Consider the following 116,664-nt stretch of genomic DNA (forward strand, 5'->3'; position numbering starts at 1 on the left):
AGACACATTTGATTCTTGATAGAGTGTTCATTCCCTGTCTGCAGAATCATTTTGTAGAAATCTTCATCCCTCTATACAATCTGTATGAATGAGATATTGGCTTATTTAGTGGAAGACCAGTAGCCGGTAAGGATCAGAAACAATGTTGCAATGACCTGGATTCAGATCTTCACTACACTCTTGAAAGCCAGTTCGGTATCTAGAGCACCCAGGTAGTTTGTTTAATTGCACTCATAGAAGTTCTGTAGGGGGGTTGGGGACTTAGCTCAGTGGTAGAGCGCAAGGCCCTGGGTTTGGTCCCCAGCTCTGAAAAAAAGAACCAAAAAAAAAAAAAAAAAAAAAAAAAAAAAAAAAAAAAAAAAAGAAGTTCTGTAGGATGTAGGATGAGGAAGCTGGTCTTACATTATGCTCACCCAACCTCTTCATGCTCCTCCCTATGGCTGCCAACTGTCATCTTGTTTTTGGTAAGAGTGGGAAAAATGAAGAAGATCACTGGGAAGACATGGGCCATTGTGATCACCCATCTTATTGCTGCTGGCCACCTCTGGGCGATTGAGGGAGGCCAAGGCTAAGGCCAACTTGCTAAGGTGCTGATTGAGACTCTGGATCACCCGTTCCTTCCCTTAATATAAAACCAACTTTGAGCCAAGTCACTTAAGGCCTTTTGAAAACTGACTCTAAAATAGCATGTGATATCCCAAGGAAAAAAATAAACCATGATTTAGTAAACGGGATGATCCATGGGGAAAGGGCAGCTTTATATGGCGTTCTTACAGCGAGAGAAGGCATGGTGGGTAAAGCCAGGCCAGAAAAACCCCGTTGGCACATCCACACAAGTCCCAGCTTGAAATGGATATCCACGTGTCTGCAGCCCAGTGAATACTGCCACCAGGTCTGACGAATGGGCGGAGGTATCCTCACTGACCTGATCAACGGTGCTCTTGGGAAATGACGGTGTCATTTCTCCCTTAAAAAAAAATCCACTGATACTGTTTGTGTGTGTGTGTGTGTGTGTGTGTGTGTGTGTGTGTGTGTGTGTGTGCATTGAGTACATGTGCGTTTGAGTGCCCCCCACAGGCCAGAAGAGAGTGTCAGATCCACTGGAGCCAGAGTTAGAGGTGGTTGTGAATTGCCCTATGAGGATGCTAGGAAAGCAACCCGGGGCAGAGCTGGCCTTCAGTCTCACTGATGGTAGCAGTGATGGTGAGAATGGAACCGTGGAAAGGTGTTTGCTTTAGCATCTGCACGGTCATTTGACCACATGGTGATGAGCAGTTGATGCCCATTCACTCCCCAGCCTCCGTTCTCACTCCACCAGTCCTGTGGTAACTGGAGCCTGGACTTGGTATAAAAATTAACACTTTTGGACTTCATGGCATTGCACAGTCTTACTGTGTGGTAACATCATTGCATGCCATGCGCTCCTGTTTGCTGAGGGCTTTGTGCAAGTTATTTTATCTGATCTGCAGAACCACACTGACAGAAAGCCTTCAGTGCATTCTCATTTTACTTAAAATAAAACCGAAACTCCGTATGAGGGTTTGCAGGACCCTGTGTGCTATGTACCTGCCTTCACTCGTAGGAGGCTTTGTAGGACCAAACCCAGCCTGCTACGCACCTGCCTTCTTGCATGCCTTGCTTTCTGCTCTCCCCACCACAGCTATGCTGCTTACTCCATATTCTTGAAATGTGCCACTTGTAACCTTGTTCCCTCCATAGGGCTCTCCAGTGGCTTCCCTCTGTCCTGAGTGTCCTTCCCTCAGTCCTGACCTTCGGTGATTCTTCCTTGTTATCCAGGCCCTGAGTCAAACCTCACCTCACCACAGAGAATTTCTTTGAAAACTCTTGTCTAAAAACTTTGCCCATCTCTCATATCAACCTGTTTTATTTTTGTTCTAAGACCTGACACATTATTCCTTAGCTTCTGCAAGCATGGGCTCTGGGATCCCTGCAGAGACCAATTCATGGTTGGACTCACCGTGGGAAAGTCACAGATGTGGAAGGATAGTTGTGAAGCCAGCAAATTTTCTTTCTCAAAACCGTTTTCTCCATCTTTGTTTCTGTCTGTCTCTGTCTCTCTCTGTCTTTCTTTGTCTCTCTGTCTCTGCCTCTCTGTGTCTCCCTCCCACCTCCTCTGTGTGTGTGTTTGTGTGCACGAGAGTGTGCAAGCACAGTACTGTATTGCCAAGGTTAGCCTCAAACTAAAGATGCCTGTTACCTAGCCTGCCAAATGCTTGGATTGCAGGCATGGGCCCCACCACTTCCTGCCAAGGTGTGTGGGTTTATTTTATTCTATTTTTTGGTCATAGTTTTAGTTCTTCAGACAAGTTCTTAGATAGCTCAGGCTGGCCTTCAACTTCTAAGGTAGCTGAAGATGACCTTGAACTCCTAATGCATATGCTTCTAATCCTTTGAGTGCCTGAATTACAGACCTGGCTTCCATGGAGTTGAGGATGGAACTCACGCCTTGGATCATGTGAGGCAAATATTCTGCCACCTGAGCTCCGTCCCCATCCATTTAAAGTTTGGGCTTTTTTCTTATTATTCTTTTTTTTTTAATTTTTGAGATAGGGTCTCATAAAGGCTAGGCTTCCCCCACAATCTATGTATCTGAGGATAACCTCGAACGTCTGGTTCTCCAACCTCCCAAATACTGGCATTAAACACATGTACCACCACACCTGGTTTTATGCGGTACTGAGGACTGAATCGATGGCTTTGTGAATGTCAATAGGCACTCAACCGACTGAGGCACATCCCCGGCCCTAAAGAGGCTTGATTGAGGGACTGTGTATCAGGGAGAAGCAGCAGTTCTTCTCATGTGTGGAACTTGGGAACTGTCTGTGCACTCAAGGAGGGAGCAGAGCTGCAAACACATTTCCCTCATGGTCTGGTAACATCACTCACCGAACACCATGATTGTTTCAGCAGCAAAAGTGAACCTCAAGCAGGCACAGTTTAACGGTCAGATTCGTGATTTAAGCAGGCGCTGAAATGAAAGCAAAGGAGTGCTGTCCCTTTTGTGTCTTCCTGTGAGAATGAAGGGAAGGCTCTACCTGGCCCATTGAACTCTTGCCATGCCTTATTTATAGCATTAACAAGTCAGTGGTGAGAAAACTACATAGAACAACCTTACTCAGTTATTTATTTACCTTACATCATGTCCACACGAGTGTGCCTATTTTTCTTGTAAAATATACTAAGTAACCTGCAGAGGGCGCACTTTCCTTATTTTTACACTTCAAGCCTGCACTGAAGAACCCGACATTTTATTTATTTATTTATTTTTTCAAGAGATAAAAATCAATGTTTATTCATAAGGAATACAATTTACAACAAAACATGGTTAAAATGAATTAATATGAATATTTAACAATATTTTAAAAAATGAAAAGTAGTAAGAAGAACAAATAACTATGAACCAACAAAAAGAAAACTTCAATTAAAATCATAACAAAAATATTTCTAATCAACATATTCTTTTTCTTTACTGTTTTTACTTGGTTTTATTTTTATTAATATATTTCAATTGAAATAGAATTATACCACTTCCCCCTTTCTTTTTTTTTTTTAATTTATTTAATACTTAATAATAATTCTTTGGTTTCCGGGCAAACATCCCCCTCCCCCCTCCCCTTCCTTATGGGTGTTCCCCTCCCAACCCTCCCCCCATTGCCGCCCTCCCCCCAACAGTCTAGTTCACTGGGGGTTCAGTCTTAGCAGGACCCAGGGCTTCCCCTTCCACTGGTGCTCTTACTAGGATATTCATTGCTACCTATGAGGTCAGAGTCCAGGGTCAGTCCATGTATAGTCTTTAGGTAGTGGCTTAGTCCCTGGTAGCTCTGGTTGCTTGGCATTGTTGTACATATGGGGTCTCGAGCCCCTTCAAGCTCTTCCAGTTCTTTCTCTGATTCCTTCAACGGGGGTCCTATTCTCAGTTCAGTGGTTTGCTGCTGGCATTCGCCTCTGTATTTGCTGTATTCTGGCTGTGTCTCTCAGGAGCGATCTACATCCGGCTCCTGTCTGCCTGCACTTCTTTGCTTCATCCATCTTGTCTAATTGGGTGGCTGTATATGTAAGGGCCACATGTGGGGCAGGCTCTGAATGGGTGTTCCTTCAGTCTCTGTTTTAATCTTTGCCTCTCTCTTCCCTGCCAAGGCTATTCTTGTTCCCCTTTTAGAGAAGGAGTGAAGCATTCACATTTTGATCATCCGTCTTGAGTTTCATTTGTTCTAGGCATCTAGGGTAATTCAAGCATTTGGGCTAAAAGCCACTTATCAGTGAGTGCATACCATGTATGTCTTTCTGTGATTGGGTTAGCTCACTCAGGATGATATTTTCCAGTTCCAACCATTTGCCTACGAATTTCATAAAGCCGTTGTTTTTGATAGCTGAGTAATATTCCATTGTGTAGATGTACCACATTTTCTGTATCCATTCCTCTGTTGAAGGGCATCTGGGTTCTTTCCAGCTTCTGGCTATTATAAATAAGGCTGCGATGAACATAGTGGAGCACGTGTCTTTTTTTATATGTTGGGGCATCTTTTGGGTATATGCCCAAGAGAGGTATAGCTGGATCCTCAGGCAGTTCAATGTCCAATTTTCTGAGGAACCTCCAGACTGATTTCCAGAATGGTTGTACCAGTTTGCAATCCCACCAACAATGGAGGAGTGTTCCTCTTTCTCCGCATCCTCGCCAGCATCTGCTGTCACCTGAGTTTTTGATCTTAGCCATTCTCACTGGTGTGAGGTGAAATCTCACGGTTGTTTTGATTTGCATTTCCCTTATGACTAAAGATGTTGAACATTTCTTTAGGTGTTTCTCAGCCATTCGGCATTCCTCAGCTCTGAATTCTTTGTTTAGCTCTGAACCCCATTTTTAATAGGGTTATTTGGTAAAGATCTTTTCCCAATCTGTTGGTTGCCGATTTGTCCTTTGCCTTACAGAAGCTTTGCAGTTTTATGAGATCCCATTTGTTGATTCTTGATCTTAGAGCATAAGCCATTGGTGTTTTGTTCAGGAAATTTTTTCCAGTGCCCATGTGTTCCAGATGCTTCCCTAGTTTTTCTTCTATTAGTTTGAGTGTATCAGGTTTGATGTGGAGGTCCTTGATCCACTTGGACTTAAGCTTTGTACAGGGTGATAAGCATGGATCAATCTGCATTCTTCTACATGTTGACCTCCAGTTGATCCAGCACCATTTGCTGAAAATGCTATCTTTTTTCCATTGAATGGTTTCGGCACCTTTGTCAAAAATCAGGTGCCCATAGGTGTGTGGGTTCATTTCTGGGTCTTCAATTCTATTCCATTGGTCTATCTGTCTGTCTCTGTACCAATACCATGCAGTTTTTATCACTATTGCTCTGTAATACTGCTTGAGTTCAGGGATAGTGATTCCCCCTGAAGTCCTTTTATTGTTGAGGATAGTTTTAGCTATCCTGGGTTTTTTGTTATTCCAGATGAATTTGCAAATTGTTCTGTCTAACTCTTTGAAGAATTGGATTGGGATTTTGATGGGGATTGCATTGAATCTGTAGATCGCTTTTGGTAGAATGGCCATTTTTACTATATTAATCCTGCCAATCCATGAGCATGGGAGATCTTTCCATCTTCTGAGGTCTTCTTCAATTTCTTTCTTCAGTGTCTTGAAGTTCTTATTGTACAGATCTTTTACTTGCTTGGTTAAAGTCACACCGAGGTACTTTATATTATTTGGGTCTATTATGAAGGGTGTCGTTTCCCTAATTTCTTTCTTGGCTTGTTTCTCTTTTGTGTAGAGGAAGGCTACTGATTTATTTGAGTTAATTTTATACCCAGCCACTTTGCTGAAGTTGTTTATCAGCTTTAGTAGTTCTCTGGTAGAACTTTTGGGATCACTTAAATAAACTATCATATCATCTGCAAATAGTGATATTTTGACTTCTTCTTTTCCGATCTGTATCCCCTTGACCTCCTTTTGTTGTCTGATTGCTCTGGCTAGAACTTCAAGAACTATATTGAATAAGTAGGGAGAGAGTGGGCAGCCTTGTCTAGTCCCTGATTTTAGTGGGATTGCTTCAAGTTTCTCTCCATTTAGTTTAATGTTAGCCACTGGTTTGCTGTATATGGCTTTTACTATGTTTAGGTATGGGCCTTGAATTCTTATTCTTTCCAGGACTTTTATCATGAAGGGGTGTTGAATTTTGTCAAATGCTTTCTCAGCATCTAATGAAATGATCATGTGGTTTTGTTCTTTCAGTTTGTTTATATAATGGATCACGTTGATGGTTTTCCGTATATTAAACCATCCCTGCATGCCTGGGATGAAGCCTACTTGATCATGGTGGATGATTGTTTTGATGTGCTCTTGGATTCGGTTTGCCAGAATTTTATTGAGTATTTTTGCGTCGATATTCATAAGGGAAATTGGTCTGAAGTTCTCTTTCTTTGTTGAGAACCCGACATTTTATAAGACTAGCGGTTTAACTTCTTTTTCCTTTTCTTTACTAAATGTTGGAGAATGGAACTTGTAAGAAGTAAAGCATGGAAGGCAGCCTCTCTTTTAGCTTTCTCAGTAATAAAAAAAACAATTTTGATGATTTTCTCTCAAGACTAGTCTCCATCACAGAAATCGACCACTGGTCAAAACGCAGAGAGTAACCGACTATGTGGTCCCCGACCCAACCCCAATAAATGAACAACAAAGTACAGTACAGTACGGTACAACACAGTTCAGCACAGTACAACACAACACAACACAACACAACACAACACAACACAACACACTACAGCCCAATATAATGTCATCCCAAACCTAAGGCTCAAGGAACACTTCAGAAGAGGTGGGTTGTGTGAACCAGCGGACTGGGATGCCTACTATCAGGTGGGGTAGGGAAGCTACAGCACGGAATCTTAGCAATACGCTTGTGTAAATAAGACCTACACAATGACAGCATGCAGAGTGGCTGAGGGGAATCCCCGAAGACTCTATCTACCCTTAGCAGAAAGAGTTACAGGCAACTAATGGCTACTCAGTAAGCAAGAATCGGTCTTCTCTTGGGACAACCCCTTACTAGGTTATTCAGTTGGAAGTGGTCATGAATTTGGGTAGAAGTGGGAAGGGCATCGGCTCAGTTGAAAGAATGAGAGGGTGGGGTGGAGCCGACATTCATACTCCAGTGTGAAATTCTGGACAGAATGAAACTGACCTCATTCATGGGCTGATGCTTTTCTGATCACTGCCTCGCTGGGACTTACTTTTTACCTTGTTCTTTCCATTCATTTATCATTATTCTTGAGACAGGGTCTTACTGTGTAGTTCCTTACTGTAGCAAGTTCCTGGCTGGCCTGGAACTTGCTATGTAGAACAGGCTGATCTTGAACTCATAGAGATCTGCTTCCCTGAACCTCCTGAATGCTTGGACTGAAGGTATGGGCCACCAAGCCTAGCCTTCATATCTCTCTCTCTCTCTCTCTCTCTCTCTCTCTCTCTCTCTCTCTCTCTCTCTCTCTCTCTTTCTCTCTCTCTCTCTCTCTCTCTCTCTCTCTTTCTTTCTCTTCTTCCCCACTGCCTCATATGCGTGTGTGTGTTTTCATGCTAAAAAAAAATAATGCCTGTGTCTGTTCCCTCTTTCTGTATGGGTATTATTCAATGGAAATATAATGCAAACTGCATGCATAATTTAAAATATCTTCACAGTCACGTTAAACAGCAATATATATGTATATATAATTCTAATTTATTTTTTAACATTTCCACATCTACACAATATAAACTTTTTGGTGGATAAGTTACATTTACAGCATTTTCCGAATTAAAATGGCCACATTCAATTGCCCAATAGCAACATAGGAAAAGAGCCTACTCTATTGGACAATGCATCTCTCTTAACTTTCTTTTTTCATTCAGTTGCAGCATCCCTAACAAAGTTAGCAGAAAGCAGTGCACTACAAAGAAAGAAAGAAAGAAAGAAAGAAAGAAAGAAAGAAAGAAAGAAAGAAAGGAAGGAAGGAAGAAAGAAAGAAAGAAAATCTAGGTATCCAGGAACTACTCATTTTGAATTATCTACCAGTTTAGGTAGTGTAGGAAACACAAGAAATAACCTGAGTTTATTCTGCGACTGTCACAAACATCTGCAATCTTTTTTCTAGGGTAGAAGTGGCATTTCTCAGGCAGTTTTTCAGTGGCTCAAATTCCATCTTCCCCAACACCAGGTGTCCCTTCTATTCTCCTGAGTATTCATTTGCAAGTGCATACGACCTCCATCTGTTGGGAATTTCCTATGTGTTAGAGCATGTGTCTAATTAACTGTTCACACGTAAAGTTCCACTTGTTCTTTACAGTATCCTTTTGGGTATTTTTATTACCTCCTCTATTTTAAAGGTGAGGGAACAAGCAGGGGAGGCTTAGAGGTGTTGACCTACACAACCCGGTTAGAAGATGGCAGAGCTGACATTTCAAACTGGATAGGGACATTTCTAAACTCCAAGGTCCGTAGCTTTATTGTCTCCCAAGTGATGGTTATTCTAACTGACAGGAAAGGCAGTTTAGTAATCTTGTAATCAGACTTTTCTGGTTTTCAGGAACAAAAACTTAAGTTTCTGCCTGGGGAGGAGGAAGGTGGAGTGGTTTCTCCCATTAACACCAAGGACTGGAGCGCACACTGTTGATGCCAACGTTTGTGCCCGTTCCCTTGATTAGAAATGTTTCCAGATTTAAACTCTAGTTTTTAAGGACCATTAATGATCCTGTCCAAAGAGGAAGCAAGAGGTTTCAGGTTCTTCCCAGAGCAGAAAAGAACGGACACGAGGAGGTTTGTGTGAGGTCATTGGTCTCATCGTGACTTTGACTTGGCCTTGGTCTTTATTTAGCGTTTCAGTTTTATGTTCTGCAACAAGTTTGGCCATGTTGGAGGACCATCCAAAGGTCATTGAGTTGGCCGCTGGTGATTGGGCGCTCCCTCGGACACCAGGGTCTATTACTGTGCGGATGGAAATCCCCAGCTCACCTCGGGATGGTGTTCCAGCCACTTCCCGAAAGTCACAGGCTTTGCCGGCTTTTTGTGCACTACTCCGTAAGAGCTCAAGACTGTGGGGACCTGGATGAGAGTGGAACTCTTTGAGTCGTCCCAGCTCTGGGTCATCTGACACTTCAGGATCCCCGTTGCACTTTCCCATCAGAGCGTGATTTGAAGGGGGAAAGACTGTGCCTAAATAATTTAATTGTGAAGCTTTTTATTCTTTGATTTGAGAGCAAATATTCTGATATCTTGAATATCACAGTGACTCTCGCACAACTTCTTTGCAAATGTTAGCTCACTCACAGTATAACCCAAGCCACCGTCTGGATTTGCACCCGCCCTGAATTATACAATAGATTCCGTTGATCAGTCTGTTTAAATGTTCCTACAGCTCCTGTTTCTTGCCTAATAGATTTGTTAAGTCTAGAGGCCACGCCAAGTATGTTAGCACACACCTTTAATCCCAGCACTGGGGAGGCAGAGGCAGGTCATGGATATCTGGGAGTTCAAGACCAACCTAGTCTAATATGTGCAACCAGGTTGCAGGACAGCCAAGGCTATCCAGTGAGACTCGAGACCCTATCTCCATTACTCCTTTAACTCTTTTATCTAGGAAGGACAAACACCTTATCTGAGTTCTAGCTATGAAAGGTGGTCATATCATTAGTACTAATTCATGAATGTAAAATTACTTTTTTCTTTGTTTTTAAAATGATTTACTTTTATTTTACATGTATGGGTGTTTTGTCTGCATGTATGTCTGTGTACCACACATATACCTGGTGCCAAAAGAAGAGGATGTTTGGTCCCCTGGAACCAAAGTTACAGATAGCCATGGGCTATCATGTGAGTGCTGGGAAGCAAACCCCAATCTTTTGAAGAGTAGTCAGTACTCTTAACTGCTGAGCCATCTTACCAGTCCCTAAAATCACTTTTCGTATAGAACTATGGATGACCTTTATGCATTAGGACTTTGTAAATTATTAATTATTCAAATGCTATTTTACACTAAATTGTTAAATGTCTCTGAATATATAAGGGCACATATGTTATTATTTTGTGTGTTTATGTACCATGATTGAGCCTAGGAACAATTTAGGCCATAGTTATACTTCAGGTACAGTGGTTCTCAAACAGTGGCCATTTTCCCTCCTCAGAATACACTTGGTAAAGACTGGAGGGCTTTTCTATTTTAGGGTGCCACAGCTAGGAGGTTTAGCACTGATAGGCAGAAGCAGGCCCTTGTCTAAGGACAGCTCCACAGAGTTATCTGGCCCCTAATGCTAACAGTGCTAAGTCCAAGAGAGCTCATGGCAGAGAAGGTTTTCAAGCACATGCCAGAGTCATAGGCAGCAGAATGTGGGCTACAGTGAAAGACCCCAGCTTAGCAGCAGTAACGCCATTTTGCAAGGCTGTACTTAAGATGACTGGTTCAGGGAAAGGTTAGAACACTGAGTACACAGCGGCTGCCAAGCAAGATGTGTTTGGTTGAAGGCCTGGCAACAGGACGACTGCGGTTGAGCACCTGACAATGAGAAAAGCCCCGGGAGAGGTCCCACACCCTGGTGGGGGGCCGAGTCAGCCCTTATGTTCCAGAAAGGTAGCTAAGAAACTTGCCCCCGGGCTGAACCCTTGGGGGGCCGAGTCAGTCGTTGTGTTTCAGGAAGGTAGCTAGGAAACTTGCCCTCGGGCTGAACCCTTGCCACATTAGAATCCACCAATTATATCCCTGTAACCATGCATCTGCTTCTGTATGCTTGCTTCTGCTCCCCAGAATCCTATAAAAAGCCCATCCTTGGTTCCGTGGGGCGCGCCAGTCCCCCGAGTGACTGAAGCGCCCGCAGGTGCCTGTGCCTGTGTATCCCGACAATAAACCAAATCCTCTTGCTGATTGCATCCTGTGGTGTCTCGGTCTGGTCTTTAGAGTTGGAGGGTCTCCATCCCGAGGGAAAGTTCTCCCTGAGAGCTTTTCAACAGCTGATTAAACACAACTCCACAGGCCTCATGCCTACATTTTCTTTTTATACTCTTTTTTTCTTAAAGATTTATTTATTCTGTGTATTCTGTGTATGTGAGTACACTCACTTTCTTCAGACACACCAGATGAGGGCATCGGATATCATTACAGATGGTTGTGAGCCACCATGTGGTTGCTGGAATTTGAACTCAGGACCTCTGGAAGAGCAGTCAGTGCTCTTAACCACTGAGCCATCTCTCCAGTCCCCTATATTTTCTTCTTAAAAATTACCAACTTATGTGCATCTATCAGAAGCCATGAAGGAAAGTCTATGGCAAGCAAGGGAGATTTCTGGAGATGACCCACTGTTTCGAGTGGCTATGATGGGTGAACTCTAAGAATACAGTGTCCTCATACAGTTAAATTAGAATCTTAAGAGAACAACCTTGAGAAGCAGGAAGCTTCTCCTAGGAACTAAAGGGAACACAAAGTTAAGCAATCTTGAGAGACAGGACGCTTCTTGTGATTTTCCAATGACACCATCCCTGCCCCCTCGGGTTGTGGCGTCTCCCTTTAAATACCCTATCTCCCAGCCTCTCGGGGTCGAACTCCTGTGCCCCTACATGGGATATGCGTCTCGACCCCAGTGCACTGGTTCCTATCAATAAACCTCATGTTTATTACAAAAAAAAATACAGTGTCCTTAGGGATTCATCCCAGGATTGCTTCTCCCTGCTGATATGCCTTTCCTTCCTCTGTTTCATAGCCTAATCATTCCTGGGCATCCCACCTTACTGAGTAAATTTCCTGCAAATCATCATGAAGATAAACTTTCATGAATTAGTGCTTTTTAGATAAATTAACAACTTTATGGCATTCCTGATTTGCTTCAAATAATTTTAGGAAGAAAGTTTAAGGAGTTGGTTTTAGTTGTTTTGCCAGAAAGATATAATAAAGTTAGAGTCAAGAATGGAATGTGTCCCCTCCTCACAGAACAGTAAGTAAAAGCTACATTATAAGGAATACAGTTATACTAAGAAGAGAAGACTTGGGATAGATTTATGATTGTGGTGGCTGTCCCTGGTTGTCCACTTGACTACATCTGGAATGAGCTGCAATCCAGAAATGGAGGGCATACCTGTGATCCAGACCTTGATGTTGCAAGACACAGGCCTTTGATCCAGGTCTTGATGTGGAGATCTTGAGGCATAGTAGCCATAAAAATTGTAGGCCCAGGAAAAATAGCACACACCTTAACCCCAGGAGATTGAGGTAAGCAGATCTCTGAGTTCAAGGTCAATCTACAGAGCAAGTTCCAGGACAGCCAAGCTTAGGCAGTGAAGGAGCTGGAAAACAGAAAGCTTGTGATGATGTAATAGAACAAGGGGGCCACGTTCTAACTCCAAGCAGCAAGCAAGCAGCAAGCAGCAAGCAGCAAAACTCAGCAGCTTCAGCCATGTGGCTCTGACCTTAGATTCAAAATAGAACAGATTACTGGGACAAAACAACGCTGGCTAGCTGGAACCAAGAAATTAGTGGTGATTAAGAGGAGACCACATCATTGAGGTGGAATCTGGGAAGTGTTTTCTGAGAGCACAAAGGAGCTGTGTTCCAGAGATAGCCAAGGTTTTACCTCATGCTATAACTGGACTAGGTAATGTGTAAGAATCTCCCAAATGGTACTGGTTTGGAAGGTAGGAAGGGGACATGGAGAACAGCTGAGGCTTGGCACTGAGAGAGGCCAGAGAAGGCCACTGGTGAAGATGCAGCCTCAGTTGTAGTAGATGGCACAGGACTGAAAGGGTTATGCAAAGAAGTTAAGGCTAGGCATTATGAAGAGAGCCTATGAGAGGCTATTGGTGAAGCTCAATTGCAGCGGAAGACCCCAGTGTATTGGAGATACCAGGACCCTGGATGAACACCAAGAACAGCAGCACCAGGGGACTGGAGTCAACCAGAGCCTAGAGTGTTACAGAGGGCAGAACTGGAGAAGTGAGTCAAGCCCTTTAGAGGAGCCCAGAAGTTCATGCATGGATCCCAGACATTGGAACGAGAACCTGTAAAGTTGAAGATGCCTTGGATACTCCAAGATGTTGGAGATGCCAGAGCCATGGGATATCTGCTGAGGAAAGCTGCTCACAGGGAGTGAAAGCAGCCAAAGAGAATTGTGCTGCAGTCAAGAAAGATGAAAGGAGTTGGAGATCTGAAGACCACATTAGCATCAGACATGGAGATGCAGAGTTTAGAGTTTGCCCAGCTGGTTTTTGATCTTGTTTGGTCCAGTATTTCCTCACTGTGACATTTTAAAATGGTAGTGTATATCCTGTGATGTTTGAGGTATATGATCTGCTTTTTGATTTTGACTTTATAGGACATTACAGTTAAGTGATTAAATGAATCTCAGAAAAGACTTTGAACTTTGGACTTTTAATATTGTTGAGACTGCTATGGACTATGGGGTCTTTTGAAGTTGGAATAAATGTATTTTGCATTATTCTATGCTTAGGTGTGGCCTCCATAGACTCAGATATTTCAACAAGTCTATGGGGGCCAGGGAGTAGAATGTGGTGGTTTGAATATGCTTGACCCAGGGAGTAGCACTATTTGGAGGTGTAGCCTTGGTGGAGTAGGTCTGGTCTTGTTGGAGGGAATGTGTCACTGTGGGTATGGGCATTTAGACCCTCATCCTAGCTGCCTGGAAGCCAGTCTCCTGTTTGTCTTCAGAACAAGATGTTGAACTCAACTCCTCCAACACCATGCCTGCCTGGGGCACTGCCATGCTCCTGCCTTGATGATGATAATGGACTGAACCTCTGAACCTGTAAGCCAGCCCCAATTAAATGTTGTCCTTATAAGAGTTGCCTTGGTCATGGTATCTGTTCAGAGCAGTAAAACCCCAACTAAGACAATGATCAAAGGAAAACAATCATTCTAGCTCAAATCCAAAGATAAAGCCACATGTGTGCACTATGATAAGGCAAGGCCATGTGAAACTGTTGCTTAGAACTTATAATGAGCTTATGAAATGAAACACTGGGGGCTGGGGATTTAGCTCAGTGGTAGAGCGCTTACCTAGGAAGTGCAAGGCCCTGGGTTCGGTCCCCAGGTCCGAAAAAAAGAACCAAAAAAAAAAAAAAAAAAAAGAAATGAAACACTGCTTTGAACTTAATATCTACGTCCTTCTGTAACTCCCCTTTGTGTAACATTTTATCCGTGAGACAATTTTATAAAGAACTGTTGTCTAAGAAGGTGTAAAAAGGCCAGAGGGAAGAAATAAAGTGTGGCATTTGGGACTTAGTCCCATCTATCAAATGTGTATATGTAGTACCAACACGTGTAGGTATCTATGTATTTAAGTATTCATGAACACTTGTGGAATTGTTGAGACAGGTGGTCGTCGGGCTGGGCCAAAGTGTTTGTGTGTGTGTGTGTGTGTGTGTGTGTGTGTGTATTTGAATTCTCTCTTTCTTCCCTTTGGCTCACAAAGAGTTAATCAACCCCAAGCCTCTTGCCTGGCCAGCAAGGGAGCTTGAGCCAGAGAGAAACTAAGCCCCACCCCCTTTTTTTAAACCCCCTGCTTTGATCAGTGGAATGTGGTGGTTTGAATATGCTTGGCCCAGTGAGTGGCACTAATGGAGGTGTGGCCTTGAGGAAGTACATCAGCAGGCAATCAGTGGAAGTCAAACTACCAGAAGGCAACAGCTTTTGGCAAAGAGTTAAGGACAGAAGAATTGTCAAAAGTAGGCAACTTTTGACCACAGAGTAGCAAGGAGTGAAAGACAGAGAAATTGTTAAAAGCCACCATCATTCAGCCTCAGGACAGTAAGAGGATGTCCAGAAGCCAGCCGCTTCTGGCCCCTAGAACAGTAAGAGAGAGCCACAAGGCCAGAAGGTCGTCCACGGCTGGCTTTTGTCTGTCCAAAGCTGAGTCCCACCTCACTCTCTGACCATACCCATGCACTGGTGCTTTGTCTACATGTATGTCTGTGTACCGCATGTATACATTGTTCACATAGGCCAGAAGAGGATGCCAGACGACCTGGAGCTGGACTTACAGTTGTTAGAGCGGCCATGTGGGTGCTGGGTACTCATTTTGATTTTCAACTCCTGGCCCTTTCCCCTCTCTTCCCAGGAAGGCAGGGGCCTTTTTAGTGGTTCTTCAACTTGACAGTCAATCTCTTCCTGTGCTGATGTCATCTAACCTGTCCTTGTTGCTCCTCCTATGGCTTCACTACATGCACAGCGAATACAATTTATAGTTCAAAGTATCTTTTTTCCTCTTTTTTTTCGGAGCTGGGGACCGAACCCAGGGCCTTGCACTTGCTAGGCAAGCGCTCTACCACTGAGCTAAATCCCCAACCTCAGTTCAAAGTATCTTCTCTGGCCAAAAAGCGAGTTGGGAGCTATGTGCCTGTGTTATCTGGAGTACCTAAAAGGCACTTTTCTGATTCTGGAAATCCGGATTGGGGTCTGAAAGTCTGCATTTCTGCATAAGCCCTCAGGTCATGTTGACTTTGCTGGAACAAGAAACATGCTTGGAGTAGCAAGATTAAAGTTTGAAGTAACTAGCTGTTTTGTGGCAATAATTATTATTGCCACAAAGAAACAAAACAGTGATCCTGCTGGCAGCCGTTCCTAAGAGAAATACATGTGTCAATGTTGTAACAGTGACACTTAACCCTGGCTCCACAGGGAAGTTTATTACTTTTTGCACAGAAAATACTTTTGGAAGCAGATGTTTAAAGTGAGATGTGAGCTGTGGGGGCTTTGAGAAACTGGTATCTGTGACATTGATCCTGTTAACTAGAGTTGAAAACATCTTCTGTGCTTCAAAAGTATATTGGCGAAAGTGTTGTCTTGTAAGCTTCAAATGAGAAAGTAGAAGACAAAACCTCATTTGTTTGTGTATTCATTAGGTGTTGACTCTGGGCTAAGCCTTCTAGGTGGTGGGGTACATGGCAGATGCAGTTTCCTGCACTGAGTAGGCTGCTGAAGATAAACTTCTGAGAGGCAATTGTGATAAGGAGGGTTAGGCTTTTGGCTTTTGCTTTTTTCATTTGTTTTTCTATTAGCTTGTAATAGTTATACAAGGTTCTAGGCTTCGTTGTAATATTTGAATGCATGTATACAGTGAACTTTGATCATGTTAGAGATATGAGGATTAGAGATAGTAAAATACTTGGTGCTGGGGAGCTTTGGGGGAGCTCCATCTCTTTTAAAAAAATTAGATCTGTTCATTTTATTTTCTGTGTGTTTTGCCTGAATGTATGCATGTGCACCATGTGCATATTTGTGCATGGACATCAGAACAGAGCATTGGATTTCTAAGGACTAGAGCTGTGGATGGTTTGTGAGCTACCCTGTAAGTATTGAGAGTTGGATCTGAGTCTATTCTACGACATTTGGAGAATTCTGGAATTTTGGTTTCTTTAAAAGACACAGAAATACTATAAGAATGTTCTTCAGGTTTAATCCCAGGTGTAGGGTGTAGGCTGCTTCGGATTGTTGGCAGCAGGTGACTATGATTTACCTCGTGCTCTAGCAGAAGCGTGTTTTTGCCAGCTGGAGAAAATTTCTGTGATTGCATGATGCTTGTAATTCTAGGAACTTTTCAGAGGGTACATAAATGCTCTGAGAGGCATGGCCAGTGGTTGTTGGTTTTTTTTAGGAGGGTTCCTTGATATTAGTAGCAGTGGTCACAGAAGAAACAAAAAGAAAGAAATTAGATTCAGGGATCTCCCCCCCCCCACCTCTCTGTCTCTCTCTTCCTCCCTCCCTCCTTGCCTCCCTCTTACCTCTCTCTCCTTTCCCTTTTTATCTTTGTTTCTCTCCTATCTAATGCTAAGGAGTGAAACCAGGGAGATGAAGCATGGGACAAAGAAGAACCTACAGAGTAGCAAAGATCAGCTACAGTTTGCTGCAAGAGAAACAAGTGCTTTTAACTACCAGGCTATCTCTCCAGTCCTGGAGGTGGAGGAGCCTTTTTAACAAGGTGGTGTCTAAGGTGAGATCTGCAGGTCAGGCACATAGGAAATGAAGGAGCATAACCCCTGGTGGGTTTGGAGAGGAGCGGTGCTTAAAGGGACACACGTGACCACAGGTGGCAGAAACAACTCACTGGAGCTTAAGTATAAAAGGGAAGTTAGTTGGATGGTAAACTGAATGTAGGTGGATCTGGCCTTAGGTACAGAGGTAAAGTGATCTCTCTTCCTCTCCTCCACTTCCCTGGATTCTCCCCCTTTGAAGGGTGCTTTTTCACACAGTTGGGAAACCACAGGTTAAGATCTCAGAAATTTCAAGATATGCAACATTCCAGTCTCACTACCGTGAAACAGAGTAAGGACTCCTTTCTTCCAGAAGGATCATTTTAGTAAACTCCCCAAGAGTTTGTACTTGTAGCAATCCACCTGCCTTATCCGTCCTAGAAATGTTACCATCGGTCTCTGGACATTCTCTGACTGCATCTTAGACGACAGGTTTTGTTTTGAATATTGTTAGGATATCTGTGCCATACGTGAGCAGAAAGATGCTTAGAAAGGAAAGGGGGTGGGGGGAACCCTTAAACATGACTTATATGCAAAACATAAAGAGATGGGTTAAAAATAAAAAAAAATCTGTTTTCATCACAGTTGTTACTATAACTGGGATGCAGTTCAGCACCTGCACGTGAGGGCAGCATGGTCCTTGGGCCAGGAGACAGATTTACTATGAGTTTGTTTAGGTCGTAGCCTTCTCTCTGGGCTCTTTTGAAACTAATCATTTCTTCTATAAGCATTATGGTCGAATAAGGTGATATGCAGTTACAATAATTGATTTCTCATAAATTACGCAGAGGAACAGTATTCCAAGTTAATTAAAACATGCAAGGTTGTAATTTGTATTTACAATGGGTCGAAGGGGGTTAACCACTAATGCCAAACTCTTGGAACTCATAGACGTGGGAAAGGATCTTTCCTGTTGAATTTTAGCTCCGTTATCATGCACTGAGCCATTATAATTGGACAAGATCGTGGACATATATCTATCTAAGCCAACTGTAGTCTTGGTGAATTGTTGTGTATGCATAATTTAGGGAATTAATATTATTTTAATTTTCTCGTGAAGGGATGTGTGTCCCATATGTGTGTGGTGTTTGTGCATATGTGTGGATGCAGGTGCATGCATCTCTGCGTGCAAATACCATGCCCAGAAGAGCGAGGGATGCTTCCTCCTCTAGGCCTCTCTCCCTTATTCCCTTAAGACAGGGTTTTCTCACTAACCTGAGATAAACTCATCTGCCCAGCTGCAGTCATCCTACTGTCTCTACCTCTCCACCTCCCGTAGTGCTGCAGGTTACAGGCATGTCTGGCTGTGGCTGTTTTTTTTTTTTTTAATTAACTTGAGTGTTTCTTATTTACATTTCGAGTGTTATTCCCTTTCCCGGTTTCCGGGCAAACATCCCCCTAATCCCTCCCCCTCCCCTTCTCTATGGGTATTCCCCTCCCCATCCTCCCCCCATTGCCGCCCTCCCCCCAACAATCACGTTCACTGGGGGTTCAGTCTTAGCAGGACCAAGGGCTACCCCTTCCACTGGTGATCTTACTAGGATATTCATTGCTACCTATGGGGTCAGAGTCCACGGTCAGTCCATGTATAGTCCTTAGGTAGTGGCTTAGTCCCTGGAAGCTCTGGTTGCTTGGCATTGTTGTTCATAAGGGGTCTCGAGCTCCTTCAAGCTCTTCGAGTTCTTTCTCTGATTCCTTCAATGGGGGTCCCGTTCTCAGTTCAGTGGTTTGCTGCTGGCATTCGCCTCTGTATTTGCTGTATTCTGGCTTTGTCTCTCAGGAGCGATCTACATCCGGCTCCTGTCGGCCTGCACTTCTTTGCTTCATCCATCTTGTCTAATTGGGTGGCTGTATATGTAAGGGCCACATGTGGGGCAGGCTCTGAATGGGTGTTCCTTCTGTGTCTGTTTTAATCTTTGCCTCTCTATTCCCTGCCAAGGGTATTCTTGTTCCCTTTAAAAGAAGGAGTGAAGCATTCACATTTTGATCATCCGTTTTGAGTTTCATTTGTTCTAGGCATCTAGGGTAATTCAAGCATTTGGGCTAATAGCCACTTATCAATGAGTGCATACCATGTGTGTTTTTCTGTGATTGGGTTACCTCACTCAGGATGATATTTTCCAGTTCCAACCATTTGCCTACGAATTTCATAAAGTCATTGTTTTTGATAGCTGAGTAATATTCCATTGTGTAGATGTACCACATTTTCTGTATCCATTCCTTGTTGAAGGGCATCTGGGTTCTTTCCAGCTTCTGGCTATTATAAATAAGGCTGCGATGAACATAGTGGAGCACGTGTCTTTTTTATATGTTGGGGCATCTTTTTGGTATATGCCCAAGAGAGGTATAGCTGGATCCTCAGGCAGTTCAATGTCCAATTTTCTGAGGAACCTCCAGACTGACTTCCAGAATGGTTGTACCAGTCTGCAATCCCACCAACAATGGAGGAGTGTTCCTCTTTCTCCGCATCCTCGCCAGCATTTGCTGTCACCTGAGTTTTTGATCTTAGCTATTCTCACTGGTGTGAGGTGAAATCTCAGGGTTGTTTTGATTTGCATTTCCCTTATGACTAAAGATGTTGAACATTTCTTTAGGTTTTTATCAGCCATTCGGCATTCCTCAGCTGTGAATTCTTTGTTTAGCTCTGAACCCCATTTTTTAATAGGGTTATTTGTCTCCCTGCGGTCTAACTTCTTGAGTTCTTTGTATATTTTGGATATAAGGCCTCTATCTGTTGTAGGATTGGTAAAGATCTTTTCCCAATCTGTTGGTTGCCGTTTTTGTCCTAACCACAGTGTCCTTTGTCTTACAGAAGCTTTGCAGTTTTATGAGATCCCATTTGTCGATTCTTGATCTTAGAGCATAAGCCATTGGTGTTTTGTTCAGGAAATTTTTTCCAGTGCCCATGTGTTCCAGATGCTTCCCTAGTTTTTCTTCTATTAGTTTGAGTGTATGTGGTTTGATGTGGAGGTCCTTGATCCACTTGGACTTAAGTTTTGTACAGGGTGATAAGAATAGACTGATCTGCATTCTTCTACATGCTGACCTCCAGTTGAACCAGCACCATTTGCTGAAAATGCTATCTTTTTTCCATTTGATGGTTTTGGCTCCTTTGTCAAAAATCAAGTGCCCATAGGTGTGTGGGTTCATTTCTGGGTCTTCAATTCTGTTACATTGGTCTATCTGTCTGTCTCTGTACTAATACTATGCAGTTTTTTTTTATCACTATTGCTCTATAATACTGCTTGAGTTCAGGGATAGTGATTCCCCCTGAAGTCCTTTTATTGTTGAGGATAGTTTTAGCTATCCTGGGTTTTTTGTTATTCCAGATGAATTTGCAAATTGTTCTGTCTAACTCTTTGAAGAGTTGGATTGGTATTTTGATGGAGATTGCATTGAATCTGTAGATCGCTTTTGGTAGAATGGCCATTTTTACTATATTAATCCTGCCAATCCATGTGTATGGGAGATCTTTCCATCTTCTGAGGTCTTCTTCAATTTCTTTCTTCAGAGTCTTGAAGTTCTTATTGTATAGATCTTTTACTTGCTTGGTTAAAGTCACACCGAGGTACTTTATATTATTTGGATCTATAATGAAGGGTGTCGTTTCCTTAATTTCTTTTTTTTTTCCTTTTCTTTTTTTTCGGGGCTGGGGACTGAACCCAGGGCCTTGCGCTTCCTGGGCAAGCGCTCTACCACTGAGCCAAATCCCCAACCCCTGTTTCCCTAATTTCTTTCTCAGTTTGTTTCTCTTTTGTGTAGAGGAAGGCTACTGATTTATTTGAGTTAATTTTATACCCAGCCACTTTGCTGAAGTTGTTTATTAGCTTTAGTAGTTCTCTGGTGGAACTTTTGGGATCACTTAAATATACTATCATATCATCTGCAAATAGTGATATTTTGACTTCTTCTTTTCCGATCTGTATCCCCTTGACCTCCTTTTATTTTATACAGTTGCAGGGCATCTGAGCTCAGCCCCTCATGCTGGTTCCGAGCTGCTCTGAATTTGGGGAATCTCATTGAAATAATCCGAGTCTGTTTCCTCATCTGTCAAAGCAGGTGGTGTGACCTGGGCGAGGGGTCCTTGAGCACAGCAAGCTTGGAGATTCAAGCGGCCACACCACTTACAAGAATGCTTTCTTCCATTCCTGTCACCGCATCACAGATGACCTTAGGTCTGGCGGTTTTAATTTAATGAGCAAGCATTTCCTGTCACCGGGAAGCTAGGTACAGTTCAGTTAGATACCTCTAGTTCAGGAACAGTGACAACGTCAACAAAACATCATTTCCACTGAGTGGAAAGGGGAGGGGATGCATGCTTTTGGGGGTGTCATGGTTTAGGATGCGTGACAGAGTTCTTGCTGCCTAATAGTTGATTTGTTATTAGACACCAGGGTTTTTTATTGCTGTGAGAAAACACCAAGTCCAAAAGCAAGTTGAGGAGGATAGGGTTCTATATCACTTTGTTATCAAAGGGAGTCAGACCTAGAACTCTGTCACCTCTGCAGGAACTGGTGCAGAGGCCACGGAGGAGGACTGCTCATCGTCTTGCTCCCCATGGCTTGCGCAGGCTGCTTTCTTACAGCACCCAGGACTACCAGTCCAGGGTGGCCCCACCCTCTAACGGCTGGGTCCTCCCACATCAATCACTAAGGTTTCCCCAGTCTCATGGAGGCATTTTCTCAATTGTGGTTCCCTCCTCTCGGATGACTTTGTGTCAAGTTGACATAAAACTAGGTAGGGTATAAATAGGGTCACACTGAGTGCATGGTCAGATAGTCTGACCAATGTTCACTTGAAGCCACCATACTCTACTGATTTATCTGTTTGTCCAGTGTGTGTGCACGGAAGGAGACCGGAGGTTAACACTGGAGTCTCCCTCAATTGCTTCTCTGCTTTTTTTTTTTTTTTTGAGACAGATTTTTCTTACTGAACCTTTGTCTGTGATGACATCACCAAGCCACTGACCCACACGCCCTCCAGCTATCTTACCTCAGCTCTCCTTATTACTCAACAGACAATTTCTGGAATGCTTTGGCCTTTGAGTTGTGATTTGCGTCATTTGTAGCTAATGTTGTGTTGAATTTATAACTCTGAGCTTGAAAAACATACCCCTGTAAACTGTCAAAGCCAGACTCCTTTCATATTATCTTGGTAAAGGAATGAGGGAAGGGTGGTGTTTTTGCAGCAAAACCTCCAACTGACTCCACCTCACGATCCTTCCCCACTCATCACCGCTGCCTCCTTACCTCCAATCCCACATCAGGCTCCAGAGGAAAAGGCCCACACTTGTGGCTGGGCTGGGCTGGGTTCGCAGTGCCTCTGAGAGCACTCAGTCCAAAGAGCAGACCACATCGGTTGTGTCAGGTTCCGTACTTCCCGGATGGCCTCGGAATCATCCTCACTTTGACGAATGAGATGTGTAGAGTGTGGGGAGGTCTTCAGCTGGTGGCAGGGCCAGTGCCTGTCACTGTCCTGGCCTCTATTAGGCAGTGTGGGAGCCTTCGATATTGTACTTTCATTCATGCTTCAATCAGTTCTTCCCCAATATAAATACCTTGAAGATTTTTCCCCTTGCGTGTGTGTGTGTGTGTGTGTGTGTGTGTGGTGTCTCTGATTTCCTCTTGGTGACTGGCTTTGAACCAGAGGACACAGATAGCTATGACAAAATCAAGGTAAACAGAATATTTCTCTATGTTTCTCATGAACACTTGTCAGATTTCTATGACTTGGGCGTGTTTCGTGTGCAACAAAAGGACCCTCCTTCTCTAGCCTCCCAGCCTGCCCAGTTGGGAGTTTCCATCTCCACAGACTCCCGCTGTGATGTTGGTGGCGTTTTCTTCTTTATTTCTTCTTCATCCCTGTTTTCCTGCAAATGAGAGCATCCCTGGCACTGTTCCTCAAATAGCTGTCCATGGTTCCAGCATCAGCACCCCCAAACAACCCCTTAGAAAAAGAAAAAGAGATAGATTCTCAAGTTGGTCAAGCAGCATCGACTTTCAGATTTTCCTACTTTTATCTTTCAAGAGCTTGGGACCTCAGGTGTGTACTGCCATGTCCGGTTTGTGCAGGTTCAACCCCAGGGCCTCATGCTAGGCAAATACTCTGTTAGCTGAGATATACCTACAGCTAACGTGTTTTTCTTTTTTGTTTGAATGTAACTTTTATTGTTTCTTTGTGAATTTTAAATCATGTTCCCCAATTCCACTCATCTTCCCTCTCCTCATACCCACCTCCACCCTGGCCAACCCCCACCTCCCCCTCCCAACAGAGAAAAAGGTCTCATTATGGAAGCTGTAGCGTGTCCCCCACACACTGTGCCCTTTGTCCATACTTCTTTGATTGCAAATGTCCATTGCAATGACTCATGGGTCTGCTATGAGGCCTCTGGCTTCTGCTGCTCTATCAGTGCTGGACTCTCACTGGAATTCCTCTCAGTTACCCTATGTAATGGAGATTTTGTGCCTTTGGATTTGCAGGACCAGCCCCTCTTACGCCACAGCAGTTCACTGGGGTAGATGTTGAGGACCTGGGTTTGAGAGGTACCTGACCTGGTCATCTAGCAGGCTCTCCTGCTCTCAGGAAGTCAGGACCAGCTTTACCCTGCTGCTCAGGTGAGGTGCAGCACCCACTCTCCTGAGTGTGGCAGTTGATGAGGGTCAAGGCCTCATGACCCTAGGGCCAGCTCTCCGGCCTGCCATAGATGGTGAGGAGTATGGGACAGGAGGAGGTATCTCTCCCTCAACCATGCCACTGCCCAGCACACAGAGGCAGGGCCAGTTCTTCCATGCTCACACCCTTGGGGCCAGTTCGCCTGCAACTTTCACACCCAGGGCCACCTCTACCTTGATGCCCAGGTGAGGTGCAGAGTCTGTATCAGGTGAGGGGCAGAGATAGCTCTTCTGCCTCTGTGATCCCAGGGCCAGCTCTCCAAGATGCCACAGGAGACAAGGAGAGCAAGGGTGGGGAGGCCATCTGTCCCTTGCCCACACTGCTACATGGTAGAGCAGTTGCAGGGCCAGCTCTCCCATGCTCACATCTTTGGGACCGGCTCACCCATACCCCTGCCAACAGGATCAGCTCTACTGTGCTTCCTGGGTGAGGTGCAGGGCCCACTTTCCCAAGTGCTGCAATGGGTGAGAGACAGGGCCAGCTCTTCTGGTGTCATAGCCCCTCACTGGGGCCAACTCTCCAGCCGGCCACCAGTGGCGAGGGCAAAGGGGAGGGGAAGGGATCTCTTCCTCGACAATGCTCGTATGTAGCAGACAAGCAGACAAGAGGCAGGGCTGGATCTCCCACACTCATATCCTCGGGCTTGCTCACCTGAAACCTTCATGTCCAGGGTCAGCTCGGCTGTGCTGTCCAGGTGAGGTGCAGGGCCTGCTCTCCTGAGTGCTGCAGTAGGTGAGAGTCAGGTCTCCTGATCTGAAGATGCTGGAGCCAGCGATTCTGCCTGCCATATGTGCTAGAGGGAGGGGCGTCTTTTCTTGCCATGTTACCACATGGCAGACAAGTGCAGGGCCAGATCTTATGCCTCCTCCCTCACACACTCAGGGTCAGCTTTTCTGTACTACCCACGCAAGGTGCAGGGTCGGCTCTGGAGGGCTGCAGCTAGTGAGGGGCAGGGCCGGCTTTCCTGCTCTCATGCCTCCGGGGCCAGCAATCCCAGGATGCTGAGGTGAGGGGTGGGGCCAGTTCTGCACAGCCCTGGAACATCGACATGTCCCAAAGCGGCAGTCCAGACCAGAGACATCTGCCTGGCCTTTGGTAGTAACAGACCCATGATACTGCAGGGCCAATAGACCCAGACGTGGACTCTGGTGGCAACACAGTCCAGGACGCCACCATAGTCCCAGGTGCCATTACCGGCTTCTCACATCGGGTCGTTCCTCATTACCCATGAGTCTCCAGTACTACCTCTCCTCATTGTGCACACATCCTTCTGTTTCTCTTTCTCTTCCCTTTCTCCACCACTTACTTGCTCCTAGTGGTGCCCTGACTCTCCAAATGTCTGGGGTCATCTCAGGAGTAGTCTCCGGCACACAATGTCCCACTTGTGTATTATGGCACTGGGCAGGGGTTCATCTCAGGTCTCCACAGGCCTGCACAGCGCCAGACTAGCTCCCTGTCCAGGTCCCAAGGCACTGGTTTGGTGATTGTCTTGGGCTCGCTTCTCACCTGACCTGCTCGAGTGGCCCCTTGACAGGGTCATCTGTCTCAGGCTCACTACCTCCTGGGGCCCACGGCCAAGCAAGTTTCTTCTATTCTCTGGCTTGTTCCCCATCCTGTCTGGGCTTGCCCGGGGACCAGACCAAAGGTCATTTCTGGCTAGCTCCTTGTCCGGGCCCCTGGCACCTGACTGATGATTGTCTCAGGCTTGCTTTTTCAGGGAATGTTAGGCTACTAATCAATCGTTCAGATATTCACGGGTCAGAACACTGGATGTAGTCATATCCTCTCTCCTCTCTGCCACCTACTGATGCACAAGCGAAACAGCAGCCATGCCTGCAATGCCTCTAGGGGCAGGATGGTTTTTCATTTTAAAAACTTTTATTTTTTAATTTATGAGTCTCTCTCTCTCTCTCTCTCTCTCTCTCTCTCTCTCTCTCTGTGTGTGTGTGTGTGTGTGTGTGTGATTGCTTATGTGGGCACCCATGTGCCACTCCTCTCCCACCCCTGGGAGCTGGAGTTACAAGCAATGGTGAAACACCTGACTTGGGAGCACTGGAACATAAACTCTGGTTCTCTGGAAGACAGCTCTTAGCTGCTGAGCGCGCTCTCTTTCTCTCCCTATCTAAATATTTTAAGTTATTCTGTTTTCCTATCAAAATTATATTATCTCTCGTCTCTCCTTGAAACCAGAGCTGAGGTTTATATAAACTGCCAAAGTCTCCAGTGTTGTGGTTTGCCCTGGAGTTATCTGTATTTTGATGCTAATTCCACTGCCCCAAGGACAGCTACCTAAACCACTCAGAACTCTGGTGATTTCACCAGAACCTTCTCCCCATTGAATTTGTAAAATACAGGTGAGGGGCAGGTACAGGATAGAAGGAGGCCTGTCATTGGAGGAGAAGGAAGGGTGGGCGGGAGAGAAGTTTGAAGGAAGAGGAGGAGATGGGAAAGGAAAGAAGAGATAGGAGGGAGAGGGAGAGAGGCCATGGCAGGTGACGTTAAGATTCCACTCTGTGTATTTACAGGTTGTTATCAACGTTCTTAAGGAATGGATGGTACTGGGCTCTGTATGTTTAGGTGGGCAATTATATCTTATCAATTGGGTCAAAGATTATTGTGTTGTGTGTTCTTTTTTATGCGACAGTTTGAGAGTAGGTAAGTGTGTGGTGGCAGGAGACACTGGGCCTCCGTGGAGTTGGGATGTGTTTCTGCCAAGATATCCAGCAGATGTCTTGGGACACTGAGGTGCTGGACCTGGCGGGATAAAAGACAACCATACTTTTTAAATTTTTTATATTTTACAACAACACTCTGGAAAAGAGCCCCTTCCAGAATTCCAAACGTACGAATCTCTTCTGTGGTGATGAGCATGGTGGGCATTCCATTTTCAACTTGACTGAGGACAGAACAAATGGTTTTTTTTGAAGACCAGCTTTGCTATCTAGCTCTGACTCTACCCTGAACAGCCTTACCTACTCACTTTGAATCTGAGAACTTCCTTCCCTTCCTAAGCAGAGAAAGCCTGCCTGGATTAGAAAAGTCCAGGATGGAAACTTGACCCTGTCCTGAGCCAGGAGTATTTGGAATTACACACAGGAAAGGGCTGCGTAGTTGTTGACCTGTCTGAGTACAGAATGTGTGCGTAGCCTCTCCAGTTACAGCAGTCCAGGAAGCATCACGCCTCAGGTACCAGTGATACAGCCTGCAGCGAGCCCTTCAGCTAATCCCCATCCACCGACTAGAGATTCTTTATGTGTGTGCATCTTTTCCAAAGGATCCTTCCCGCAGTTTTCTCGTGCCTCGCAGACTCACTGATCTGTTCTCTGGGGTAGAGACGAGCAAGGTAGCACCTCCCCCATTCACACCACAGTGTGTCATATTTATTTAAGGGCTGTTTGTGTTTGTGATAACTCACTCTTCTGGGTGAAACTCTGGGGCCCTTTGGAAGGCACTGTACAAAGTCCTGGTGGCCATAGGCAAGAGTTTCTGATCCTGGGAAGGTTGTGTTTCTTGAGATGTCAAGAAACTGCCATTGGAAGATCCTGCTCCTTGTGGGGCTGTGTGAGTTCTGCTTATCTGGATCGCTCCCAGGAAACCCAGTTGCTGGGCTCATCTTGACCCCTACTTTCCATGGCTGCAATACTAAAAGTCGTGCTGCCTTGGGAAACTCACCTACAAGTTCTTCTCCCCTTTCCATGCTCTCCACTGAGCTCCTAACACTCATAACTGAGACTGGAATCCTGGGTACCAAGTCTGCATCTGCACTCATTGTGATGCATACACACATGCGTGTGTGTCTCAGACCAATCCGTGCCTCTGCCGCATCTATGAATACAAGCTCCCATGCGCCTCAGACCCCACCAAGAGGTAGATCTGTTGAATCCCATCCCCCATCCCCTGCCTCCATGAGGGTGCTCCCCCACCAACCCACTCACTCCTTCCCACCTTCCCACCCTGGCATTCCCCTACACTGGGGCATCAAGTGTTCACAGGACCAAGAGCCTCTCCTCCCATTAATGCCTGACGAGGCCGATGCTTCACTACATATGTGGCTGGAGCCATGGGTCGATCTATGTGTACTCTTTGGTTGGTGGTTTAGTCCTGGGAGCTCTGGGGGGTGGGGGTCTGGTTGGTTGATAATGTTGTTCTTCCTATGGGGTTGCAAGTCCCCTCAGCTACCTCAGTCCTTTCTCTAACTCCTCCATTGGGGACCCAGTTTTCAGTCCAGTGGTTGGCTGCAAGCATCCACCTCTGTATTTGTCAGGCTCTGGCAGAGCCTCTCAGGAGACAGCTACATCAGGCTCCTGTCAGCAAGCACTCCTTGACATCCACAATAGTGTCTGGGTTTGGGGACTACATATGGGATGGATCCCCAGGTGGGGCAGTCTCTGGGTGGCCTTCCCTCAATGTCTGCTCCACACTTTGTCTCTGTATCTCTTCCTGGATTTTGTTCCCCCTTCTAAGAAAGACTGAAGGATTCACACTTAGGTCTTTCTTCTTCTTGAGCTTCATATCATCTGTAAATTATATCTTGGCTGTTCTGCGTGTTAGGCTAATATCCACTCATCAATGAGTGCATACCATTTGTGGGTTTTTTTTTTTTTTGTGATTGGGTTACCTCACTCAGGACGATATTTCCCATCCCTTTGCCTAAGAATTTCATGAAGTCATTGCTATGAATAGCTTGAGTAGCAGTCCATCGTGTAAGTTCTGTATCCATTCCTCTGTTGAAGGACATCTGGGTTCTTTCAAGCTTCTGACTATTATAAATAAGGCTGCTATGAACATAGTGGAGCATGTGTTCTTGTTATATGTTAGAGGTCTTTTGGGTGTATGCCCAGGAGTGGTATAGCTGGGTCCTCAGGTTGTACTATGTCCAGTTGTCTGAGGAACGGCCAGACTGATTTCCAGAGTGGTTGTACCAGCTTGCAATCCCACCAACAATGGAGGAGTGTTCCTCTTTCTCCACACCCTTGTTGGCATCTGTTGTCATCTGAGTTTTTGATCTTAGTCATTCTGACTGGTGTGAGGTAGAATCTCAGGGTTGTTTTGATTTGCATTTCCCTGATGACTAAGGATGTTGAACATTTCTTTAGGTGCTTCTCAGCCGTTTAATATTCCTCAGTTGAGAATTCTTTGTTTAGCTCTGTTCTCCATTTTTTAATAGGGTTATTTGGCTCTCTGGAGTCTAACTTCTTGAGTTCTGTGTATATATTGAATATTAGCCTTCTATTAGATGTAGGATTGGTAAAGATCTTTTCCCAATCTGTTGGTTGCCATTTTGTCCTACTGACAATGTCCTTTCCCTTATAGAAGCTTTGCAGTTTTATGAGGTCCCATTTGTCGATTCTTGATCTTAAAGCATAAGCCATTGGTGTTCTGTTCAGGAAATTTTCCCCTGTGCCCATGTGTTCGAGATGCTTCCCCACTTTCTCTTCAATCTGAACACTTTGAATAGCCTTATCCAAGGTCTGATTTATTGAGGAAGAAAGTGGCCAGGGTGTATTGGGTGTTATGGCTAACTGCTAAGAGGAGGAAAATGTTAGCATTAAAACTCTGAGGTATATTAAATTTTGACTTATAAAGAGAATTTATGTGCAACAGGAGATGGAATCTTAGGAAATGAAACAGTATCAAAACTGCTTGTAACACAGAAGTAAGAAATGCACTCCGGCATAGTAAAGGTCAGGAAGGACATGCTCACAGTCGACTTTATATAAAATGGGGAAAGATTGAAAGCATTTCCTCTAAAAGGAGGGGTGGACAGGAGTGTGCCCTTACTCCCCTCTAAGCTTAGTGCCTATGCTCTTAGGTAAAGCAGAAGACAAGGGAGAGAATGAATCCGACAACAGTGGAGATACAACCAGGCTAGTTCTGCTGTAATATGGCGTGATCTTGTATTTATAACTTACAGAGGCTCTACCAGAAAACTTTTAGATCTGATAAAATCCTTCAACAAAATAGCAGGGCCCAAAATTAACATACAAAAAAATCAGCAGTTTTCCCAATACATGTATAAAAAACTTGTAGAGAAAAAAATGGAACAATTCTATTCCTTGTAACTTCAGAGACAAACAGAAACAAGCAAAACAAAAGATGTCTGAGTGAACCAACCAAGGAGAGGAAAATGCCTCTACAGTGAAAACAGAATAAGGAAGGGAAATGCATGACGGTGCACTTGAAGGTGGAGAGACCTCTTGTGCTTACAGAGTTGCAGAATTAGTATTGTTAAGCGCAATCTGCAGTTCAATGTAACTTCTATCAAAGGTCCATTGGTATTCTTCACCAAACAAAAAGACCAGTCCTAAACCCATAAACAAGTACTACAGACACTCTTTTCCTCAGGATAATCAGAGCCATTCTATACACAAAGAGTAGTTCCAGAGGTATCACAATACATGACTTCAAGTCATACTAGAGGAGCTAGTTCAGATGACTTGAGTTCACATCCTTAGCACCCATGTTAAAAAACTGGCAGCAAAATCAAAACAACCCTGAGATTTCACCTCACACCAGTGAGAATGGCTAAGATCAAAAACTCAGGTGACAGCAGATGCTGGCGAGGATGCGGAGAAAGAGGAACACTCCTCCATTGTTGGTGGGATTGCAAACTGGTACAACCATTCTGGAAATCAGTCTGGAGGTTCCTCAGAAAATTGGACATTGAACTGCCTGAGGATCCAGCTATACCTCTCTTGGGCATATACCAAAAAGATGCCCCAACATATAAAAAAAGACACGTGCTCCACAATGTTCATCGCAGCCTTATTTATAATAGCCAGAAGCTGGAAAGAACCCAGATGCCCTTCAACAAGGAATGGATACAGAAAATGTGGTACATCTACACAATGGAATATTACTCAGCTATCAAAAACAACGGCTTTATGAAATTCGTAGGCAAATGGTTGGAACTGGAAAATATCATCCTGAGTGAGCTAACCCAATCACAGAAAGACATACATGGTATGCACTCATTGATAAGTGGCTATTAGCCCAAATGCTTGAATTACCCTAGATCCCTAGAACAAACGAAACTCAAGACGGATGATCAAAATGTGAATGCTTCACTCCTTCTTTAAATGAGGAAAAAGAATACCCTTGGCAGGGAAGGGAGAGGCAAAGATTAAAACAGAGACTGAAGGAACACCCATTCAGAGCCTGCCCCACATGTGGCCCATACATATACAGCCACCCAATTAGACAAGATGGATGAAGCAAAGAAGTGCAGGCCGACAGGAGCCGGATGTAGATCGCTCCTGAGAGACACAGCCAGAATACAGCAAATACAGAGGCGAATGCCAGCAGCAAACCACTGAACTGAGAATAGGACCCCCGTTGAAGGAATCAGAGAAAGAACTGGAAGAGCTTGAAGGGGCTCGAGACCCCATATGTACAACAATGCCAAGCAACCAGAGCTTCCAGGGACTAAGCCACTACCTAAAGACTATACATGGACTGACCCTGGACTCTGACCCCATAGGTAGCAATGAATATCCTAGTAAGAGCACCAGTGGAAGGGGAAGCCCTGGGTCCTGCTAAGACTGAACCCCCAGTGAACTAGGCTGTTGGGGGGAGGGCGGCAATGGGGGGAGGGTTGGGAGGGGAACACCCATAAGGAAGGGGAAGAGGGAGGGTGATGTTTGCCCGGAAACCAAAGAATTATTATTAAGTATTAAATAAATTAAAAAAAAAAGACTATGAAAGTCTAAGCTAGTCTGGAAGGCTACTCTGAACAATATAGCAGTAAAAAAAAAAAAAAGGAAAAGAAATTCTCTCATGAATAAATTTTTAAGGAAAAAAAAAACTGGCAGCAGTGGTGTGTGTCTGTAACCCGGGGCTGTTGAAACAAAAGGATACCTAGGCCTCCTGGCCAGTCAGTCTAGCTGAATTGGCGAACTTCAGGTTGAATGAGAGATGTGTGTGTGTGTGTGTGTGTGTGTGTGTGTGTGTGTGTGTGTGTGTGTGTGTGTGTAGGTCTGTAGATGGTTCAGTGGTTAAAGGCAAGCCTGAATACCTGAATTCAGTCCCTGAGATGCACATGGTGGAAAAAAGAGAACTGATGTCCACATGAGTGCCAAGGCATGAGCACTTCCACACAAACATATGTGCTCACACTAAATAAATGGTAAGAAAGAATTCTTAAAGGCCATCAGTTAAGATGCTTATTGACAGTCCTAATAACAAGGGTTCAAGCTCTGGAATCCAATGGTTGAAGAAGGAGAGAACTGTCTCTTGAAAGCTGTTCTCTGATCACCATTTGTGTTACAAGGATCATGCACAAATGCACATCCATGCACTTGAGTGCACGTGCACACACATGGATAGAACATAAAATAAATGAATAGATGTAAGACCATTTAAAAATTAAGAGTGATTAAGAAACACACTCAGTATCAGCCTTTGGCCTCCATGCACATGAGCTCACACACAGATGGATCTCTCTCTCAAAGCATAACAGAACCATAGTAACAGCATCGCATATGACAGAGCCCCAAACACAGAGAGACTTAGGGGATTGAATAGAGAACCTAGAAACAAGCACAGCTCCAGCTATGGAAAGAAGGATGAAAGATGATCCCTGAGTGTCATGGATTAAAGAGTTTAAGCTATGACTGGAAACTATGCATCTTCATGGGGGTGGATTACTAAATTATCTAAAATGACTTCAAGAGACAGGCATAGGCAGAGGATGTTTTGAAAAGGATTGTAATAGCACAAGAAATAATACTTGGTATTAACAAATGTGATGACTAATACTAAAGCTTTTGTACAGCAAGAGAAGCAATGGATGGGAGATGAGTCTAAAGATTGGGAGAGTCTTGGTCAATAACATATACATATATACAATAACATATATATACTCGATAGGAGATTAATACATTGAATATATAGAGAATTAGAAAAAAGCACCCTAAGCCCATATTTTCAGTTAACAAAAGGGAGACATGAATTAAATAGACGAGTTTCAAAAAGGGAACAGGAATGGCCAAAACCATTTATAAAAAACAATGACCAAACGTTCTTAGCCATCAGGGAGATGCAAATCGAAACTGCATTGCTATTTCCTGGTAAGATGGCAGACTGGAAGCTGCATCCATATGACCCAACGAAAGGAAGTCAGGAGATGAATCTACTATTTCAAGTAGCAAGGAGGACGAACTTCAAGGAAATGTACAAAGGCAACAATAGGCTACCTGGAAAGAATGGAGAAAAAGACAATGTGCTGCATCAGGAGAAATAATCCGTTCTGAACAGGTTGTAACCATATGGCTTCCAGGTGGCCCCAATGACAAGAGAGTGGCAGTCCACACACAATTTGTATTCCTGCACAAAATGCCATGACCAAGAAGCAAGTCGGGGAGGAAAGGGTTTATTCAGCTTACACTTCCACACTGCTGTTCATCACCAAAGGAAGTCAGGACTGGAATTCAAACAGATCAGGAAGCAGGAGCTGACGCAGAGGCCATGGAGGGATGTTACTTACTGACTTGCTTCCCCTGGCTTGCCCAGTTTGCTTTCTTATAGAACACAAGACCACCAGTCCAGGGATGGTACCACCCACAGTAAGCCCTCCCACCCTTGATCCCTAATTGAGAAAATGCCTTACAGCTGGGTCTCATGGAGGTCCTTCCTCAAGGGAAGCTCCTTTCTCTGTGCTAACTCCACCTTGTGTCAAGTTGACACACAAAACCAGCCAGTACAGCCCCCAACCCCAACCTCAAGTGCAGTGACTGATTTTAGTGATTGATTTATCCAGCAGACATGTCAACAGTGAAGAGGAATCCCGTTACTGTCACTTAATTTGACTTGAAGACAGTGACCAGCCATCACCCTCAAAGAAAACTTATTGCTTAAAACTGAGCTACGGGGGTTGGAGATTTAGCTCAGCAAGCGCAAGGCCCTGGGTTTGGTCCCCGGCTGCGGAAAAAAAAAAGAAAAGAAAAAAAAAACTGAGTTACCCTGAGCCTGAGGATGGGGAATGATCATTCATCCTGGAACCAGACATCCTGGAGGACATTGTGGAGAACAGGGGGTCTGGACTCCATCAGCCCTCAAAAGTGTGGTGGCGGGAATCTTGGCTCAGCCATGAAGTGCACAAGTAACCCAGCCTTAGGGGATAGGCATCATTAACTAAGAGAGCCCTGGTGTTTGTTAAGCTTGAGTCTGGGGTCAGCTGGTATATCAGTCTCTAGACCAAACTTTTTCTGTTTGTTGTGTCAGAACCTGAGTATTGCAGCTCCCACAGTCTGGGGTGGCAGCCATCACCCTTCCTCCAGCAGAGTGATTAAGGTTTAGAAGTTCTAGCATGACAAAGATAGGTCTTCTGCTTGTGCAGAACTCAGTATTGTGCTTGCTCTTTATTATCTACGTGTTTGGAATACTTCCACCAGAGACTTAGCTATCTGTGGGAGTCTCGGGACAGAGAGAGACCCTGACCAACCCACAGACCTCAAGGCTAACTCTGGCAGCAGAGGCTTCTAGTAGTCAAAGAAAGTGAACTGCTCGTGTGAAGACAGCTCTGAAGGACACTCGACCTGTCCAGTGTAGACCCAGCAAAAGCACAGTACTCTTGAGATTCTTTAAAACCACTCAGTTCCACCCAGCACTTATATCGCTCCTAGTTTCTGGGTGTCTTTAGCGTTTCTCATTTGGCTCTGGTCTGTCGTTCTAGGTAAGCTGTGTGACAAAGGAGCGTGCTTGGTTTAGAACAGTAGCTTTCATAGGTTTCCTTGGGCCAAATCTGGGAGGCAGTTTCATCAACCCGCCTCTGGAAGTTACATCACAGGAAATACAATAAGAGATTGGTTTGCTCATTATAAGTTGGGAGGGGGGCAGGTGGGATGGCACACACCTTTAAGTCCAGCACTTGGAAAGCAGAGACTGCTGGATCTCTGTGAGTTTGAGGACAGCTTTGTCTGTATGTGAGTTCCAAGGTCAGCCAGGGCTAAATAATAGCGAGACATTGTCTTAAAAAAACAAAAACAAGGGGTTGGGGATTTAGCTCAGTGGTAGAGCGCTTGCCTAGGAAGCACAAGGCCCTGGGTTCAGTCCCCAGCTCCGAAAAAACAAAAACAAAAACAAAAAACCAAAATGATAGTGAATAATCCTGATGATTTTCCTTTCTAGATACCCTGGGTCAGGACCTAGGTTAATGGAGCTGTCCCTATTCCATCCTTCTGCTTTGTAGACTTTAGAAACATCATTGCTTACTTTAGGTAGAATGTGAGGTAGAAAGGCCTGGGCCAGACTCTCTGAGAGCTCCGAGGCCATATGCTGCTCTCCACAGGGGACTTGTCCCTTGACTCAGAGCCCTCTTTTCTTCAGTATCTGATCCTCAGCTGATGTGAGTCTTTGATTTATGTCTTCCCATTGGACAATAGGGTGGCTGGGCTGCTTGTAGGTCTATAAAAGGCAGAGTGCTTCCTTTGATGTGTCCCGCCTCGGCCCTGGCCTCTCTATTCCTAGCTAACTTGGTCTTCCCCATGTAGGGCTCTAGATCCCACTCCTAAAAGCTCTAATTTGGGGATCAGTGTCTGAAATAGCCCCAAAGGTATCCTGTTTAGCTTGTCATTCAAATAGCTAAGCCCCTGCCACGACCCGTTTAAAACCCCTCTCACCTTTCATTGAGCTAAGCAGTTCTTTTTTCAAGTCTTACTTGTTTATGAATACATGTCATTCTGTTTATCCACCACGGTCCTGCCCCTCTGACAAGCATTGACCGGAGTAGGGAGTGAAGCAAACGTTCCGTTTAGTCAACTGTAGAGGCGTTGGGCGCCGGTGGCTTCCATTAAATACTGTGGTCAAAATAGCAGTAAGCTCAGGGTGCAACCTGGATCCCGCAATGGTCAAGCATCAGGCAGTTGCTTGGCTTCTCTTTGCTCCCGCATCTCCAGCTGTAAAAGCGGGATGTTAAAGGTTCTAACCTTGAGAGGACCAGTGAGACCATTTTAAACTCTTCAGTTCACATCTGAATAAATTGGAAATTGGGATCCCCTGCTCAGGTTTTAAGGCGGCAGCGCGAGAGCACCACACAAACAGGGGACGCTTCTGAGAGTGAGCCCATGTGTCACTGCTCAGTGAGACAGCCCTAGTTACAGGATTGTTTTTAAGAGTGAATTAGTACTGAAGGCCTTCACAGCGGTGCCTGGCTCTTGCACATCCTGTATTGGCGAACTAGAAAATGAGGGCTGACTAGAATGGGAACCAGGTTTGTGAGTAGCTCAGTCTGACAGCGAAGCGAGGCTGCCTGAGGGCTCCCTGCCTAGTTTACTCATGGAAGCTCTGCTGCTCTTTAATCATGCTGATTTTTCCATAACATCACGTTTGAATGCTTCTCAGTATTCTATGCACAAAAAAAAAAAAAAAAAAAAAAGAAGAAGAAGAAGAAGAAAAAGAGAGGCCGTATGTAGCTCATGACTTTTTATTTGACTTATTTTCTTTATTTACATTACTATACCACGTTAGAATAACTACACAATGTACACTCTGTTACTTAACAGGCCACATTGCTCTTTTATAAAAAATGATTTATTTGTCTTGCGTGCCGCTGCCCCTTCCTTCTTCCTCGGCGCTGCCTGCGAGGTGACAGCCATCTATTTTGCCACATCGCAGCTGCCCTTTAACCTCTGGCGAAGCCCAAGATTGTCAAAAAAAAGGACCAAGAAGTTCATCAGGCACCAGACAGATATGTGAAAATTAGGCGAAACTGGAGGAAACCCAGAGGCATAGACAACTGGGTGCGGAGAAGATACAAGGGCCAGATCCTGATGCCCAACATTGGTTAATGGGAGTAACAAGAAAACCAAGCACCTATTGCCTACGGGCTTCTGGAAGTTTCTGGTCCACAATGTCAAGGAGCTGGAAGTGCAGCTGATGTGCAACAAATCTTACTGTGCTGAGATCGCTCACAATGTGTCCTCTAAGAACCGAAAAGCCATCGTAGAAAGAGCAGCACAGCTGGCCATCAGAGTCACCAATCCCAACGCCAGGGTACTCAGCAGGGGAAAAAATGGAGAGCTTGTGTGCGTGTGTTGTGTTCAAATAAAACCATAAAAAACTGTCCAAAATGATGTATTTATCAAATGTGTTCTTGTGTTGGCTTGAGTGTATATATGTACCCCACGAGCATGCAAATGTCCGTGGAGACCAGAATGGGTGTCAGAATCCCCGGAACTGGAGTCACACGCCATTGTTGTGAGCTACCACATGGGTGCTGAGAACCAAACCTGGGTCCTCTGAAAGAACAAGTGCTTTTAGCCACAGAGCCATCTCTCTAGCACCATGTGATTTCTGCTCATTTGAGGCATTGGGTTAAGAGTGAGGCAAATCTCATTGAGACTTGAGTATCAAAACATGGGATAAAGCTTCTAAATGTAAATATTTAGAGAGTATAAATGCCAATAAACAGCGAGTCACCTCAGGTGTTAAATGAGGAGGATGCACTAGGTTGAAGGCCGTCCAGCTCCAGCAATACTGCGACAGTTGCTTGTCTCAGCTCTTCCCACCACTCACGTACACACAAGCCGGAAGACTTGGTTTAAAAAGAACTACTGGTTCCTTTTCTCTACCATATCCTTAAAGGGGCTATTTTTAAAAAATCTCAGATCAATGGGTATTGCATCTTTCTTAGAACCACCGTTTAAACATTTCGAAGGGAATCTAATGCATCTGTGTCTACTTTTTTTCTTGCAAGGAAATGCCACTCTTGTTCGTTACAAATCGCAGAACCCAAATTTGGAAAGAAGATTCTAACGGCATGCTAATTAGGCTCTGCAGAACGCACTTTGAACAGTTTGAATACACGTGTAGCTGATTTCACCTTCCAGGGTGTGGATTGGCTATAGTTAGACCAAGGCATGTTCCAAAGCAGCATACTTTCATGTACGGGAATGATTTCCTGGCATGTAAGTTACTCCTTTTCACGGTCCTGAGATTGCAGCAGACTGGGAGGATTTGTTTAATTTAGGTTGTTTGGGTCAAGTTGAAGCCCTACAAAAATGCCTCTTTCGTTTTGACCTGGGGTCATGCTCATCTTGAGCCATCTTCCTCCCTCTCAAAAGAAAAGCACCTATAAATCGGTCCTAGCCACCGGTGAGTCTCTTCTCCTCAACATAACTAATATACATATAAACCGTAGGAGCTGAGGTTTTTAAATCCCTAAACGAGATAATCTCCTGACTTTTACTGGGATGTTTTTTGTTCCAGGAAAATGTCAGTTTCTATTTCTGGGCTCTTCTAGGAAATCCTCCACCCCATTTAGCTGCAGTAGCAATGGGAGGTGGTCCTCCACAGATGGGCTTACCATGCTATTTCTGTGTTTCATTGGAAAGGCCAGGCAGGCTCTCATTTGTGGTTAATACTGTAATTCTTAAAACGTCCTTTTAAGAAGTAGATGGAAATATCCAAAACTCCATTTTCATCCACATGGTGTCATTGCTCAAGCACACACAGAAGTGTCAGCAAAATGATGTTTGTGTCAGGCAACTTGTATGAATTGAAAGCTAAAAAAAGGCGATTGACAGGTGTCTTGTTAGGCCTCTGCTATTAGCCATTTTTGTATCTGCGCAGTACTTGACACCCCACTTCTAAACAAGGATCGCACATTTGTGTGCCTTCAGGAAGACGTCCTGATGGGTGGCTCTAAAACACTATTTTAGGATGTGATGGCTTAATTTGAAAAGTGTTTTGATGAACAAAACACGATCGCTTCCTTGTCGTTTTTTGGACGTCCTCGGGTTTCACGGTATAATCAGGGACTGAATGGATATTGCTTGGGTACGAAATATTTGATGAGTAAGAGGGCTTGGCAGTGAAACTGGAGGTTGTGTTGGTAGCTGGCTTCATCAGGGAGGGGAGGAGGGATTATCTCCATTCTGTGCTTTTTCTGATGGCTGCTGTAAAATGTATTTTTGGTTTATTACAAACCAGTTCACTCTTTTAACTGAATCAGAGCAAGGGAAAGAATTCTCTGAATAATCAGATTTTCAATTGAGGCCCAGCTTCATCTCCTAAAATTGACAAGGAATTGTAAAGAGTGTTGGAAATTATCCCTTTTAAATATCTCTCTTCCAAAAGAGAAAACAAGGCTGAGAAGTGCTAGGCAACAGTCAACATAGCTAGATGAGGAAGAGACAAAACTGGATGATGGAGTAATAGAACGATGTGATGCTATACATGATGCCATACATGGTGCCATATGTGACGCCATACATGGTGCCATACACAATGCCATATATGATGCCATACATTATATCATACATGGTGCCATTCATGATACCATATTATGATGCCATACATGACACCATATATGATGCTGGCCTTCTCTATACTTTTTATTAATGATTTTTTCACCCAGTAGAGAATTGCTAAGACATTCATTCCTTTCCATGTTCTCTGTGTGATTTTACGTTTGACATTTGAAGAGGTCAAGTATATTTAACGTACTAATCAAATTGATAAGTTCAACTTTGGCATCATTAAGAATGGACGACCTCGGGGTTGGGGATTTAGCTCAGTGGTAGAGCGCTTGCCTAGCAAGTGCAAGGCCCTGGGTTCGGTCCCCAGCTCCGGAAAAAAAAAAAAAAAGAAAGGACCACTGTGAACAGGTAAATCGTTTGCATCACTCTACCGGCAGCGTCTCATCTGGTTGATCACTACAGTTCTCTGTGTCATCCATCTTGGTGACACTACTCAAGAATGGTGCCTGTGCTTTCTGAGAGTTGGGAGATTCATCTGCAACGCATGGAGCACACAGTGTGCTAGGAAGTGCTTTAGTATGAAAAGGAACACAAGACAGAATTGATGACCTCACAGAGAAGGTGACAGAGGTGAGGGACTTGATGCTCAAGCCATAATGTTGGCATCAAAGCTGGGATGTTTAAAGACACTTAAAGGACTGTGACGCCACTGTGTGGAGAGGCGGAGCCTGAGATGAACCCAGAAAAGAACACAAATTGCACAGGGTCTCAGCTCAGGGAGTTATTCCTTAGGAAAGTGTAAATCAAACTGAGTTTTAAAAATAAGTTTATTAGGGGTTGGGGATTTGGCTCAGTGGTAGAGCGCTTGCCTAGCAAGCGCAAGGCCCTGGGTTCCGTTCCCAGCTCCGAAAAAAAGAATAGAAAAAAAATAAGTTTATTACATATTCCTTATCTTTTATTTGCATGTGAAGGTAGGTGTGTGTGTGTGTGTGTGTGTGTGTGTGTGTGTGTGTGTGCGTGTGTGTGAACCAGAGGTCAATATCTGCTGTTTTTCTTTTTTATTTCTTGGTCTGTTTTTTGGGACAAGGGACTTGCTGGACAGCCAAGTGCCAGGGACAGTCCTGTTTCCACAGCCTTAGTATGGGGATGCCATCATGCCTGACTTTTTAAATTGAGGTTTTAGGGGCTAAAACTCAAGTACTCCCAATGCCGAGGTGACCACTTTGCCTGTCAGTCATTGCTCCCCTCAGTCTACCCACCTCAGTCTTCCCACCTCAGAACATAGATCATCTTTCATAGTCTCACCCAAAGATTTGTCTCCAAGGTGGTTCTAGGTAGTCAAGCTGAAAATGATGTTCCTAATGTAAAGGTATTATATACTAACTAAATCTATGTTTTCAGTAAAATTCCCCGTTTCTCAACGGCGACTTGGAGCTAACAGCCCCAAACTCCTCTTTGATGAAAACACAGACACAAACAGATCACTCTCTTCTGAATGTAGCAGAAACCAATCTCTCGACAGAACAAAGCAGAAAACCCACACACAAATGCAAACATTTCGGGGCTGGGGATTTAGCTCAGTGGTAGAGCGCTTACCTAGGAAGCGCAAGGCCCTGGGTTCAGTCCCCAGCTCCGAAAAAAAGAACCAAAAAAAAAAAAAATGCAAACATTTCCACACACACATAAAGTCTATAGCAAGTTTTTTTTTTTTCTTCATTAAATTTTTATTTTCAAGTTTAATGTATTAGTCTATGTGGGGGAGTGTCTATCCCACATTTGGTCATTCAATTCCAACAAAAAAGACGTACAACTTTTATATTTATGATAAACATTAATCATCACTACAAAAAAACAGATATCTGCCCTCTATGATATTATTTCTATTAACCTGTCAATACCCCACAATATGACTGGCCATGTTTTGTCTGGGCTGCCTTAACTTCAACTGGCCATACCACATGATCATGATTTCAAGATTTTTACCCCATAGCATATTCTTTTTTTTTTTTTATTAACTTGAGTATTTCTTATATACATTTCGAGTGTTATTCCCTTTCCCGGGTTCCGGGAAAACATCCCCCTCCCCCCTCCCTTTCCTTATGGGTGTTCCCCTCCCAACCCTCCCCCCATTGCCGCCCTCCCCCCATAGTCTAGTTCACTGGGGGTTCAGTCTTAGCAGGACCCAGGGCTTCCCCTTCCACTGGTGCTCTTACTAGGATATTCATTGCTACCTATGGGGTCAGAGTCCAGGGTCAGTCCATGTATAGTCTTTAGGTAGTGGCTTAGTCTCTGGAAGCTCTGGTTGCTTGGCATTGTTGTACTTTTGGGGTCTCGAGCCCCTTCAAGCTCTTCCAGTTCTTTCTCTGATTCCTTCAATAGGGGACCTATTCAATAGGGATTCCTTCAATATTCTCAGTTCAGTGGTTTGCTGCTGGCATTCGCCTCTGTATTTGCTGTATTCTGGCTGTGTCTCTCAGGAGCGATCTACATCCGGCTCCTGTCGGTCTGCACTTCTTTGCTTCATCCATCTTGTCTAATTGGGTGGCTGTATATGTATAGGCCACATGTGGGGCAGGCTCTGAATGGGTGTTCCTTCAGTCTCTGTTTTAATCTTTGCCTCTCCCCTCCCTGCCAAGGGTATTCTTTTTCCTCATTTAAAGAAGGAGTGAAGCATTCACATTTTGATCATCCGTCTTGAGTTTCGTTTGTTCTAGGGATCTAGGGTAATTCAAGCATTTGGGCTAATAGCCACTTATCAATGAGTGCATACCATGTATGTCTTTCTGTGATTGGGTTAGCTCACTCAGGATGATATTTTCCAGTTCCAACCATTTGCCTACGAATTTCATAAACTCGTTGTTTTTGATAGCTGAGTAGTATTCCATTGTGTAGATGTACCACATTTTCTGTATCCATTCCTCTGTTGAAGGGCATCTGGGTTCTTTCCATTTTCTGGCTATTATAAATAAGGCTGCGATGAACATAGTGGAGCACGTGTCTCTTTTATATGTTGGGGCATCTTTTGGGTATATGCCCAAGAGAGGTATAGCTGGATCCTCAGGCAGTTCAATGTCCAATTTTCTGAGGAACCTCCAGACTGATTTCCAGAATGGTTTTACCAGTCTGCAACCCCACCAACAATGGAGGAGTGTTCCTCTTTCTCCACATCCTCGCCAGCATCTGCTGTCACATGAGTTTTTGATCTTAGCCAATCGAACAGGTGTGAGGTGAAATCTCAGGGTTGTTTTGATTTGCATTTCCCTTATGACTAAAGATGTTGAACATTTCTTTAGGTGTTTCTCAGCCATTCGGCATTCCTCAGCTGTGAATTCTTTGTTTAGCTCTGAACCCCATTTTTTAATAGGGTTATTTGTCTCCCTGCAGTCTAACTTCTTGAGTTCTTTGTATATTTTGGATATAAGGCCTCTATCTGTTGTAGGATTGGTAAAGATCTTTTCCCAATCTGTTGGTTGCCGTTTTGTCCTAACCACAGTGTCCTTTGCCTCACAGAAGCTTTGCAGTTTTATGAGATCCCATTTGTCGATTCTTGATCTTAGAGCATAAGCCATTGGTGTTTTGTTCAGGAAATTTTTTCCAGTGCCCATGTGTTCCAGATGCTTCCCTAGTTTTTCTTCTATTAGTTTGAGTGTGTCTGGTTTGATGTGGAGGTCCTTGATCCACTTGGACTTAAGCTTTGTACAGGGTGATAAGCATGGATCGATCTGCATTCTTCTACATGTTGCCCTCCAGTTGAACCAGCACCATTTGCTGAAAATGCTATCTTTTTTCCATTGGATGGTTTTGGCTCCTTTGTCAAAAATCAAGTGCCCATAGGTGTGTGGGTTCATTTCTGGGTCTTCAATTCTATTCCACTGGTCTATCTGTCTGTCTCTGTACCAATACCATGCAGTTTTTATCACTATTGCTCTGTAATACTGCTTGAGTTCAGGGATAGTGATTCCCCCTGAAGTCCTTTTATTGTTGAGGATAGCTTTAGCTATCCTGGGTTTTTTGTTATTCCAGATGAATTTGCAAATTGTTCTGTCTAACTCTTTGAAGAAATGGATTGGTATTTTGATGGGGATTGCATTGAATCTGTAGATTGCTTTTGGTAAAATGGCCATTTTTACTATATTAATCCTGCCAATCCATGAGCATGGGAGATCTTTCCATCTTCTGAGGTCTTCTTCAATTTCTTTCCTCAGTGTCTTGAAGTTCTTATTGTACAGATCTTTTACTTGCTTGGTTAAAGTCACACCGAGGTACTTGATATTATTTGGGTCTATTATGAAGGGTGTCGTTTCCCTAATTTCTTTCTCGGCTTGTTTCTCTTTTGTATAGAGGAAGGCAACTGATTTATTTGAGTTAATTTTATACCCAGCCACTTTGCTGAAGTTGTTTATCAGCTTTAGTAGTTCTCTGGTGGAACTTTTGGGATCACTTAAATATACTATCATGTCATCTGCAAATAGTGATATTTTGACCTCTTCTTTTCCGATCTGTATCCCTTTGATCTCCTTTTGTTGTCTGATTGCTCTGGCTAGAACTTCAAGAACTATATTGAATAAGTAGGGAGAGAGTGGGCAGCCTTCTCTAGTCCCTGATTTTAGTGGGACTGCTTCAAGTTTCTCTCCATTTAGTTTAATGTTAGCAACTGGTTTGCTGTATATGGCTTTTACTATGTTTAGGTATGGGCCTTGAATTCCTATTCTTTCCAGGACTTTTATCATGAAGGGGTGTTGAATTTTGTCAAATGCTTTCTCAGCATCTAATGAAATGATCATGTGGTTCTGTTCTTTCAGTTTGTTTATATAATGGATCACGTTGATGGTTTTCCGTATATTAAACCATCCCTGCATGCCTGGGATGAAGCCTACTTGATCATGGTGGATGATTGTTTTGATGTGCTCTTGAATTCGGTTTGCCAGAATTTTATTGAGTATTTTTGCATCGATATTCATAAGGGAAATTGGTCTGAAGTTCTCTTTCTTTGTTGTGTCTTTGCGTGGTTTAGGTATAAGAGTAATTGTGGCTTCGTAGAAGGAATTCGGTAGGGCTCCATCTGTTTCAATTTTGTGGAATAGTTTGGATAATATTGGTATGAGGTCTTCTATGAAGGTTTGATAGAATTCTGCACTAAAACCATCTGGACCTGGGCTCTTTTTGGTTGGGAGACCTTTAATGACTGCTTCTATTTCCTTAGGAGTTATGGGGTTGTTTAACTGGTTTATCTGTTCCTGATTTAACTTCGATACCTGGTATCTGTCTAGGAAATTGTCCATTTCCTGAAGATTTTCAAATTTTGTTGAATATAGGTTTTTATAGTAAGATCTGATGATTTTTTGAATTTCCTCCGAATCTGTAGTTATGTCTCCCTTTTCATTTCTGATTTTGTTAATTTGGATGCACTCTCTGTGTCCTCTCGTTAGTCTGGCTAAGGGTTTATCTATCTTGTTGATTTTCTCAAAGAACCAACTTTTGGTTCTGTTGATTCTTTCTATGGTCCTTTTTGTTTCTACTTGGTTGATTTCAGCTCTGAGTTTGATTATTTCCTGCCTTCTGTTCCTCCTGGGTGTATTTGCTTCTTTTTGTTCTAGAGCTTTTAGGTGTGCTGTCAAGCTGCTGACATATGCTCTTTCCTGTTTCTTTCTGCAGGCACTCAGCGCTATGAGTTTTCCTCTTAGCACAGCTTTCATTGTGTCCCATAAGTTTGAGTATGTTGTATCTTCATTTTCATTAAATTCTAAAAAGTTTTTAATTTCTTTCTTTATTTCTTCCTTGACCAGGTTATCATTGAGTAGAGCATTGTTCAATTTCCACGTATATGTGGGCATTCTTCCCTTATTGTTATTGAAGACCAGTTTTAGGCCGTGGTGGTCCGATAGCACGCATGGGATTATTTCTATCTTTCTGTACCTGTTGAGGCCCGTTTTTTGACCAATTATATGGTCAATTTTGGAGAAAGTACCATGAGGAGCTGAGAAGAAGGTATATCGTTTTGCTTTAGGATAGAATGTTCTATAAATATCCGTTAAGTCCATTTGGTTCATGACTTCTCTTAGTCTGTCTACGTCTCTGTTTAATTTCTGTTTCCATGATCTGTCCATTGATGAGAGTGGGGTGTTGAAATCTCCCACTATTATTGTGTGAGGTGCAATGTGTGTTTTGAGCTTTAGTAAGGTTTCTTTTACGTATGTAGGTGCCCTTGTATTTGGGGCATAGATATTTAGGACTGAGAGTTCATCTTGGTGGATTTTTCCTTTGATGAATATGAAGTGTCCTTCCTTATCTTTTTTGATGACTTTTAATTGAAAATTGATTTTATTTGATATTAGAATGGCTACTCCAGCTTGCTTCTTCTGACCATTTGCTTGGAAAGTTGTTTTCCAGCCTTTCACTCTGAGGTAGTGTCTGTCTTTGTCTCTGAGGTGTGTTTCCTGGAGGCAGCAGAATGCAGGGTCCTCGTTGCGTATCCAGTTTGTTAATCTATGTCTTTTTATTGGGGAGTTGAGGCCATTGATATTGAGAGATATTAAGGAATAGTGATTATTGCTTCCCGTTATATTCATATTTGGATGTGAGGTTATGTTTGTGTGCTTTCATTCTCTTTGTTTTGTTGCCAAGACGATTAGTTTCTTGCTTCTTCTAGGGTATAGCTTGCCTCCTTATGTTGGGCTTTACCCTTTATTATCCTTTGTAGTGCTGGATTTGTAGAAAGATATTGTGTAAATTTGGTTTTGTCATGGAATATCTTGGTTTCTCCATCAATGTTAATTGAGAGTTTTGCTGGATACAGTAACCTGGGCTGGCATTTGTGTTCTCTTAGGGTCTGTATAACATCAGTCCAGGATCTTCTGGCCTTCATAGTTTCTGGCGAGAAGTCTGGTGTGATTCTGATAGGTCTCCCTTTATATGTTACTTGACCTTTTTCCCTTACTGCTTTTAATATTCTTTCTTTATTTTGTGCGTTTGGTGTTTTGACAATTATGTGACGGGAGGTGTTTCTTTTCTGGTCCAATCTATTTGGAGTTCTGTAGGCTTCTTGTATGTCTATGGGTATCTCTTTTTTTAGGTTAGGGAAGTTTTCTTCTATGATTTTGTTGAAGATATTTACTGGTCCTTTGAGCTGGGAGTCTTCACTCTCTTCTATACCTATTATCCTTAGGTTTGATCTTCTCATTGAGTCCTGGATTTCCTGTATGTTTTGGACCAGTAGCTTTTTCCGCTTTACATTATCTTTGACAGTTGAGTCAATGATTTTTATGGAATCTTCTGCTCCTGAGATTCTCTCTTCCATCTCTTGTATTCTGTTGGTGAAGCTTGTATCTACAGCTCCTTGTCTCTTCTTTTGGTTTTCTATATCCAGGGTTGTTTCCATGTGTTCTTTCTTGATTGCTTCTATTTCCCTTTTTAATTCCTTCAACTGTTTGATTGTGTTTTCCTGGAATTCTTTCAGGGATTTTTGCGATTCCTCTCTGTAGGCTTCTACTTCTTTATTAATGTTTTCCTGTGTTTCCCTAAGTGTGTTCATGTCTTTCTTGAAGTCCTCTAGCATCATGATCAAATATGATTTTGAAACTAGATCTTGCTTTTCTGGTGTGTTTGGATATTCCATGTTTGTTTTGGTGGGAGAATTGGGCTCTGATGATGGCATGTAGTCTTGGTTTCTGTTGCTTGGGTTCCTGCGCTTGCCTCTCGCCATCAGATTATCTCTAGTGTTACTTTGTTCTGCTATTTCTGACAGTGGCTAGACTGTCCTATAAGCCTGTGTGTCAGGAGTGCTGTAGACCTGTTTTCCTCTCTTTCAGTCAGTTCTGGGGACAGAGTGTTCTGCTTTCGGGCGTGTAGTTTTTCCTCTCTACACGTCTTCAGCTGTTCCTGTGGGCCTGTGTCTTGAGTTCACCAGGCAGCTTTCTTGCAGCAGAAAATTTGGTCTTACCTGTGGTCCCGAGGCTCAGGTTCGCCCCTGGGGTGCTGCCCAGGGGCTCTCTGCAGCGGCAGCAACCAGGAAGACCTGTGCCGCCCCTTCCGGGAGCTTCAGTGCACCAGGGTTCCAGATGGTCTTTGGCTTTTTCCTCTGGCGTCCGAGATGTGTGTGCAGGGAGCAGTCTCTTCTGGTTTCCCAGGCTTGTCTGCCTCTCTGAAGGTTTAGCTCTCTCTCCCACGGGATTTGGGTGCAGAGAACTGTTTATCCGGTCTGTTTCCTTCAGGGTCCGGCGGTGTCTCTGGCAGGGGTCCTGCCGCTCCTGGGCCCTCCCCCACGGGAGCCCAGAGGCCTTATACAGTTTCCTCTTGGGCCAGGGATGTGGGCAGGTGTGAGCAGTGTTGGTGGTCTCTTCCACTCTGCAGCCTCAGGAGTGCCCACCTGACCAGGCGGTTGGGTCTCTCTCTCACCGGGTCTGGGAGCAGAGAGCTGCTGCGGGCCGGGATCCGCGGGTCTATAGCAAGTTTTATAACAAACACCAATATGCTTACTACCTAGATTCTGTTCTATCCTTGCTTTACCTTGTATCTATCCACTTATCTCTTTACACTATAGGAAACCATCTCATTTTTGATGCACTTAAAGCAAACTGCAAGCATGAGAGCACTCCCTACTTAGATATACATTCCATCAAGGACAGCTCGGCATCTTTTTTGTTTTGATATAAATTTATATAGGCCCAAACACACATATCTACATGCACACTCCCTGAATTTTTGACAAATAGGTCTGTCGTCCCTAAGGCTCTGTTATGATTCAGACCGTCATTATCAAACAAGAATGAGCCTGAAGGTCTCTTCCAGTCAACCCTCACCCCACCTTCCAGAAGCTATCAGTGCTCCTTTTTACCACCCTTACCTTCAATTAGGTCTGCCTGCTCTAGAATTTCACATACAGGAAGCCATATGGTATATACTCGTCTGCGAGAAGTTCCATGAAAGCGAATGCTTGTGAGATTCATCTCCTGCTTTGCATGCTTGAGTAGTTTGTTCCTTTTCATCGATGGATGGTAGTCGACATGAATCTACCACAGATTTTGTGTTTATTCTCCTTCTGATGACAACCCACCAAGTTTCCTGTGTGGAATTATCACAGGAAAAACCATCGTGAATGTTTCATGTCTATCTGTAGTTCTAAAATATTTACTTTTATTTACATTTCTGTGCATGTGCGTATACATACAGGCATCCGCTGAGACCATAAAAGGGCATCAGATCCTCTGGAGTTGGAGTTATAGTTGACTGTGAGCTGTGGGTGCTGGGAACCAGACTCTGATCAAGAATGAGAATAGCACGTGCTGTTGTATAGCTACTAAGTCATGTGTCCACTCTGTTGAATTAGTTTTTGTTTGTTCTAAGCATGGTTTGGGTATAAAATGCAAAGGTCAACATTTATTTCTTAGATATGCAAATGTTACTTCTAAAAGAAATTCTCTGATCTTTTTTTCAAAAAGCTTGTAGCCATTTTCATTTTTGGAATAAAGTATAGGATGGCCAGATGTTCCATATACTTGTTGAAGCCAGACTTTTTCCACCATAGTCATGCTGGGGTGTGTATATGTATTTGTGTATATGACGTATATGTATATGATTGATGTATATGTATATGAAGTATATGTTTTTGTGTATGTATATGTAAATGTATATGCGTATGTGTATATGATGTATGTGTTTATGTATGTGTATGTGTGTACAGGTACATGTACATGTGTATGTGTTTGCATATGTATATGTGGTGTGGAGCTCACTGTAATAACTATTTCCATTTGATTGCTTCTTAAACAAACTCCTAGCAAATCTTTCAAATCACCCTCTTCCGTTGCCATCACTTATGCTTGAGGCTACAGATTCCAGCAGCTTGGGGGTCGTGGTGGAATCCTTCCTGATTCCTTCTTAGCCTTCTTCCACTTTAAATGTGCCCCACTACCTCTGGCTATATCAGTGCTCACCACTCATCTACTAAGTTCCTGCTTGCAAAGCTTTATTTCTGTATTCTTTTCCCTTGTCTTCTTCGTTCTTGTGAATTTATGTCTAAAACAAGCCACAGCCAATAACAAACAAAGCAAGTAGCAGCAGCAGCAGAGGCAGCAGCAGCAGCAGCAGCAGCAACAACAACAACAAACTTTATTGCCTTAGTTGAGTTTTGGAACTACGAAATATTTATGCTTCTAGGTTTACCTGGAAGTGCCTTTATGAAGAGGTGTGTAGGTGTTGGGTAATAAATTATTATTGGACCTAAAGGCCATGGAATGATAAATGCTGTCTAGAACACATTAATGGCCTGAAATGGCTGGTGGACCTGATTCATCATTCTGGTATGCTATATGAGTTGGTCCAGTGGGCGATGGGGTTAATTCTAGGTGACATTTCTACATGGGAAAACCCAATATCATACTCTGAACTTTATGCTGAGGTAATTGCAAAAGCATATAATAGAAAACATATACTCAAGTCAATGTTCCCTTAGCTCAGTTCCACAGATTAATTCAGCTACTCCACTTCTACCAGCGTAAGAAAGTAAACCAGAAGAGGCTCAAGCTGGGGTCTGGAAAATCACAAATTCGGTGTTGTGCTATGTTTATAGCCCTTCTGAAGAAGAATAAATGAGATTTGCCTGATAATTCTGTGTAGAGAGATAAGAAAAGGAAACCCCAGTTTCAATGAGTCCAGAAATTTTTTTATATCTTATTTTCAAAAGCCAGATGTTATGCATCCTTTCCTTCTCGGGGCCACAGTTTTCTTTCAAAGGTAGTTTTTGGTGTCATACATACACATTTATAAAGAGCAAAGTTGGTGAGGATGGGATGCTACTGGAAAGTGTAGATGGACATTATGCTTTCGTTCTGTAGTCTACAGTTTCCTGAAAAAGGCATCCGACTCTAGTTTTAGCTTTTAAAAGTTAAAGATTCTATTTTATTCTAACAGTCTGTGTTCCTCTGATTATCTTTAGCGACGTCACAGTACATGCTTGCTCAAGGAATAGCTCAGGATTCAGTTGGCCGGAGGAGCTGTCAGATTTCTGTTCCCCGTGATTAGCTTGTTGAAATGCGTGAGTCCCTTTCTAATCCTTCAGACCTCGAATTTTTCCTTTATTAAGAAATAGCTTCTTAAGCCAAAGATCCGAGAAGACCTGACCAAAGCAGTGTCTTCTGGTCGTGAATGGACAACTAACTCATGAGCTCACCGTAGCCTTGGTTGCCTTCACAAGAGCTGAACCAGATCAACACAGTCAGTATTCTAGCCTGGATGAGAGAGAGCTGTCACCCCTAGCTGAGAAAGTGTTAACAGTTGGTGGTTCTGGGGAAGGAGAGTCAGTGTTCTTTAAGAGTGTGGCCCCTGACAGGCTGACCATGCTCCAGTGGATGGCCCTATACCCAGGAGAATATGGACAGCACAAAGTGGACTCAGTTGTTTTTAAATAGAGACATGAAGTAGGGAGGGGAAGTAGATCTGGGAGTAAAAGGGGAGCAAAGTGGGTTAATCTGATCAGAATACATTGTATCCAATTCTCAAAGAATTAAGGAAAAGGTTTAAAGGAGAAAAAGAAGGAGCAATGGGAAAACATCTCCTTCAAAGGCAGTCTTAGCCCTGAAGAAAAGATTTTGGTGCGTTGTTGAGAAGATTTATTTTTGGCAACAGATCGAGTGTAATTTCTGAGTTCTGGAACATTGAGCAAATATCTGGGACTTTCTGACTCTCTGTTCCTTTATCAAATAGGAATGTTAAAGAGTGGCCTTGCACACTAAATCCCATGTGAATGAGCAGAAACAGTTGAACGTCTGGCAGTTAGTATGTATACATACTTCATGTATACAGCGTCTCACCCTTACCTTAAACCGGACCATTTCCTGAGCCTGACACATTAGATTCATGAAGGTACTAGCCTACACTTTAGAATTTTTTTCTTCACACCTTCTTTACTTCCTGCTCCCCTCCTTCCCTTCCTGTTCCCTTCTTCCTTTATTTCCTCCCCTCTTCCTAACATAAACGTCTTTCCCTAATCAGCCTTGCATTTGAATCCAGGACGCATGTCTCCTCTGTGAAGTTCTCTCACTTTACACTATAGTGAGAGCAGTGGCCCTTGAGCTTGGCCTAAGGACGCAGGAGAAGGTTCTTCCCTTTCCTTTGGGTTCTGGAGACCTGTGTAGGCAGGCAGTGACCCCAGTGAGGAAACTCCATTCCCTAAGTAAAGAAAGTCAATGTATGTATGTATGTATGTATGTATGTATGTATGCCATTTGAAAAATTTGCTTTTGGAACTAGAAGATTCCTGAATTTCCCAGGTCTTTGAGTCAAACTGTGCCCTTTGGCACTTAAGATAATATTAACTTGGTAAGCAACAATTCAGGAATTGAGAAATAGATCATTCAGATCTACCCCTTTTTTTTTATTTCCCATCATTCACTTGGGAAGTTTGGATTTTTTTTTTTTTTGCTTTCTTGAAATAGAAAGGCTCATATAGAAAGATGCACACCTCAAAGGCAGCAGGCTATTGCAACCACTTCTATCTATTGTCAACTTGATCAGCTCTGGATTCACTTTGAACACAGTAGTTCCTAGATTCGGTTAATTTTGGGTCTTAAGGAACTGTTCAATGGATTTACTTAATAGTTCGCCATAACAATAAAACCTTAAGAATGAAACATCTCAAGTCACAGAGAGGAAAGGCTCGATTCTAAGAGGCTTATACTTATTGCTAAGCTTTAAATGTGGTTAGAAAAAAAAATCAGGAATAGCAGGTTCTCATCGCTGTCCCTGTGGTGTTTTGCTCTGCCAAGGATGTCACTGGCACCAGCCCAATGTGGACTGCAAAGGCCATAGAGGTAAAGCAGCAAAAAAAGGACACTGTCATGGTTTCTGTGTGGTTGGCCCAGGGAGTGGCACTGTTAGGAGGTGTGACGATGCTGGAGTAGGTGTGTTACTGTGGGTGTGGGCTTTGAGACCCTCATCCTAGCTGCCTGGAAGCCAGGATTCTAGCAGCCTTCAGAAGAAGATGTAGAACTCTCAGCTCCTCCTGCACCATGCCTGCCTGCACACTGCCATGTTCCCGCCTTCATGATAATGAACTGAACCTCTGAACCTGTAAGCCAGCCCCACTTAGATGTTGTCCTTATAAAAGTTGCCTTGGTCATGGTGTCTGTTCACAGCAGTGAAACCCTAACCAAGGCAGACACAGTCCTTGAATATGATGCCGTATTGGCAGGAGGAAACCCAGGGACTACATATTGGAATGTGTTCTGTGTTTAAGTTTTGTGTGTTCAACTGTATCATCTCAAGAACACACTGTGTTCGGGTGAATTGTATTTCAAAGATGCCTTGTTTGTGTTTAAACAATAGACTCGATTTTATAAGAGCCTTGAGAGACCACGTGCAGCATCACACTTATGCTTAATACACATAATCGAGATCAGAATCTAGATCAAAGTCGGAGACCTCAGTAGTGCTCACTTTCTGTAAAGTACTCTTTACAAACCTTCAGGGGCCTGGAGAGATGCTCCGAGGTTAGGAACACTGATGCTCTTCCAGAAGACCTGGGCTCAATCCCTAGCACCCACATGGCTTCTTGTAACTGTCTATAACTCCAGCATCAGGGTATCTGACGATCTCTGCCGGCATCAGGCATGTGTTTGTGTAGTAGATACACAGATATATATGGGAGCAAAACAGCCCCGCACACAAAGTAAATACATAAACTCAGACCAGAATGCACCCAACTCTCTATGTTCAATTGTCCATTTATAGTGAAGATGTAGAAATGAGCATAAGGGCTGGAGAGATGGTTCAGTGGTTAAGAGCACTGACTGCTCTTCCAAAGGTCCTGAGTTCGATTCCCAGCAACCACATGGTGGCTCACAACCATCTGTAATGAGATCTGATGCCCTCTTCTGGTGTGTCTGAAGACTACAGTGTACTCATGTAAATACAATAAATAAATTTTAAAAAAATGGGTAAAAATATGCCCTGTACGTCCACAGGGGCACAAGCCTCATTATGTCTATAGCGGCCTTATCTGAATAGCCAGAAGTTGGAAACAACCCAGATGTCCCACAGCAGAAGAATGGATACAGAATATGTGGTTTATTTACACAATGGAATACTGTTCAGCTATTAACAACAAGGACATCATGAGTTTTGCAGGCAAATGAATAGAACTAGAAAGTATCATTCTGAGTGAGGTAACTCAGACCCAAAAGAACATGCATGGAATATATATAGGTTGCTGTCATTATGCAGGTGAAGGCAGGTACAGGATAGAACAAGGCCTGTCATTGGATGAGAAGGAAGGGTGGGAGAAAAGTTTCAGAGAGGCCGAGGAGACCGGAGTGAGAAAAAAAGTAGCTGAGAGAACATGGTGGCAGATGTTAAGATTCTTCCCTGTAGATAGTTGCAGGTTAATATGACTATTCTTTTTTTTAATTTAATTAATTTATTAATTTATTAATTTATTTTTTCCGGAGCTGGGGACTGAACCCAGGGCCTTGCGCTTGGTAGGCAAGCACTCTACCACTGAGCTAAATCCCCAACCCTGATATGACTATTCTTAAGGGATGGGTGTGTACAGGATTTTGTGTTATCTAGATGGGCAGATTATACCTTATCAATTGTGATGTGTTCTTTCATGTTCAAGAGAGTGTATGGTGGTGGGACACACAGGGCCCACCACGGAACTGGGATGTGTATTCCTGGCGTGGTAGAAACCAGCCAAGAAAGCTGTGAATGAGGGTGGGGGATTCTGACAGGGTGCCATGTTGGAATGGCTCGCAGACAGCCTGTCAGAAAGTAGATGGGGGCAGCGTGGAGCCGCTGAGACTAGCGATACTTTCAATGGCCCGCTGGAGCCGGAACTATCGAGAGAGTGACCACGAGGGCATGCAAGTGTGGGAACAAGTCATGTCCTTTTTATTTTTACCACAACAAATATACTCACTAATAAGTGAATATTAGCCAAAAAATACCTAGAATACAATCCACAAAACTTAAGAAGGTTAACAAGCAGAAGGGCCCAAGTGAGGATGCTTCAATCCTACTTGGGAAGGAAAAGAAAGCAATCACAGAGGGCAGAGAGAAGGAGGGATTTCGGTGGAGAGGGGAGGAGGGGAACATAATCACTTTTGGGCGGGGGAGACGAGAGAAGCCCTGAGGGCCAGCAGACTGAATAGAAACATGCAACCTCTCAGGCGGTGGGAGGCAAGGGGACCCTCTAGAATGTACAGAGACCTGGACGGACTCAAAGGGAGGACCTTATTTAAATTGCCCAACAGTAGGGAGTGGGAACTTATAGAAAGACAGGGTATCAAATGGAGTTATGGGGTTGCCGTCCCACAGTCAAAAACTCTGACCCAGAATTGTTCCTGTCTAAAAGAACTGCAGGGACAAAAATGAAGAAGAGACTGAGGGAAAAGCAGTCCAATGACTGGTCCAACTTGGGATCCATCTCAATGGGAGGCTCCAAGGCCTGACACTATTACTGATGCTATGGTGTGCTCACAGATGGGAGGCTAGCATGGCCGTCTCTGAGAGGCCCAACAAGCAGCTGAGAGAGTCAGATGCAGATACTTACACCCAACCATTGGGCTGAAGTTGGAGACCCCTGTAGTTGAGTTAGGGAATGGCTGGAAGAAGCTCAGGAGGAGGGCGATCCCATAAGAAGACAAAGAGCAGCAGTTTCAACTAACTTCTGAGATCTCTCAGACACTGAGCCACCAACCAGGCAGCATACAGGAGCTGGTCCGAGGCCCCTGACATATATACAGCAGAGGGCTGCCTGGTCTGGTCTCAGTGGGAGAAATGTGCTTAACCCTCAAAAGACTTGAGGCCCCAGGGAGTGGGGAGGCCTGGCATGGGGGTGGGGAGAGGTGAGGTGGGGTGGGGAGCACATCCTTTTGGAGACAAGGAACCATGGGAGGGCAGACTGGGAGGAGGGCAATGACTGAACTGTAAAAAAAAAAAAAAGTAGTAATAAGAAAAAAAAGACACGTGAATAGGTGAGAAACTACAGGGTTATTTATTTATTTATTTAACAGATTGAAAAATGTAAAAAAAAAGTAGGTAGTGGATAATTACAAACTTTAAAAAATAGTAAGAAGCATAGCAACTTACTACACTTGGACTTTATGTTAACAATTAAACATGAATTGAGAGGAAAGGGTGTAGGAAAAGTGGAAGTTTGAACAGTGTCTGGATAATAAACTCATCATGAAATTAATGATTGCAGGGAATTGTTTTCACAGTCGTTGCTTGATGTGATAGCTTCCTTTGGTTATGTTTGAAAAGGCGGTGCTGTTGCCTTTCCGAGGAACACACTGGAATATTCTCGGATGATAAGAAACCTAGACTATCTAGGATAGCATTTAGAAAGGTAAGACCTAGCTACTCCTTTTAGGTTGGGTTATTGGGCAATATGTGGATTGTTGGGTTATATAAGATGAATATGGTTTTCTAATGAGCTAAGAATGTTAAGGGAAATTTCATTTTCTCTCCAAGAGTCTGATATCGAAGCTGCCCTCAGGACAGGAACACAAACGTCAAGTTTAATCAACGGCAACCAAAGAACTCAGAGAGTAGAAAGCCTTTTAATTTTTAGATAAACCAGTTCTAAGAGCCAGACACAAAACATCACAGTATTCCAGTTAGGAAAATCCTGATGTATCCAATGTAGGCTTGATGGCTGACTTTTAGATGACTTCAGATGGAGCCTTGCTTCACCCTCTGCCTGGAGAGGTCCAACACCTAAAAATGGTTCTTACACTTTTAAAATACTGAAAAAAAAATCAAAGGGGGGATAAAGTTGTGACATTTGAATATTGTGATAAATGTTAATTTTAATGTCTAGTATGCAGTTTTCCTGGAATACTTCTGGACAAATTTATTTACTATCTTTCCAAATAAAATTGTATTAGAGTCCTTCCAGTTGGTCTGTTCTCTGTGTCTATTCATCTAGGATGAGGTGGGTAATTCCAACCAAGGTCCTGTGCCTTGAAAACTTACCCAGAATATTAATTCTTTGACTCTCTTTATTTTCTTTTCGTGAAAATAGATTCTTTTATCATATAATAAATTTTTAACATAATTTCCTTCCCTCTGCTCCCCTCTGTTCCTCCCCACCTCCTCTCCTCTCCAAATCCACTCCTCATTAGAAAAAGAACAGAGAGTACAACTAAATGTTGCAAAAATAAAATACAATTAGATGGAGCAAGAAGTAGTATATCAAAGGAGGACATGGCAACCCCACAAGAGGAAAAGAGCCCCAAGATTAGAAACAGGAGTCGGAGAGCCACTCATTCTCATATTCAGGCGTCCTATAAAAACACTTAGCTAATGGCTGTACTACATATGCAGAGGACCTGGTTGACCTGTATAGGCTCTGGGTTTGCTGCTGTCTCTGAGCTCAAATGTGCCTTGCTTAGTTGATTCAGAGGAGCCTGTTTACTTGGCATCTTCTAACCCCTTTGACTCTTACAATTTCCTCTTCTGTGGAATTGATTCCCTGAGCTTTGAGGGAAGGGACTTGATGGAGATCTCCAATTTAACCCCTGAGCCATCTCTCCAGCCCTGAGACCTCCAATTTAGGCACTATGTCTGCATAATGTCTCTGTCTGTGGGTCTCTGTGTCTGTTTCCATTTGTTGCTGAAGGAAGTCTGTCTGGGGATGCCTGAATAAGGCACTGAACTGTGAGTATAACAAAATATCGTTAAGACGTATTTTATTGACTTTTTTTTCCAGTCCAGCAGTTTTTGTTTTTTTTGTTTTTGTTTTTTTGTTTTGTTTTGTTTTGTTTTTTTTTTGTTTTTTTTTGTTTTGTTTTACTCTAGGTCTCTGGGCTACTTGGTTTCTGGTTCTTGGTTACCCAAGCATTGTCAGGCATGGGTTTATTCTCATGGAATGGGCCTTAAGTCAAATCAGACATTGGTTGGTCACTCCCACAAGTTCTGTGCCACCATCGCCCTATCATGTTTTGCAGGCCGGACCGATTGCAGGTCAAAGGTTTGTGACTGGGTAGGTGTCTACCTTTCTCTTTCCGTGGCTTGCAGAGACCCTTCTTACACCAAAGGCACCAGAACGTGGAATGAAGGCTCCATGTAGGCACCAGCTGACTCCTCCACGGTCAGTGAGTTGTGTGGGTGCTGTCCTCAGCAATGGGGTCGCACTGTCTATTTGCAGATGGCAACCCTTCGTCTTAGCAACAGCCTGGGTTGTTTGGGGATTTCCATTGGACCCCCCCTATGCCAACAACTCAATGAATGCAGTCTGGTCCAACCAATGGAAGCCTCACCTAGCTGCAAGTGATGAAGGGACTTGATGAAGGGGAGGGTAGTTGAGACTAAGTATCCCCTACTCCCAGGAGCCCTCATTAGGATACCTTTATAGGTTATAGGAATTTCCCACTAAACTAGGCTTCTACATTACCTCCCAAATGTCCCCCAATTCTGTTTCTCTCTATGCTCTCTTCCTCCACCGTATCTCCCCCCTCACCTGATCTCCCTGGTCCAATCCCCACATGTCTCCAGTCTGCCTATAAAATCTATTCTATGCCCCCCCATCCCGGAGACCCATGTGTCCCCTGTAGACCTCTTCACATAACCTCTCTGGCGCTATAGACTGTAGCTTGGTCATCATTTACTTAATGGCTAATATCCACTTCCAAGTGAACACATACTGCATTTATCTTTCTGGGTCTGGCTTACCTCACTAAGAATGATTTTATTTTTAGTAGTTCTATCTATTTGCCCACAAATTTCGTGATGTCACTTTTTAATCATTTAAATTTTATTATATAGTTAGAATAATATCCTTGGAAAAGAGATATTCTCATCAGAACGCACAGCAGGCATCCAGGAATATCTTGTTAGACTATAAAGGGTATAACAAAGTTAAAAATCACGCCAGAACCAAACACTGGCCACAGTTTAATCTGTGTCTAGGTGGGAGTCACATTGACTTGAAACTGGCTTCTCTCCAAATACTGGCCCAGTTCCACGGTCTTCATGGCTTCCTCCAGCTTGAGCATTCCTCTCAGCCATGGACTGAAGCATCCATTTAGCCTGAAGCTTGCTGTAAGAGACATAAATTAAGACCTCGGTAAGTCTGGAAGATTCCAGAATCTTCAGCTCAAACATGGCCTGGCTCACCTGGTCCATGTGAGGCATTCGAGATTTCTGTGGGCTAAACAGAGATTTTTAGCACCAGTGCGTGGACTGGGAATACTTGTGGATCTTTCAGGTCTTCAGGAACTTTCACCCCTGGGGGGATATCTTTACGGGTCACAAGGGTTCCCATCTTAATTGCTGGCAAGGAACCAGATTCCAGGGAAGGCTAGGTCAGGCTTAACCTTGCTGGCCCATGGATGTCACTTTTCTTTAACATTCCACTGTGTAAATCATCACCACATTTCCTTTATCCACTCTTCGATTGAGGAACAGCCAGGTTCTCTCCAGTTTCTGGCTATCATGAATAAAGCCACAATGAACATAGTTGAGCAAGTGTCCTTGTGTTAGGATGGAGCATCCTTTGGGGGTGTCTTCCCGAGTAGAATAGGTAGATCCTGAGGTAGATTGAGTCCCAATTTTCTGAGGAACCCACCATATTGATTTCCATAGTGACTGTACAAGTTTGCATTCCCACCAGTAATGCTCTATATTTGCTCTACCTTCTTGCCAGCATGAGCTGTCACTAGTGTTAGTGACCTTAGCCCTTCTGACAAGTATAAGCTGGAATTTCAGAGTCCTTTCGGTTTGCATTTCCCTAATGACTAAGGGTGTTGAACATTTATTCATTCAAAGTATTCACTCTCTGTTTTTTTTACAGCAAGTTTGCTGGCCTAGTTGAGATGTCTGATGTACCTTCACATAGGTTGTGTGTGTGTGTGTGTGTGTGTGTGTGTGTGTGCATGTGCATGTGCGTGCACGCTCACACACTTATGTCCCTTATTCTTTGCTTTTAAAAAATAGCTTTACCCTGAGAGGTTCTAACAGCACCTGATCAATACAGGTGCGGATACTCACAGCCGACCATTGGACTGAGGCTGGGGACCCCAGTGGAAGAGTTAGGGGAAGGACTGAAGGAGCTGAAGGGGATTGCAACCCCAAAGGAAGATCAGTATCAACTAATTGGAACCCCCAAAGCTCCCAGGGACTAACCCACCAACCAAAGAGTATACATGGAGGAAGCCAGGACTCCAGATACATATGTAGCAGAGGATGGCCTTATCTGACATCAATGGGAGGAGAGAAAGGCTTGATGACCCAGTATAGGGGATGCTAGAGGGGTGAGGCAGGAGTGAGTGAGAGGGTGAAGGAGCAAAGGCAAAGAGAAGGGAGAGAGGGAGGGTGGCATGGGGGATTTATAGAGGGGTAACCAGGAAGGGAGATATCATTTGAAATGTAAAAAGTGAAAGTAGCTTTAATTGTATTTGCTCTTTGGCAATGCACACATGTAGACAGTGCATTCTGTTTACTCTCAATTCTCTTCTGTTTCCCTTCTCCCACTACCACCCTCCTCACTTCAAGTTTCTTTCCTGTGTGTATGAATTTTTGTCCTGTTATCTATTGAGTTTTATCAGGCCATCTCTTTGACCATGGGCTCATTAGTGGGGACAAAATAGCCATTCCTCCTCCAGGATTCATCACAGCCAATAGTTCAGCAAAGAGGGTAGGCTTCCCAGTGAACCCTTCCCAGATCCATACATGATTAACTATAAATATGTCAAGTCTTACCCAGGCTCACTAAAGGCAACTCCAGTGACTACAGAGATCATGATACATCATGCCCAGAAAATAGTACGTAACAGCTCTTTCCCCAGTCTTATGCCTTATACGTTCTCTTTCACTTCTTTTTTTGTTATTGTTTTGCTCTTAAAAATATTTTTATTAATTCTTTGAGAATTCCCAGATCCAACACCTCCCCATGTCCCTCTTCCAACTTCATTTCCCCCCCACCCCATACTCCTCCCCTGCCTCTCTCTCTGGAACAGGGTCTCACTGTCTTGGAACTCACTATGTAAACCAGGATGGCTTCAAACTCACAGGGACTTGCCTGTCTCTGTCTCTCAAGAGCTGAGACTAAGGGTGTGCCACCATACCAACTTTCTTCCTCTCTTTAAAGGACCAGTTGGGTCCAGTTTGTGCTTTCTACGTGTTTCTGGGTTTGGGGCCATCTGCTGGACTATTGTTGGACAGCTAGCAGTTACACCCTTAATGAGAACTGAGTCTCCCTACCCTAGAAGCCATCAGTTGTAGGTAGCTCCTCAGTTAGGAGTGCCACTCTGGACTGTTGGCAGATCTTGTGTTGGTCTTGGACAGGCAACCATAGCTGCTCTGAGTTCAGGAATGTCCTGGTCTTGTCATGTCCCGAAGACAGTGTTGTGCTCCTATCTTCCCAAACCTCTGTCTCTTACAGTCTTTCTGTCCCATCTTCAGGATCGCCCCTAAGCTTGTGTACCATTTGTTTCTGTTACTCTTATGTTCTTTCTGATTCCTCTTCTTCAGTGTTCCCCGAGCCTTAAAAACAGGTAGTGTAAATGTTCTTCTTGTGATTTTTTCCAAGATTTTTTTGCCCCCTTAGAATTATGATGTTTGCTTAGAATAGTTGTAATTCTATTTCTGGCATTCTTGTATACATTTATATTAGCTTGTATAAATTTATATTTATATATTGTAATGATAAGGTATCCCATATTTTGTACCTGGGGAAATTGCAGCACAGATTATTTGATTGAATTAACTGAAGTCCTAGGAGGAGAACCAGAATGGGACTTAGACAGCCAGATTCTTAGATTCTTAAGTGCTGTGCGTTGGCTCTGATTTCAACAAGAAATCAGGGACTGAGTGACGGTGGTGGTTATGGCTGTGTTCCAATGACGTTTTATTTATATAGATAGCAGCCTGGGTTGGACTCATAGGTCACAGTTTTCCACTTCCCATCTTTCTTTCCCCAAGTCAGAGCATCTAGTGGATATCACCATCTTCCTTTAGAAAGGTGCCTGAAGGAGAAACCTCTGGAAAGGGAAGTTAGTGGTTCTCACCCTTGTTCTAACCTTGAGCTTCAGGCAAACAACTGTCTAAAGTTGGTCATTCTGCTAACCGAAGCCTCAAGTGAACTTTGATTAGTAAAAGCAATCGTAGTCTCCTTCAGAGTGAAGGGGGTGACAAGACAGGATCAGAAATTCTTAAATAAAAAGAAAACTATTCAATCTGGAGGAGGGTATTTAGTGTTTAAGACCATGCTTGTCCAGATGACCTAGTTTGGTTCCCAGCACCTACAAGGTGGCTCACAGCTTCCGGTAATTCCAGCTCCACGAGATCTAATGCCTCTTTTGACCTACAATGGCTTCTGTACACATGGGGTGTGCGTGTACACACCCAGGCACACATGCATGCCCATAAAACAAAAATTTCAAGATCCATATGGTTTTGCACATCATCTAAAAGGATAAAGGCAAAGCCATTGCTCTTGGTCCTTGAAGGTCCTGTGGAACTTTCACTGTGTTACTGTGACAAACCAAAAGGAAGCAGGAAGAGGCTCTGGGGACTTGCGGCTTGACTGCGGTCAGGGGCAGGAGGAGAGGCTGGCCTGAAGATGACCTTACCAAGTAGTGACCATGTTTCCTAAGTTAGAGGAAACAATGGTCTGGAAAATACAAAGTCTTCCCAAAATGCTTGTATTGTATTGAGACATTTATATGGCCAAATTATGATAGCAGTCTATACTATGAGCACATCCTAATCATAATCAGAAGCAAACTCATATATGAATGTGTTACAGCCCCCTTCATTCTGGCTGGTCTGGAACCTATTTTGTAGACTAGACTGGCCCTGAGCTCACAGAGATCTTCCTGTCTTTGCTTCCTAAGTGCTTGGATTACAGGCATGCGACTGGTGGCCAGCTGAGAGTCCCTTATTTATTAAAACAACTCCCCGATAGCAATGCTCTAATTGTGCCTGGAGTGTTTCCAAAGGCTCGTGTAGTCTAGGCTTGATCCTCAGCTGGGCACGAGGGAGATTGCTTAATTTTCTCTCTTTGCTTCATTCTACCAAGGGCCGACCAATGGGCCCAAGGGACCATGGACGGAAGCTCCTGAAACCACAACACAAAATAAGCCCTTCCTCCTTTCACCTGATGTGTCTCAAGTCTCTTCTTATGTTAGGACAAGCCGACTAACACAAACAGTGAAAACACTTATCGCTGAAGAGAATAAAACAATAAAAAGTGGGTATTGGCACCACTCGGAAACATACCATCGATGTGTTAATGTTTTTGAGTGCACACACACCCTTTCTGGATTGAGTTTCTATATTGCTTTTTTGCATTCCTAGAGAGCCATCTGGGCTATTTTGGGTTTCAGTTGTGGGACTTGATCTCGTTTGTGTCTTCCTACTTGTTGCTTGACTGTGTTTTGGGTAAGGAGTGCAGAAGTGCGCCATCGTTCCTAAGGGGACAGAAGAGTTAGTAGATAGCATGGTTGGAAAAGTTTCAATTTATATTATCACGTTTGGACAGAGCATACTTAGACTATCTAAATAGTCTCTATAAGAAAAATCAGACTTTTTTTAAAAAAATTTATGCTTTACTCACTGTTGTCAGATCCTTCATTGAAATCTTTTCCTTTGTAGCGTCTGCCCCACCTCTCTCTTGAAGTCATCTTGAAATTAGAAGACGCAGCCATGAGGGTTACAGCTCATGCTCTGGGGAGGCTCCAGAATTCCTTCTGTGACTCTGTCAGGTACGCGATCACAGAAGGAGACGATTCCCATGTATTTAATATGGGCTGTCTCTTTAAGAAAGGTGCTATCTCCGTCTGTTTTCTATCCCCATCAGCATCTCTGGACTCCAGACACTAGCAGTAGCTGATAACTGTGACAACATCAACATGTGGTAACATCAGCTCTTCTAGAGGTGGGCCTAGGGGCCAGATGTGGGGGTCACTACAGATATGGTATTGCATTCGTCTTCATTGTTTTGGCAAAGAACCTGAGAAAGTCAGCTTGTCTGAAAGATTAATTTGGTCTCATGGTTTCAAAGGCTGTAGCCCATAGTCACTTGGTCCCATTGCCTCTGGGCCTGTAGAGAGGCAATTTATTATGGAGCATGTGATGTAAGAAAACTGCCCTCGGGGCTGGAGAGACAGCTCCATGGTTAAGAGCTCTGACTGTTCTTCCAGAGGTCCTGAGTTCAATTCCCAGCAACCACACGGTCACTCACAACCATCTGTAATGGGATCCGATCCAATGCCTTCTACTGGTGTGTCTGAAGACAGCTACAGTATACTTATATACATGAAATATGTAAATCTTAAAACAAAAAAAGAGAGAGAGAGAGAGAAAACGTCCCCCATCCATACATCCAGAGAGCAAAGGGAGAGTAAGAGGAGGAGCTGGGACGCCAATATCTTTAAGGGCACATCTCCAGTCACCTAAACACACCCCAAAGTTTTCATCACTTCAAAGTCATGCTATGGGCAGCAGAGCAAGCCTTCAATGCATGGACCTTTGGATGGCATTTAAAATGCAAGACATAATTATTCACTTGTACTCAGCGCATAAAAGATGGATAACTTTGATTTCTTTGAGACTGAGCGTGTCATGCATAATTGTCATGGGAACCTGGATGCTAGAATATGTTTCGTTCAGCAAGAAATGATCAAACTGTATTCCTAAAGTTCCTTTATCATTTTGTAATACCACTAGAAGTGAGGGAGAAGTGTAGCATTCTTCTACATATGCACTTAATCATTTACTTTGGGGTGTGGGCGGTGGAAACGGGTGCCTAGCAACGCCCCATTGTTTCAGTCTGCGACTCTAACGACTGGAAAGCTGATCATCTTTCCTTAGATTTACTTGTTATCTGTTTACCTTTGCTGAAAAAGTGTTCTGAACTCTCCCTGGTTTTTCCTCCCCCCCATCCTCTGCCTCCTCCCCCTCCCTTACTGGATTGTTTCCTCTCCGTTCATTTTTAAGTTTTCTTTGCATATTTTGGATCCCCATGTTCATTTTGCAAACATTTTCTTTCAGTTTGTGGCTTGTCTTTGCACTCTCTTAACGTTATTTATAATATTTAACTATTTAACCTTAGCATCATGGTTCAGTTATTTTTAAATATCCAAGGCATCTGAGTTTACAACTGTGAAGAGAAGTTTGAAGGATCCCGATGTTCCCTGTTGACCACTGACCCCTTTTGTGAACGTCTGCATTTGTAAAATGGATCGAGTCACCAAGCTCAAGTCCGGCTCAACCTCAAACCTCACCTTCTTAATGGGATCATCGCTGCCACGATCCAAGACTCAGCCAGTGGCCTGTCCAAGTTGGCTGGCTTTAGCTGAGCTGACATTTTTGCTGACTAGAGTCATGCTATCTTTGCCAGTTCGCTGGAATAGACACAGACACGGATTGGGTCACCACGAAGACATTCCTGTCTTGTGAAGCAAGTCTGTTTGTATTTTAGGTTTGCCAGGACTAATGAATTAAAACATTTGGACGCTCTACAACTTGCTGTTTATCAATGCTTCTGACAGGAGGGGGGTTTTTCTTTTGCTCTTGCTTTTTCTAGAAACATGACAACATCCTGGCTGTGGCAAGGAAAGGAGAGAGAGGCTATGCGAGGAAGCGGAACAGGGAGGTCCCGTGGGATGGGACGCTGGGGTCCGGGGCAGAGCAGGTAGTGTGCCTGCTGGGCAGCTGTCTCTGCTCCTCAGAGTGTCCGTGGCTGTTATGCAGCAGGTGCAGACTGCTCTCTCGCTGAGTCTTGACTCCACAAACCCAACGACTGGCCAAGGCAGTGGCTGGCCCTGGATTACACAAGCGCAGACTCTCAACTAAGTGAGGTAAGGCAACAGGTGTGAAACTCAGCTAACCGCCCTGAGCACCGGCAACTTAACTAAGGCTCCGTTACAGCGGCCGGAGAAGGACCCAGCAGCCGCTTTCCCCAGGAGGTGCGATGGAAAGGCAAGTGTGGATGCTGTGTGGAGCTCAAACTCTACCGGATCTGGACATCAGCCTTTCAGAGGCAGACGGATATTTTCTACTGTATGGCTCTTAGCTGTGTTTATGAATTTCATTGCTTCAGCTTGAAACCAGAGCAGAGGTCCGTTTAGTAAACCCTAGAGGCAGATTTCCATCTCTTGTGCTTCATTTGTTGACACAGGAAAGTGGGAAGGGATGTACCTGAAGAGGAGTGAACTTCCCGTCCCTAGAAGTCACACTCAGGCAGACTGGGCACTGTAGGATACCCAGAAGTAAGACTTTCCCTCTCGGCTACTTTTGTTGGTTTTGTTCAATCTGAGACCATCTGCGCTATTTCTTCAGAAACAGGTGGTTAAGAGAATACTGATACCAAGCAGAAGAAACTGCAAAGAGACGTGCCAGAGGGTTGTTTTTGTGTAAAAGCAGGAAGTCCCGTGTTAAGTCATAGCCATTCCAGGACACCATCCTTTTGTAATGTAAAGTTATGTGCCGTGGTTGTAGGATGTCCAGTGCTCAGAGTTATCCTGAGGATTAACTTAATGGGCTCAACAGGATTCTGAGTGGTTCATAAATATTTGCTGTGTTTTTAAGCTTTACTGGATGGCCAATATAAGCCTGCTTTCTTTCACCTGAGAGGGTTCAAAATGTATGTGCATGTGAATGCACTTGTACAAATGTATGCCTTGAACTTGCCCACATAAGTTAATTGTAAAAACAAACCCCAGTGTTCTGGATACTATTTTTAGACACAAGAAAAGCTATGGGAAAGAGTAAACAAACCTGACCATGGGAAAATATCCTGCTACCGCGGTTCCCAGGGTCCTGCCAAGGATGGCTAAAATTCTTATTTATATTTTGCCATTTTTGGAGACATTTTTCTTAAAATATCATGCAGGTTTTTTTGGGTTTCTGCCTACATGAGATGAAGAGGAGAGAGTTTAGGAGAGGCATGGCCAGAAATAGAAATGTTAGTATAGGATGGTTTCCACACATTGTCTCTAAGTTTATTAACTAAATACTAATTTAATAAATAGAGCTACATACTCATAGGATGCTTTTGGGTGTTTTGTTTGTTTAAGAGAGGGCTTCATGTAGCCCAAGCTGGCTTTGCACTCACAATCTAGTCAATGTTACCTCGGATCAGCTGATCCCCCTGCTTCTACATCCCAAGGGCTGGCAATTATAACTGTGTGCCCTATGGCCAAGTTTTGATTTGGGTTGTACCCTGCTGTTAAGAGGTGAAACCCTAGGCACAAGTGTTCGATAGGTTTCTAGGCTATCACATAGTTAAGAATGTAATTTTCATACTACAGCCTTAAAGTGGTTTAAAAAGGTTTGGGCTTTACTTTAAATAATTCCATTATCTCCATCCTTTACTACATCCCAAAGGAAACATTGGATTCTATTTAGGCTTTGCGTGTCTACATGGGTGTGCAGGTGTGCAAATGCACGTGGAGGCCATAGGTCAACCTTTGGAGTTATTCCCGGTTTGGTCTTCCTTGTTCTTTGAGCCTACTTTTTCACTAGTCCCTGGGGCTTGCTGCCAATTAGGCTAGACTAGTTGCCCCAGGGGCCTCAGAGATCTGCTTGTCTCTGTCTCTTCATGACTGAGGTCACAGGTTTGTAACACCACGCCCCCTGTTTTTTTTTTTTTTTTTTAAACAGGAGAGTTGATCTCAGATCCTCCTGCTTGGATGGCAAGCATTTGACCAGCTGGGCTCTCTCCCTAGCCCCTAAGCATGGAAAACAGCATAGCCTGAAGCCATCTGACAGTCTATTGAATGGTTGTCCCCAATTAAAATTGGTAGATGACCCTCAAAACCAAGATTCAGCCGATCAATGGAGAGCAATATCAAAAATAGGAAGTAGGAGTTTTAAAACCATATTTCATTCATTCTGGATGTCTATTACCAAAGAAAAATTTTTTTTTGTAGAAGAGAGAAAAAAATTAAAATGGACCAGGTATGTACTTACAGTGTGGGAAAAGGCAACCTAGTAAATCTCCCTTTTTATTTCTGAGGATCTCTAGAGTGTTGGGGTTCGATGCTGGGTAAACTGACAATGGCTACCTCTTGTTCTTGCAGCTGGAAGACCCAGGAGAAGGCCGGGCCTCAGGTGCCCACATGATCAGCACAGCCAGGGTACCTGCAGATAAGCCAGTACGCATCGCGTTTAGCCTCAATGATGCCCCAGGTACTCTTGGCTTCAGGGGAGAGGGTTGCCTTCTACACTTGCAGAATTTTCACCCTATTTGTGATTTCATGGAGAATGTTCAAAATTGCATGTTTGCATGGCCTGGCGAGGTGTATGATACCCCGCCACGCACTGTTGGATATCCCAGAATTGCCTCTAGAAGTTTCTCCCCCATCACCACTACCACTACCACCACCACCAAATTGGTCGTTTTAACTCCTCCTTCCCTCCTCCGCTTCCCGTTCCACCTTTCCTTTAGGATAAAAATCGCGGAGCCATAACAACTTCTAAGGATAGCAAACGATGTCACTGTTAAAATGGCATGAGGAAGAGTGAAGAGCTGGCAGTAGGTTGGCTAATACAAAACTGTCACTGTCCCCATTCCAGCCACATGTGTGCGAGGCTGGCGTCTCACTGCTGTTCCCACACTTCCGGCTAAACCAACACACTGCAGCAGGAATGATGAACGGGGCAGGTGAGGAGGGGCCTCTCTAAATAGTAAGGTCTGAGGTGAGCCTGCCATATTTAGAGGCTTTTGTCACAGCTCCCCTCAGTGACCTCTTAACACGCTTATGGAATTGCACCACCCTTGATCAAGGGGCCCAAGTGGTGGGAGGTCACAATGGCTATGAAAGGAAGGTCTGCTTGACAAGCACTGCGTCGGCCGTTGCTCCTAGTCTAATGGCGCCTGTTAAAATCACCTGCTCACACGTTACCATTTAAACCTTAGGTCTTTTGAGAACAAGGTCTCATTTTCTCTGTTATTCTCTTTCTCCCTCCCTGTGATGTCCACATAAGAGCGATGTTTTAAAAAAAAATTACTGCTTCAGGGCTGGGGTGATAGCTTAGCCAGTAAAGTGCTTGCCAGGCAAACACAAGGACCTGAGCTCAGTTCCCTAGAAGCCTTAGGCAAAAGCTGTGCCTGTTAGTGCACACTTGTAAATCCAGTATTGTGGGGGTAGAAGCAGAAGGATCCTCGGGCTCTCTGTCTCTGCCTACTCTGGGTCTCAGGATAGCAAGAGACTCTGTCTCAAGGAACAAGGTGGGTGGCACTTGAACAATCGAGCACACACACACACACACACACACACACACACACACACACACGGTTAATGTGTAAATAGTGGCAGAATCATTTCAAAAGAATGTAAAGTAAGGAATTTGGCTCTAGAAATTTCCAGAAGGTATGGCACACCCATATGCTGGATGATTATATAGGTATTAACCTATCCTAAAGTCTCCCAGACTGTGGTCACAGTGCAGAATGTACTGGATGGAGGGTAGAGAAGTGAGACTTTGATTCTTTATTATATTTTTTGACACTAACCCTGTGACCTTTTTTTCAATGTACTGTGTCTCCCGCTCAAGGGTTATTCTGTAAGACCCTGGTGAGAGGAAATATCTGCACTAGGAAGAGTCACACACCAACCTAGAAATAAGCACTTCCATTCCGATTCTCGTTGCCATAGGAACTCATCTATGTTCCTTGTGCTCGATTAGTGACCGTGAGCATTCCATACCTACAGGGTGGAATTCTGAGGCCAGAGACCACATTGTTGGGTAAATAATGGAGTTACGATCCAACCCCAGGTCCTTAGAAGTCCAAATCTCTTCGTTATGTCTTGTTACTTCTCTAAAAAGTACGAGAAAACCCCTTCCAGGTTTTACGACCCTTCATAGCTCCAGACTTCCAAGGAAGGGCCTGTATGCAACAGGTAGACCTCAAGACATGCAAGTTCATGATCCAAGAAGTAAGGGGATGTCTAACCTCCCTTCTTCTACACATGTCCATAGGCACAGAGCATGTCCCACTATTATAAACAGGGGGACAAAAAAAATTTTCAGTCTATAAATCTTGGTTTACTCAAGAAAATTATTGCATAATTTTGTATAAGACAAAGAAATGCACCGTACCAGAAAAAAGTCATAGAAATGTGAGTCTCATCTTTGGGCTTTCCTTTAAAGTCCAAATGTATACCAAGATTTGCTTGGCACTGTCTTTGAATTCTCAGGACCCTGGCTGAGAGATTTTGAGCATTTTTAATCAATACATTTAAATTTATTTTCAGCCTCTGCTTTTCTCTTTTCTCTCTCTTTTTTTTTAAAGATTTATTTATTTATTTTGTATATAAGCGCACTGTCGCTGTCCTCAGACACACCAGAAGGGGGCATCAGATCCCATTACAGATGGTTGTGAGCCACCATGTGGTTGCTGGGATTTGAACTCAGGACCTCTGGAAGAGCAGTCAGTGCTCTTAACCGCTGAGCCATCTCTCCAGCCCTGCTTCTCTCTTTTCAATGTTTTCAAAATGCCCATTTTTTGAAATTCATGTTTCTTAACAGCTCTGTTTAAAACAGGTTACACTTTAAGCCGCTCTTACCCTCTACTTCCACAAAATGATGCTCAGGAAGGCTTATAAAGAATCTACCAGGGGCAAATATTCTAGCTTTATGATCAATGTGTCTCAGTTTGTCCAGGAAGGTTGTCTGTCTATAGAATCCAAGACAGCCCTCATTGTTTCTCTACCTAGCTTGATTACACCCCTTGAGAGCATCCACCAAGAACACATGCTTAGAAAATGAAAGCCAAAGGACATGAACTTGTGAGGGAGATGAGGTTGGGGACATGAGGGGGACTCGTAGGGAAGTAATGGGGGAGCGATATGCTCTAAACACACTGTGTAAATGTGTAGATTTATCAAAGAATAAATAAACATGTTAGAAAAAAGAACATATGTATAAAGATTCCACCCCTATATATACTGACTTGCTACTTTTCTATGAGGACAAAGGAAGCCCTCTTACATGCTTATACATACTAAATTTGCAACATTTCAAGGATCGGTCAGAGCCGAGGACTTGGAAAATTTCCAAGCACACAAAGTTGCTAGTTCACCAAAAGATGCTTTGCAGCCATTTGGGACACTCCCTCCGAATTCTTGACGAAGGAGTGTGTGGAGTGTCCTGCATGCACACTGAGTAACATTTGCCATCACGCAAGCTGTACATGCCTTTTGAATTCCAGTGCATCTATCCTGTGGACCACATGTTTAGGAAGAAAAAAAAACACAAAGGGAACTGTCCTACACTTTCTCGTGAGTGGGTAAAGGAATGTGGCCTTTAGAGGAGTTTTAATTCCACACTGTTAGATATACTGTGGATGGATATGCAGAGTGAGTGGGAAAGGAAGACATCTTCACTTGTAGAATGCTGAAGATATATTTCTTTTTTTTAAGGATCATTTATTCTTTGGCAGTTTTATACATGTATAAAATTTATTTATCTTGATTACATCTACCCCTTTCTGTTGTTTATTTTCATGTGTACGTGCTACCCTGAGACTAGAAGTTGGCACTGCATCTCTTAGAGCCAGAATGATGGGCATTTTCAGGATACAATGTAGCAGGAGTGCTGGGATTAGAACTCTGGTCTTCAGGATTGCAAAGCAAGAGTTCTTAACCAGTGATCCGCTCTCTGGCCCCCATGAATTCATCTCTTATATAGTTATTATTCCAGTAATTTAGGATGTTTTGGCATATACTCCTGAGACATTTACTATAGACGTTTAGGGGTTTGGAGTTAGGCAAGGGTAGTTTGGGACTTATCTTCATAGTATGGTCTGAGGTAAGCTACCCACTCAGCCTTGTTGAAATTTGTTTTTTCTCAAGTTGCATATGGAGGGAAGAATGAAATACCACCTTAGAGGTGAAGCATTTAGCCAAGTGCTTGACCCAAATTAAATATTCAAGTTGTCCCCATTGTTATGGTGATTAGGGAATATTAAGATATAAACACCCAGGGCACATGTACTCCACAGACATTCCACACCTGCTTCTTGATGCCAAGATGTACTCCACAGTGTAGCTACCTGCTGTTGTTTGGGGATTAGGAGTCCAGTGAGTGACTGGTGCATTGCCTCTCTCAGAAGCTGACCTTTCTCATTTCCTATGCCTCCAGTACTTTGCCAAGGCTTTTAGGATGCACACGGCGGGGGGGGGGGGGGGGGTTGGGGAGTGTAGAAGACATGATGCACACAATGAGGCAAGGCATGAACCCCCCCCCCCATCAGTTGGGATCTTTATTTTTCAATCAAAATCAGTTAGGGACAGGGACCTGCAGCATCTTACAAGCAAACGAGGGAATTCCCAGTAATTTTGGGAACCCATTAAATCAAGTCCCCAACACAATACGCTCAATATTACTTCCAACCCAGGAATTCCAAAAATGTTAACATCCTAAACAAGGTCTTCTACTGAATTAGTTTCCACAATAATAAATATGCTGAGAAGAACGAATTCCCCTTATGTTGAATTACGGTAAACCACAGGCTCTGTTCTGATGGGAGAGAATTTAGAATTGGATAGATGTCAGGATTTCATTCACTACCCCCGAATTTTCTTCATCGTCAGCTGGGTTAGAAGGGTGGCATAAGCTCATATAAACACAGACTTTGTGTTCGTTCCCTCTGCCCCACTCTTGCTCCAAGGATGCTAGCTGGCATCAGCCTAGGCTGGTAACTGTTAACAATTTTTTTTAATTAAGTAGTTAGAATTTTTACATTAGGGTACAAATTAAACCACACAGAATTTAGTCTAAAATTCTAGGAGTGATTCTATCAGATTCATTAAAGTATTTTGTTTTTAATCTCAGAAATCCATGTGTTCTGTCTAGCAGTAGGAATTCTGTAGAATAGCTGGAGCAGCCACCACTACATGTGCTTTAACGGTGTAGTGACCTTTCTGTTCAAGTGCACATGGGGATCAGACTGACTGACTTAGGTGATGTGTCTCTTGCCATTGTCTTCTACTAACTTCTCCTACTTGGAGTATTATCTCTTCCTTTCTCAGGGAGGGAGAGAGTATTAAATCTCCCTCTCTTCCCAGGGCCTAGATGTTTCTGGTACTCTTTCTTCTCTAGACTTTTAATCTTTTTTCTCCAGGGAGGCGCTTGGAAGTCTTATGGTGTCTAACCATAAGTGAGTACCGAGGATTATTTTTTAATCTCTAGTCTACTCTGATGCTTAATCATTTTACCTATCTGTTTAACAGAAAGTTAGAGTTCTAGTTCTGCTAGAATTCTGGATTCCTGGCAGACCCAAGAAGAAAAGGGGGCAGCCATTTTTAACTTTAGAGATTCACCACACATTTATGAAACCAATAATACAGTATCTCCAGCCTTTTGGAGTTCATTATTGTTAGGGAAAATTCTTTGGGATGCCATCAGTTTTGTTTATTTTGGTTGGAATCTGTTGCTTAAGTTTTCAGAGAAAGGCTGTACAGGGAAGTAAACGTTTCTGGAGAAGGTAGACATTTGTACTCTTGTTATTCAATCCTGGTTTCACACTGCTCACTACCCCACAGGAAGATGTGGTAACCATTTGTATGAATGTTTCCCTAAGGGAACTAAATATCTTGCTTCAAATGAACAGTTGGTAAATAGGAAGGTTTCAAAGGCAGGTTCTGGTTAATTTTGTATCACTACCCAGCCAGAGGTAGGGCTCACTCAATAAGGGGAATTCGTGAGCAAGAGCATGGTGGTACAGACCTACAGAACTCAAGAGACAGAAGCAGGAGGATTTCCATAAGTTCCAGGAAAGCTTACATTATATAATAAAGACCCTGCCTTTTTTTTTTAACTTGAATGTTCTTGACAGCAAATAGCACCCCAGTTGTCAGTGGGAGAATGAAAGATTGTTTCTAGTATGCTGTTGAAGATAAAGGAGGAATTTATTTGGTGGGGTGTTGATCAGGTTCTGGAGGATTCTGAGGTTCTTGATTCCAGACCCCCTGCCCACCCCCTGCCCCAACACCAAATTCTGCAGATGCTCAAGCCCTCTATATAAAATAACATCATGTTTGCATGGCCTGTGTTTTGTCTCCAGATAACTTAACTGAATACAGAGTGAAGGCTGTGGAAATACCAGCCATCTTTCGTTATTTCAGAAATAACAAGGAAAGCAACCGATACATGTCACTGCAGACATAATTCTCTTTCTCCAACATTTTCAGTCTGTGAGTGGCTGAACGTGCAGGTGTAGAGGGCCAGCTGTGTGTGACACTCTGTGCTCGATGCTTTAGGGAGAGTGAGTACCAATGAGCTGAGTAAGTCAAAAATTCTGAGAGGAAAAGGATAAGTGATGGAGTCAGCAAAATGACAGTGACAATAACAGGAAATACAAGAGTACCCCTGAAAAACAAAATTTGCTGTAAGCTGCATCAAGTCCTTCTCTGCAGAGAAAGAACATTAATGTATTCACGAGTGGTGGCACTGATCAAGGTCACCAGGTGTGTGTAAATGATAAAGAACCAACAGTAAATGGGTGTCCTGCTGGCGTTCTCTCTTTACCATGCCAGTATCCCAACCCCATCCACCTCTCTGGTTCACTTTTGTTCTGTAGTTCTGGAACCCCAGCACATAAAACAGAACTCACACATAGCATTGAGAAATCAGGAAGCAAACTTTAAAATGTATCTTTATGTAGCTTAAAACTGTGATGTTCTAACAAGAGCTGAGGTATCTTAAATTTTTTTTAAAAGTTGTTGTTGATGATGGTGTCTTTGAAACGTGGTTCATCTTTATTTTAAACAAAACTACTTAAACTTTTGAGTTCAGATTTTCGGGTAACGTTTCATGAAGGAAGTGTTTGCTTTGGTCGGGAAATGAAGGAGAGAAGCTTCTTCAATTCAGGTTCAGATGAAGAAAGTAAATCGTAAGACCCGAGGTGCTGGCTGCTCCCAGAAAACCCCTCCACCACAGGGCAGCAACGAGTAGGCCAAGCTGATGACCTTGACCCACACACATTCTCTTTGTTTCAGATGAGAATGTCCCCAACCACTGCACACATGTATACACACATGTGCACACACACACACCTGCCTCATCTCCACACAGTGATTGGGTTCATAGTAAGAAGAAATGGAAAAGGAAATCAAGCATATTAAGAGTGCAGCCATAATAATTAATAATTATTTCCTAGACGTGAAGCGCCAGGTGGGCTAAGTGATTGACATGTGTGATTTCCTCATCAATAATACGCCTCTGAAACAAGTTACTCTACCCATTTGCAGAAAGAAAACGGAGTCTTAAAGAAATCACGCTGATTATTCACATTCGAGTTCACCGTTAGGGTGGACCTACAGTTCCCATGTGGATTTATGCTGCTGCCGTTCTCTGGCTGCTAGGCGAGGTAGTTACAAGCTCTCACAAGGCAGCCGTTTCCAGGAATGGTTGTGCATCACCCTCAGATCAGAAGCCTCAGGGAGGCTACTTGCTTGTTGAGTATCACTTTATCCTTGGTGGCTTGCAGATCATCTTCCAGGTCACCAGCATTCAGAGGTCATGCTCGGGGCCATACCAGCTCCATACTGCCTAGGGGTGGGGCCTACAGCAAAAGACAAAAGTGGAGGATGCTTTACTTAAACATGAAGACACTGCATCAATGCACTAGAGCAGTAGACTCTTGGTGACTACACAGATCACAGGTAGATGGAGCCACTGTGACTGACAAAAATAGCGGGTTTTATTTGCTTTTGTTTTTGTGAGACTGAGCCATCGAGATGTGGTGGCACATGTCTCTAATCCCAGCACTGGGAGGCAGAGGCAGGAGGTTCTCTGTATTTGAGGCCAGCCTGGTCTACATAGAGTGACCCAGGAACAAAAACAAAAACAAAGCAAAGTAAACAAATGAAAAAGCTGCCATTACCACCAAAAAAAACAAAACAAAACAAAATAACAACAACAACAACAACAACAACAAAAACCCAGATCCTTTTTATGTCCCTGGATATCTTGGAACTCACTATGTAGACCAGGATAGTCTTTTTTTTTTTTTGTGCTCATATTTTAATAAAAACGATATGGTTATTTTAAAGAAATGGGAATACAATTATAAAAAAGAAAATTAAAACATTCTACCACATAGGCATAACATAACATTTGTTATGTGATTTTTCTTCTTCCTGTGGACAGACATTAGGATATGCATTTGCTCACAATTATACTAAATGTGTATTTTATGTCACAGTTTTTTTTTAATTTAGAGAATACTTTATTAGTTTTTGTAATCAAACCCACGTATATAAGACCTTACATATTTAATACAGTGTGTTACCCCTGTACAAATGGAAAAAACTTAAGTTCAACATTTCTAGACCAATATGGCTGTTAATTTCTGTACAGTGCCAACTCAACACAGTAAACGGGGATACTTTTTTCAAAAGTTGACAGCACAGGTAAAGTTTCAAAAAATTCAAATTATATATCTGTATATATATATTTATATTTATATAAAAAGACCAATAATAGCAGTGTGTTATGCATCAACAGCAGCAACAGCTTTTCCAGGTTCTGCAGTCATCTGAACAAAACTGTAGAGACATCCAGCACACTCCATTAAAAAAAAAAAAAGTAAAAAAACAAAACCCGAGAAAACAGCACAGTTCTGTTACTCTTGTGGTACCTGGCACCATTTTTTTTTTTAATTAGCTTCTCAATCATCATCTGGAAAGAAAACATTCTGAGCAACATCATTAAAAACAGCTCTGATAAAGCACGGTCACTACTACGTATCATAAAGCAGGTACAAGCTATTTTACATCCACAGAGGTATGATACAGTACTGTCCTACATCTATAATACTAGAGGATACAATTTAAAATGCATTATTTGAGACTTGATTCTACTTTTCCAGCAGAGGGCCCAAAGGATGATGTGACACAGCTTTGTAAAGAAACATACTCTAGACAGGATTTCCTTTCACTAGTGGCACACTTCTAAGGATTCATTCTCTCCATGAATGTCAGCTAAAACCGTTATTAAAAAAATGAAATATCCCTAGAACAAAACCGTATAACCACCGGATTCACATGAAGATGACCTAGTGGAGACAAGCTGGACCTCACCTTACCAACAAGCTATCAAATCTGTTATGTTTAAACAGTGAGACCTCCAAGGAAGGAGATGCCAAGTAGTGCTTCAAAGCTTCGGACCACAATCAAACACAGCATCCTTTTCAACAGAAGCAGAAGCTCATCTGAATATGCTCATGGATGCTGACATCAACATTTAATCATCTCCTCACTCATCCAGGAAGAGGGGGAGATCAGTTACTACTGTACTTTATTGTGTTCAACCAAATCACCATGTTACAAAAATAGCAAGCTGCCATAATAAAAAATAAGGCTCCTCTATCCAGCACCAGATAGCATCATTTTACTTTCAAGCCTAGAAATTGCACACTTGTATATAAACCAATCGAGGATGAGGATTGAGAGTTCATCTTGGTGGATTTTTCCTTTGATGAATATGAAGTGTCCTTCCTTATCTTTTTTGATGACTTTTAATTGAAAATTGATTTTATTTGATATTAGAATGGCTACTCCAGCTTGCTTCTTCTGACCATTTGCTTGGAAAGTTGTTTTCCAGCCTTTCACTCTGAGGTAGTGTCTGTCTTTGTCTCTGAGGTGTGTTTCCTGTAGGCAGCAGAATGCAGGGTCCTCATTGCGTATCCAGTTTGTTAATCTATGTCTTTTTATTGGGGAGTTGAGGCCATTGATGTTGAGAGATATTAAGGAATAGTGATTATTGCTTCCTGTTATATTCATATTTGGATGTGAGGTTATGTTTGTGTGCTATCATTCTCTTTGTTTTGTTGCCAAGACGATTAGTTTCTTGCTTCTTCTAGGGTATAGCTTGCCTCCTTATGTTGGGCTTTACCCTTTATTATCCTTTGTAGTGCTGGATTTGTAGAAAGATATTGTGTAAATTTGGTTTTGTCATGGAATATCTTGGTTTCTCCATCTATGTTAATTGAGAGTTTTGCAGGATACAGTAACCTGGGCTGGCATTTGTGTTCTCTTAGGGTCTGTATGACATCTGTCCAGGATCTTCTGGCCTTCATAGTTTCTGGCGAAAAGTCTGGTGTGATTCTGATAGGTCTGCCTTTATATGTTACTTGACCTTTTTCCCTTACTGCTTTTAATATTCTTTCTTTATTTTGTGCGTTTGGTGTTTTGACAATTATGTGACGGGAGGTGTTTCTTTTCTGGTCCAATCTATTTGGAGTTCTGTAGGCTTCTTGTATGCCTATGGGTATCTCATTTTTTAGGTTAGGGAAGTTTTCTTCTATGATTTTGTTGAAGATATTTACTGGTCCTTTGAGCTGGGAGTCTTCACTCTCTTCTATACCTATTATCCTTAGGTTTGATCTTCTCATTGAGTCCTGGATTTCCTGTATGTTTTGGACCAGTAGCTTTTTCCGCTTTACATTATCTTTGACAGTTGAGTCAATGATTTCTATGGAATCTTCTGCTCCCGAGATTCTCTCTTCCATCTCTTGTATTCTGTTGGTGAAGCTTGTATCTACAGCTCCTTGTCTTTTCTTTTGATTTTCTATGTCCAGGGTTGTTTCCATGTGTTCTTTCTTGATTGCTTCTATTTCCATTTTTAATTCCTTCAACTGTTTGATTGTGTTTTCCTGGAATTCTTTCAGGGATTTTTGCGATTCTTCTCTGTAGGCTTCTAATTGTTCTCTAAGGGAGTTCTTTATGTCTTTCTTGAAGTCCTCCAGCATCATGATCAAATATGATTTTGAAACTAGATCTTGCTTTTCTGGTGTGTTTGGATATTCCGTGTTTGCTTTGGTGGGAGAATTGGGCTCCGATGATGCCATGTAGTATTGGTTTCTGTTGCTTGGGTTCCTGCGCTTGCCTCTTGCCATCAGATTATCTCTAGTGTTACTTTGTTCTGCTATTTCTGACCATGGCTAGACTGTCCTATAAGCCTGTGTGTCAGGAGTGCTGTAGACCTGTTTTCCTGTTTTCTTTCAGCCAGTTATGGGGACAGAGTGTTCTGCTTTCGGGCTTGTAGTTTTTCCTCTCTACAGGTCTTCAGCTGTTCCTGTGGGCCTGTGTCTTGAGTTCACCAGGCAGGTTTCTTTCAGGGGAAAAGTTGGTCCTACCTGTGGTTCCAAGGCTCAAGTTTGCTCGTGGGGTACTGCCTAAGTCCTCTCCGCAGCGGCAGCAACTGGGAAGATCTGCGCCGCTCTTTCCGGGAGCCTCCGTGCACCAGGGTTCCAGATGGCGTTTGGTGTTTTCCTCTGGCGTCTGGATGTGCACAGAGTGCAGTCTCTTCTGGTTTCCCAGGCGTGTCTGCCTCTCTGAAGGTTTAGCTCTCCCTCCCATGGGATTTGGGTGCAGAGAACTGTTTATCCGGTCTGTTTCCTTCAGGTTCCAGCGGTGTCTCAGGCGCAGGGGTCCTGCCGCTCCTGGGCCCTCCCCTACGGGAACCCAGAGGCCTTATACAGTTGCCTCTTGGGCCAGGAATGTGGGCAGGGGTGGGCAGTGTTGGTGGTCTCCTCCGCTCTTCAGCCTCAGGAGTGCCCACCTGATCAGGCGGTGAGGTCTCTCTCCCACGGGGTTTGGGAGCAGAGCCAGGATAGTCTTAATCACAGAAATCAATCTGCCTCTTTAAAGGTACCACCGCACACAGCATTTTTTTATTTTTTAGATTTTTATTTATTTTTATTTCATGTATATGGTATTTCTGCCTTCATGTATATCTGTGGATTGTGTGTGTGCTAGATGCCAGAGAAGATCAGAAGGTGTTGGGTCTCTTGGTACTAGGGCTATTCCTGGAACTAAAGTTACAGGTGTGTGAGAGTCACCATGTAAGGCTCAAAACTAAATCCTGGTCCTCTGAAAAAGCAGCCAGCGCTCTAAGCCACTAAACCATCTCTTCAGCTCCACTCTTTTCTTTGTGATGTATGTGTATAGCATATTGTGTGTGTTGTGTTGCTGTTGTTTGTGTGTGTGGTATGTATATGAATGTTAATTTAAGTGTGTGCAAATATGCGTTTGGGTGCATATGTATGAACATGTGGGTGTCAATGACGGGGTGGAATATCTTTCTCTTTTACTATCTACCTTTGTTCTTTTAGGCAGGGTCTCTCACTGAATCTGAACTTCATCAGTTCCCAAGGACCAAGTTTGCAGGCATGAACCGCACTACCTAGCCCCTTACCTGCATTCTGGAGATTGAACTAGGACCATTGGGCCTGCATAGCAAGTACTGTGCCAACTGTGCCCAGTTTACAAAATAGAGTTATTCAAAGGATTCAGAACAGGGCAGCCTGTTGAGTTCTGTACAGAGGAGTGGGATGGGCTTGGGAATGTCTGCTAAATGTGGCTTTTCTTCTTCTGGACTCCCTGTATGAAAACCCAAGGTCTTTATATCAAGAATGTAGTGCCTTCCAGTCTACTTTCCAGTTATATCTATGGTGGAAACAGTATCTTTGGACTCCAAAGTCCAATAGAAATGTTGCTCAATTGAGAGAGTGTTTAGGAGAGCAATTCTCAAATGTTGCTTTGTAGAATTGTCTGACAGAGTTTCCCTCTTCCTCACTTGAAACAAAATAAAAACAATTGTAACTACAGAGTTTTAGATCACATGACTTTAGCGCACAAAGCTGAAATCACCCAATACAATCTTTTTCTTTCAAGTTTCATCTAATTTTTATACTGAAACATTCTCTCTCACAGGGAAACTAAGAATATACAGTAGTTGTTTTTGAATCACCTTCACAAACTAAGATAAAACTTGCATGTAATCTAAGGTATGATATCCACTATTCCAGAATTTGTTCTGGTTTATGAAATGAAACTCTGGGGAATCACTGGCCGGAAGGTAAACAGCACATTGGTACGGTGGAAAGATACCTCATCTCGCAAGGCCATTCTTTAGTCATGAGAACTTTTAGAGAGCTCCTTCACCTTCTTATAGCTCAGTCCTTATTCTGTTCTCAGTGGCCTGGGCCGAATGCTCAGTCATCTCCTCTCAGTGAGCATTCTGCCACAACTCAGATGGAGTAGGTAATTCCTAGATACCAGTGAGAATTTAGCTTCCAGTCTCGGTGAATCTCCTTTGTCTGTTTCATGGGGGTGTGTGTGTGGGGGGGGAGACACAGATAAGATGGTTTAAGGAAATCTGAAAACACATTGCCCTTTGCAAACCAACCAACAGCTGCCATGTCGATGCTGAAAGGAGCCCATGATAAAATGTGCCACAGTGTGTCCATTTGGCTGGAAACTTCTATCTTAAGGACCACTGTGACTTAATCACATCACAGCTGCCAAGCAGCCACTGAGCATCTGTATATTAATTCCCCTCCCCTCTCCTTTCTAACTCTTTCCTTTGTGTGTTTTATCCTTGCTGGAGGGAGAGCTCAGTGGTTAAGAGCTCTTCCTGCTTTACCAGAGGCCCTGAGTTAAATTCCCGGTATCCACATGGTGGCTCACAGCTGTCTAGAACGCCAGCCTCAGGGTATCTGATGGACTCTTCTGTCGTCTGAGGACACCAGGCGTGCATGTGGTCCAAAAAACATACATGCCAATAAAATACCCATATGCAAAATAGGCAAAAGTGTTTAAGAGTTTTTTTAATAGAAAAAAAAAAAAGAAATTGCTTAGGACTCTTTGTCGTTGGTCTTTCTGTTGGGTTGTACTGGAGATGACACCGGATTCTTACGCGTGTGAGATGAGTATTCTGCCCTGGGATTCAGCCCTGCCCTTGTCTGGTCTGCGGAGTTCACAGAGCATTCATTTTATTTTGCCACCACATAAAAAAAACCCAGGATAAAGTGATTTTTCCAGTTCAGCATGGAGTGCGAGTCCTCACTGTGTACGTGATAGACAATAAATATCTGGCCGTTAAATCGTAATAAAAATGCAGTTATTCTGGGATCATGTCCCGTTATAAATGTATCTAGTAACTGCTTCTATTAGGAAAAAAAATAACAAGTATGCCTAGGGATATCTTGGTATAGCTACTGTACAGTTTGCCGTGTGCTTCTGGATTGTCATAATAAACTTGACCACTCTCAGGGGCTCCGACCCATTACGACGGTGGAAGTGTTACAAAGATTTGGCTGAATGTCTGTGGAGCAGCTGTCTAGTGGCCCGCCTGAGTCATTTTCCTTCTTTCCTCTCGGCCCGATCCTGTGATTCATCATTCTGCTTTTAGAATATTTGCCTATTTTAAAAACCAGTCAAAGAAGGCAGCCACTGTTTAAAAGTAAACACCCCTCACACCAACACCGGGTAGCTTCGTAAGCAGCTTCCCAAACGCTGAAATTTCTGGCAGGCGAGGCTGCTAAAGCAGATGGCTTGGAGTAGGAGATGCCGGTTGGCTCTCCGAGCTGGTAGACTCTTAGCATCTGTCTTCGGTTTTCTCGTTTCCGCTGCTATTTCCTGCTCGGGTTAATCCAGCTTGATCCATTCTGAAACAAAGGTCTTGCTTGCTTTCTGTGTGTCTGTAAAACATCCATTATGTCCATTAGACTTCCCTTTCGGTGAAAGAGGTCCGACCGCAGGCCTTCATTTACCCACAGATCATAGTCACACGTGTCTCGGCATCGCGTATAAAGGGCATTGATTGATTCTATGTCGCTTCACTCATTCTGGGTCATAGTGGGCGTTTGCTATTCACAACGTGGAGCAACTAATGGATAACTGCACTCCAGTCTTCTTAAAATGAAGCAAGGAGTGTGACGGCACAGTGGATGGCTTAAATGTCAGGAAGCCCTGAGCTTCATTCTAGATACCTTCTAAAATTCTATCACGCCCTGGCTGTGTTTGTACTTCACGGAAGTGGTTTCTCTTTCCAAGTGCCTCCCCATCTGTGGTCATCAGGGTTGGGATGTTGCCAAAGTAGAATATGTTTCTAATTTTTGTGCAAATCACTCTGGCCTTGGCCCCAGTGAGCTCAAACAATTGTGATGTCTGGGCTTTTGATACTGCACTGAGAGGTAAATTAAGTGGACCGAAGACCAAATCAGTCCTGTAAACTTTATAATGGAAGGTGTCTCGGCGTAGTGTCGGGCGTGATAATCTCAGCCAGTCTCTTTGCCAATGACAGTGTGGATGGAGAAAGCCACAGTAACTGACTAGAATTCCAATAGGAAGGGGACATCCAAGGGGCCCAGGCTTTAACCTTCCGTGATGCCCGTGTTTAGGATCATTAGTGAACCATAGACATCCACTGACCAGCACAACCGCAGCTACTGAGTTTCATTTTGATGATATATTGACATTATCTTAGGTCACTTTTAAGTGGGAATGCTTTGTCAAGGCTCTAGGCCAACTGCAATAGAGTGACCAGAGGTCACTTGTTTAAATCATCTCTCTGGTGTTGTCTTCCGTGCCGTCAACGGGTGTCCCTCGGAAGCCACAAATGCCCTGTGTTATTTACTACATTTTATTTTGGACCACACTCTCAGCGAGCTGGGAGGGGACAGAGTTGCCCTTGCCTATTTGTGACTTCTGTATCTGGATTCAAGGGTAGGAAACACTTGAGTGTCCTGAACTGGCAGATTTCTTGTTGTTTTTCTTTACCTATACAGTATAGTTACTTCCATGGCAACCACATTGCGTTGTTAGGAGTTAACTAGAGATGAAAACATGTGTAAGGACTCATCTAAGGTCTGTATAAGCGCTCCATTTCAGATAAAGGATTTGAGTTGAGCCTCCTCAGGTTTTTATCCACGAGGGTCATGGAACTAACTCTCCATGGATACCAGTCATGACTGTTCTTCTCTTTGTTGCGTATGACACGCATAATTAAAAATGAACACCATTAGTTTTTATCAGTGAGTTTGATTATGTTAGCAAGAATATAAAAACTAATGTATTTCCTTGCTTTGTTATGTCTTGAAACGGCTTTGAGTGTGTGTGTGTGTGTGTGTGTGTGTGTGTGTGTGTGTGTGTGTGTGTGTGTGATTCCTGGGAATGTACTGGGAGGAGGTTTGGAAATGAATAACAGATGTCCCTATGGAGCCAAAGTTCTCTACAGAGACAGACACCGTTATCAAGGTACCAAGGCTGGTGAAGCAGCCTGTTCTTAAAGAAATTTGGGGGTAACGGGTATCTGAGACAACATTTCAGACAGGTTTCCGCAAAGACTTTCAAGACCATTTGAAGGGTCAAGAGCTGCTTATGTCAGCTGCTTATGTCAGCAGTGTGGGCTCATTTGGAACTGCAGCTGTGCATTCTGCCCAGGCTGGCAGTGTTGCCCGACACTATGGGGAGAGATTCCCTGTTTGGCCTGCTGGCTGTTACCCATAGCAATCCAGACCGAGCTCTGGAGAGGTGCTTGTAAATGGTGGTTTAAGACGGGGCAAAGGGCAAAAGCATCCGAGTGAAGCTCCTGTTTTTCACACATGTCCTTCTGCCCCATGGGAGCTGCTCTGGCTATGCCGTTAGCACCTTATTAAAGCACTTTCATGCGTATCATATTTTTTGATTTGGGCTAATGTGACAGTATTAAGTAGCCCTGTTCAATTGGAGAGTTGTTAGAGTGGACATTTGAGGACACACACACACACACACACACACACACACTTAAAAGCTTCGTGTCAGGCCGTCTAAGCTCTCTGCCTCCGTGTTCATATGAAGTGATGGCTGGTCCTCAGGAGACACAGGGCACGCTGAGTAACCACTGTGCTTTCATATTTTAGATGATACACCGTCTGAAGAGGCCACTCCTTTGGTCTTCCCAGAGTTAGAGCAACAGCTCCAGGTAAGGATTCTGCAAAACCATGCTTGCTTTTCTGCAGTGCTACCAATATGGCGAGCCAGGAAATGGCTAAGCGGGAAATACGCAATCAATACACAGGTCGATGGCTTTTACATCAGAAGCGTTTGTAGTTTTAGAGCTCCAAGGTCAGACAGAAGCAGTTAGGGAATGCCGGTGGTTAACCAGCTATGATACCTGGACTCCAAACGCTCAGAGTCAAGTCACTGTGGCTGAGAATGTGGTCCCATTTTTCTTACTACGATGTCTCCAAGCCATTGGACTTTTGCTCCATTTAGTATTAAACCCTGCCGAGGAAAATTGTCCTGTTGCCAAGGCTTTGGAATAATTTTTTTTCTGCCACTGGTCTCTTGCCTTAACTTGTGAATCGTGACCCCTTTGGGGCTTGCAGGTCAGATATCTTGCATATCAGATAGTTACATTCTAATTCACAACATTACAGTAGCAACATTACAGCTATCAAGTAGCAATGAAATACTGTCATGGTTGGAGGTCACAATAACGTGAGGGACTGTATTAAAGGGTCACAGCATAGGAAGGCCAAGAACCTCTGTTCTAGTGGAACATAACAAGTGGTAGTTAAGACCTTCAGAAAATTGTTGGTTCCGCCTATGAGAAAATATTTGGTGCATGTCACTTCTGGATGACCTATGGGAAGATAACCCAGCCAAACACCCCATAATTTTTTGTTAAGATGCTAATTTACTTTCAGTTTTTTAGATGGTATATTCTGGCTTCAGACAAGGAAGTTTTAAGTGTTGATTTTGTGTGTATGGAGTTTCTGCTTACACATCTCTCTGTGTACCACTTTTGAGTCTGGTGCTGTCAGATCCCTTGGAACTGCACTTCTGAGATTACAGGTGGTTGCTGGTAATTGAACCTGGGTCCTCAAAAAGCCACCAGTTCTCTTAGCTGTGGGCGTAGCACCTCAGAACCAACACAGGAGGTTGTTTAATGGATCACGACCCTGTATGTCGGTCTCTGAAAAGATTGCATAGCAGGTGGGAGGTGCACTGATTACCACACAGCCAGATGACCATGACAGCCAGATGGTGCTGTCATCCTGAGGATGTCCTCTCCAGCTGTTTCTCTGTGCCCTGCCCCCCAGCCCCATGTGGCTTGGCAGCCTGGGTCTCTAGCTGCTGACACCTAATCACACTTCTCCACACTGGGCCAGAATCTTTTCTTTCTGTTTTGCTCACATCACACATTACAATGAGCACTGTCCTGCAGGAGTTGTCTGTATATCTACTACCAAAGTAGGGCAGGGACTGGAAGAGGACTATGTTCCCCTCTCTGATGCTGTCCTCTCTGCGCTTTTTATTACCGTTGAAATCAGAGGAAAACAGGGTTCAACAGGTTCTGAAGATGAATCAGGAAGTCAGTTCAAGTTCTTGCTCCCCCATGAAATTTTAAATAATGAATTCTCTCTGTCTCTCTCTCTCTGTCTTTGTCTCTTTCTATCTCTAGCTCTTTCTATCTCTCTGTCTCTGTCTTTCTATCTCTGTCTCTGTCTCTTTCTAACTCTCTGTCTCTGTCTTTCTATCTCTGTCTCTTTCTAACTCTCTGTCTCTTGTCTCTGTCTCTTTCTATCTCTAGTTCTTTCTATCTCTCTGTCTCTGTCTTTCTATCTCTGTCTCTGTCTCTTTCTAACTCTCTGTCTCTGTCTTTCTATCTCTGTCTCTAACTCTCTGTCTCTTGTCTCTGTCTCTTTCTATCTCCTTATCTCTGTCTCCTGTCTCTCTGTGTCTCTGTCTCTGTCTCTCTGTCTCTCTCTGTCTCTCTCTGTCTCTGTCTCTCTGTCTCTGTCTCTGTCTCTGTCTCTGTCTCTCTCTCTCTCTCTGTGTGTTGGAAAAATCATTTTTCTCCTAAGTGGAACATCAATGATTTTTTCTTAGCTTACGCCTCTGTCTGTAGAGGACTCACAGCATCCCTGATGATTTTCTAGATAATTTTCTCTTAGAGCATTGCTAAGTCCATTTAAATCTTATAACTCCAATTACACCTTCTACTTCTATTTGAAACACATTAGAAATTGAATCTATTTAATCATTCTACGCCGGTGAGGAACTTTCCATCTTTACTGATCTTTAATGAGGTAGGCCTCATGGTCTGGCTTTTCTCTTCTGGTGTGGTTAGGATATTACTGCTTCCTGGACAGAGAGGACGTCGCTAGCCACACAGCAGAACACTTTCAAGTCAATTTGTGCTTCTGGGGTGAGAGATGAGATTGTTATTAACACTTACCAGTTGTCTAGACGTTTGGCTAGGGATGCTTCTGTCTGGAGTCCTTGCTAATAATCCTTACTCTCCGAGATGTGAGTCCCAAAAACCAAACACCCCCCCCCCAAACACAAGATGTATATCCTGTTCCCATGCTTAGCACAAGCACACACATGTAAGCCATGCTACATCATAGAGTCCTGTGCTAAAGGCAATGGAATTGCTTTATGGGCCAAAGGAAAGATCCTTTACCTAGCTCCTTACAGTTGGATGTGAGCTCTTGTATCCTGTAATACTCTTCACTGGGTGTCATGATCCACTATGGGAGAACAAATGCCAGTTAGAAAGAAGAGCATTGTGGGTACCACTACAAGGAGACTTAAGCCATGCCAGCTGTCACTACCGGCCCTCTCTGCTGCACCCGGAAATGAACTCCCCCCACTGCATACTGACTCCGTAGCAGACAACGGCCAATTCCCTACACGTGATCTCACTGGGTTCTTGTGAAAATTATAGACACTAACCACTCTGCCTGTGCTTTGTGCATGAGAAACCTGAGGTCAACGTTTTTGTCTAAGTCAACTCGCTGATCTCTTCCTCTTACGGCTGGTGGAACACGTGGCCCGTTTAAATTAGTTTGATAAATTGAGACTTGTTTTGCTTCAGGGTTGGCAAGGCTACCATGACGTGGTTCTAGAACCGCCTTGTAAAACTTGTCAGGACTTTTCTGATATCCCTCGCACATTCCTTGATGGTTTATAAAGCATGGCCATAAAATACCTATTTGGTAGATACTCTATCACCAATTTGACCCCCAGAGATTTTTCTGTTGCTTTGCCAAGAATGTGGACATGTTTGAACATGCAATTCATGGTGCTTCTATTTTCACAGAAGCCAAAAAAAGCCTTGGGCAAGAATAGCTATGACAAACCTTTCATTTGATGTCTCTATTAGCGCAAGACTCTGGGTCAGAGACCTCAGGGCAAGGTAGAATGAAGTGAACATTGCCCTATTTGTTCATTTCTAGGCCTTCTGTCTCTGCGAAAGGGAGGTGAATTTTACATTTCTTTCTTGGGACTTCGTTTCCAACTCCCTTGAGGGCTCCAGCAGCAGTATTTGGTACATCCGGTTTAGATTGTATAATCAGGGAAAAAAGAAGGCACTACTTTATGTCCACTTCTTCAAGAACAAATGAAAAATTACTACTTTTCTTGGGGAAAAGTGGTTTTCTCCTATTTGGAAAGGTGTGGCTATAGCTCTGTCTTTTCTCTGTTCAGAAAGACGACAAACTTTTTTCCCGGTCCAGGGTAAGACCACGTCTGTCTTACAGCCAGAGTGGAAGATGTATGCTTTAGTCACTATGGCTTCCCTCAAAGCTTGCTCTCTCTAAGCCTCACCCTCCTCAGCTGATAGACTGGGGTAAGGGGAGGAATGAAGAATGCTCACGAGGAGACCTAATGAAGTATGTGGAAAAAAATGTGCTCAATCAACATAAATAGTCTTCCTTGGTGAAATTCTTGACAGAACAAGATGTTTAGGGTTAACAGATTTATTTCTAAATGTATAAAGCAAAAGCAAATCTTCCTGCCTCTGGATCCCAAGTGATACACTCAGGTTCGGATGCTCTCATCATCAGGCCAAGGTGCTTGGAAGACGACCATCTCTTAAAACATATAATAAACTGGGCAATAGCTCCAAAGCCTTCTGAAGCCCTCTCATCTGACAGGAGATGACAGGGACAGGTGTCTCTGTGGTACACGCTGAACTTGCCTCTTCTCAGACAGAGTCCCGAATCGGATGTCACTCCTACAAATAGACAATCTCACAGATTCGCTTGAGTCTTGTAATGTATCATTATCTGGGCAGCCTCTCCACAAACTTATTTTTTTTTTCATTTTTTTTATTAACTTGAGTATTTCTTATATACATTTCGAGTGTTATTCCCTTTCCTGGTTTCCGGGCAAACATCCCCCTCCCCCCTCCCCTTCCTTATGGGTGTTCCCCTCCCCATCCTTCTCCCATTGCCGCCCTCCCCCCAACAGTCTAGTTCACTGGGGGTTCAGTCTTAGCAGGACCCAGGGCTTCCCCTTCCACTGGTGCTCTTACTAGGATATTCATTGCTACCTATGAGATCAGAGTCTAGGGTCAGTCCATGTACAGTCTTTAGGTAGTGGCTTAGTCCCTGGAAGCTCTGGTTGCTTGGCATTGTTGTACATATGGGGTCTCGAGCCCCTTCAAGCTCTTCCAGTTCTTTCCCTGATTCCTTCAACGGGGGTCCTATTCTCAGTTCAGTGGTTTGCTGCTGGCATTCGCCTCTGTATTTGCTGTATTCTGGCTGTGTCTCTCAGGAGCGATCTACATCCGGCTCCTGTCGGCCTGCACTTCTTTGCTTCATCCATCTTGTCTAATTGGATGGCTGTATATGTGTGGGCCACATTCCACAAACTTCTTTGAGTGCTTGCCTCAGTATATTGTTTGGCATCCGGGACATGACATCTTTGATACCTTCCTGGAACTGTGGTCAGAAAAGACTGAGGTTACTGAAAATGGGCAGCATTTCTCTCTTGTCTGCATAAACGAGTCTTCGTGGCCATTCAGAAAATATAACCTTATATAAATATATTTTTTCTGAATGGCTAGTATATTGAGATATATATATGTGTATATATATATATATATATATATATATATAGAGAGAGAGAGAGAGAGAGAGAGAGAGAGAGAGATGATTGAGAGATTTTGGAACTTTGCACAAGTAATATTTATGAGTTCTCTATCTGCATGTACACCTGCATGCCAGAAGAGGGCATCAGGACCCATTACAGATGGTTGTAAACCATCATGAGGTTCCTAGAAATTGAACTCAGGACCTCCAGAAGAACAGCCAGGGCTCGTAACTACGCTCCAGCCCTGTGAAAACAATGTTTTAAAAACCCAGTCAGTGGTTGTTAGGATATACACAACACCACCATTTGGAACAACTGTGGGAAGAGTCTGGGAATTCTTGAAATACATTTCTCTTTTATAGTCTTTGGAGCAACAGAAAGGACATCAATATGTTTTACTCTAAGCCATATACTGTGTAAGTTACACAGTATACATTACAGCAGTTACTAGGACTGTACCATATGTGTTACAGAAGTGTCAGTTACTGTATTTCTCCAAATCCTTAAAGTCCTAAAATAGTAAAAAATTGAATGGTCATAATTGGCTGTACTCTAGATCTTCCTTTCGTCAATCTGGACTATTTTTTTCCCCTTTGTTTCAGTAGATTGTGTTTGTTAATTTTGAGGGACATTAAACTGGAGCGTGACCTCTGTTCTACCAAGTAGGTAATCCCGAGAATCAAGGAATAAATACAAACTCCTCTCAACCACTGTAGAATGTTTGTCTTCCTAAATATATCTTCTGTGTGGGAAGCTGGGGTAGAAGAATTTAATTCTTGCGTTTTTGAAGTGGACAGGGCCAGTAGTTTCTGAAGTAGCCAAGCAGAAAACGGAAACGCTTAAGCCTAAGCCTGCTTTGTCCCTCACTGAGGGGTGCTTGGCAGCGTGCTTTCTCACGGGCTCTTTTCCAAAGGATGGGATACACTTCTGGAGGCTGTGAACCGAGGAGATGGCCCGCTGCGGTTCAAGCCAAATTCTTGGAACGGGAGCCTGCGGTTTGGTTTCTCTTACTTCACCGTGTTAAATTAGTCCTGGTGATTGGGCAGGATACCAGAGGTTGTAACGGCTCCCGGACTCTGCGTTGTAACTTAAAGCCGTTGTAAGCTCTATCCTCTCAGGAAAGGGGGTGAACAGGAAGTCACCACCCTGGGCTCTGACCTCATCCAAGCCCCCGGTCTGTGCCTTGGGAAACTGTGTCTCAAAGTTGGCTTGAAGTGAGGCTGCAAGAACGTCTTTATTTACTCCCTTTGAACTCCCTCAGACCTTCCCTCAGAGTGGGACTGAAAGGCAGTTTCTGTGAAAACACTGACTCTTACGTTCTAGAATCTTGAACAATTGCTTTTGGTGGTGGGGGTCGGGGGTGGACTGCCAGAGACTGAACCCGAGGCGAGTGCTGCAGGGAGAGCTGTGTCTCTTTGGCATCAGCACCACTCCTTTGAAGAGAGTGAGGACTAAGGGCCTCAAAGTGTAGGAAGTGACAGCCAAGGGCAGAGTCTCCTGATGTCAGGAGAAAACACAAACATGAAGCTTATTCACTGCTCCCCCACACCCAGCCTAGGGCATTAGTGAAAATTTCTCTAAAGGGAATAGTTTAAATCGAGCGTTGGGAATCAAAACAACGTCCTCTTTATCGTTGTTTTGATCTTTCTTTGCTCTGTTTTGCTTTTTGAAGTAGTCTTACGATATAGCAGTTTGGAGCTGGCGATGTTTTTGAACTGTCAGTTGTCTGTCCTTCAAGGACTGGGACTTCAGGTGTGCACCATACCTGGAAGAAGGTGATACCTTCACTCCCAAATGTTAATGTTTTCTCTCTAGCTATACTAGGAATCCTTGTAAATTATACTTTAGTCGAGCATGTGTTAAGCAGGATTGCAAACCAATTTAAATCATATGTACCTGGGTTTAAATGTTCCATTACTTAAGCCTAGTGGAAGTTTTGTTTTGCTTTTTATATTTTATATATGTATTTGTTTTTTAAAAACGCCCTGGCAAATTTTCACTAAGACTTCTGGTTTACTTTCCCCCAGTCCGTGCTGACGTGTTTCTAACAACATGGGGATCACCTATATCAGAGACAGCCAGTGTGCTCCCGCTATAGTATCTCCCACGGGCTGTGTTCATTCAATACCCTTGCCACTGTCGTGATGGCCACCAGTTTTGGCCAAGATGACATAATATTCTATTTCAGAGTTCCTCAAAGCTGGGCAGTTGGCAAGGACAAGTGACTCCCCTCTCCTCCACGTGCTCGTCTCCAGAGCCATGAATTTTCTAGTTTTCATAACAAGTTAGAACTTGGAATTGATCAACCCCAAAGACTTGTTCTTTTCTTTCTTTCTTTTTTCTTTCTTTTTTTTTCCAGACACCATATTCCTGCCTCGGTGTGCAAGCAAGAGCGGGTAGCTCTGTTTCACAACTATAAATCATGCGTGTACGTTTGGATGTTAGGAACGTAGGTTCTCCTAATTTAGTGAACACCGCAGGTCACAGCGGTTCCTCTTTTGAGGAGCTCTAGGAAAGCTGAGTGAACTGCCGGGAGAGAGAGAGAGAGGAGAGAGAGAGAGAGGAGAGAGAGAGAGAGAGAGAGAGAGAGAGAGAGAGAGAGAGAGAGAGAGAGAGAGAGAGAGAGAGAAGAGCACCTAAAAGCAGCATACACCTATCCTAATGCCACAGAGGGCTGGGCTTGGAGCTCTGTTAGCATAACAAATCCCCAGGGGCAATCTCCAGGACTGCATACACCAGGAAGGGTGGCACACAGAGGTAGACAGGAAGATCAGAAATTCAGGATCACCCTCAGTTACACAGTAATATCAGCGCCAACTTGATGACATGAGAACCTGTTTGAAAAAACCATGGCAGTGTGTATTAGACCGCAGCACAGAGTAGCACATCATTATCCTGTGTTGCATTCATTCATTCATTCATTCATTCATTCATTCATTCATTCATTCATATAAAACCTAAACGTTTTCATTCTTTTATTGACTGGAATTTCTGCAGGGATGCAAGCCCCATGCAATGGAAACAAATGAGTATGTATGAGTATGAGTTTAATAGTATGACCGCCTTGCTTAGGTGAAAGGTATCCTGTCAAATAGTTTTGAAAGCCGATATTAATTATAAATCAATAGGCATCATTGTGGCATTTCCATCTGTGAACATGAAGTGCTCCTGTTACCCTCACCTGGCCATCCCCCTCCCAGAGGTTTTCTTCCTCTTCTCAAATCCAGTATCTTAAAGTTTCTTCAATTAAGAGCTGCCAGTTAGCCAGATACACCGGTGTGCATCTGTAATTCCTGCTGCTCGGTGATGGGAGCCTGACCCTTGAGGAGACAGGTTTGAGGACCACCTGGACCCATGCACAGTGAATACAATTCATGCACTTTAGCAAGATCCTGTCCCAAACTAAAACTGTAAAACTCCTAGAGATGTCACTTGCTGGTAGCATGCCGAGGTGCAGTTGAAAACAGAGATAAAGGGGCTGGAGGGAGAGCTCGCCACTTGGGAACAACGGCCGCTCTTCTAGGGTATCTGGGCTCCCTTCCAATCACCCACATGGCAGGCAGTTTGGAACAGTCGGGAATTCTGGCTCGAGGGGGTCTGACACCTGCTGGCTTCTGCGGGTACTGCATGCATGTGGTGCACAAATCCATGTAGACGAAAACACCCATACCCATAAAATTACGAAACACAAAACCAAAGTCGCGGGGAAATCCCATTTAAAGAGTTGCAAGGTGGTAAGCAAGGGGTGGAGGAGGGAGGACCCTCCTCCCACCTAGCCTGAAGGGAGTGTGCTTGGGATTTTCCATTTTCCTTTTAAACCACAGCAGAAAGGATGCTCCCACATTGAGTTGCCAGCACCTTTGAGAGCGGATTCCTTTGACTATGACATTAAGCAGCCGCTGAATTCGCAGTTCAGGTACTTGCAGGTGGCAAGCGACGTGCCGAATTCCGCTTGAATCCAGTGTGGCTTATGCGCTGTTTACGAGGACCGGAAGAAATGTGTAATCTTATGGCTGCCAGGAGGCAAATCCTTTGACAGGGCACCGATGATTTAAGAGCTTGGCTCTGGAGCGCGGGGTATCTTGCCTTCATTCCACTGACTGTCGCACTTGGTAACTTGCCAGGGTAACAGGTGAAAATTGGTGAGTGGGTTGAGATTTCTGGGACGCAGGCTGGAGGAGCCAGGAGTTGCAAATTCCTTTGGCAAGGGCTTAGTCTCTCAGGGTGAATTATATTGTCACACCACTGTGCCCTAGTTTCCCGGTTTTTTTTTTTTTCTTTCTGTGTTGAGAAGGATGATGATGGCAGCCGGCTGGGTTGCTGTTGTAAATGTGCTCGTAGGGGATCCAGAGAAAGATGCTCCGTGAAGTGATTATTGTTAGATTCTACATGAGTTACGTCACAACGAGGATTCACCCGAATTTACAACTTGTCCGAATGAGAATTTGAAAATGTTGTGGAATTTATTAATATGCGTTAATTGTGCACGTTAACAAATTTCAGCGGGGCATGTCAATCCTTTGTACAGCTACGTAGAATTTTACTTCCTTTGAGTGAGCAGGGCTCTCTTAGCTCTCAGCCAGAGTATACACTTTATAGAATTTCTGGTATTTACTGAGCAAACACAATGCCCAAAGAAATCTGTGTTTAAGGAATATAGAAGCAAATAGTAAGAAGTCCTTTAGTTCATACTTTACTGCTCTAAATAGGGAGGATGGTACCCAGTCAGACACACTGTTTACCCATGGAGATTATGACACAGAAAACCAAATAACTTGTTCGACAACGAACTTTCATGGTTCTCAGATTTTACATGTTGTTTTCCCATAATTAATTAGGGAGGGATTTAACAACTTATTAAAAACCAATTAACTTCAATTGTGCAGTAGTGTTTTAAATCACGCATTACTGATATAGAAATAAGAATTAGGGCTGGAGAGATGGCTCAGTGGTTAAGAGCACTGGCTGCTCTTCCAGAGGTCCTGAGTTCAATTCCCAGCAACCACATAGTGGCTCACAACCATCCGTAATGGGATCTGGTGCTCTCTCTTCTGGTGTGTCTCAAAGAAGCGACAGTGTAGCAACATGAAATAAACAAAAACAAATCTTTAAGAAATAAAGAAATATGAATTAAAAAGTCATGGAAGAACTAGTTCTTTAAAAATGATTTCTGGAAGTAGGAATTTTTTTTTTCATGCTATATTTAGAAAACTTTGCCAAGTAGACCTGTTTTTCTCCTCAATGGGAGGAAAGAAGAAACTTGAATCTGTTCTCTGTTCAGCTTCATGTGTCACAAGCAGGGTGAAGGGTCTGGGCTGGTCTTCCTTACCAGTTTGTTAATTCTGCCAGCACGTTCTCCACGCTCGCACCTTGCGCCTTTTCTCTTGCACTGAGCATACCTCTCAGAAGGGAGCTGTTGTCTGTACCACTGTGATGTGCTTATGCCTCTGGCCCATGAAGTAGACTAATAAGGGAATAAAAACATACAAGAGGAGTATCCCCACAGATCTTTTCTAAAGCACTTTACAATTTCCGAGAAGCAAACATTAATGTGAAATCTATTTTTCATCCATGCATGCTAGGTAACTGGCATGTAGTACATCTCAGGGCCCTGGTTTAGGGGTGAGGTGACCATAAAGGTCCCATGATGGTTGATGTCAGCATGACCATCTCACCACACTCTCTGTGTCCTACCAATAGAAGTTACCCAGCTCTGTGCCATGTGGATCGGCAATGCTGCTTTCTGACAACAGCACGGACTGATGGCTTCTCTTTCTTTGTGCAGCCTTTGCCACCTTGTCACGACTCAGCAGAATCCATGCAGGTGTTTAAACAGCACTGCCAAATAGCGGAAGAGTACCATGAAGTCAAAAAGGAGATCGCCTTGCTTGAGGAAAGGAAGTAAGTACCTTCCAGCCTACTCTCCTACTGAGCAGAGACTGGGGTGGGCCAGAAGGCAGCGGGTTTTAGGACCTAGCAACAGACCTTCCACAGACCAAGTGCTTTACCTGTTCATAGGAAGAAGAGTGTGCTTCCACTCAAAACTCATTTTTTAAAGTAAGTTAAATTAAAATTGCCCTAATGCCACCGTGGGCCAAGCCACATTCTTCACGGCCATAACAGAGTCTGCAGGATACTTAGGCTTGGGGTGAATGTTTAAGCAGTACAAGTCCCACATTTAAATGGAAACCTTTTTTAGAGTTATATATGGGTTCGGTCCCCAGCTCCGAAAAAAAGACCAAAAAAAGAAAAAAAAAAAAAAGAGTTATATAAATGTATTAGTTGAAATGTCAACTAATAGTCCCAGGAAGTTTTTATCTTGATAGCATTTATTATGATTATGATTATTATGATTATGATTATTATTATTATTATTACTACTACTAATTTGCTATGGAAAGTCACACAATTCAATTAATTAGTTATGCAATTCAATGCATTAGAGCACTTTAATTTTTTTTAATTCACATTTTTTTTTATTAACTTGAGTATTTCTTATTTACATTTTGAATGTTATTCCCTTTCCCGGTTTCCGGGCCAACATCCCCCTAACTCCTCCCCCTCCCCTTCTATATGAGTGTCCCCCTCCCCATCCTCTCCCCATTACCACCCTCCCCTCAACAATCACGTTCACTGGGGGTTCAGTCTTAGCAGGACCCTTAGCAGGCTTCCCCTTACACTTTAAATTTACTGGCTCTTTATTTCACAGAACTCACCTCAATTGCACTTGATTCTTCCAGCGTCTGTCATTTTTCATTCCTGGAAAGCCTTGTTAGACACCATGTTGTCATCTGGGGGCCAGTTTGTTCTTACATATCAGGAAGTTCTGTTGGCAGTCTTTATACCTCTAACTAAGGGGCGAGCCCACGAAAATATAGCTAAAGGGACGCTTTCCATTGTCGAGTCCCTGAAGCCTTGGGCACACCTATGTGATGAGCACATTGTTGTCAGGGCGGGCAACACAGCTCAAAGACATGGCCGTTCTTTACCCTTCTGCTTTTTCCCCTTCAGCTTCCTGGAGTGACACAGCATGTTTATTAGCTAATTTCTAAATGACAGAAGGTGGATGTGTTTTGCTTCAGAGAATGTAAGGACTCTGTTGAGACTCTCCAGTATAGTGGTTGGATATCTATACATTTGTGGATTTGGGTAGCAGGCTACCCCCATTTATCAAACAGACCCAGCCTCCTCTAAATTCCCTGCTTTGCTTCATGTCAAACATAACATTCAACTTGGACTTTTGGCCGTAAGGGATTAAAAGCTATTAAGAAATCAGAAGAACAACTTTATAAATCCAAGACCTTCTTTCGGGTTAAATCTTGATAAGCTGTCCAAAATATTCAGATTGCATTTGTAAGTGCAGAGGGACTTCTGAGAGTGCCCAATGTTGTAACAAAGGGAGGACTTAGGGCCAGCAGCCTGCCACTGTCTTTTCTGGGCTGTATTTACTTGTGTATGTGCACACGTGAACTATGGAGGTACAATGGGGGGAAAATCCCACCCAGGTAGCTTCATTTAATTGATAAGTTCTTCAGATCAGATCTTTTGGAGGACTTTCGCATTTAATTTAACCACATATGTGGCATTTTTATGGCAATGTAAGATTACCCACTAAATTATATGCTCTAAAAGTTTATATTTCTGTGTGGTGCGTTTTGAAATGTCAGGATGATGACATAAGAACGACTAATGTCTGGGCTCTGATACTTGGCCTTGTTTTGTGTTGAGAAAAATGATAACTTGTGGGTATCACCACAACACTGAAGTAAGAAAAGATGGCCTCAAGCAGCTAGCTGGTTCCAGAGAAACTTTAAACAACCTTCCAGGACCACAGATAAGTGAGATTCCTCACCTCCAACCCCGGCGCGCGCGCGCACACACACACACACACACACACACACACACACACACACACACTGCCCTTTGAGGGACTCACAAGGTTACATGTGTTTCTGCAGAAGCCATCTTACCCCTTCACTAAATGTAACTGAATTCTCTAAACAATTGCTATCTGTAATGTAAGGTACAATTTTATTATTTTTTTCTATTTCATATATTGTCTCAAGCTCCCTTTTCTCCATTGCTAGTTCTTCTATCTGGGTTGAAGATTTTCTGCTTCAAATATTGTTTGGTGAACTATTATAATTGTTTTCCTCCCTGGTGTTTTTTTAAAGTTTATTTAAAATTAATAGCAGCTCCCGCCTCTTTCTCTCCTTCCTGACCCTTCTCTCTCTGGAGATAGAGTCTTATGGATTTCCCATCGGAGTCAAATGTGCTATGTCCCCAAGGATGACCTTAAACTCCTGATCATTCTGCTTCAACCTCCTACTGTGGAGATCAGAGACATGTGTTGTTATGAAGTGCTGTGAATCAAACCCAGACCCTCTGCATGCTAGGCAAGCACTCTCCCAACAGAGCTACACTCCCAGTCTCAACAGCCAGTTCTGGCCTGGATCTCACAACCTCGGAACCTCTGTAGAACTTCCTACCTTGGCTCCACCTCAACTGCATTGACCTACTCACTTTCTCAGAACCCTGTCTGTGCCTGTTCCACAGGCAACAGTTCCCCAAGGAAGACCCATCTCACGTCCTCACCCAGGGTGATTAGATCTTTCCTTTAGCAATGGAGGAGCCACTGGAATGGTCCTTTGAACTTTCAGGAGGCCAGTGCTATCAGTACTCATGTTTAAATATCTTCTTGCCTTTACAACTCTTTGCTGCTCTTATAGGCACACGCTTTCTTTAGCATCTCTTTGTATCCTTATCACTCACAATGGAGCTGATTATATTTCACACAGGGAGGTGAAATACAAATAAGGTTGATCTATGGTAGCCCGTTATAGGTTGCACTAATATCCTATGCACACACACATTCTGTTTGGATTGCCATGGTCTTGCATTTGAACATGGAGTTGATGTCAGTAGGGGTTACAAGACAAGCTGTCAATCACCACGTGTGGTTGGAGTCATCACAGTATGACATCCACCGCTAACCACTGTATTGGTTTTCATCACCCTGTAGTAAACCAGTAGTTCGTTTTGGAACGGATTTTTCTGAGTAGTCTTTGTTTTCAAGTGAGATAAATCAGGCCACGTGGATCTGACCCAAGCAATTAGCATTCCATTTAAAAAAAATGATTCTGATGAGAATTTCTCTCCCAACATTTTGTAAACTGTGTCTGACGTTGATGCCTTTGGCAACTGGCTTGCGCAAGTGGGACACACAGACTCGGAAGTGTCTTTAAAAGGAAGTTTTCTGTTTGGTAATTGCTCAAGCACAGCCTGATGTTTGAACTCGAGGCTGCACTTTTCTTGTCTCTCCAGAGGAGGTCTCCCTGGGTCAGGTTTGGAAGAACATACAGTCACAGAGGAGGATCCTGTAGACATGTCCCTGGTCATGGCTGTTGGGTGGATAAGATAGTCAAGTCCTCCCACCATGGGATAGAACCCATTTATTTACATTTATTTCTGGCTTATGACTAGTGATAGATAGAGTTAGTTTCTACGTTAGGCGAACCATCTCAGTCTGTTTGCCTCTGATCGTACTCCTTGTAATTGCATATATTATAGCACGTCATGTCTTTTTGATAATTCTAATAGGAATTCTCATACCCTATAGATAGCTCCTTTTGTACATCATATAGCTTTCGAGATCAAGCATCAGTTGCCAGTCAGGAATGATTTAAAATATACGATTAAATCACAACCAGCGGTAAAGGTTGCTGAGTCCCAGACATGATTATGTCTTGTCTGGTAGAGAAAACATTTCTCCAACCTTTACATGAACCATGCTGGGAAGACTGGCAGCATCAGAAAAGGAAGAAGTTATGAAAGATTAAAAGATACTTCTAACTGAAAATTTTCTGTTTGATGATTCAGGGCTCTGCAGTGTTTGTGGGGCTGAAGAACTGTCATCATGGGTGGAGACTATTTTCATCAGCCCGGAAGGAAATCTTGTGGTCTTGAGCTGGCCTTCTTCTTGTCCCTCTTTGCTAGGCATTTTAGCAAACATACCTATTTCTTATCTCTACCAGCTTGTTGCTGGACATTTTTTTTAAATGGACGTAATCATGTAATATGTTTTCGATGTGATTCAGACTATTATAACACAGTGTTTCAGGGTCCACCCAGGCATTGCACCCCGAGACTTCCTTCTTTTAATTTGTGGGTCATATCCCATCGTGCACATCTTATTTACCTTTCATTGGATAATGTCCATTTGGGTCAGTCTCATTGTTTAGTATTTGAAGAATGTCACTGTAGACATTTGTGAGCAGCTCTAATTGTCGCATGTTTCTGTCAGTGCTTGCTCTGCCGGTCTGATGAATGCCACACTAGCGGACAGAGTGCTGTGTCATTGTGGTCTTGATTTATATTTCCCTGATGTCTGTGATATTGCACAACTTTGGCATGTGCTTCTGGGACATTTTTATGTTTTCTTGGAGAAATATTTATTTTGATATGTTGCCCAGTTTTAAGAGGTTTTCTTTTTATCATTGGGTAAAAGGATCAAATACCATTAGTGAGTTCTGGTGAAGCACAAGAATGTGGAAGCCACAAACACCCTAAGGCCCACATGTTTATGTCTTAATAAGATACAGAGCAATGACAGAAAACAGTAGTTTATCTAGGGAACATTGTAATGTGGGAAAGGGCACTTACGTTATTTGTAAAACTTGACTGTAAAAATAGCCCTCTTTTTGTTTGTATTTCGCCACGGTATTTAACTCTTTCTGAAATTGTCAACAGAGACTTTTTATGTTTACATAGAAACATTTGTTGCCCTCAATTCTTTTCTTCTTCTTTTAAAAGATTTATTTACTTTATGTATATAAGTACACTGTCACTGTCTTCAGACACATCAGAAGAGGGCATCAGATCCCATAACAGATGGTTGTGAGCCACCATGTGGCTGCTGGGATTTGAACTCAGGATCTCTGGAAGATCAGTCAGTGCTCTTAAGCACTGAGCCATCTCTCCAGCCCTTCTACCTTAGATTATTTTCAAAAACAGATGTTCAAGCCAAATTCACTCCCAAAGTTTGGAGAGGGAGATGGTATCAGTAGGTCGCTCTCCTGGAGTCAACAGAGAAACACCAGTTTTATCTGCCCTTTTCCATTCAGGGGGTGAGCTTTTGAAAAAAATTGCATGGTGTGAACACACAGAGAACCAAACTTCTTTCTTACACTCCACAAACATGGGTCTTAAACATTTACTCAGGGTAGAAATTGAGTTTTTATTGTCATAAAGAAAGAAGAGCGGTGTTTTCCACAGGTGTTTCCAATAGTGGCCAGGCATACAGTGTTAATGCCCTGTGCTCTCTTCCCCATGAAGTCTTCTGTGTGCCCATTGCCTCCTGGGTAAGCTATGGGATTGGAGTTCACTTTGCAGCGGTGAAGGTGTGTTTCCCGAGACTAACCGGCTAGCAGGAATAGACACACTGCCTGGTTTGCACTTGGATGTAATACTTGTTGAGCCAAGTGACGAGACGACTCTGAAAATTGAAATTGATTGCTGACCGACGACTTCTCTTGAGGAGGCAGAGAAAGGGCTGAAGGATTTTTCTTTCATTTCAATAGCTAGTTTTGTGTGAGATAACCGTGCTCCAGACATCATCAACCTGTTAGATCACACTTTTCCTTAAGGCCCTAGCCATCATGGGCTTTCTTTTTTTTTTTTTTTTAAATCATCTTTTACTATATAGAAAAAACCCTTGCTTTAAACTCTGAGCAACTAGAAATGGAAGACTTGGCTCAGCTCATCCAGGGGCTCTCACACAGCAGGCAAGCACCCCCAACACTGCAGTGCTCCCCAACTTAGTAAGATCCAGGACTCATGTCCCAGAGTGTTAAACAGCTGTGACTGTTTCTCCAAGACTGCAATGCATTTTTGGTCACCTCATTTCCCAATGCCCTACAACAGTTACCACTGATATCCCAAGGCCCCATGAAGTCAGGGTTATAGGCAAGCCCAAGGGAAGCATGTGTTAGGAATGTGGACTCATGTGGGTTTTAAGGAAAGGCAAGACGGGAATCCTTAAGCCAAGGGCGAAGTTTAGGGGGCGTTTCCTGGGTATGGGCAGTTTAAAAACAACAGTCTTTCATATCATTGGTTTTTGTTGGTCTTTAACATTTTCTCTGTGTGTAGCCCTGGGTATCCTGGAACTCTGTAGAACAGGTTTGCTTGGCCTTGAACTCAGGAGATCTGCCTGCCTCTGCCTCTCAAGTATTGTGACTAAAGGTGTGTGCCATCAGGACCAGCTAAACACTATTTCGTAGTTGAAAACAAGTGGTTGAACTTCAGTCCCCTCCTGTAGCACAGAACAAGACTAGCTTCACAGACCAATGTGCATAGAAAAGCAGGCTGTCCTCACAAAAGACTTCCGTGTGCCAAGAGGGTGTGTGTCACCGTCGTGGAGTTCCAAGCACAGTGCATATGGATTTACGCTTGTGTTTTTCTAAATCCTGAGCTACAGGAAAGGACTGTCACTGCAGGTCAGGGTACAAATGCTGTTACACTGATCAAGGGCAGCAAGCCCCAGAGGTCCCAAAGCGGTTGTAACATGGTCTCACATCAGACTGAGCAGCACCTTTGTCACCTTTCTAGCTGCCTTTCTGCCTGAGAGTTCCTTGACTAGAATCTCATTCCATCCATCTGCCTGAAGCCTTGTTAAAAGGGACATGATGTCACAGCAGTAAAACCTTAATTAAGACAGTTATCTCTTCATCTTAAAAAAAAAGATAAGACTTTCAATACTTTGATCATCTCGAGACATCTGTTTTTTCTCCTCTACATTAACATGGGTGTCTGCACAAACATCTTTTAAATACCCAGAGTCCAAGGATTCCAAATCTTTATTTTAAAATGAAATTCGCCCTATAAAAAGGTAATTATCTTATTATATTAATATCCAAAAACTGTTAACCTCAACAGGGCGAAACTGTCAAGAATTTTTTACTTTTTTTTTTTTTTTTTTTTAGTAAAAATCCTTAGTTAATTTTGCCAGTACTGAAGACCATGATAAGGATCGTTGTCCTCTTATATTTTTGGTTACAAGCCTAGCCCTTCATGGCTGAGCCATCTCTCCAAACCAATAGTGATCTTTCAAGATCAAAGAAAAAAAATATTTGTACCATCCATGAGTCAGCTTCTTGGAACCTGAAGAATTTTCTACATTTTGAAACTAATTTCCACAAAATTTTAATCTCCTTTTTACTCACACTTTCACTTCTCCCTTTTTTTTTTCCTTCACAAGTAAAGCTTTTCCAGGTATGTGGCTTGGGTCGGGGCCATCTGGTGATTCCTGGTAGATGCTGAGGGCGTGGCCTTTGGAGTGCTGAGATTGAGCACACAAAGTGCTGTGCTACAAGTTCTGAAGACACTGTAGCTATGGCCTTCCTCCCCACATCACATGACGCTGAGTGAGGGATACACATGAGAGCCGGAAAAATCATTTTACCGCACTGTAGATCAGGAATTCTTGGAATCATCTAGTTTGGTGTGCTGGGGCTTCCTCATGACTTGCTAACGGGTAAACATAAATATGTCTAAATGAATGAGTCCTAAGCAGGACACAGCAGGATTTTGACAGTTTTTTTTATTGGCTATGTATATATAATTACTTATGTGAAGCTAATTTAGAAACCTATCAGCCGAGGGTGGCTTCTTGATTGTTGTAAAGAAGACATTTTTATTGACATTCTCCAGTAGCAAGGGATGGAACGAGCCTGTCTCAGCCTTTCCCTGCAGTTATGAGATCAGTGATTCAGTGGTTGGTCATCTCTACAAATCAAAGGACAGACAGATGACATCAGGTGATCAATGTAGGCCAGATAAGGAGTCAGGAAATTAGCCATCAATAGACCTCTGACCTTGCAGTGAAGGCAGATACAAATGCTCTGTGTGACAGGGTGACATAAGGTAGGTGAGTGACCAGACCAGAGTGACCTGTGGGAGGATTTGCGCACTTTTCCTTCTCAATTCCGTGTAGGTTTTATTTTTTCTTATTAATTTCTTTAAGATAGTTGCAAGAGAACTTTTACTAATCGATATTTAATTATCGGCATTTTCCATCCTAACTGTGTTCAGGGACACAGAGCACTCGGCGTTTAATCAGGACAGCCTTGATTTCTGCCCTTTCTTATTAGCTGTGTGCCTTTTTTGAATTAAATGGAACATTTTTAGTTAGAGTTTCTTTCTTTCAAGATGTAAGTGATCTTTCCCTGAAGTACTTTTTTCTTCAATTATTCATTTGTCAAGTATTTATAGGGAGCCTGTCCTATTTTAAACATCTTGGAAGATCTAGAGAGCCCAAGAACCTAGCATATGTGCCAACAGGTGACCCACACCTTCCCCTGTACTCCTGCTGGGTGATTCTTTTATGATGCTTAGCTTTGCTCAGCAGATACTAAATTCAGTGATCAGGGGAGTCCGTCAGGCATAGGAAGAACATACTAGAATTATTCCAATTTAATGTTTGCCTCTTTCAGAGGTAACTTTTTTTTGGGGGGGGGGTTTCAAATGTACAGAAAACCCCAAAGGAAATGTTAAAATGCTCGAGTGTCTTTTATTGAATTTACTAATTATTAAACATTTCCCAAAATGTGCTGTGTTCTTCCTCAACAATGAGGGATTTTTTTTCTTGTATGGTCTAATATTCTTCATGTTTAGACATAACATGCGTGTTTTGGGTCGAGAACACACCACAGACATGATGTATGTTTCTCACAGGGCATGTGGTACCTCCCCATTTATCTCTGCAGAAGTGACAATACTGTGTTGACTTGGTCATCCTGGCCTCTCCTTTCCTCTACCTTTTGCAGTTCCTCAGACTTTGAGGAATATACTTTCCAACATGGGAATACATTGTTGCTCACCCAGCCTGTTCTAGTACTCAAAGTTCTCTCGTCACATAGCCATGGTTGGGTATGCTTTATAATATACAGAACATGCTAACACATACATATGAATCATGATACATGAATCGTCTGGATTTGTGTTCACAGTTTTATGTGTAATTTTTTAAAACTAATATCTTCTTTTTTTCTTTTCAGTTCTTAAGATCTGGTCTCTCTGTGTAGCCTAAGCTGACCACAAGTTCCTGCCTCAGGTCGCCAAGGTCCATAGGCATGCACCCATCACATCTAATCTTTAGAGACAAATTCTTTTTTTTTTTTCTTTTTTTCGGAGCTGGGGACCGAACCCAGGGCTTTGTGGTTGCTAGGCAAGCGCTCTACCACTGAGCTAAATCCCTAACCCCCTACATCTAATCTTTAACTAGTGGTCTTACATGCCCAAAGGGCTCAGGAGAGCTAAATGAATAAGATAGTTGTCTTAGGGTTTCTACCTGCACAAACATCATGACCAAGAAGCAAGTTGGGGAGGAAAGGATTTATTTAGCTTACACTTCCACATCGCTATTCATCACCAAAGGAAGTCAGGACTGGAACTCAAGTACATCAGGAAGCAGGAGCTGATATAGAAGCCACGAAGGGGTATTACTTACTGACTTGCTTCCCCTGGCTTGTTCAGCTTGCTTTCTTATAAAACCTAAGACCACCAGCCCAGGGATGGCATCACCCACAATGGGCTGGGTCCTCCCTGCTTGATCACTAATTGAGAAAATGCCTTACAGCTGGATCTCATGGAGGCATTTCCTCAACTGTGGCTCCCTTCTCTGTGATAACTCCAACTTGTGTCAAGTTGACACACATAACCAGCCAGCACAAGAGTCAAGCTGTTTTCTATTATGAATTATTAGAACATTACAGATAGGGTTTGTGATCAGAAAAGTTTCCTTGCTCCAGGAGCCCTGGACTTATTTCCAATATAAATATGAATATTATTATTTTGTATAAATATATATTCTTTTCACTCTTCTGCCTATCTTATGTAGTATCAGGTCAGTGTACAAATGTAAATGTCTCTTTTATTCCCTAAGATGAAGGGATGAGGGTCATAAGCAAACAATGTGAATACATGGCTTGGGCTGAGCCCAGAGTGTTTCCTTTTCTGTACCAACTATCCGCAGACAGAGGTCTGTGTGGGGCTGCATGCAGGAGGCTCTCCATGGAGATCTCCGGTCCTGATAGGTGTGGGTTCAGGAGAAGGGGAGAGAACTCAGGCAGGGAGGGGAACGGTTTTTACCGCCTCCCCTGCTGGTGCTGCTCCTCCTCGGTTACTGGCCAGGCTGAGCCAGCAGGGCAGCAGGGGACGGACTAACTGGTGAGGGATGCAGGGGAGCTTCTGGCAGTGATTTCCGGTGTTTTCTGGTAGAACTGATCTCTTTCCCAAGCGGCAGTGTTACAGCTCTTATGACAGAAGCTTCAGACGATGGAATAATTCCTGCACAACTTTAATCCTTCTGAACATGGATTCTTTTACAGTTTTGGGATGGGTCAGGGTCTGTCAGCAGGTACTTCCTATTGGTTTGGCCTGAGAGCTTGGGAAGACCTCATCTACATATTTGGGGGTGTGGTCCTGCTTCTTCAATGGCTGATCTGTCTTGAGTCTACTTGGCCTGTGGTCCTGTCCTCACCTGTGGAGGAGGACTTGGGGCATTGCCTTATGTGACTGATTTGTCTCAAACCTCTCTACGGGGTGGTGGTGGGGCTGTAGCTATGTGAGAGGGGCCTGATCTCCTGGGAGACTGGGAATGTGCCAGCCTTCCCTTTTAGGGTCACCAGGGATTTGACCTATCTTGACCAGGAATTAGGGTTACCTTTCATAGCTGGCTGCCCTACAAACCTGGAAGCTTCTAGCCTCCATACAATCCAGTCTTCCAAGCTGACTTATTCAAACTGGCTCCTCTTGGCTTCTGAGATTCTAAATTCTTTTGCCTGGCCTCATACCAACTTTAGCAATATTTTCTAATCTTCTGGCTCCTTCTCATTCTCTGTCTCCTTGTTCCGTCTTCACCTATGTCTAGACTGTTCTCTCTGAAACCTGTCTCTGTAGAACTGTCCCAGTAAAACTGCCCCCCCACATACCCCACTACCTGTGCCTAGCTCCTTCACTCTCTCTCTCTTCCTGCATGGTTTTTAAGTAGCTTCTCTTTCCTGTTCTGGTGAGAGTTGATTGTATCCTATCTCTGACACGTTCTGTCAAATCTTTCTCAGATTCGTCACTTTGCACCTTAGTTAGATGTCACTTTCAAGCGTGGCTGCTTCATTTGCAAAGAAGACAGAGAACTTTTAGGAATGTAGTCCTTCCTCCTGCAAGTGTACATCGTGATCCAGTTAATCATACGTCAGGGTGCAGAGTAGTTAAGGCATGTTTCTTGACCCACTTTTCAAACAGAATAGGATTTTTAAATTAATTAATTAATTAATCAATTAATATTTTTACATAGCATGCATTGTGTTAGACATACAGGAGGAGGTATGCACATTATATAAAAATTCTATGCTATTTTACTAGAGCATCAGCAGATCCATGGGGGGGATCCTGGGTCCAGTGGCTGATGGGTACTAAGGGACAACTGTGTAAACTGTGTATGTGTGAGTACTAGAGAAAGACATGGAAAATAATGTCCTCAAGATCAAACCCAGGACCTTGAGCTCACAGCTAGTAATGATCTGTCACTGAACCCCAGCTCCAACCCCTCATGGAGATTTGTTGAACTGGGACATAAGAAACAAAAGAAGCTAAAGGCTGTATTTCCGGACAAAGTTTCAGTAAGAGATAGAGTGCTTTCTTCACACAGGACAACAGGCAGGGCCTTGATGTCTACACTGCAAGAGTAGCTGACTGATAGCCTTTTCATTCCTTTGTAAAGTAATAACTTCAATAACTTGTTGCAACTTTGTAAAACATTGATATTTGTCTTCTCACAAAGAGAAACACTCTGCTGTTTTGTCTTTTAAGCAGTCAGCACTTAATTTGTTGCTCTTAAAAAAAAAGAAGAAAGAAAAGATCACAGGCCAGTGAGGTGGCTTAGCAGGTAAAAGCACTTGCTGTACAAGCCTGACCACCTGAGTTGAATCCCCAGAATTCATAGTGGAAGGAGAGAGCTAATTCCAGAGGCTGTGGCATGTGCACATCTACACACACACACACACACACACACACACACACACACACACACACACACACAACACACACATACACTATGTAATTTGAAAGACCATTGACTTGGATGATTGACCTATGGGTCTTTAGAATGTGTCTAGTATACTGGATATGTCTAGAGGAGGCACTAAGTAAAATGTCCCAAGACTTGTGATTTAGGAGAAATTAAAAAGAGACCAATGCTTAGGCATTGTAGTTTACAACTGTAACTCCAGTATTTGGGAAGCTGAGGCAGGAGAAATTGCTGCACATTTAAGTCCACCCTGGGCTACATAGTAACTTCCAGGCCACCTTGGGTCTGCAGAGTGAGATCCTGTACCATCCATGGTTAATGTGAGTTTGAACTATTGCAGCCACTATGGAAGCCAGTCGGGGCGGGCGGGGAGGGCTTTTCATAAAAACTAAGAAGAGAACCAGCCTATGACCTCCTTACCTCTCCTGGGCACATACTCAAAGGACTCCAAGTCTTGCTATAGACACTTGGCTGTCCACATTGATCTCTTTCTACAATAGCAAGGAGATAGAATCAGCCTAGATGTCCACCCACAGATAAACAGATCAGGAAAGTGCAGCCTAGGTACACAGTGGGGGTTTATTCAGCTGTAAAGAAAAAATGAAATTATAAAACTTTTAGGAAAATGGCTGGATTTGGGAAACGTAGAAAGGGACATAACCCAGGTTCAAGAAGACACATACTGTATGTGGATCCTTATCTCCAGTTGTTAAATATGCAAGGAGGAGGAGGAAGGACGAAGGTAAAGGGAGATATGTCTATAAGAACGGAAGAACAGAGGCTTGAAGGGAAGTGGGGAGAAAAGAGAATAGCATGGATTGGGGGCAGAGGGTACAGTGGGGGAGAGAGGGTAGCATGTGGACGAGGGGCCAGACAGAAGGTACAGAGAGGGTAGGGTGATGAGGCAAGAAATGTACGGAAACCCATGCAGAAGGAAACCTGTTGCTTTGTAAGCTAATAAAACAATAAGCTTAACACCAATACTGAAACAATAAAGGGAGAAAGAAAGGTCTGTCCTTGGCTGCTGGAAAGGAAGGCAGTGAGATGCACAGTGGGAGGAGCGGGGATTGCCGGATGCGTTTGCAGTAAAAGCTGTGTTTCTCCTTGCCCTGTGTCCTGCATTTCAGGAAGGAGCTCATTGCCAAGCTGGACCAGGCAGAGAAGGAGAAGCTGGATGCTGCTCAGCTGGTGAGGGAGTTTGAGGCCCTGACGGAGGAGAACCGGACGCTGAAGATGGCCCAGTCTCAGTGTGTAGAGCAACTGGAAAAACTCAGAATCCAGTATCAGAAGAGGCAGGGCTCCTCCTAACATCAGCCGATGAAATGTGAGCGAGGTTGCTGACTGCCATGCGCTGGCCAAAAGGATTTGCATCTTAAGGAACAGAGAGTAAAATCTATTGCTTCTCTTTATTACCCACATGGCAAATGTCTAGAGTGAGTTTAGTGCCGCCTAGCTTCTAGCTCGAGAGAGGGATATTTTAAGCGAGGTCATTAATGCAAAGCTATCGCCAGTATATATTTTCAGAGATCAAGAGTTCTTTTTTCCAAATATATACGTATATATATATATATCTTAGAAAGATATGATCATACTGTACATTATAGTAGAAAATAATAAAAATAGAATATCGACTGGCCCCACCGAAAGTCATGCGCCATAAAACAAGCCAGTAGGGTGTTCACTGTAGTTTCACATCTGTGCATCTAAAAATTCTATGCCTTTTCATATTGCAAGTCTGCTCAGCTACAAACCATGAAAACTAGCTGTGCTCGGTAGAGTCAGATGTAACTCTTCAGTGACTGACTGTCCTAAGAACAAATGGTTGTATAGCCTAAATGCTTTCTCGTGAAACTATCAGCAGTCGTGCGTCCTTGCCCAAAGCTCACTGGCCAGCGCTGATTTGTGTAAGGAAGAATCAAGGCTGACCGTGCTTTCTTCCCTCTGGGTTAACACTCAGTGGACACGTTTGCGTTGGCGGTGTGGGTCTTTGGGATCTGGGCCCGGGGAAAGTGGAAGCTATGGTTCAGACCCCACACACCATTGAGTGTCTGTAAGACCGGTGAGAGGATATAACTAGTGCTCGGGATCTCAGGAGATAGGTTAGACCAGTGAGGCTGACGGGAATGTGGCGCGAATGCAGAATTAGAGAGCACGATCTCCCTTGGTTCCGGCTCCTACACCTTCCGCCGCCCATCTTTGTTTTGTGTCTGTTTCCAGTCACGTGACTCCTTTTTCATTAAACGTGGATCCAAAGTGCGGCCCTGTGTCTTGCTTTCTTCTTAAGCCCTTTGTGCTAGAAGTTGCCCTGGTCAGAGTTTATTCTTTAGATAATGTGTTATTTGTGTATTTGTGTTTATACACAGTGTGTGACCATACATGTATGTGTGTGCCACGGTGCCCATCTCATTGTCAGAGAACTTCCAGGGTTAATTCTCCTTTTCTACCTCATAGAACTTTGAGATTGAGGCCCAGTCCTCAGGCTTGGCAGCAAGCCCCCACAGAGCCATCTCGCTGGTCCTTTTCTTTGGTTGCCTCAATTAGGATAGAGGACACTACTGGTATGGAGGCGTGAGTCCAAAAATGATACCATGTACAGGGCTACCTTTACTAAAAAGAAACATCTTATCCAATGCCACATCAACTGGACAAAGAGTGATGTTCCCTCATGGCGAACCAATCACTGGGGATCTTGGGCATGGAATAGGAAGCCAGGGCCTGCTTCATACGTACGTGGTGCCGAGGTGGTGAGGCCTCCCCGTTATAGAGATGAAGCTTTCCTGTGGGTCTCAACGAAGCCTGCCTGTCTGACACCTCCTGCTGCTTTCATTTTTGATCCAAGGCAAAAAGTAAAAATTAAAAAAAAAATTAAAATAATTTCCACGATCCTGGTTAGACTCCATTTCTAGTGTTTTTTTTTTTTTTTTTTTTTTTTGTAATTGTGAAGCTTAGAAATACTAACAGAAAGGAGATTTTACTTTCCAAATTTACTCAATCCTGGGACTACTAGAGCAACAGAAAGAAGAACGTTTCACAAGCCTTAGACACAGGGTTTGCTATCTGGAGGATGAAGGAGTTATGGTCTTGTAGAAAACAAGGGCAGGAAAACCCTGCACTCTGACAGGATGAGCGTTAGAGTAGGTAGGTAAGGCTGTTGGGAGGTATCTCAGTCTGTTCTGCTGCTGTGAAGAGACACCATGACCATGACGATTCTTACAAAAGAAAAGCATTTGATCAGGGCTGACTTGCAGTTCAGTCCATTTGCCATCATGACAGAAAGTATGGTAGCGCACAGACAGACAAACAGACAGACAGACAGGCAGGCAGGCAGGCAGACAGGCAGTCAGGCAGACCTGGTGCCAGAGAGACACTGAGAGTTCTACATCCAGTTAGAGTGCAGGCAACAGGAAGAGAAAGACACTGGAACTAGCTCGAGCATGTGAAACCCCAGAGCTTACCCCCAGTGACACACTTCCTCCAACAAGGCCACACCTCTTAATCCCTGTCAAGTAGTGCCACTCCCCAAGGACCAAGCATTCAACTATAGGAGCCTGTGAGGACCATTCCAATGTCACGGGGCTCTGGCCAGGAATAACTGTTTGATAGCACCAGTAACCCTGCTAGTCTCAATGAGAACTTTTACTCAATCTTTACAAAATATACAGAAACAAACTTTGCCCCAGGTATATGTGTTTTCAGTCAATTCCAGATTATTAAGACATGAAATATCATCTATTTCATTGCAAGTCAGAGAAACCTAATGGCAGGATTTGTCAGTCATTCGACAACTTCCCACAAACCTTGCTTACCAACACATCTTATCTACTACAGATCGCTAAGGATTTGCCGTCTTCACATTATAAAGCCATGGTGTAGTGCTTCCCTGGCATTGAGTGAGACCTTAGGGTCAATCCCCAGCAACACCAAAAAGGAAAAATAGAATTAAACCATTCCTGATATAGCAACATTGTTAATATTATATATAGAACGCTAAAAATCAACATGGCAGTCTTAGAATGAGTGTGAAGGTGCCTTGGAGCTAGAATTAGGGAATAATGAAAACCTCATTACATTTCGCAATTGCTCTACTAAAAGACCTGCTATTTGCGGGCCATTTAGTTTGTGCAGACATGAAAAGAATGTGGTCGAACATGGCTGGCGGCCAAACGTATGTGAAATGGCAGCGGTCGTTTCTCTAAGTCACAGAGGGCTGGGGTGTATTATCAGTGCCGTACAAACAAGGAACAGAATGGGCTTGAAATTCAAACACGATGCACCCCCCAGAACCATTACACACTTAACAAATGCAGCAGCAACAGAGACTTCAAAAGGAAATGGCATAAAGAATTAAATAGAACAAGTCTGGTTGTAGTGTGTCTATTGTGCTAAGGAGAGTATGTATAGGAAGGGATTGAAGGAAGCTCAGAGGAGTGTGCAAGCTTCTTGGAGTAATAGCCACGGGAATTTACCAGCAGGCAGGAGGGATGGAAAATAGACAGTGGACCCCACAACAAATAGACAGTATAAATGGCTTAAACACAGAGCGAGATACAATGGGCCCCCTTTGTGTCAGAGTCTACGGGATGCTATATGTACGGGAGTCCTCCAGTTCTTGAAGAAGGTTTACAGGTTCAAGATGCTACCTACTGCACATCACAGCCACTTTTGAAATAATTTTAAGTCAGCACACAGAATAATGGGACTTATTATATTATTGTGATATCTTCATATAAAACAGATGACACATCATTATGTTCTGCTCATTTACACCACTTCTCTGCTGTGCCTCCTCATTCTTCCTGGTCCCCTCTAGCCGGTTTGGTTCCCTTCTTACCCACAAATAACTCCTCTTATGTTTGCAATTCATGAAACACAATACGCCCTCCCCTCCACCCCCTGCACACACGCAGATAGTATAAAGCTGTGTGTCTACATAACTAGATTGTGCAATGTAAAGAAATTACGTCTTCTGTTGTTTCTCTAACTACTGTTTGTTATCCTTCTGCCTTAGGCATCCCCCCTGAGAGTTCCCTTGTCTTCCACAATATATGCATATAGATTATGTCTGCTGCATAATGTGCACTATGACATTTGCAAATGTCCATACCTACTGACTATTTTTATATTAATTTCCCCCAAACTAATCTCTAGATCTGAGATTTAGTAATGAAGATACCATCCCCACTCCCACCCATGACGCTCTTCCCACACCCATCTCTCTGATCTCTCTGTCCTTGCCTCCCAGACCTTCTTCCACAACCTGCCTTCCTTCTATCCATGTAAGATTACCCCAGGTCTATCTACCTTCTGGCTCCTGGCAGAGAACTGTGGAAGTGGTAGTGGGGTCCTATTCTGTGAGATTCTTAGTCTAGGAGGAAAGATATATGTTTACTTAAGTAATCACATGGGGCAGCTTAAAATATTTGTTTAAAAATCCCTCAGAAGGTGGAAACCAATTCTTCCTGATCGTAGGAGTCTGCCTTAAAACCGTGTTTTTAATAAGCAAGCAGGGGAATAGCCAGACTTGCAGACAAAGCACGGAAGCTGTGTCCTAGCGGACTCTCTCTGGGGTGAGTATGCTGCTGGGCTGTGGAAAGTCAAGCTGGGAGTGCAGAAGCCATGACTTAGAACTGATGTCCTTGACAACGACCAAGGAAGTGAGCCAGGCACAGCCCCCGGCCCTAGGCAGGACTTCAGATGGTTATAGGCTGCCAGAAGCTCATCAGAGACAGAGCAGAACCACCCTGGTACGCTGCTTCCAGCTCCTGGTTCTTGGGAATTCCAAGATGGCAAAAACTTGTTACATTAAGCCACTGAATTTTGAAGCGATTGGTTAAGCGGGAAAAGATAAGGAATATGCCAAACGGGGTAAGAGCCAAACAGGAAAAAGATATCATTTATGAGTGCGTATACAAAGGGAGTCGGGATGAGATGAGGAATCTTGGCTGGCTTGGTAATGGGTAATGAGATAAGATCTGAAGATGAGCAAGAGCTACGGAGGCAGAGAAGGCAGGTGGCGAAAAAGCTCTAGACCATAGATGCAAGCGCATGCGCATGTACGCCCGCCCGCATGCACGCACACCCCATTTAAAGATTTGCGGGTAAGGCCGCTGTGGCTGTGAGTGAACAGGTTCATGCTGAAGTTAGAGATTAAGGTAGGAACAAGAAGATTGCTCTAAGAATCATACCTGTAGGTGGCACTACCCGAGAAGCTTTGGTAACAGATGACTGCTAAAGAGTCAGCTCTCCTCCCAGATGTGTCCCCCACCCCCAACCCCAAGAGGCTACCCAGGCGCCAGGACACGTGCATGCAGGGGACAGTAAATAAACCTCATGCTTTTTTGTTTTTTTATTTTTGTTCCGTTTTTTAAAAGGATTTATTATGTATATAGTATTCTGCCTGCATATATATGCCTGCATGCCAGAAGAGGGCATCAAATCCCAGGGCAGATGGTTGGGGGCCACCATGTGGTTGCTGGGAATTGAACTCAGGACTGTGACCCTAATCCTCTCAGCCTCTGAGCCATCTCTCCAACCCATTTTATTTTACTTTTTAAGAAAGCACATGGAGTTGGAAGGAAAAGGAGGAACCAGAAGAGATGGAATGGGGGTAGATTTGATCAAACCACATTTTATGTATGTATATCATTCTCATGTGTTTGGTTTGGTTGGTTGGTTGGTTTGGTTTGTTGTTTTTGCTGTTTTTGTTTTTGTCCTACTCTTAAGAGCAAAGTGGCAGTATGAAAGAATTTTTCATATGTCCCATTACATGATAACACAGTCACTTCTGGAATTTTAAGAGTTTTCTTTCACAATGGTCCCCATTTTAGGTTAGTTAGAAGGCTTTATGGAGTCATGGGATTTGTGTGTGTGTGTGTGTGTGTGTGTGTGTGTGTGTGTGTATGTGTATGTACATATGTGTGTGTCTTTCTGTGTGTGTGAGTATGTGTATGTACATATGTGTGTGTCTGCATGTGTATGTTTGTGTGTACGTCTGTCTGTGTGTGTCTGTGTGCATGTCTCTCTCTCTCTCTCTCTCTCTCTCTCTCTCTCTCTGTGTACAGATGGAGTGATGGAAGATAGATAGAAGGCAGAATCCTTGTGCATTTTCGTAAAGTCATTTGATGAATATACGTCTTAGGGAATAGGCATACCCTTGGCAGTATTACATTGCTTGGCAGAACAGTCTTGAGTTTGTCTCTGTATTTCCATTAGCATGTTCCATGTAGAGACCCCCACCATCCTGCTGCTTATAAAATGCTTGTCATGTACCTGTTCTCTAATTTTAGCTCTTGAGGTCCCAAGTGCTTAACAGAGTTTCCCCGGATAAGTAGAACATCCTTTCTTTGGCCCGCCTTCGTTATCTTTCACAGTGATTACTGCTTATTTTCCTTGGTTGAGACAGGGCCTCTTTCTTCCTCTCTGGGTAGCCTTGAATGCACCGTAATCCCAGTGTCTCAAGTGCTAACATCATGTGTGCAAGCCACCACACTCGAGCACTACCATGAGTGTGCACCTCCACACCCAGCTTTTCCTTCTCTCTCCTCTCCTCTCCTCTCCTCCCTCTTTTCTTTTCCTGGGATTTAATCGAGACCCTCTCTAAGCACACTGACAATAACTGAGATACACCCTAGCCTGGGAGGTTGATTACTTTTTAAAGATGGGGTATCTTCTTAGCCCAGGCAGGCTTGAATTCACTGACCTGGACTGACCTCAAACTCATGATAATCCTCCTGCCTCATCTCCCAAATTCCAGGCTTACACCCCCCATATTCAGCTACCATCCTTGCTGTTTTAGGAGAGGGATGGTTGTCAGAGCAGGGAACACAGAGCACTGGAGGAAGAACGTGGGCAAGAGCTCGGGTGGAGAAGAAATGACCCCTCGTGCTGACAACAGGGTTCCTGGGTTGCTCTGAGCCTCTTCCTATTCTAACCTCTGCTTTGGAGAAGTGGGGATGTGCACTTTCCTTTCTCGAAGAATATGTAAGTGCTCTCTGGGGGGAATGTTGGTTCTACTTAGGAGATGGTTCAAATAGAGCCAGGCACTGTTAAAAACATCGTGTCCAGGTCTCTCCTGCAAGTCCTGCCCCAGCAGCTCTGAAGGCAGGAAGATAAAAGGCTGCTTTTACAAGGGCTGTTTGCTGAGGCCCTGACTGGGGCCATGAGGTGATCACCTGAGTCACACACACTGGAACGCAGAGTCTTTCTCTCAGCTTCGCACCGGGTGCTCTGGGCAAGGTGGGTCATAAATGACATCCCGAGCGTATATGAGTGAGTCAGGGTGTGTCCTCTGAGAGACCAGTTTCCGTAGCCAAGATTCCAGGATGGCAGGCGACTCCCCTGTGTTTTATGTCACCAAATACTGTCTGGGCAGTGGCTGTTCTCTCGGGTCAGAGTCCTGAGAAGGGAACGATAAAGTCTGTGGGACGAGGTGCAATCGCATGTGAAATGCTCCCCCTCCGCACCCCCGGTTTCTTAATTGCTATTCACATCTCATAAATGGAGTGAGTGCTGAACAAGCTGTCTTTCCCCATCGTTCCTGTAAACACGGATATGACTCACAATCCCTGCAACTTCCAAAATGCCACAGATACTACAGTGATTTGGTTATTTAAAAATAGGCAGAGTTGGGGAGAGCGTGGCATAAGGGTGAGCATTTTCAGCTGTTTGCTTCGGTTTGTTTTAGTTTTTTTTTTTTTTTTTCATGTAAATCACATCGTGTCTAAGTGCTCGGAGGACACACAGCTTCACGGACATATCTTAGGGGTTTCTCCTTTCCTACAAGGGATACTGAAATTTTGCTGGTCAGATCTCAGACCCCAGACTTGAGGCAAAGCTCATCTTCCTACCCTGCCCCCTGCCTCCACCCTTTCATGAGGTCTGCAGGCGAGCATTCTCCTTTTCTGTAGAGATTCTCCTTCACTGCATTTAAAAATACTGTTCCTCCCCTCCCTTCAAGGTGATACCCACAATTCAATCTAAATGTGGTACTGAGGATGCTGGTGATAACACCCGATCAGCAGGACAACAATACTTTACTTTCAGCCTGTGAAATGGACAAGGTATTTGTCTGTCTCTGATTCACTCAGTAGAGGGAGACTAGGGCCCTCTTTAGTAGCTGAAACACCCAGGGTGTGACTTTCTGCCAATACCAGAAGGGAGACTGACATTTAGGATTGAAGTTGAGAGTAGGAATCTCAGCTGTCTATCTGTCATATCAGAAAAGTCACGGTCCTGACAGGGAGGGGAGTACCGTCACAAAGGGGTGATCAAGGACAACGCCAGGGCCGGACTGTTTAAAGAACAGGGCAGAGTGCAGTCAGGGAGATCGGAAGGGCTGTGCAAGCTCTGGGCCTTGCTAACCACCAGGGAACACTTCCCCTTGGCCTTTAACGGTGAACAATGGAAGAAGCTACAGGAGGGGCTGTGTCTACGGGAGAGGTTAGCTACTCCACCCTGGCCACGACCCGCCTCTGGAACGTGACCCTGGGTGGAGTCACAGTTTATCAGGGCTTTGCCCAGAGAAAAGGAGATGGATATCTGTCTCACGCCGGTCCTCTGTCATCTCTGCCCAGTGGTTCCCATGGACCAAGCCCAACTAGAAACACGAGGACCAGAAGCCTGGTTGCTATAACCCCATCGGCTACTCCGTCAGGCACTGAGTAGGGTAGAGGAGAGGTTTGAGGAAGACACGGTGAGTCTCTAGTACAGATCAACTCCTAGAAGTGGACGATCCTCAGGAGCATGGAACGAAAACCACATCAAGGGGTGCCTGGCGATTCCCATACTAATACCAGCACCAGTGAGCGGAGCTAGGAAGACTGAAAGAGGAGACACTGTTGCAAAAAGCAAAGTAAAACAAACAAAAAGACAAGAAGCGCAGGCTTGTCAGTTTTGCTCCTGAGACCGGCTTCGTAGTAGCCGCTTCGTGAAGTCTGAACCTTTACTTAAGAGGGTGGCCAGAGAAAATACCGGCTATTCCGTGAAAGTGGAACCCCAGGATTCACGTAGACAATGATTAGGTAATTCTTTTAGTATAATTATGTTCCCAATCTTGCCGGGCATATTTCTTTACTTTAAGATCCCGTTTGAAACCCAATTTTAACAGACC

At 43.6% G+C, this 116,664-nt stretch overlaps 1 protein-coding gene, 1 non-coding gene and 2 pseudogenes across 3 annotated transcripts; 2 read left to right on the plus strand and 2 right to left on the minus strand.

Annotated features, from left to right (window-relative positions):
- Positions 1–25,392: 25,392 nt before the first annotated feature.
- On the minus strand, positions 25,393–25,528 carry LOC120095748 (small nucleolar RNA SNORA17). The gene has a single exon (XR_015633801.1). It is a non-coding gene; the product is annotated as a small nucleolar RNA SNORA17 (small nucleolar RNA).
- Positions 25,529–32,746: 7,218 nt separating this feature from the next.
- On the plus strand, positions 32,747–49,736 carry LOC148002497 (large ribosomal subunit protein eL32-like; annotated as a pseudogene).
- An 8,036-nt stretch (positions 49,737–57,772) lies between these two features.
- Positions 57,773–58,131, minus strand: LOC103693536 (developmental pluripotency-associated protein 5A pseudogene; annotated as a pseudogene).
- Positions 58,132–64,431: 6,300 nt separating this feature from the next.
- Positions 64,432–108,814, plus strand: Map3k7cl (MAP3K7 C-terminal like). Of its 2 annotated transcripts, XM_087576466.1 has the most exons (6): positions 64,539–64,669; positions 66,474–66,770; positions 66,893–67,001; positions 83,509–83,570; positions 94,260–94,375; positions 107,684–108,814. In XM_087576466.1, exons 2-6 carry the CDS (start codon positions 66,762–66,764, stop codon positions 107,862–107,864), a joined length of 477 nt encoding a protein of 158 aa, XP_087432592.1. In that variant the 5' UTR covers positions 64,539–64,669; positions 66,474–66,761; the 3' UTR covers positions 107,865–108,814.
- The last annotated feature ends 7,850 nt before the right edge of the window (positions 108,815–116,664 follow it).

The sequence above is a fragment of the Rattus norvegicus genome, chromosome 11 (assembly GCF_021556685.1).
Source record: "Rattus norvegicus strain SHRSP/BbbUtx chromosome 11, alternate assembly SHRSP_T2T, whole genome shotgun sequence".
Taxonomy (NCBI): domain Eukaryota; kingdom Metazoa; phylum Chordata; class Mammalia; order Rodentia; family Muridae; genus Rattus; species Rattus norvegicus.

Excerpts from the sequence above, each read along its gene's own strand:
- Map3k7cl (XM_087576466.1), top strand. Across the intron at positions 67,002-83,508 it reads TAGCCTCAATGATGCCCCAG|ATGATACACCGTCTGAAGAG; the intron begins GTACTCTTGGCT and ends TTCATATTTTAG. Across the intron at positions 94,376-107,683 it reads GCCTTGCTTGAGGAAAGGAA|GAAGGAGCTCATTGCCAAGC; the intron begins GTAAGTACCTTC and ends CCTGCATTTCAG.